General features: G+C 43.9%; 3 protein-coding genes and 1 non-coding gene across 10 annotated transcripts in view; 2 read left to right on the top strand and 2 right to left on the bottom strand.

The window, feature by feature from the left end:
- Positions 1–33,511: 33,511 nt before the first annotated feature.
- DIS3L (DIS3 like exosome 3'-5' exoribonuclease) lies at positions 33,512–67,759 on the top strand. 3 transcript variants are annotated; one of them, XM_019441719.2, is made up of 17 exons: positions 33,512–33,749; positions 35,042–35,195; positions 46,562–46,690; positions 48,469–48,604; positions 51,872–52,048; positions 53,033–53,111; positions 54,253–54,432; positions 56,688–56,857; positions 58,204–58,365; positions 60,053–60,300; positions 60,862–60,954; positions 63,544–64,074; positions 65,579–65,733; positions 65,833–66,011; positions 66,389–66,534; positions 66,909–67,083; positions 67,172–67,759. In XM_019441719.2, the coding sequence occupies exons 1-17, from the start codon at positions 33,611–33,613 to the stop codon at positions 67,478–67,480; spliced, it is 3,162 nt and encodes a 1,053-aa protein (XP_019297264.2). In that variant the 5' UTR covers positions 33,512–33,610; the 3' UTR covers positions 67,481–67,759. The 3 variants fall into 3 exon arrangements, with proteins under 3 accessions (XP_019297264.2, XP_019297266.2, XP_019297267.2); XM_019441721.2 differs by lacking the exon at positions 33,512–33,749 and adding an exon at positions 33,934–34,140; XM_019441722.2 differs by lacking the exons at positions 33,512–33,749; positions 35,042–35,195; positions 46,562–46,690; ... (2 more) ...; positions 53,033–53,111; positions 56,688–56,857 and having other exon boundaries at positions 54,259–54,432.
- A 1,073-nt stretch (positions 67,760–68,832) lies between these two features.
- TIPIN (TIMELESS interacting protein) lies at positions 68,833–87,821 on the bottom strand. 4 transcript variants are annotated; one of them, XM_019441724.2, is made up of 8 exons: positions 87,728–87,821; positions 84,342–84,479; positions 84,150–84,228; positions 83,622–83,697; positions 78,089–78,211; positions 77,791–77,854; positions 71,249–71,455; positions 68,833–69,423 (listed from the first exon to the last, which is right to left on the bottom strand). In XM_019441724.2, exons 2-8 carry the CDS (start codon positions 84,469–84,471, stop codon positions 69,233–69,235), a joined length of 870 nt encoding a protein of 289 aa, XP_019297269.2. In that variant the 5' UTR covers positions 84,472–84,479; positions 87,728–87,821; the 3' UTR covers positions 68,833–69,232. The 4 variants fall into 4 exon arrangements, with proteins under 4 accessions (XP_019297269.2, XP_019297268.2, XP_019297270.2 ...); XM_019441723.2 differs by lacking the exon at positions 87,728–87,821 and adding an exon at positions 85,408–85,609; XM_019441725.2 differs by lacking the exon at positions 87,728–87,821 and adding an exon at positions 85,080–85,099.
- LOC128773350 (small Cajal body-specific RNA 14) lies at positions 76,779–76,914 on the bottom strand. Its single transcript, XR_008417616.1, has one exon. It is a non-coding gene; the product is annotated as a small Cajal body-specific RNA 14 (non-coding RNA).
- A 27,432-nt stretch (positions 87,822–115,253) lies between the features above and the next one.
- Positions 115,254–143,338, top strand: part of MAP2K1 (mitogen-activated protein kinase kinase 1) — a 79,372-nt gene continuing 51,287 nt past the window's right edge. The window contains exon 1 of one of the 2 annotated variants that reach the window (XM_019441714.2): positions 115,254–115,795. In XM_019441714.2, the coding sequence (XP_019297259.1) occupies positions 115,716–115,795 (80 nt within the window). In that variant the 5' untranslated portion in view covers positions 115,254–115,715. Of the gene's footprint in view, positions 115,796–127,125; positions 127,155–143,338 lie in introns of those variants that run through there. The other variant, XM_019441715.2, reaches the window with a different exon arrangement.

The raw sequence follows: 143,338 nt of genomic DNA, 5'->3' as shown, positions 1-143,338 counted from the left end.
AGAGGAGCAGCCCCACTGCTCCCTCTGACCTGCAGAAAGTTGGAAAATAACTGCCTTTCCTTCCCCTGAGGCCTAATCTCATATTCTTGCAGCAGCCCAATTGACTTTCAATCCAATGCAAATCAGCTTCCTTGGAAGTTTTGTCTATTTAAGGATTATGGGCCAAGATCAAACTATCAGAAGAAACTAGGAGCCGTCAATAGGGTCGGTGAGAGGCGACAAGTTTCCAAAGGGCTCCTGTGTCCAGAAGAAACTTGCCTTTTGACCAAAAGCCAGAGGGCCACCTGGTTCCAGATCTGGCCTATGAGGAGCCATATCAGATCAATTGGCTGTCCCAGCTAAGACCGGAAGCCAAGGCTCCACAAACTCCCTTTGTGATGCGCTTTCTGCCCTGCCCGAGCATGATTTACAAACTGCCCCAAATCCCAGGCATTTCAGAGCCATTTATAGATTCGGCTTTTCTTCCTCCATCTCTTGCTGCACTTCTCCCATCAACGGCTAACCACCCTTCAAAGTCTTCTCTCAAACAAGAGGTAATTTTAGCCTGACAAGTGTTTAACTGAGTACCTGAATGTCTAGATGCTTCGCGCTTCAACTGCTATGGAGATACAAAAAAACATATGAAATGAAGTCTCTAGGGGTGTCTGGGTGGCTCAGCCGGCTGAGCGTTCGACTTCATCTCAGGTCATGATCTCGTAGTTCGTGAGTTCAAGCCCCACATCGGGCTCTCTGCTGTCAGCACAGAGCCTGCTTCGGATCCTCTGTCCCCCTCTCTCTGCCCCACCCCTGCTTGTGTGCTCTCTCTCTCCTCCAAAAAATAAACATTTAAAAGATAATAATAATAAAATGAAACATAGTCTCCACCCTCAGGCAGGACTAATAATGGCACTTCACTTAATAATCAATTATTAAACACTTACTGCATGCCTGGTCCAGCGCTGAACACTGCAAAAACTCGGGAAAAAGAATCCTGCTTAGTCCCTTCCCAACGAGCTCACTGGGTTAGAGAGAGAAGGTTTTAACATACAAACCCTAGTGAAACCTGATGTAATGTTAAGCCGTGTGATTGAGGCAATAGGTACAAAAGGGTTGGGCAAGATTGACGTGGACTGGAAGCCATCAGAGTAAACCTTATGAAGGAGGAGGAAGGAAAAAGGAACGCAAGAAAAGGATGGGCCAAGCAGAGGACAAGATACACATTGTGTGTGTGTGTGTCTGTGTGTGTGTGTGTGTGTGTGTGTGTGTGTTACTATCTTTGTTTATCTTTATTGTGTGTTATCTTTATTATCTTTATTTTATTTCATTATATCTTTATTATCTTTATTGTTTATGTGTGTTACTATCTTTATAATTCAGTCCTTCAGATATCTGCCCACCCTCCCAGGTACTTGCCCATACTTATCTGACAAAGGAAAGGGGCAACAAGGTTTAGGGGGCACCTACCTCGTGCCAGGAGGCATATTTCCCTTAACATTCATTGTCATATGCGTCCTGCCCAACCACCCTGCCAAGTAGATATCATGAGCCCCCCTTTTTTTTTGGAAGAGGACCTCAAAGCTCAACAGGGAAATCATTTGCCCAAGACTATCTGACAAGTATCTGGGGTGCCTGGGTGGTTCAGTTGGTTAAGCATCCAACTTCGGCTCAGGTCATGATCTCACAGTTCATGACTTCGAGCCCTGTGCCGGGCTCTGTGCTGACAGCTTGGAGCCTGGAGCCTGCTTCAGATTCTGTGTCTTCCTCTCTCTCTGCCCCTCCCCTACCTGTGCGCTCTCTCTCTCTCTCTCTCCCTCTCTCTCTCTCTTTCTCTCTCAAAAATAAATAGACATTAAACAAATTTTAAAAAAAGACTGTATGACAAGTATCAGCCAGGCTGGGATTCAAACCTTGGCCTTGATCTCCTAGATCTCATAGTCTCTTACCACTGAATCATGTGGACTCTAGGAAGCAGAGTGGCAGTACTCCTCATGGAAGTCAAGGCCATGCTCGAGACCAGGATCCGGAAGGAAGAGGAGGAAGAGAAACGGCATGATGACCGCCCTTCTAAGCATGACCAGGCCAAGTGCTGTGGAGGGCAGGGAAGAGAAACTCGCAGACCATTCAGCTGTTTAGCGAGAGACACCCCTATGCTCCCTTGGGGTATTTCCTGGGGCTGTCATCCACACTCCGACTTTTCATCATGTTGGCTGCTCCTTATGGTAAGATGTCAGTCCTCCTGAAGATACGAGGCCCTCCTGCAGCAGCTGGGGTCCCCTCCAGGGCTCCCGGTCCTTCATCCAGGGCAAGGCAGGCTTAGTGAGATTGGGTGCTCGGAGAAGCTCCGTTTCTCGACTATGTCCTCTTCGAAGAGGCGTGGGAGGAAAAAACTCACTGAACCAGAAAATACATATCTTCTGAGCACTTAAATGGGTCCTGTTTTAAGCCTAGATCGGTGTAATTAAAATTATAAGAAAATAAGACCAAAGGATACCCCCCACCGTCCTTAATTAGGAGCGAGATGAGAAGGAAGAAACTCTGGTGTAACTTATTTAAAAGGCATAGTCCTGAAGTGGGACCAAGAAAGAGAATAATTAAAATGAAGGTTTCATTATTGTTTTTTGAAAGGGTCTCGGCGGACAGAGGGGTCTAATTGGCAGACAAGACACATGAAGGGCATTTGCTCATTCTCGGAGTGACTGTTCTGAAGATGGATGTGCAGAAAGCGCTAGTCTCTGGGCCCTCTTTCCTACCTCCCCAGGGTCTTTCCACACAGACGGGAGAACAGGAAAATACCAGGGGGCCAGGATCCTGGGTACACCGACGCCCATCACAAGAAATGGTGAAATCTCTCAAATTCCCTTGGCATGCAGGAGGTGGAGTGACCACGGCTGCCATTGCCATCATCGTTACGGCTGCTGTTGTTAACATTTATCCAACATTGTGCTCAGCACAGCGCAGAGCATAACCCAGGATGCAGCCCCGGCTTTGGAAATAAACATCCAGGCTCCCTACTGGATTTCTGCCCCAGCAGGGCACCCAGGCTTCAGCAATTCTGGATCACTCCATCCTCCACTCCCCTGACGCTGCCTCTTGGTTTTCCTTGAGCCATTTTGCGTCTCCTGGAAACAGCCTAGCGTTCTGAGGCCCCGACCGGGTTGCTTGGCCCTCAACTGGCCTCTCTGGCCAAAGTCAGGGCTCCCAGAACAGGGCTGAAAGTGGAAGCTGGCGTGGGCAAGCCGATCCGAGAGGGAACGAACGCAGGCAGGGGAAGCGTGAAGCCAAGAAAGCATGGCGTTTCTCACGACTGGCGTGAGAGTCAGATTCAGTACTTTGCCTAACGTCACCCGCCACCCCCGCTGCTCCAGGCCCCTCGTTTCTCTTACCACTTCATTCTGCAATCTTGCACTTTAGAAATCCATGTGTACTCTTTAACAATCAAGACCCACACCACAGCAAATTTTACCCGTATGCGTCTTTGGAACACGAAAGCCTTGACAAGTGTCCATGGCCATCTAAGAAATGTATAAATATTATCTGTACACATTAGTTCCTCAAGCAAAGTCCCACTTCCCACTGCCAAATGTTATTTTTTATAGCAGCTCTGCAAGATGAGTGAAGGCGTATATTTTACCAGTAAGCCACTTTTTATAGTGTGGGGGGGAAAAAAAAAGCCCCAAACATTTTTATTGCTTTTTAACCAACAGGATATCTGAATGCAAATGAATGAATCACCTTTGCGATGATTGGCTGCCAGACTTTCCTTGTCATACACAGAGCAGGCTCAGTGGATGTGACTTGTATCCTCATGAGTCCAGGGAAAGAAAAAAGACTGACTGCTACCAGTGAATTATGAGAGTTGTCTTTATCAGTGAAAATAAGGTCATAACTGAGCCCAGCTACCGCCTATTATATGTGTGTTCCTTCTACTTTTCTGCATAATGTGATCCAGTGTGCCAGGGTGAGCCGGACCAGCCCAGTGTATAAATTAGCCATTTTAAAAAGCTGCATTAAATCTTTAAGGCCACCAGGGTACCTTTTAATGCATTGATGCCACTCTTCAATAGACGCTCGTGTTCTTTACTTCTGACCTACATTTCGATGACAATCTGATGGAAAAAGGTACTGGAAGGACTCTCCTAAGTGTCTCTGAAACTAGAGAGAAAAACTAATACGTCGAAGCACAAGTGTGGATCCCCGTCAAAAGCCAGCCAGTTGTGGACCTGGGTTCCTCGTAGCTACTTCTAAGGAGAACAATTCATTCATTCATTCATTCATTCATTCATTCAGCGTTTGTTTACAGAGCAGTTTCTCTGTGCAAAACACCAGGCAGACCTCTGAAGTCCTGGCTCTTCCAAAAGCCAAGGAGAGGGGGTAGGCTTTACACAATGGAAGCTCTTTAGGGGAAGGACGAAGGAAATCATGGGAATTTTCTAAAGCCCTGTTTTAGAAACTCGTTTCTGCGTCCCAAACAAGCTGACACTAAATCCTACGAAGTGGGATGTGTTTAATGTGGAGGATCAAAAGAAATAAAAAGATGCTGCAACTCACATCTCCTCCGCATCGTCTTTGGCCGGGAACTTGCGCGCTGGTCTCCTTGGAGCTACTTCTGGGGAAACAAGTGCGCCAAACACTGCCACACGGAGTAGTCTAGGTCCACTCGGCAGTCTTCTCTTCCAGAACCGCGACAGAGGTAGGGCAGCCCAGCAGCGGGCCAAGGGCTGTGAGGGACAGAGGGATCAAACAGACACTAGTCTCTATCCGCAAAAAGCCCACAACTCATTCACTGAATAAAGGATTACTGGGCGGCTAGTGTCTCTACCTGCTCTGTTTGGCTAGCTGGACTTTTCAGCCATAACCAAACCAGTGGGAAGAAACAACGGAGGGCTTGCGTCCTTGTATATACTTTAAAAATCAGACCCACACACACCGTCATAAAATTCCACCCACACAAGTCTTCGGATCAGGAAAGCACCGACAAGGGTCGGTGTCTGCCTAACACAAAGAACCCGCTCACTCTTTCATTCAATGCATTTTTATTGAAAACGTGCCAGATGTTGTTCTAAGCCCTTGGAGAACAGTGAACTAAACAAGGTGCCTATCCCTGTGGAGGTTACACTGATGGGAGAAGACAGACAATAAATAAACACATGCACGACGTGTACATAGTTTCCCCAGTAGAGTAGAGTGGACTCTGGACCCCAGCTGCCTTGGTTTGAGCCCATCTCTGTCAATTACTAGCTGTAGAACCTTAGGGAAGTTATTTAACCTGTGGTGTCTCGGTTTTCTCATCTGTAAAATGCAGATACTGATGATGATGATGATGGGAAGAAGAAGAAGAAAAATACCTAATTCGTAAGGCTGCCATTAAGGTCAGTCGTGTCAATCTACGTAAAGTGTTTGGAACAGTACGAGGCGAGTCTTTAGTGTCATACGTGAGTGCCAGTAATATCATTTCCCTGCTTGTCAGATAGAGATGAAATGGCACATTAAAAATAAGGATATAGGGGCACCTGGGTGGCTCAGTCGGTTAAGCGTCCGACTTCAGCTCAGGTCACGATCTCGTGGTCCGTGAGTTCGAGCCCCGCGTCGGGCTCTGGGTTGATGGCTCAGAGCCTGGAGCCTGCTTCCGATTCTGTGTCTCCCTCCCTCTCTGGCCCTCCCCCGTTCATGCTCTGTCTCTCTCTGTCTCAAAAATAAATAAACGTTAAAAAAAAATTTTTTTAAATAAGGATATAGAGATGATGGGGGTGCTATTTGAAATTGGGGGGTCAGAAGGAGGGGACATTTGAACTGAGACCTGAATGAGGCAAGGGCATGAGCCACGTCAGTCACCAGGTAAGGGCACCGGAGGCAGAGGATGACAAGAGCTAAATCCCTGCCGTGGGGCCATGGCTGGGGTGACAAGGAGCAGCGAGATACTGGAATTGGCCACAGCAGAGGGAGGGAGACGAGTGGCAGGATGTGAGGCTGGTGAGGCGGCCGCGGGCTGGTTTTATCAGGCCCTGTGGGCCATAGTAGGGTCTTTGATATTATTCTGAGAGTAACAAGAAGTGAACAGAGGGTGTTGAGCAAGGGCGTGACAAAATTTATATTTTAAAATCTTCTGTGTATGGTGGTGCCTCAAAAAATTCAAAACAGAATTGGGGCCCCTGGGTGGCTCAGTCAGCTAAGCAGCCGGCTCTTGGCTTTGGCTCAGGTCATGATCTCACGGTTCGTGAGCTCAAGCCCCACATGGGGCTCTGTGTTGACAGTGCGGAGCCTGCTTGGGATTCTCTCCCTCCCTCTCTCTCTGCGCCTCCCCTGCTTGTGTGCTGTTTCTCTCAAAATAAATAAATACACTTGAAAACAAATTCAAACCAGAAATACCATATGATCGGTCAGTTCCACTTGTGGGTATGTGTTGAAAAGAATTGAATCCAGGGTCTTGAAGAGACATTTGTATGCCCGTGTTCATAGCAGCACTATTCACAATAGCTAAACGGTGGAGGCAACCAAAGGAAGGAAATGCAGACAACACGTTGCAACATTGAAAACGTCACACTAAGTGAAACAAGCCAGTCACAAAAAAACCAAAAAAATCCTGTATGATTCCACGTACATGAGGTATCTGGAAGAGTCAGATTTGTAGAAACAGAAAGTAGGACGGTGGACGCACCAAGGGCTCAAGGGAAGGGGGAAGAGAATTATTGTTTAAGGGATACAGAGTTTCAGTTTTGCAAGATGAAAACAGTTCTGGAGGTGGTTGCACAACAATGTGAATGTACCTAACTACTGAAATGTATACTTAAAAATGGTTACAACAATGAATTTTATGTGTACTTAAAAGTGGTTACGAGGATGAATTTTACATATGTGTATTTTACTGAAATTACAAAAAAAAAAAATCTTCTATGGGGCACCTGGGTGGCTCAGTTGGCGAAGCATCCGACTTTGGCTCAGGTCATGATCTCACGGTTCGTGAGTTCGAGCCCCACGTCGGGCTCTGTGCTGACAGCTCGGAGCCTGGAGCCTGCTTCGGATTCTGTGTCTCCCTCTCTCTCTGTCCCTCTCCAGCTCATGCTCTGTCTCTCTCTCTCTCAAAGAAATAAATGAATAAACGTTAAAAAAAAATTTTTTTAAATCTTCTGTGTGGCAAATAGACTGGTGGCAAGAAAAAGTGGAAGTGGGGAGGCCCCTGAGATGTTCAGTTAACTGCGGCCTTGTAACAAACCAAGCCAAAACTTGGTGCCATAGAACAATCACCAAGTTATCGTCTCTCTTGGTTCCGTGGGTCACTGAGGCTCAGCTGGCTGGGTCTTCTGCTCCCGGTGAAATGGATCAGGCTGCTGTCCTATGAGGGCACAACTGGCTGAAATGTCCATGATATTCACTCATATTTCTGGCACCTTCGTTGGAGGGGGGGGGGGGCAGTGAAAAGGCTGGGCTCAGCTGGGACGCTGACTGCTGGACCTTTCTCTTACTCGGTACAGTCTCAGGCCTCTCCCTTTCATATGACCTCTCCACAGGGCCTCGTCACTGAGTCTGTCCAGCAGAGTAGCTGGACCCCTCACAGGCGGCTCCGGGCTCTCAGAAGTACAAACGCCTTCTTGATGCCCAGGCCAAAAAAACGCAGCGAATCACATGTCCCATGTTCCATTAATTAAAATGAGTCACGAGCCAGCCAGCATTCAATGTTATAGATGCAGACAGGCATGACTCCCAGGAGGCCTGGTTCCCTGGAGACCATCGTGTAGCCTCACTAAGTGGTTGCAGCAATTCAGGTGTGAGAAAACAGAGGCTTAGCCCCGGAAGACAGCAGCGGAGGTGGTGAGAAATGGTTGATTTGGGATATATTTTGAAGGTAGAATCAGTAAGATTTGCTCATGGCTCAGATATGGGCTCAAAGATATGTTGGGTGGCGCCTGGGTGGCTCCGTCGGTTAAGCGTCCTACTTCAGTTCAAGTCATGATCTTGACTTCATGAGTTTGAGCCCCACCTCGAGTTCACTGCTGTCAACACCGAGCCTGCTGCGGATCCCCTGTCCCCCCCTCTCTCTCTCTGCCCCTCCCCCTGCTTGCACTCTCTCTCAAAAATAAAACCACCCGGCTCAGTCAGTTAAGCGTCCGACTTCAGCTCAGGTCACGATCTCACACTCCGTGAGTTCGAGCCCCGCGTCGGGCTCTGGGCCGATGGCTCAGAGCCTGGAGCCTGCTTCCGATTCTGTGTCTCCCTCTCTCTCTGCCCCTCCCCCGTTCATGCTCTGTCTCTCTCTGTCTCAAAAATAAATAAACGTTAAAAAAAAAATACATTAAAAAAATAAATAAAACCACCCGGGTGCCCCCTGCCTCTTTTATTTATCACCGTTCCCGCTCCCCCTGCTCTGAGTTTCTACTTTCTGATCCGAAAGATGAGGATCATAAAACCTGCTCACCCTTGTATGTGAGACCAATCCGCCTTGGGTTTGTTACAAATGCAAGTGGCCACGGGAAGACCACACAGCCTGAAATCAGGAAGTCTAGTTCCAGCCCCAGGTCCATCTTTGCCTGGCTGTCGGGACCTGGGCAGGTCACGGAACCTCGCTTTGCCTGCTTCCTTATAAAATCAGGCCATAGCATCTGCATTGCCTGTGCCAAAGGCATTTTTATGAGAAGCGGCACAAAAACATGTAAAGCCTTTTTGAAAAGGCATAAAATGGCAAATGGAAGGTATAATTACAGATCCAATATCTAGGCTTGGGGGGAAAAAAAACAAAACAATGACGACCGGGTGGAGTCGGTAAAATCCACCCTTTCTCATGTGACCCAGGGGCGTTCCAGACTTGGCTTAAGGAACAGCCAGGGGAGAATACCATTCAGAAATGCTGTAAAATGTAACCCATAATTGCAAGTCAATCATACACATGGCATGAGAGTTGGTGAGTTATTCATAATAATGGAATACAGATAATAAGCTTATATTCGTCGCACTTCAACTCTCAGGGCAACTGTTTTGTTACTTTTTTTTTTTTTTTTTTTTTTGTAATACCCTGGAAAACTAAAGGGTGGAAGCAGCAGGTCACATCATGGAAGCAAAGAAACGAGAACCAAGGGAAGAAAGGCCCAAATAAACATCTCTCTTCAAAGGCGAGTGTGTGACATCTGGGGCCACGCCGGGTTCTGGAACCCAAGGCAAAGACGGGAAGACACGTATTCCAATATCCCCAGGGGCCACAGGCCGCCTTTGGGTTTTAAGGTCTCCTCTGAAAGACACCCACACACTAAATAGCCCGGTATTCAATTTATTCTCTGCAGAAGCATAAAAGAACGGGTCTGTGCTGCAAGTATACGAACCCGGGCTCTGAGGGAGTCGGGTGCAGACAGTTTAAGCACCAAACCGGCCCCTTCAGGCAGGAGAGCACACACATACTAAAGGACATGGAAAGCAGTCATCGCCTTTTAAAAAGAGTGTTTCTGTTTTCATTATCATTTAAGGCTGTAGTCAGTATTGAACGATAATAAGAAACTGGCATGGGGAAAAAAAATGCGCCCAAATCACAGGCGTACACAATAAAAATGCTATTATAGACTTTTGTGAATATAAATAGTTTTTAAAATGAGGCTGCTAAGACTGGCATCTCAGAGGCTACCTGAGAAAGAGCCATGTTTATATATTCCAACAGCTACACCAGTCACCAGTCTCGTCCTTCCACCACAAAATGGGCTGGGTAATTCTTCTGGAATGAATATCAGTACAGACTGGTTGTGGGGCAAAGCGGGGAGACGCGGATCGAAGTGGAGACGACACAAAGGGCAGAGAAAAGGGACTTGATGCCCGACAGGGGAATAGCGAAGACGACAAAGGAATAGAAGAATAAAAAGGAATGGGGGGACTGGTCGACTCTGAATACATCCTCAATTGTACCAAAGTAGAGGCGTGGCTCGATGATGGTGTCTTTGCATTTAGCAACAATCCCAAACACACAGGGTGCCATTTCTTTGCTTTCCGACATTCTGGGGAAGGCATTGCAGTGACGAAGGAGTATTCAGCAGAAACATAATAATGTCACTGCTGGTATTTCCTTTAATTGACTTATCCGCTCCTCCCCCATAAACACATGAACTCATAGACTTCAAGGGGGCCTAGTCGAAAGGAGGGGCACACTGGAACTCCATGGTGAAGGTCAAAGCTTCATATGAGCAATGGAAAGTAAGCATAAGAAAGGACTTTCTGGGGGCGCCTGACTCCAGGTTGGGTCATGATCTCATGATTCGTGAGTTTCAGCCCCACATCGGGCTCTGTGCTGACAGCTCAGAGCCTGGAGCCTGCTTCGGATTCTGTGTCTCCCTCTCTCTCTGCCCCTTCCCACTCACACTCTGTCTGTCTATCTGTCTGTCTCTCTCAAAAATGAAAAAATGTTAAAAAAATTTTTTAAAGAAAAAAAAAATAACTTTCTGGGGGGTGCCTGGGTGGCTCAGTTGGTTAAGCGTCTGAGTCTTGATCTCAGCTCAGGTCAGGATCTCACAGTTCATGAGTTCGAGCCCTGTGTCAGGCCCTGCACTGTCAGCTTTGGGATTCTGTGTCTCCTCTCTCTGCCCCTCCCCTGCCCAATAAATAAATAAATAAATAAATAAATAAGACTTTTTGATAGTGGGGAGTGGTGAACCCTGGAAGCAGTCAAAAGAGCGTGGCGAATTTCAGAGGTGGAGACATGGGCCGGAATAACCACTCCACGTCTTTCAGATGGTTCAGATACAAAACACCTACTCAACCGGACAGGGCTACGGGATAGGTGGTCTGCTGGATCGGAGACTGACGGCCACCCGCTGGAGAAGGCATGAGGGGCTTGGAGGTCTGCCAAGGGTTTCAGGGTCCACAACAGGTCCTCTGTGACCATTGCTGGTGAGCCCGTCCAGCTTGAGTAAAGAGATGAAATGCATGCGAGTGGAAACCACCGACGAGCAGTCGAGAATGTGGCACCGGAGCTGGGTCATCGCATCCGGGGGCCCCATCAGGGCCTCAGAGCAGGACTCCCATCAGTCTGCTCCTCTTGCCACTTCCCAGGGGACTTCCCACCCCATGTGGCTCTTTTAGGCCACGGTACCCCACCCATCCTGGTTTCTGGCTCCAAACCTATGGGTCATCCCTCCACCATGATGTTGCTGCTTCTCCTCTTCCCCGTTCACTGCAATCTGGCTGCCACCAAGCCCTCTAAGATTCTCCCCATCTATCCCTTCTCTTCAAGCCCCTCTGGCCTAGCCAAGGTTAAGCCATTTCTCCTCTGTAGGAGCTTCCCCCCTTGCCTCCCTCCTGCTCTCATTTCCTTCTACCTCCAGACCATCCTGGTATCACCTCCAGATTCATCCTCTGATGTACTGGTTGGATCACACCATTCCTCTGCTCAAAAACTTTCCAGGGTCCCCACTGTCCAGGCAACAAAGCCCAAGACTGAGTATCCTGTCATTCAAGTCCCTCCACAGTCCCGCTGTCTTAACCTTTCTGACCTAGCTCTCCACGGCCCAAGCCACCTTCCATGTTCCCACTGCCACACGTCTGCTTCGTGTTTCCGCTTTCTGCCCTGCTTAGACTCAGTTCAGTCACCAGCTCCACTGCTTGGCCATCACCTGGCCCAAAACAATATTTCCCTTCTCTGAAGGTACATGCAATACACTCAGGGTCTCCACCATCCACATGGCTATTTATGGTTCGTTACCTGTGGCATCTCATCTGTTTCACATGACACTGAGCTTTAATTTGATGTTTCATCCCTTCTTTGTGTCTCCACTTCCTGATCAGGGTGAAAGCTCTGTGGTCTGCATGCTCCGTTCAGGTCTCAACTTTCTCGCTGTCCTAACCTAGTGTTCCGAACAGAGGAGGTGCTCACCGATTACTCACCAATTTAAGGGGGGAAAGCGTTAAGAACATTGTCTCCGTGGAGGTCTGGAAAGTTAGCAATCTGTTCTGGAAAATACAGAAAAGGACTGCTTCCCGGGCACCTGGGTGGTTCAGTCAGTTAAGCACTCGTCTCTTGATTTCGGCTCAGGTCATGATCTCACTGTTCATGAGATCGAGCCCTGAGTCGTGCTTTGTGCTGACAGCCCAGAGCCTACTTGGGATTTTCTTTCTCTCTCTCTCTCTCTCTCTCTCTCTGCCCCTCCCCTGATCACACACACACACACACACACACACACTCTCTCTCTCTCAAAATAAATAAATAAACTAAATAAATAAACATTAAAAAAAAAAAGGACCACTTCCCCAAAAGACTCCAGCCCTAGATGAGGCAACACTCCCACTTCCTCTCACCTCAATGGCTCAATTCAAATTAAAAATTCAGAATCTTCGAAGGGGTGCCTGGGTGGCTCAGTAGGTTAAGTGCAACTTCAGCTCAGGTCATGACCTCACAGTTTATGAGTTCGAGCCCTGTGTCGGGCTCGATGCTGACAACTCAGAGCCCAAAGCCTGCTTCTGAGTCTATGTCTCCCTCTCTGTTCCTCCCCCACTCTCACTCTGTCTCTCTCTCTCTCAAAAGTAAATAAAGATTAATTTTTTTGTTTTAATTCAGAAGCTTTGGGACACTTGGGTGGCTCAGTCAGTTGAGTGACCGACTCTTGGTTTCAGCTCACGTGGTTTGTGAGTTCAAGCCCTGGGTTGGGCTGTGTACTGACAGTGTGGAGCCTGCTTGGGATTCTCTCTCTTCTACTCTCTCTGCCCCTCCCCCGCTCTCACTCTCAAAATAAATAAATAAACTTTAAACACATAAATAAAAGAAAAATTCAGAAGCTTCACTGGAAACACCTGCCACAAGTCAACGCAGAACCCAGCAAGGAGATTCTGTAGAGGTCCCAGGTTCTAACCCAAAAATAACGAGGCTAGTTTGGGCTCGTGACTTAGTAACCCCCACAGTTGGGGTTGGGACAGGCTCTAGCCAAGTGCAGGGAAAGCACGTCCATGCTCCCACGGATGCACACACGTACACCCCTGTATGCGGACCCAGAAGACATAATCATTCTCTGCAGAATTTTGAAACTTCGTTCCCAAATAGCCCGTGGAATTGAATTTCTGATATCTGAGCGCATATATGGATATGCATTTTCCATTACTTGTTTAGGCAGACTATAAAACATCACAGTAGAGGAGTCGCCAATTTATGAACAGGTTGTGTGCTTCAACTTCATTTGTTGGCTATTTGGAACTTAGAACACGTTTCTCCCTAGAAGCAAGAGGGTGTACCAGCCCACTTAACCCATGATGTACTGCACTACAAAACAGTTTTTATTCCATCCGTCAGGGGTTTGCAAACTCACATGCCTGTAGTGGACCACGGAGACGAAGAGAGTCAGGAAAATATAGAATGATAGAGACTGGGTTGTGCACGTCCCACCTAAAAGGACCGGCCACTCCCCGGCTCCAGCGGGGATGCCTGCCATGGAGGAATACTTACTCCACACAGCAGATAAGGAGAAGCCAAAACCCAAAAGTTTATGTGAACATAGTTGGCCACTAACTTGAAAAAATTGTATACACAGGGCACATGAAACAAGACATTAGTGTGGGGGCGCCTGGGTGGCTCAATCGGTTATACATCTGACTCTCGATTCCTGCTCGGGTCACGATCCCAGGGTCGTGGGATTGAGCCCCGCATTGTACTCTGCGCGGGGTGTGGAGTCTGCTTAAGATTCCCTCTCTCTCTCCCTCTGCCCCTCTCCCCCACTCGCATGCTCTCTCTCTCTCTCTCAAATAGAAGTTACATATTTAAAAAAACAAAAGACATACCAGTGAGCTGAAACCGGTCCATATGACCTCCACTCAATAACCTTGCTTCTTTGGGAAAAAATATATATTTTTTTATTTGTACAAGCCAACACCGGGAAAGTAGTTCCCCTCTTCTGGCGAGGTGGGTGGTGGCTCCTCGTGGACAGCATTCCCAGGTTAAGTCTCTACCCTGCATGAGAGAAGGCTAATAATGTCTCTGGGGATCTAAGTACCCATGGCTGATGTAGGACCCCTGGCCCTCAATCTAAGCCCCCCAGTGGGCTCCATCACTGAGTTGAAGGATATGACCTTTCTACTCCTCTCTGATGTTACCAGGGTCATTTGTCAACAGGGTCTGTGCAAGTTAGGACCATGTTTTGCTTTTGTTGCAATGGTGGTTGCTAGTATTGCTCTATCATTTTGACTGTTTTTCTTTTTTTCTGACTATACACGTTATAGAAGTTCACTCTAGAAAACTTGGAAGTTTTTCCTTCTAGAAGTAATCACTGCGAATAATGATTTCTTTTTTTTCAATCTTTTCCCTTTAATTTTTTTCACGTTATAAAAGCATAGTGGATTGAATGATGCTCTCTACCCTCCCCTCCAAAATAATATGTCTACGTCCTGATCTCTGGAACCAGTGAATGTGACCCTGTTTGGAAACACGATCTTGAGATGAGATCATTCGGGGCAGGTGGCTTCTCAATCTAATGACAAACATCCTTATGAGAGACACACAGAGGAGACACACAGAGGAGGAGGAAGCAATGAGACCGTGGAGGCAAAGACTAGAGCGACGGCGACCACCGGTCAAGGAATGCCAATAGCCATCAGCAGCTGGACGGATTCTCCTGACAGCCTTCAGAGGGAGTATGGTTTTGACAGATTTCGGACTGCTGGCCTCCAAGAGTACGTTTCTGTTTTGCCAAGTGTGTGCGAATTTGTTAAGACAGCCCTAGGAAACTAATACAACAAGTAATACATGAATAAATGGATGTAATTAATGCAGACAATGCAGGATTATGTAAAGCGAAAAGGGTGATGGCCCCCTACGCGCCACACAAATCCCTCTGTATTCCCTGTGAATAGTAACTGTTTAGTAACAACCCTTCTAGGCTTTTTTCTATGCACTTAACGCACACACACACACACACACACACACACACTTATGTATTTTGTGTCTTTTAAAATAAATGAGATCATAGTATTCAGCTTCTCGCTCTTTTGTAAATTCGGTATTTCTTAAGGATATTTGCATGTCTGTACAGAAAGATCTGACTTATCCTTCTCATTGACTGCAATATATTCTCTGATCATAGCCTATGTCATTGTTCTCACTGATTCTAAACTTATTGAGGTAACTATATTACAATGATGAATCAAAGCTGACTCTCTTCACTTGGCTACCATAGAAGTTATCCGCCACCCCTCTCCCCAACTTACGACCTCCCTTAAAATGCATCTGCCTGGGGCACCTGGGTGGCTCAGTCAGTTAAGCGTCCGACTTCAGCTCAGGTCACGATCTCGCAGTCTGTGAGTTCGAGCCCCGCGTCGGGCTCTGGGCTGATGGCTCGGAGCCTGGAGCCTGCTTCCGATTCTGTGTCTCCCTCTCTCTCTGCCCCTCTCCCGTTCATGCTCTGTCTCTCTCTGTCTCAAAAATAAATAAACGTTAAAAAAAAATTTTTTTTTTAATTAAAAAAAAAATGCATCTGCCTGTCTGTCTGTCTGTCTGTCATGAGCTCCATTCTGGCTCTATATCTCTTGCCATTGGAATTGACCAAGCAACCAAGTGGCTTGCTTTGGCTAGTGATGTGTTAGCAGAAGTCACCTGAATCGTTTTCAACTGGAAGCTTTAAGCGCCAAGCTCTTGCAGAAGCACTACAGGCAGCCTCCTTCAGCCTGGGTCTCCTGGTGAGGACAACACAGAGCAGAGGGTCATATTGGTGTGAACAAAAAATAAACCTCTGTCATTCAAACCGCTGAGATGTGAGGGCTATTTGTCACTGCAGCAGAACCCAGACCATCATAACTGATTACACATAGATGTGATATACACATCGTATGTGGGATGTATTTATCCTACATATTTGTATATATATCCTACGCTAAAATTGAAGAAAACTTAAAACCAGTAGCTTGAAAGAGAGTGTGGTTCATTACAGCCTCCTCAGTAGCAATCAACAATATTGACTAACAATATGCTTCTACTTCCCGTTTAGTTATTTATCCTTTTTCTATTTTCACGAAGATGATGAATTTAATGCCAGTGGAAGTGAAACATCGTGTTTTCAATATCATGAATATCGCACCAGCCATAAATTAACAAATCTGTTTGGTGGATATGTGGGTCCGTGGCCTTGCTTTTAGGTCTATAAATGTCACTATGCCCGGCGTCCACTTAGGAGGCAATGGGCTTCAGGTTATTTTCTATGGTTTCACGGACATTTGAAATAACAGTGCTCTGTGGGCTCAAAGAACAGCCCTTCTCTCTTGCCTCTGGAAAGGGGGATTGGCAGGTGCTGCCTGGCTTCAGGGAGGGAGGAAGTGCTTTTCTCTGATCAACAGTGATGCCTCAAGCTGATTAAAGAACATTGTTTGTAGAACTGGAAGAGGATCAAAACGCCTTCAGTTCTCCAAGCCAGAAAAGATAAGGCCTTGAAGGCTGAAATGGTAAACATAACAAGAGCCTTATAGTTTCACTGAAAGATATTGAAGATCCAAGCCTCTTCTCTCCTGGGCAGAAGAATATTTTTTAATGATATCTCTTAAAACGTCAGATTTAACAGAAAAGAAAAAAAAGAAAACCCTCTTGCTTTCCCCCACCCAAACACTGCAATCAGAGAAGCTTCCTTAATCATGGTTCTGACCCCATCACAATTCTGTGAGGACGAAGGCAGCAAATACCGGCAGCCCGTCTCCCAGGTTTGATGATGGCAGCGGAGGGCACCCATGATGACGACATATTACATTTAAAATCCAAATCTTAGGGGCGCCTGGGTGGCGCAGTTGGTTAAGTGTCCGACTTCAGCTCAGGTCACGATCTCGCGGTCCGTGAGTTCGAGCCCCGCGTCAGGCTCTGGGCTGATGGCTCGGAGCCTGGAGCCTGTTTCCGATTCTGTGTCTCCCTCTCTCTCTGCCCCTCCCCCGTTCATGCTCTGTCTCTCTCTGTCCCAAAAATAAAAAAAAATTAAAAAAATAAAAAAAGTTGAAAAAAAAAAAATAAAATCCAAATCTTCAAAAAATGCCAGAGCCTCCTATCACCTGTCACAGTGGGGTTTTAAGAGAGGATCCTAATCTGGGGGAGACAGCATCACTTCTCTTAGGAACCAAGGGGGAAATAAAAGAAGATGGTTCTTACCCACATGAACCCCCCCCCCCCCCCCCCCCCCCCCCCCCCCCCCGCCCAGACACACCACCCTCTGCAAACTGGCCCTGTGTTAGCAGAAGGGGCTGGACTCCATGCAGTGATTCCTGAGGGGATTCTGGGCCTATTGTAAATAGGTGCTACTTAAGATTAATAGAATGTGGGTTTGTACTGGTGGAGTTTTCTCCTCCTCAGACTGCATTAACCAAGGCGGCATTGCATTATCCATATCATTCATTAACTTCTGTATAGCCTCTGGATTACTATCTTGGTTCTCATATTTCTTTTTTAAGAACATCATCTATGCTGCTCTCAGATACTTAATACCACAGTTTTAAACATAATATGTTGAGCTCAAGTGTTTATTATAAATCGTTATGATAAAGCTAGGGTCTGAATGTTCGTGTCCTTCCAAAAGGCATATGCTGAAATCCTGATCCCCAAGGGTGATGATACTGGTAGGTGGGGCCTTTGGGAGATGCTTCAACCATGAGGGTGGACCCTTCATGAATGGGATTAATGCCTTATAAAAGAGACTCCAGAGAGTTCCCTAGCCCCTTCTGCCCTATGAGGATACAAGGAGAAGTCTGCAATCCAGAAGAGGGGCCTCACGGGACCATGCTGGCTCCCTGATCTCGGACTTCCAGCCTCCAGAACCGGGAGAAATAAATTCCTATTGCTTATAAGCCATTCAGTCTGTAGTATTTTGCTATATAACAGCCTAAATGGACTAAGACGAGCAGGCAGGATTCCATGATGGCTCCCATGATTCCCGTGCCCTGATGTACTCACACCTTCTCCAGGTTATTCAAATACTAATCTAGATGCTGCTATTAAGGGGTTTTGCAGAGGCCATTAAGTTCCTGAATCAACTGACCTGAAAATAAAAGCCTATCCTCAGGTTGGACCTGACAGAATCAGGTGAGCCCTAAAAGGAACTGGGTTCTTTTGGTGAGAAGGTTCAAAGTGTGAGAGGGCATGTGGAGAGACCACGTGGCAAGGAGCTGCGTGGGCCTCTGGATGCTGACAGCAGTCTCCGCCTAACAGCCAGCAAGAGAGCATGGCCTCAGCCCTCCAATGGCAAGCAACTGAATTCTGCCAACAACTCTGTGAGCTGGAAAGAAGACCCCGGCTCCAGAAAGGAATCAGCCCGGCTGGCACCTTCTTGTCAGTCTGGTGAGACCCTGAGCGGAGAACCTAACTCAGCTGTGCCCAGGCTTCTGACCTGCAGAAACTGTGAGACAAGAAATGAGTGTTTTTTTCAGTTGCCGAGTTTGTGGTAATTTGTTAGGTGGCAATAGAAATCGATTACAAGCAGACAGAGAGAGCTGGCTCTGACCTAAAACGTAAAGGAAATTAAGCATGATAAATGTAACTTTAAATTTTAGCCCTCGTTCTTCTTCCTTTAGAACCAGATGTGAACATGTAGCTTTTTTATTAAGTAATAACGGTTAAATTGAAATACTTAACACTTTATTTATATGTATCCCCAACCTGAAAGGTTTCCTGGAGGTTAGGGTCATTGCTAAGTACTTCTTATTTTCTTCTCCATGTTTTCACAATGTTTCTATTGAAATGAGAAGGCTTTAGAGGGGTACCTGGGTGGTTCAGTTAAGCGACTGACTCCTGATTTTTGGCTCAGGCCATGACCTCACAGTTGGTGAGTTTGAGCCCTGCAGCAGGCTCCACAATGACAGTGCGGTGCCCGCTTGGGATTCTCTCCCTCCCTCCTTCTCTCAAAATAAATAAATAAACTTAAAAATTAAAAGAAAAAAAAAGGGCTTTAGAATTCATAGCCCATCCTTGTAAGACAGAAAATGGAGTTCACTTTGCCAAACTCAAATATATGCAGTAACAAAATAGTAAAATAAATAGTAAAAGTCCTTGTAATACATTCACCCAGTGAAATAACTATATACCATGACTGGTATTCCACTAGTAATAATAATCTTACAAGATGGAGGAAAATTTAATTTCATCAAGTAACATCAATACAAAACAAAAATAAATGACAAATAGTAATGTTTCTATTTTTGAATTATAAATGGTTATTCATATAACTGAATTTTTTTTTCTAGTCTGCTTCAAGACATAATGGATTTTCTTTTTCTTTTCTGTATTAATCAATGAAGCTTAGTTTGTAATTAATTTTGTAGCATCCAGACTTTTGAGCTCCTTGGATAAAGATATTAATACTCAGGTTTCTTGTTTATGTGTTTTTCTGTCGCAACTAATAGGATGCATTTTAGTGGTTGTATGTAAAAGGCCAAATTTCAATTACTCAGGTACCAGCACAGAAGGGACTTCAGCTGATGCCCCCTCCACCCCCACCCCCCTCAAAAAAAAAAAAAAAAAAAAAAAAAATCAATGAAACAGCGCCCCTTAGTGGTAGAAGGACTAAATTGTCAGTAGGTTAACAGTACAGTAAAAATCTTGCTGCAATATAAATTGCTAAGTACAAAATAATTTTCTCTTTAAAAAATTAGAGTTAAAAAAATTAGAGTTAAACAGGGAGCAATCATTGCAAAGTGGATTATGGGGAGTCATAGGGTGTTTTGAAAGCCAAAAGGGAGCCATTGTATCTGCTGGGAAAAGTGAAAATCAAAGATTAACAGCCTTTAACATACAGGGAATTAAATTATCCCGAATACAAGCAGGAAAGTTATCCCACCAGCCGTTTGTCCTCCAACGACTCTTCCACTGAGATGGAACACAAATGAAAGTAAGCTGATTCTTCAGATAAATGGGATAATTTTAGACACCTACATGACCCTTTAGAATTGTCGACTCAATAATACCAATACCCAGAAACATCTGTCCTGCTAGCCACATTTTATAGCTGAAGTCACTAAGGTCCAGGGAAGACAGGAAAGCAGCAGGGTCAATATTTGAATGTCCTTGTTTCCAATTTCCTAAACCTAAAATAATTGGGTTCACCCATGCTCCATTATGTAGAATGTACCCCATTCTGTAACTCTCCCCACTTACTAGCTGAAAGGTGGCGTGGCTGAGCCATTACTGCGTGGGTTCCAAATCTGGTTTACCATTCACCCAGTGTGTAGCCTGGGGCAATTACTCATCGCGTCTGTACCTCAGTTTCCTTGCTTATAAAATGTAGTTGGTAACAGTATCACAGTCAAGGCCTTTTCTTTTTTATTTTTTGGGGGGGATTAAATGAGAAGACAGGAAAAGTGGTTTGAGCGTTGCCTGGCACCTAGTAAAACCTTGAGAAACATTAGCTGTAATTAGCTGATACTGCATAGATTGACAAGCTCTTCAAGAAGTTGCAAACTTAGGGTAAAATTTAAAGACTTCAAGGGCTTCCTGGCTGGCTCCATCGGTGGAGCGTGCAATTCTTGATCTCAGGATTCTAAGTTTGAGCCCCACCTTGGGTGTAGAGATTAAAAATAAAATCCTTTTTTTTTTTTTTTTTTTAGTGTTTATTTTTAAGACAGAAAGAGTGAGAGAGAGCGCATGTGTGAGTGGGGGAAGGGCAGAGACAGAGGGGGAGACACAGAACCCAAAGCGGGCTCCAGGCGCTGAGCTGTCAGCGCAGAGTCCTATGCAGGGCTCGAACTCACAAACTGCGAGATCACGACCCAAGCCGGAGTTGGACGCCCAACCGACGGAGCCACCAGGCATCCCAAAAATAAAATCTTTAAATCAATAAATATAGACAGACAGACAGACTTCTAAGATGCGTACCAGCTACCACCAATGGCAATTACTTGGGAGGAGTAGACTTGGCGTGCTTTAGTATTATTGGACTGACGATGTTGCAACAAACGTGTTGTACTATTGTCATTTCAAATAAATCAAGACAGAATATTTCAAAGCCTGCTTCACAGACCGACTGAGCCCTTGGAGTTCACCTTCCAGACTTTTTTTTTTTTTACATTTAACCTCCCTATTCCCTTGGCCCTTTGTAAAGATGCCCCATCCTCTCCAGGCTAACCTTTTGATGAGACCTTTTGATTATAATCCAGTGGTTGCTGATGTCTGCACTCCCGGACTGCATCTGCAAAGAGGCTTGCCGATACTGCAAAGCTTCTGCAGTGCAAGCACCCTGGGCTCAGCTCGACGAAGACCGCAGTCATGCGCCAGGGAAACGGAGCCATAAGCCGGGATTTCCATCAGCGACCCGGTGCTGAAAGCTGTCACAGCGTTCTGCTATCCGGGCACCAGGCTGTCCATCAGCACTTGGCCTGACAAGGAAAGGGAAAATGGAAAAGAGAAGCAAGCCGCCAAGCATCCTTCCCAGTGTGGCACTGCTTGGCATCACCATAGCCCACACCCAAACACGGCCCCAAAGACCACTGCTGCTCATGCACCTCCTAGAGGAGTGTACAATTCAGAACTGCTGTGGAATTCTTGAGCAGCTTCACCAGGACGTTCCATGTCCAGTGAGAGGTGCTGGAACAAATAGGCAGCTCTTCAGCAAACTTCTTAATATCCTTTGTAAAGCTGGAGGGTGTTAGGGTAACGCTAGCTGCTATAACAAAAGTTTGTTGCTCCCTGACAAGAGTCCCCTGTGGATGCTCCTGGATTGGAGAAGCAGGACTCTGCTCTGTACAGCCCTTATAGGACCCAAGTTGATGGGGGAGGGAGAGGGTCTCCTGTCCTCAATGATGGCTTCCAAGATCCCCTGGGCTTCGGCATCCAGCTGATGGAACAGGAAGGAGGTGTGTTCATGGAAGGTTTTCCCGGACTAGGCCTGGAAAATGGTGTCATTACATTCTGTGGCCACAGCTATCTATGTGCAAAGGAGGTTGGGAATGTGGCTCATGTGTGTGCCTAGAGGAAAAGAGTATATGGATTCAGTGAACAGAGAGCCAGTCTCTAAGAAATCACTTATTTTGGGGCATGTGGGTAGCTCAGTGGGTTAAGGGTCCGCCTTCTGCCCAGATCATGATCTCATGGGTCGTGAGTTCGAGCCCCACATCAGGCCTCTCTGCTTTCAGCACAGAGCCCACTTTGGATCCTCTGCCCCCCATTCTCTCTGCCTCTCTCTCGCCCTCTCCCTCAAAAATAAATAAGCATTAAAAAAAAAAAAAGTTAAAAAAATCACATATTTAGGTTCAGTCGGTTAAGGGTCCGACCTCGGCTCGTGTCATGATCTCGCAGTTCGTGAGTTTGAGTCCCGTGTCAGGCTCTGTGCTGACAGAGTGAAGTCTGGAGCCTACTTCAAATTCTGTCTCCCTCTCTGCCCCTCCCCCACTCACACTCTGTCTCTCTCGCTGTCTCAAAAAATAAATAAACATTAAAAAAATTTTTTTTAAATCACATATTTCCTTTGAGGGGTTGTGATCATGATTAAAGAAGACGTGGGGGTGGGTGCTTGGCTCATTAGCTACTGGGGAAGAGAGTAAGGATATAAAAAGAGGTGAGCAGTAGAATGTCCAAGCAGGGACTAGACAGCGGGCTGAGCACTGAAAAGCTATTAAAGCACTTGCCGGCTAACCCAAAGACTCTATGCTAAGTTGGTCATTAATAATAATAATAATAATTAATTAATTAATAAAAAGATAAATTGGTCATGGAATGAGTTAGATTGACACTAGGTTACCAGCCAACCTCAAGAAAATCTCTGTGCAGTGAAAATACATTGTAAAACACCACACAATCTCCAAACCTGTGGCATATCCCTCTTAGATACTGGCTTGGTTCTGAGAGACCCAAAAACTTAGCAAGAAGAAGGAGGAGGGGGCAACGGTGGGGAAGGGAGGGGGAGGAGGAGGAGGAAAAGGAGAAGAAGAACTTTAAATTCTAAAAAGTTGAACGCACCACCTTCCGGCACACCTGTTGATTTTATGTCTGAGAACTACAGTTCCAGAAGCTGTGGATATCTACAAAAATGGCAAAAAATCTTACTAAAACCAAACTAGAATTACCTAGCCATTATGAGGAATGTTCCAATTAGACAAGACTGCTCATTTAAGAAGTGCACTTGAAAACAAGGGTCCCTGAATTAAATAACGAATGGGATACCGATTTTAAATCTTGAAGTTTCCATTACACCATACACGAAAATAAACTCAAAATGGATGAAACACCTAAATATAAGACAGGAATCCATCAAAGTCCTAGAGCAGAAAGTAGGCAAAAACCTCTCTTTGACCTCAGCTGCAGCAACTTCTCACTCAACATGTCTCCAGAGGCAAGGGAAACAAAAGTAAAAATCAACTATTGGGACCTCATCAAGATAAAAAGCTTCTGCACGGCAAAGGAAACAATCAGCAAAATTAAAAGGCAACCGACAGAATGGGAGAAGATATTTGCAAATGACATATCAGATAAAGGGTTAATATCCAAAATCTATAAAGAACTTCTCAAACTCAACACCCAAAAAACAAATCATCCAGTGAAGAAATGGGCAAAAGACATGAATAGCCACTTTTCCAAAGAAAATATCCAGATGGCCGACACATGAAAAAATCCTCAACACCACTCATCATCAGGGAAATACAAATCAAAACCACAATGAGATACCACCTCAAACCTGTCACAATGGCTAACATTAACAACTCAGGCAACAAGAGATGTTGGTGAGGATGCGGAGAGAGAGGATCTCTTTTGCGTTGCTGGTGGGAATGCAAGCTGGTGCAGCCACTCTGGAAAACGGTATGGAGGTTCCTCAAAAAATTAAAAATAGAACTACCCTACAACCCAGCAACTGCACTACTAGGTATTTATCCAAAGGATACAGTTGTGCTGTTTTGAAGGGGCACACGCACCCCTTTATGTTTATAGCATAAAGGGTTTATGGCAGCACTATCGGCAATAGCTAACGTGTGGAAAGAGCCCAAATGCCCATCGATGGATGAATGGATAAAGATGTGGCATATATATATAATGGAATATTACTCAGTAATCAAAAAGAATGAAATCTTGCCATTTGCAGCTACGTGGATGGAACTAGAGGGTATTATGATCAGCGAAATTAGTCAGAGAAACACAAATATCACATGACTTCACTCATATGTGGAATTAAGATACACAACAGATGAACAGAAGGGAAGTAAAAATAATATAAACACAGGGAGGGGTTCAAACCATAAGAGGCTCTTAAATACAGAGAACAAACATGGTTGCTGGAGGGGTGCTGGGTGAGGAGATGGCTAAATGGGCAAGGGGCATTAAGGAGGGCCCTTGTTGGGATGAGCACTGGGTGTTATATGCAGGGGATGAATCCCTGGATTCTACTCCTGAAATCATTATTGCACTATATGCTAACTCACTTGGATGTAAATTAAAATTAATTAATTAATTAAAATCTTGAAGCCTCCAAAGCTTCAAGATTTCAAAACCGCTTCATTAAAAAATTCATCGCAAAAGGATAATGAAAAATTAAAGACACAGAGGTACCTTAAACAAAAGACAATAAGATTGACATGCCTCCTACTGTCCCCTTCCGTTCTCCTTTACCTGAGTACTAATGTTCTACTGATTTTCTATCTGAATTGCCTGTCCACTCTGAAGACAGTATTAACCAGGTCCCTTTAAAGGGCGCCTGGGTGGCTCAGTTGGTTGGGCGTCCCACTTCCGCTCAGGTCATGATCTCCCGGGTCATGAGTTTGAGCCCCACATCGGGCTCTGTGCTGACAGGTCGGAGCCTGGAGCCCGCTTCGGATTCTGGGTCTCCCTCTCTCTCTGCCCCTCCCCCGCTCACGCTCTGTCTGTCTGTCTCTCTCTCTCAAAATAAGTCCACATAAAAAAAAAAAAAAAAAAAATCACACAGTTCCCTTTTAAGACAAAGCCACTCAAGATGGCAGCAGGCCTCCTTAGGTATCTCTCACTCCTTGGTCAAAGGCCAAACTAAGGGCCGTAGTTAAAGACATTTCCTAACCGCAGGGAGGATCCCCAAAAGGCTTTTGGAAAATCTGGAGTCATCGCTGGGGCCTATGATCCAGGCTGCCAGATCTTTGTGAGCTTCTACACATGTTGGCAGGACCTGGTGAAGGCCCAAAAATAGATGCAGGAAGCAAAATGGCAAAAACCCCTGAGAATGGCATCAGAGATCCCCAATCTTTAGTATGTTCCCCTCATGGACCAGTAAAAGCTTGCAGTGCTTCTGCAATGTAGCAACTGACCTTTTACAAGCCATTCCTTGGGGCACACGGCTGGTTCGGTGGGTGGAGCGTGCGACTCCTGATCTCAGAGTTGTAAGTTTCAGACCCACGTTGGATACAGAGATCACTTAAACGTATTAAAAAATCTGAATGAAAAACCAAAAAGCCATTCCTAGCGTCATCTCGGGCCATTGACTGGTGTGTCATTCAAACAGGCAAACAAAAGAAAGATGAACCTATGGCAGACTTTTTAATTTTATTTATTTTTGACAGAGAGACAGAGTGCAAATGGGGGAGGGGCAGAGAGAGAGGGAGACGTGGAATCCGAAGCAGGCTCCAGGCTCTGAGCTGTCCGCGCAGAGCCTGATGCGGGGCTCGAACCCACAGACCGCGAGATCGTGACCTGAGTGGAAGTCGGATGGTTAACCGACCGAGCCACCCAGGCACCCCACCTATGGCAGACATTAAAGCCCATGTGGCAGCTCTCTTCCTACAGCTTCCAGCTTCCCGACAATAAACTAGGCCACACAACCCGCTCTAGCTGCCCTATTTACAAATGGATTATCTCTTGAGATCGGTAGATTGATAAAAAAACACAGGAAATAGGATGGGAAGCCACCAGTTTGACTGACAGTCATGACCACAGCCGAGCACTTTGAAAGGACTTTGAAGTGAGACCATAAACAAAAGTTCACCAAACCATGGGCCTTACAGCCACAACAGCTCCAAGGGCAGAGACCTAAAACACGGGCCTCCAGCATTACACCCTCCTAGGGGTCCGTTACCAAAACACGGGGCTGGAAATCAATGTCTCAATTGTAACCACCTGGGACTCCAAGGCCTGATACAGATTCTTCCACATCAGCTCAAATGCCCCCATATCTGCCCCCAAAGAAGGCCCCCATATGGTCCCTTCCCAGAGTTGATGGGACTCCAAGGGCCCCTCCGATAAACTGCTCCCAGTAATCCCTTTAAGCAGCCTATGGGAAACTAAAATGAAAACTGATGGGAAGTCTTGCCAAATTCTGGTAGCTACTGGTGCTACACTTTCTATTTTAAACCCCACTCTCCTAGGACAATAAATCCCTCCGAGTGAAAAGAAGGTTTCCATAGTAAGGGTATCTAATAAAATTCAGAGAGAGTTTCTATCTCAAGCAGTACAAATGACTCTGTGACCTTTCGCTGAAAACATCCCTTTTTTCTATGTGATTCAGGCCCAGTTAATCTATGAGGTAGAGATCTCCTTTCTAAATTAAAAGGGATAAGACATTTTGCCTCCATTGGAGACCTCACCTTAGCATTCCCTGACCAACTTGAACCTGATCTTTTATGTTCCCTACAAGGTCCTTGACACTGACGAGGAAGAATTTCAACAAAGTCCCCTGATGTAATCAAGGTGCCCCAAAATCTGCGGGCTGCTTCTAATACTGACATTAGGAGAATAAAAAGTTCAGAGCCTATAAAAATTCAGATATAACTAAACCTCTGCCCCAATTGCCTCAATATCCACTAAAATTTGAGGCCATCCAAGGCCTCACACTCACTTCTTGGACCAACCCCTGTAATGTGCCAATCGTGTCAGTCCAGAAAACTGAGAGGGAAGATGGCAATTTGTCCGGGACTTGAGAAGTATTAGCAAGGTAGTTATTCAGGGCCCCTGGCTGGCTCAATCCGTGGAGCATGCGACTCTTGATCTCAAGGTCGTGAGTTTGAGTACCGCGGTGGGCGTAGAGATCACTCAAAAAATAGAATCTTTAAAACAAACAAACAAACAAACAAACAAGACAGTTATTCCCTGTTTCCCAGCGTTCCCAAACCCAAACACCCTTTTGTCGCGAGTTCCAGCTGCCTCAGGGCGGTTCTCTGCTGTAGACTTTTGTTCAGCCCTGCAGACCCTAAGAGCCAATATCTATTGCCTCCTACTCTTACTCTTTACAGTTCTTGGATCTCAGGCCTGGCTGGCTATCGTAGAGCACGGGTGCCTAATTTCCCTCTCTTGGCTTCCCCACACCGGGAACTTACTGAAGTGTCAGTCCCTGAACCCCTGCCTTGGGAGGATAAACATGAGCAGGCCTTGATAGGACTAAAACAAGCACTACGAGAATCATGTGCCTTAGATCTCTGTGTCTATTCAAAACCCTTCACCTTATTTTGTGCCTGAAAGAGAAAACCAAGCCCTGGAAATGCTTATGCGAGAACATGGCAATAAACAGACCCGCTTCCTGGGATAGCAGACAGCTGGACTCCATGGCTCTCCACCCATCCCGACTGCCTTAAGGCTATAGCCTCAGCTACAAAGTTCACAGAAGCCTTAGGACATGCCATTTATTTACATACTTGACAGGCTGCCCTAAATCTTCTTAACTCTGGATTGACTGAACATTGCTGTGCAAGCGGACTCCTCCTCCGAGAGCCTTCCGCTTTCACGACCTAATTTACATCTTAAATGTTGCAATGTCCTTAATCTACAACCTCTCTGCCTGATGAAGGTGAGCCCCGTGACTGTGAGGTAGGGACATCCCATCTCGTGACACCTGCATCCTGCTTCGCAAGACACCACTTTGACTAATCCTGATCTCATTTCGTTTGCTGCTGAGTCATACTATCAAAATGAGAAAGGGATTTTCCAAGCTGGATATGCTGTTACTATCCAATGTGAGCTCCTTGAAAGAGAGAATTTGCCACAAGCTAAATCCATCCAGCAGGGCTCCAGGCCCTTACCGGAGCAAGCCAGTTATCAAAAGGACGAATTGTTAACATTTATACTGATAGCCGGTATGCCTTTGGGGGTCATCCATGATTTGGAGATGTTATGGAAACAAAGGGGTTTTCCTACATCTTGGGGGGGGGGCAGTCAAAAATGTACAAGAAGGAGGGGTGCCTGGGTGGCTCAGTAGGTTAAGTGTCCGACTCTTGGTTTCGGCTCAGGTCATGATCTCACAGTTCACGGGATCAAGTCTCAGGTCAGGTTCTGCACTGACAGCGCACAGCCTGCTTGGGATTCTCTCTCTCCCTTTCTCTTCTCCTCCCCCCACACACGCTTTCTCCCAAAATAAATAAATAAACATTGTTTTTAAGAAAGTGTACAACAAGTAAATGACTTCTGACCGCTATTCTCTTATCCTCCGAAATCGCTGCCATCAAAACTGAGGCATGAAAAGACGGAACCTGGGCATCCGGAAATGCCCTGGCTGATTTCCATGCGAGGGCAGTAGCAACAGACTCTGTAGAGGTTGTGGCATGTGTGTGTAAAATCCATTCTGCTCCCGACCCCTCATTGCGAGACTTCTGCCATCTTGATTTCTTAAGTACAACGTGGCTACCATCTGCCTCCTGAATCAGAGACCAGAAAGGGTAAACAATGGTTGTAGATTAAATGCACCGATGGGGCTACGGGGCACCCAAGACAGCCACTTGGTTCTTCCTTGCTCCCTGGCAAATCCCATTTTTCTGATTTTGCACTCCTTCACCCACCAAGGAGCAACTAAAGGGATTTATATTACAAGTAAACATGTGTGGCGAGACTTCTACAAAACTGCAAAAATGGTTCACCACCAATGCCTGATCCTGGAAAAACTATTTTCATTCCCAGAGGCCTCAAAACTCCTTTGTTGAGACCCTTTAAGCATCCACAGCTGGACTTCATTCAACTGCCACCTAGTATAGGTTATCAATGCGTCATTGTTATTGTCTGTGCGTTTTCCGGATGGGTTGAAGCCTTACCCTGCCGCAAGGCAGATCCCCTCACAGTGGCAAAGAAATTAGAAAACATGTTTCCCACTTGGGGTATAACTTCCACAATCTCCAGTGATCAAGGCACCCATTTCAGGGCAAAACTACAAGCTTTAACAAAAACCTTACCAACCTCTTGGAATTATCATAGTTCCTATCACGCTCAATCATCAGGCAAGGTCGAGAGAATGAATGGGATCTTCAAACTTAAAAATCTCTAAACTTGCTGAAACTCCTGGATTCTGTTGGCCTCAGTATTGCCTCTGGTCTTGCTGAGTACTTGCAGACCGCCTTTGGGAAACATAAACTCAGCCCACATAAGACAGTCACCGGTCAACCAACATTTATTGGTATACAACTTTCTGCTGATCCCTTACCTCATGCTAGTATGACCAGTTACTGTAAATCTTTCAAGTCTTAGGCTAAAGCCTGTCATCAACAGGTTAAAGAAGCTTTCCAAGATCCCAGTTCAAAGGGTCCTGCCCGTCACAGTCTGGAGCTTGCTGTCTAGGTATTCTGGAAATGTCATTAGAAGACAGTTCTTGAATTCTGAGAAGGGACCTTACCAGGGTGCCTGGGTGGCTCAGTCAGTCAAGCATCCAACACTTGGTTTCGGCTCAGGTCATGATCTCACGGGTGGTGAGTTCAAGCCCATTGAACCCCACATCGAGCCCCACATCAAGCCCTGCATCAGGTTCCACACTGACAGTGCAGAAACTGCTTGGGATTCTCTCTCCCCCTCTCTGCCCTGTGTGCACTCTCTCTCTCTCAAAAATAAATAAACTTAAAATAAAAAAGAAGAAGGGACCTGACCAAGTGCTCTTGACACTGATGTGAAACCAGAAGGCATTGAGGGTTGGGTGTACATCTCACAGGTAAAGAAGGCTCCATGTGACATCTGATCCTAGGCAGATACTGGAAACTTCCAAATCAAACTGGTGAGAAAGACAAGTAGCTTCCATTGAGTAGACTGCTTTCACCCAAGATGCCAGATAAAGACTTTATTTTATTTTATTTTATTTTATTTTTAACGTTTATTTTTTTTTTGAGACAGAGAGAGACAGAGCATGAACGGGGGAGGGTCAGAGAGAGAGGCAGACACAGAATCTGAAACAGGCTCCAGGCTCTGAGCAGTCAGCACAGAGCCCGACGCGGGGCTCGAACTCACATACCGCCAGATCGTGACCTGAGCCGAAGTCGGACACTTAACCGACTGAGCCACCCAGGCACCCCAAAGACTTCATATTTTAAATAAACATGAAATCCTTTCTTTTTATTTCCATTACTCTGGCATTGCCTGTGCCATCATCTGTATCTCCCAGACCATTCCTAAGGAGGGTAACCTTTCAAACTGTTGAATTTCTCATCAAAAACTCCAATCTGTCCATGATGCTAGAAACCCCCATGGTCATTCCTATGACCAATTTCTCTTCTATTCCCAATGTCACTACAACGATAGACGCCACCCCCCACTTCCTGCCTTAGAAGTCTCTTATCAAGTTCCACTCAAATGGCCAGAAATCTAGTGCCTTGTTTTTACTTTTCACCAATGATAACTGTTTTACCCAAGCAGACACAAGTACCTATGTAAATCTCAATACATTTGCACACCCACACTCCCATGATTACCTAACTCAGATCTGTCCCTAGTCACAAAAAGACCTCACCGGCAGCACCCATCTTTACGAGGTATTTAGAACAACTGCTTTGTGCTAGGAGATTTACTTCCCAAATACACTGAAAACCCAACCGAGTTCTGGCTTGAACAGGCAAATGCAACAATCCCTGTGGGTGAATCCATTGATGGTATCACCTTAACAAGAATGCTTTGTGCCCCAACATGGTTTATCTTTGTCTGTGGTGGTTCTCATCCTCCTTGGGGCTCTGAATTCCTAGATGGCTGACACAGAGTTGGGTAATAGCTCTTAGGGTACCTAACTGTGCCTCTAACCATTTACATTCAAACTAAGTCACCCCACTCCCCTGAATTTACATTGTCAACTTAGAAAGGACCTTTTTTTTTTTTAACGTTTATTTATTTTTGAGACAGAGAGAGAGACAGAGCATGAACGGGGGAGGGTCAGAGAAAGGGAGACACAGAATCTGAAACAGGCTCCGGGCTCTGAGCTGTCAGCACAGAGCCCGATGCGGGGCTCGAACTCACGGACTGTGAGATCATGACCTGAGCTGAAGTCGGCCGCTTAACCGACTGAGCCACCTAGGCGCCCCTAGAAAGGACCTTCTAAGAAACTTTCAAGATTCAGGATTTGCTTCCTTTCACAGGGCCCTACTTCCTTGACTAGGAATAAATGGGAATAAGAGTATGATCAGGGACCTCTCCTTAACTCTTGAAAATATTGCAGCATGTGCTAAGACAAAAGCTGCCCAACAAAAATCCCTAGACTCTGCGGCCAAGGTTGTTTTTGATAATAAGATAGACCTCAGTACTCTTTCAGCTGAGCAAGAAGTCATCTGTGCTGTGGCCACCAGGACCACCTGCTGTACTGGATTAAGGCTTGAGGAGAAGTTGAAACAGTTACATAAGTAACAGTTACATAAATTGGGGCACCTGGGAGGCTCAGTTAAGTCTCTGACTTGCAGCTCAGGTCATGATCTCAGGGTTCCTGAGTTCAAGCCCCACACTGGGCTCTGTGTTGACAGCTCAGAGCCTGGAGCCTGCTTCGAATTCTGTGTCTCCCTCTCTGTCTGCCCACCCCCCACCCCTGCTCATACTCTGTCTGTCTCTCTCTCTCTTTCAAAAATAAATAAAACATTATTTTTTTTTTTAAAGATCACTATACATGCCATTTGGCTTTAAAAGGTGCCTGCTTCAATGCGATTGGTTTTTCTTTGACTTACTTGATTTTGACTGGGTTGGGTCTTGGGGACCATGGCTCCAAAGTGCACTCCAAACACTGGGAATTATTCTGCTCATAATAATCACAGTGGTCTCCCTAGTACACTATGTTCCCTCCAAAGCTTTAAACGCAGGTGTAACAGCGACTAACCACCAAGCAAATGATCTCCCTAAGACCAGAAGGCCAGAAAAGGAGTGAAGGAAACGACCATCTAGAAAACTGTGAACCTGGAGTCATGACCTGTGACTACCACAGAGATCCAGCAAAAAAAAACCATCCCAACCTGTGAAAATCACACAGAGGATCAGCAAAAGCTGTGAGAAGCACAGAGCATGCGCTAATGGCTTCAATTTTGATCACATGTTTCACTTGAGAGGGAAGAGGGGGAAAAAAAAGAAAGGAACAATAGGCCCCAAACTGCCCCCAGGACAACAAACCAAGACTTAATTGGTCTCTGCCTCTCCCAGGAATGTGCCCTTAGCCAGTCTTTCTGGAATTATTTGATCCACTCTAGTGAGGTGTTCCGCATGATTGATCCCCCAACTCTTCCTCCAAGGGAAGGTAACCTTGCCGGAAACAATCCACTCTTTGTTCAGAACTTCCTTTTCCACTTCCCTTTGTCCTAAAAACCCTTCCATTTTGTACAGCTCCTCAGAGCTCCTTTTCTGTTTGCTAGATGGGATGCTGTGTGATTCATAAATCCTTAAAATACAGCCAATTTGATCTTTACATTTACTTGAATTTTTTTTTAACAATAGGAAGCGCTAATGTTCCCAGCCGGCTGGTTAAACCGCCTTAACTAGAGCTCAAGAAGGAGACTGTAAAGTCCTTAGATACAAGAGCTATATTTTATTCATCTGTGAATAACACAGTAATGAGTTAAGAGCCTGCTTTGGATTCAGCCAGTTCTTGGTTTGAGTATTGATTCTACCACTTAATAACTGGGTAACCTTGGCCACTTAACCTTCCTACTCCTGTCTCATCATCTGTAAAATGGGAGTAATAATGCCTGACTCCGTTGACTTGTGGAAATTACATGGGATGCTTGTATGCCATGCTTTTGGTACAGTTCATAAGTCTTCGCTGAGTGCGTGGAAGAACAGTGGCTTCTACCCAACGAAGAGTGTGCGATCCCAGAACAAACTGTGAATCTCCAAGTTTAAAGGAGAATTCCTTTGCCAGAGGCTGCAAATGCCCTAAAGCTGGGATTGAATAGATAAGTGTTTACCTCAAGGAAATGGATTGGTTTTCATTTTATCTGCATTATTTGAATTTTTATAGGGATTAAAAATACATGAAATTAAAAATAAATACGACTTTTTAAGGGGGAAAAATGCTGGGCTGGCAGGGTTGCTGGCTTATTCGCTCAATCTTTTAGCTCTTTTTGGAAAGCAAGACCAACCAAGAGAAAACACTAATAATTACCCCCTCCGTAGCTCCCATTCCTGTATGGCCCCGGGGGTCTGATAACCCTTCAGAGTTGCACCAAATCTTTCTTCACCAGGCTTTAAACTAGCTTCCAGATATTCCACAGATCTTATATCTAAGTGTTTTGGGCGGTTTCCACCTTTCCCAGCCCCCAGGCAACGGTAGGCAGGGGAGAAACTGAGGCGGGGCTGCTGTAGCCTGCCGGGGCTGGAGCACGCCTGCCGCGGGGCTCCTCCAGCTCTCAGCCCCGGACGTGGCCGTTAGGGCGGTTCCTGCGCCCCTCGGGGCGCTCCGGCGGCTACCAAGGGGTGCCCGGGAGCCCGCGTAGACCAGGCCGCCCGGCCGAGGGGGCGGGCCCCGAGCCGCGGCCTCGCTTCCGCCCGCGCCGCGCCTCGCCCGCCGCCTCCCGGCCGCTCGCTCGGGGCGGCCTCGCAGGGCCCGGAGCCGTGCCCCCGCCGAGCACCGCCGGCATGCTGCAGAAGCGGGAGAAGGTGCTGCTCCTGAGGACCTTCCAGGGCCGGACGCTGCGGATCGTGCGAGAGCACTACCTGCGGCCCAGCGTGCCCTGCAACAGCCCGCTCTGCCCGCAGCCCGCCACCTGCCGCAACGGTCAGAGTCCCGGCCGGGCCGCAGCGCGGAGAGCCCCGGGCGGCGGGAGCGAGGGTGGCGGGGCCGTCCGTCCGCCGGGAGGCGCCGGGCCGCGGCAGGAGGCGGAGCGCGAGGCCGCCGGGTCTCCGCCCGCCCAGGCAGCAGCACTCGGGCCCGGCGGGCGGCGGGGCTGCGGGTGCGGAGCGAGAGGCCCGGCGGCCCCGGAGCCGCCCCGACGGCCGCGGCGCGCTGCTTCTGGGGCTCTCCACTTCCGGGCCCAGAGCCCGGCGGCCCGGCGATCGGCGCTTTCCGAGGGGCCCGTGGGCGCCGGAACCGGCCTCTTCTGCGCCCCCAGGATCGCGAGATCGTGAAATGGGGCGAGGGTGCTGAGCTGCGGGGCCCACGGCGCGAGGTGGGGCGCCATCCCGCGGCGCGGGCGCCCAGAGCTCCTGCTGCCGCTCATTTGACACTTTTTACTCCCCACAAATTTTCTGACCTGCCAGCCCAGATGCCTCAGACTTTCGGCCAGTGCAGAGTCCTCTGCACTAGGGTTTGCGAATTGTCTGGGCCCTCGTTGTACAGGAAGGTCACGGGAAAGCTGGATTTGGAGCTGCCGTGCGCTACACCTTCCCCCACTTGTTTTCTCAGCTGCAAGGGTGGCCGATTTAACGAGGGAGATTACTGGTTCTCTTCCCTCTGGTGGGAGGGGGGCGTGAGGGTCCTTCCCAGCGAGTATTTGGAATCCTCAGTTTATGGTTAAGGTGAACATTTCGTTTACACCTTGGCGAACCAGGTCCCTGAGATGCGGGCCGGGTGGAGAGCCTAACCACTGCCCTTGCTGGCACTGAGCATCTTTTCCAGTCGATTCCGGCTTTGTGGCCCCTGGAGGCTTCCGAGCATGTTCACAAGCTTGATTCAGAACCCGCTTGAAATTGCCAGGCATAAACAAGTGGTTTACTTGTATATTTGGAAGGACCCCACTTGAATGCCATTCGAGTATGTCCGTGAGTTAACATAAATAAATATTTAGGTTGTGCTGAGGATTTGCTGGTTTTTTAAAAATTAGTCATCTTCTGCACCCCTGGCAACGCCACACAGCACGCTGAGTCTCATCGCAGCTTCAGAAAAATGAAGATGCTGAATTTACCTGAACTTGGGGCCTCTACCAAAGTAGATTTGTCATGTCCTTCAAAAACTTTAGGGTGTAGTTAAGACTGGAAGTTATCTTGCAAACTGGAGCACCGTGACCTTGAAATAGTAATAAGCCAGGCTTGCAAACGTCTAATCGCTTACGTTTTGAATTATGTTTTCAGATGGGAAACTCTTGTCTAGTGATGTGACTCATTACATGATCCCAGATTGGAAAGTTGTTCAAGATTACCTCGAGATCCTTGAGTTTCCGGAGTTGAAGGGAATTATTTTCATGCAAACGGCTTGTCAAACTGTGCAGCATCAAAGGGGCCGGAGGTATCTATTTCACATTATTTATTTATTTATTTATTTTTATATGGCGTATTTTTCTTTTCCCCTTTAGAAAATGTCCCTTTGTTGGAGGAATTCATTATTTTGTCTGAAGGGACTTTTTGAACTAATTTGGTATTCTCTTTGCTGGTGAGGAAGGCAGTAACGTTATTTTATATTTCGGCTTCAACACCTGGCCAGGAGCTCTGACTGTAGATCAATAAACTGCAGTGTCCCCAGCATATGGGTATTTAAGATTCTTGGCTTTTGGTTTGCATTTAGTTGCTCAATACATTGTTTTTCAGAAGCCTACACTTTGGGGGGAAGGGGAAAGAGTACTGCTGTATTTTTAAATTTTAAACTGTTTATTGTGATACAAATTGCACTTAATGAAACCAGAAGTAACTTGGTTTATATTTACATTACTAGTAAAACTACCAACCATACTAATTGTATTTGCTAAACAAAGGATCTCTGATTGAAATCCATCCACAAGGCTTGCCTTGTACCTAAATGAAGAAGAATTGTTTGTTCACCTTTTAAACAATTATCTGAAAAATGATTTTGCTTCGTTTAACATTGGGAAAGGATTTATGATTTCAACGTGAAGACTGCTTAGAACCACCATATTAGAATTATGCATCCAACCTCTTAACACCCCTCGTTATTTAGAAAGCAGACACTGTGTGTTTATCCTTTTTTAAGTGTTGTGGCTTCTTCAGACGTTGATGGTAAAAGATAAAGTGTGTTTATTTGTATATGAAAATGATAGGTTGTCATTATATGCTCTGTTCAAAAAAAAGCGTATTGACTGGATTGCAGATTTTTCAGGTTGAATATTTTTAAATGAGCCTGAACTTGATTTTGTTCAGACACACAGATAGAGACGTTTATACACATCCAGGTTTGAACGCTGCTCCAGGTGTCGTATTTCAATTTCTGCTACTAAAATCAATTTGTGGCTATCATTCAGATTGCGCGCACTCTGCTGAGGCTTTTCAGCTTCTGTTTTCAAAAATATTTTTAATGTTAAGTGTTGTTTTAAAAACCAATTCCTGGGACACGCAAAAGCAAAGCATTGGAATTTAAATGTCTTTTCTCCTGGACATTTCAAAAGTCGTTAAATTGATGAAAAACTATTGTTTTTCCACCATGTCTCTAAATATACTAAATGTGAAAACAAAGGATGAGGAGTTGTGAAATAGGCCCATATGACAACATCTTGGTTTTCCCATTTGGTAAGCACATTTTGAGCTCATAGTTCCAGGCCTTATAGAGTACAAAAAGAAGTACAGTTGACTCTTGAACAACATGGGGATTAGAGGCATGGACCCCTACACAGGCAAAAATCCATATATATATATATATATATATATATATATATATATATATATATATATATATTTCTGATTCCCTCAAACTTAATAGCCTACTGTGGACCAGAATCCTTACTGGTAACATAAATAGCCGATTAACGTATGTTTGGTATGTTATATTCTATATTGTATACGGTATTCTTTTTCTTTTTTTTTTTTAATTTTTTTTAATGTTTATTTTTGAGACAGAGACAGAGCATGAACAGGGGAGGGGCAGAGAGAGAGGGAGACACAGAATCTGAAACGGGCTCCAGGCTCTGAGCTGTCAGCACAGAGCCCAACGTGGGGCTCGAACCCACAGACCGTGAGATCGTGACCTGAGCCGAAGTCGGACGCTTAACCGACTGAGCCACCCAGGCACCCCTGTATACGGTATTCTTGCAAATGAAGTAAGCTAGAGAAAAGAAAACATTAAGAAAACTGTAAGGACGGGGTGCCTGGGTGGCTCAGGCAGTTAAGCCTCCAACTCTTGATGTCGGCTCAGGTCATGATCTCATGGTTCGTGAGTTCAAGCCCTGCATTGGGCTCTGCACTGACAGCATGGAGCCTGCTTGGGATTCTCTCTCTCCCCCCCACCCCGCCCCTGCTCCTCCCCTGCTCCTGCTTGCTCTCTTTCTCAAAATAAATACCTTTACAGTGCTGTATCATATTTACTGAAAAAATAAAACCTCACATAGAAGTGGACCCCCACAATTCAAACCCAGGTTGTTCAAAGGTCAACTGTATTAGTCCCTCTCTCAACAGACCTGTTGTCTTGTTGGGTTAGATGCAAGAAGGTAATGGTGGCACACCTGAGACCCAGGCAGTATTATTTAATGTAGACTGTACAAAGTGCAGAGGTAAATACAGGGTGTGAGGGTTCAGCCCGAAAGCTCTCCGAAGGAAATAGGTTTGAGCTTGGTCCTAAAGCAAGGGTGCTGGACGTAACTGATGAAGAGAAAGAGGAGGCAGGACAAGGAATCAGCAGGTTTGGGTCTTGGTGCTTTGTGTCCCTGGTAAGCAACCAGCAGGTTGAAACCTCTAAATGACCAAAATTACCTGAGCCCTAGAGAGTGTCATATATTGAAAGCTAACTTTATAATTGATCCCAACCGTTGACTATGGAAGAGCCAGGGAATTTGCTTTATTAATTTAGACTTCAAAAGCGTTAGGTAGAAGTAATTGGACTTTTTATTTTTTATATTAAAAAAAAGTTTTTTTTAACGTTTATTCATTTTTGAGACAGAGATAGAGCTTGAGTGGGGGAGGAGGAGCAGAGAGAGAGGGAGACACGGAATCCAAAGCAGGGTCCAGGCTTCGAGCTGTCAGCACAGAGCCCGACGTGGGGCTTGAACTCACAGACCACGATTTCATGACCTGAGCCGAAGTCGGACACTTAAACGACTGAGCCACCCAGGTGCCCTGTCCTTGGACTTTTTATATTTAATCGCAAGTGGCCTAGCAGAGGCTCTCTGGTGTTTTGCTTCATTTAATGTTGGAAAATATTTTGTTCTGTTTTTCAGTTCTTCCTTGGAGATTTTTGAGATGCTAGTAAATAATTCATTCTATTTGATACACTTTTAGGAACATTATTGCTTAGAAAAGCTTTGTCAATTAAAAATACCTGGTTGGTCTAGTGTCTGGTGTAAGGATGCCTTGCTTTCTCTCCTTTGGGCCCCTTCCTGAATTCCTTCATTATAGCTTCAGAGTCTCAACAGTTTCTCAGTATATGACATAAGACTGGAATTACAGGGGTGCCTGGGTGGCTCAGTTGGTTTCAGCTCAGGTGGTGATCTCACAGTTCTGTGAGTTCAAGCCCCACATCGGGCTCTGTGCTGTCAGCCCTGAACCTGCTTGGGATTCTCTCTCTCTCCTTCTCTCTCTGCCCCTACCTCCTGTGTACCCTCATGCATTCTCTCCCTGCCTCTCTCTCTCTCTCTCTCTCTCTCTCTCTCTCTCTCTCAAAAAATAAACTTAGGGGCGCCTGGGTGGTTCAGTCAGTTAAACGTTCAACTCTTGATTTCAGCTCAGGTCATGATCTCACAGTTTGTGAGATCAAGCCTCACATCGGGCTCTGTGCTTACAGAGTGGAACCTGCTTGTAATTCTCTCTCTCTCTCGACTCCTCCCCTGCTCACACACTCTCAACATAAATAAATAATTAAACATTAAAAAAAATAAACTTAAAAAATTTTTAAATACTGAAATTATAGAATATTATAATTGGAAAAGATCTAAGAGGTCAAATGATCTAATTCACCATTCAATATAAGTATTACTCAACATGAGTAATGTTACTGAGTTTGTTTCTAAAAGGCTTTTTATAGGCTTTTTTCTCATGGACACCCAGTGTTAATTTATTCGATTGCATTATTACTTAAACGTGTTTAAACATAAATCTAGATGTAAAGTCCTCACGCTTAAGTACTTGCTACAGCCCTAAACCCAAACCAGACCTTCATATTAAATAAACAAATTTACAAAATAAAAAGATTGCAAATGAACTTTAATTTAATGCAACAGATGACATTGTTTTACTGAGATGAAATCACCAGAGTTGAGTGTAACCATAAAAAGACATAGCGTCTTACCTGGTTCTTTAATGTGATCTTGTATTTTGATTTCAGTAATATCAATGCAGAAAATGGCCATTCTCAGAAGCATAATACATAAAGCATTATCAAAAAGTGTTGAGTTTTTGATTGTTGAGGATAATCACATGTTCTACCATCCAGCAATCCTCAAATGCTTATTCAGTGATGGATTTCTCTTTTTTTTTTAAGCTTATTTATTTATTTTGAGAGAGAGAGAGAGAGAGGGAGTGTGTGTGTGTGTGTGTGTGTGTGTGTGTGTGCGCGCGCGCGCGCAGCGCGCGCGCGTGCATGCGTGCACACAGGAGGGGCAGAGAGAGAGGGAGGGGGAGAGAGAATCCCGACCTGGCTAGGCACCATGAGCCCGGAGCCCACCGTGGGGCTCAAACCCACGAACCATGAGATCATGACCCGAGCCAAAATCAAGAGTTGGTTGTTCAACGGACTGAACCACCCAGGCGTCCCAGTGAGGGATCATTTGATGACTCTGTGAGGCTGTCTTGTCCACAGCATTCATCCATCCGTTTATTCAACAAATACTGAGAGACCGTGTGTGCCAGAAACTTGTGCTAGCGCTGAGGATGCAGTGATGAACAAAAGCAGACACAGCCTTGAGGGGGAGACAGGTGCTACTCAGATAATCATGCAGATGGGGGACTACAGCTGTGATAGATGCCCTGAGAGACAGGTGCGTGGTTCCAGGAGAGCCTAAGTTAGGGAGGAAAGGCTCCTGAGGGAGATGCCTACCCTGGGCTCTAGGGGATGGGTAGGAGTAAACCAGAGAGAGAAAGGAGAAAAGCTTTCCAGGTGAGGGGGCTGCTGTGCAGGGTGTGGGGAGGGGGGGTTTGGCCCACTCAAGGAACCGAAAAAGGCCCCAGCTTGGATGAGTCTCTGGGATGTTGGTGAAGGGTTGTAAGCAGGGTGGGACGATATATATGATCAGATTCCTACTTTGAAAAAGTGACTGGGGGCATCTGGGTGTCTCAGCATCCGACTCTTGATTTTGGCTCAGGTCACTAGCTTCACGGGCTTGGGCCCCACGTGGGGGGCCTGCTCTGACAGCAGGGATTCCCTCCTTCTCACCCTCTGTCTCTGCCCCCGACCTGCTCATGGGTGCTCTCCCTCTCTCTCTCTCTCTCTGTGTGTCTCTCTCTCTCAAAGATAATTTTTTTTTAAAACTTGAAAAAAGGGAAAGAGGGGCGCCTGGGTGGCTCAGTCGGTTAAGCAGCCGACTTCGGCTCAGGTCATGATCTCGCGGTCCGTGAGTTCGAGCCCCGCATTGGGCTCTGTGCTGACAGCTCAGAGCCTGGAGCCTGTTTCAGATTCTGTGTCTCCCTCTCTCTGACCCTCCCCCGTTCATGCTCTGTCTCTCTCTGTCTCAAAAATAAATGTTAAAAAAAAATTTTTAAAAAAGGAAAGAAACGATGACTGGGCCAGTGGAGAAGCTATTACTTTAGTTCACATGAGAGGTGCTGGTAGCTTAGAGATGGACAGAAATAGAAATATCCAACAGCATCTTAGTAGGTAAAAGTCTGTAGAAGTCTCTAAGTATGTAACCAAGAGAACCGAAACTCTATCCACACAAAATTTGTGCACAAATGTTCATAGCAACTGTGTTCATAACAGCCCCCAAAGTGGAAACAGCTCAAATGTCCATCAACTGGTAATGGTTACACAAAGCATGGTTTATCCATACGAGGGAATACTGTTCAGCCATGAAAGGAATGAAGGACCAACACAGGCTACAAGCATCGATGAACCTTGAAAATATTGTACTAAGTAAAAGAAGCCAGCCACATGAAAGGTCATTTTTCTATGATTCCATTTATGTGAAATGCCTGGAATCGGTAAATCCAAGAGACAGAAAATAGACTAGTGGTTGCCAGGGGCAGGGGGATGGGGAATGATTGCTTAATGGCTCTCAGTTTCTTTTGGGGGCAATAAAATGTCTGGCCCTCGTGGTGATGGTTGCCTAACTCTGTGACTGTACTAAATTGAATTGTATGTTTTAAAAGGGTTAATTTTAGGGGTGCCTGGGTGGCTCTGTCGGTTGAGCGTCTGACGTCGGCTCAGGTCGTGATCTCACAGCTCGTGGGTTCGAGCCCCGCATCGGGCTCTGTGCTGGCAGCTCGGAGCCTGGAGCCTGCTTCGGATTCTGTGTCTCCCTCTCTCTCTGCCCCTAACCCACTTGCATTCTGTCTCTGTCTCTCTCAAAAATAAATAAACATTAAAAAAAAAAAAAAAAGAAAAGGGTTAATTTTATGGTATATGAATTGTATCTCAGGAAAGCTGAAGAAAACCTACAAAACTTAGTGGAGTTGGATATGTGAGGTCAGAGAGAAGATGGTGTTAAGGCCGACACCGAGTTTCTGGTTTACATAACTAGATAGAAAGAGGGAGTGCTGGGGGAGGTCCAAAGGGGTGTGACTGGGGCTCATTCCTTTGAGGTTGTCTTTGAGGCTTCCAAATGGCAGTGCGGTTTAGAGGACATCAGATGGTCCAAAATATACTCCGTTGAAAATGTTTTAATACTACCACCTAGGGGCATCTGACTGGCTCAGTCCGTGGAACATGTGACTCTTGATCTCGGGGTTGTGAGTTCAAGCCCCACACTGGGCATAGAGCTTACTTGTAAAAACTCTGGGGCGCCTGGCTGACTCAATCAGAAGAGCATTGATCTCTCTCTCTCTCTCTCTCTCTCTCGATCTTGGGGTTGTGAGTTTGAGCCCCACGTTGGGTGTAGAGTTTACTTAAATAAATAAAACTTAAAAAACTCAAGGACCTCTGAAAGTAAGCCTCTGAGACCCTAGCAGGATTCTGCAAAAACTGCTTGAAGAAACACAACATTGTACATCCCTGGACTGGTTGTGGGACGCCCACTCGTAACCCCCAGAGAATATAGTCTGGGGGAGGGGATGTTGCATCTGTACAAAAATCCATCTTAAGAAGGCAAGTGTAGCCATATCCCTAAGAAATTGTTTGAGATGTTTAAATAATAGAGATTTGGGGGAATGTTTAAGCCAGTCTAGGGAAACTAGGGTTCTTCTGTGAGACTGGAATTTTTAAAACTTCAGATCATTTTACTGTACGTGACTCTCTGAAACTGCTGTTCTCCTGTCATTCAGGCTAAACTTGTTCAAGGCGCTGTGATCTGCTGGCTCCGTGCAGGGTCCTCATATATCTAATCCCATCGTATGCACCACCAGCCCTGACTAGCAAAAAAATATGACTATATTGTGTGTGTGCACTATTAAATTACAACCATAAGCCCACATGCCTATAAGAAAACTTGACTGTCACACTCAGAGTGATTCACTATTTCCTGCTTTCCCCATTAATATTCTTGGGCCATTTGTTCATTTGTCTTACCCTGCTGATAGGTAGCTGACAAATGGAAGCGTGCCCTACAAGTCTAAGGAAAATATATGGGAGTGAAACTTTACATTGAGAAAATTCTTTTTTGCGAAGTTACATATTCTGCTAAACATGGGGAAGGATTGTCATTCCTCTAATTTGTTGGTAAACGACCTGGGTCTGGCTTGTGGAACACCAGTTTTTGAGGAGGACAGGGTTGGAGAATCCCCGGGCCTAAGTGCACGTGTCAGGGGCGCCTGGGTGGCTCAGTCAGTTAAGCGTCCAACTCTTGATCTCCGCCCGGGTCACGATCTCACGGTTCGTGAGTTCAAGACCCAAGACCCATGTCGGGGGTGCTGTCAGCACAGAATCTGCTTGGGATTCTCTCTCTCTCTCTCTCTCTCTCTCTCTATCCCCCCTCCCTCTTTCCCTCTCTCCCTCTCCCTGCCCCTCCCCTGCACACGTACTCTCTTTCTCAAAATAAATAAACATTTAAAAAAAAAAATATATATATATATATATATATATGTATAAAGTGTGATAGCAAATCAGGGGATGTGTGCAGAGCCTAGCAAAACTGTAACTGAGTTTTGAAAATGTCAGGGTTTGTTCTGACACACTGTTGTTTTGTATTTGGACCACTGTTGTCACAAAGAGATGTGAGTTCATTTATGCATTTGGAAAACATTTCTTGGGCATGTGAACCACTGTCTGCTATCCTGAACTTTCTGTCTCCTCTCTCCTCCCTTGGCCCTTTGTCTGGCTAACTCTCACTCACCTTTCTCATCTCAGATGTCATCTCCCCCATCCCTCCCATGTTCTTGTTACACTCTGCACCTCTCCCCGTCATGGCACTTCTCCCACTGAAATGGGTGGTTCCGATTTTTGTTTTTATTTTGTTTTGCCAGTTAGCCTAGCTGTTTTTTTAAAATTGTGGTAGATGTATTTGGCATAAGATTTACCATTTTAAACACTTTTTTAAAGTTTATTTATTTTGAGAGAGAGAAAATTCCAAGCATCTCCGCATTGTCAGCGTGCAGCCCAATGTGGGACTTGAACCCACAAACTTTGAGATCATGACCTGAGCCACAGTCAGGAGTCAGATGTTTAGCCAACTGAGCCATCCAGTCTCCCACCGCTTTTCAGTGTATAGGTCAGTGGCCTTGAATACATTCACATTTCGTGCAGCTATCACCACCGTCCTCTCCAGAACTTTTTTCCATCTCCCTAAACTGAAACTCTGCACCCATTAAATACTAACTCCCTACCTCCCTCTCCCCCTAGCCCCCTGGCAACAACCATTCTACGTCCTGCATCTATAAACGAGACTAAGTACCTTACCTCATATAAGTGGAATCTTACAGTGTCCGTCCTTTTGCAACCGGCTTATTTCGCTTAGCATCACGTCTTCACGGTTCATTCATGTTGTAGCCTGCGTCAGAACTTCCTTTCTTAAGACTGAAAAATATTCCCGTGCGTGTACATGCCGCATTTTGTTTATGCATCCGTCTGTCGTTGGACCCTTCGGTTGCTTCCTTGGTTCCTTTTGGCTATCGTGAATGATACTGCCACGAACACTGATACAGGAATGTGTCCTTGACACCCTGTCTTCAGTCCTTTGGGGCATACACCCAGCAGTGCAGTTGCTGGGTCATAGGGTAGTTCTTGGTTTAATTTTCTTGAGGAATGGTAATTTTGCCATGGCCACCGCAGGCAAAGGACAGAAAGGAGATGCTTAGATGGTGTCCCCTGAGGGCGCTCAGTGGCACAAAAGGGAAGGAATGCAGCCAATATTTGCTAAATGAAGGACCTTCAATATAGAAGGTAATTGGTAAACGAAAAAGTGCACTAAGTCCAGGTGCTTTATTAGGGGTAGATAAAGGGCGCCAATACTGTGGACGATAAGATCAGGAAAAATAGGCAGTATTTTTTCAGTGTCGTCTCTGAAATAATAAATTACAGTTGTTTATGAAGTCTCCTCTAAAATCCTTAATTGCGTAAGAAATAAGCGCTCCTTTAGAAGAATTCGTGCATTACAGAAATGGGTCCAGCAGAAAGTAAAAAGTTTTCACCTTCCTACTGTGCAGGGACGGGCACTGGGAACAGGGTGGTGTAGACTCCTCTGTGCATATCCTAAGAGGTTTTAAAAATGACTTCAAATATATCTTTGTGAAGGTGGGAAGACTACCAGGTAGTGACGTTCCAGGCATTTCTGAGATGGGGTGGGGGGCAGCTTTTCTTTGCACAAGTGGGATCCTGTCAAGGACAGCTGCCATTCACAGCGACGACACCGAATCCTTTTGTTGATTATGAAATTGTGTAAGTGCTATTACTTGATGATTCTTTTTAAAATAGCTCAAAATTAGAATTACTAAGAAAATAAAATCACTGTGTCTTGTTTTCTAATTAAGTGTTAAGACGATACAGATATTGGTGATTAGCATTTACTTAAAGAAGAGAAGTTGGAGAGTTCTGCCTTTGCTTAAATATAAAGACTCATTTAAAAAAAATTTTAATGTTCATTATTTATTTTTGAGAGAAGGAGAGAGACAGAGTGTGAGTGGGGGGGAGGGGCAGAGAGAGAGGGAGACACAGAATCCGAAGCAGGCTCCAGGCTCTGAGCTGTCAGCACAGAGCCTGACATCGGGCCCGAACCCACGAACCACGAAATCATGACCTGAGCCGAAGTCGGATGCTTAACCGACTGAGCCACCCAGGCGCCCAAAGACTCATTTTTTTAAAAAAACATGGCAGCGGGCTGCGGGTAGGAATGGGAAAGCATAAATTTTATTATGTTAAAACACATCTTGGGGCGCCTGGGTGGCTCAGTCGGTTAAGCGTCCGACTTCGTCTTCAGGTTATGATCTCGTACCTCGTGAATATGAGCCCCATGTTGGGCCCCATGCTGACAGCTCAGAACCTGGAGCCTGCTATGGATTCTGTGTCTCCCTCTCTGTCTGCACCTCCCCCACTTGCACTCTGTCCCTCCCGAAAATAAACAAACATTTAACAAAGAACACATGTTAAATGCCAATCATCTCCCTTGGGTGATTTATATGTTAATTTAACATCTAGTTTAATATCAGTCCTTTTTTTTTTTTTTAATTTTTTTTTTCAATGTTTTTTTTATTTATTTTTGGGACAGAGAGAGACAGAGCATGAACGGGGGAGGGGCAGAGAGAGAGGGAGACACAGAATCGGAAACAGGCTCCAGGCTCCGAGCCATCAGCCCAGAGCCTGACGCGGGGCTCGAACTCACGGAACGCGAGATCGTGACCTGGCTGAAGTCGGACGCTTAACCGACTGCGCCACCCAGGTGCCCCAATATCAGTCCATTTTTAAGTAAACAATTGGCTTCCTTTAAGATAACTGTGAACATTTTCTGTATTTCATATCACCTCGACTATTGAAAAGCACCTTCTGAAAAAGAAGAGAAAAACATCATCTTAGATCCTGACCCATATGAGGTGCAGATTTGACGAGAGACTTTGGCTAGCACTATCGGAAGGATCTCCGTTTGGAAGAAACCTGAAAACTTTGTTAGTTGTCTGACAGATGGCAGCTAGCCGTCATTCGTGTAAATGAGGTGGCTGCGTAAATAAAATTCACAGATAAATCCCCAGACTTCTTCCCGTTACCTGAACTTTTCTGGGGCTGCCAGCACAAAGTAAAATGTACCAGTGCCTACTGCCGTTTCTAGAACAAAGCGAGGTACCAGAGTAAAGTGCCAAACTCTGCTTTGCCTGCTCTCCTCCGCGAGCCTCTGAAGAGGGGGCTGTGCGGGGCAGGGTCTTGTAATCACTGAATAAATGGCCACACGTCTAGAAGGGGAAAGGGCAGAGTGATTGATCCACAGGCTAATTAATGTGATCGAGCACATTCCGGCAGGCAAAATTGAGAAACAACAGCCCCATAGTACTACCCACGCCGAGGCCAATAGACATAAACGTCTCTTGGGTTTGAAATAATCAATCTTTTGTCCTGAAATGCCTCATCTTCTTTGATCCTTAGCAAGAGCTGGCAGTCGATGAGTACCTGCTGTGTCAGATTTCTCTTTCTCTTCTGTGTCCCAGACAGTATAACAAATTGCGAAACCTCCTGAGGGATGCCCGTCATGATTGCATTCTCTTTGCTAACGAATTCCAACAGTTCTGCTACCTCCCTCGGGAGAGAGGAGAATCCATGGAAAAGTGGCAGACCAGGTATGGCACCCCCCAATGGCTGTGAATGGTCAGGACTGTCTTTAATTTCTTTATCTGGGAGTTGACCTAAATAGCGTGCTAGAATAAACCAGTAGTTATTCTGGAACTGTGATTAATACTGAAATGCTTAACTTGCCACTGTTGTAGATATGTCGTTCGAATACATACATATTTTAGAAATTGTCATTAGGGAGCTGTAGATACTCAGAGTGTGTTTGCCCCAGATCTCAGCAGCTGGTAGGAACCTTCCAGGGATCCAGAAGTCATAACTTGAATGTGGGGGTGTGGAGGGGGGAGGGATCTACTTTTAAGCTAAGATTATCCAATTTTCCCGGTAGAAGTTGCTCTCCTATCCCAACCGGTCTTATTAAACTGGAACTGGTAGGTTAACTCTGGTCAGGCTGTTTTAGCCGTTTAGATCCACCTAAAAGCAGAGCCTAAAGCAAGGGGTTGGGTGTGGGTGGTTGATGCGGGAGGCAGTTCCCTGAAACAGCAGTGAGGAAGTGCGGGGAGTGAGACAGAAGGGAAGGAGGGAGAGCAGTTAAGGATGCGTTACTGCTGTGGGAAACTGAGGCTCAGTCCTACTGGGAGCCTCTGAGAAGCCGCATAGTATTTGCCTCAGAAGTCATCTAGAAGAGCGGAGGCCAGGGTGTCAGGGTGTCGTGTAAAGGAGACTTCCGCCTGTAGCTGAGGGTCATTCTGCAGGGGTGTTAACTCCGCCCAGTGGGTCTGGGTCTGGGGGGCGGAACTGCCGCCCACCTGCAGCTGAGTCAGAGGTGGGCCTTTTGCACAGGCGCTGGGCACCCACAGCCCCTGCTCTGCTCTTCTGCAGAGGGCCGAGGACCTTATTTGTCTTATCCATACAAAACATTTCAATTGTCTTTTTCCTTGTAATTCTTTATCTGTGTAGCCACTAAATATTTAAATTCTCTAAAGTAAAATAAACACTGATACATACTGAGTCCTTAATTATAGTCCTAAGTTCCCACAGGGCTCAGTACCAGAAAGGAAAGCCAGTCTTTCTCTAGAGCAGGTCACATGTGAGCAGTTAGAAGGATCTTACTTACTAACCACACAGGCTTGCACATAGGAGAGACTCAGTATATGTCCGCTGAATTTTTTTTTTTTTTTTAAATCTAAAACTAAAGGAACCTTAGGTAGCATTGTGATTTCCAGAAAGGGAAACAGATGCCTACGAAACCAACTGTCCCAAGTTTACACACTTCATTGAAAACACAGTCCAGCCCTGAACACACGTCTCCAGCCCCAGGCTGTGTTTTCCAATTCCGATTCTTTTCAGGAAGATTTCCAGACATACTGTGTTGACTCCATCGCAGACCTTATTGGATTGTGACCTTGAGCTGGACGCAGCCTAGTTTTTCTCTTAGCCAGACTTGTCTCTCCAGCTTTGAAACCTCACGTAGCCTCGCTTGTCATCCGTGTGGTGCTATGGTAATGGCTTTCCAGCCAAAAGGTGTTAAAAGACGGCAGAGCCTTGTGGTTTCTAGGCCATATCAAGAAATGAAAGAGGTTGCCGTGGTGGTTGGATGTCTTAGGGAAGAAGAGGCTTGTCGGGTGCTCTCTGATTCGTGTTTTATCCCCCAGACTGCCCAACCCAGGGCATATTTATGACCAGTGTTCGGGAAATAACTTGTTGAATGAATGGGTGGTCGTCCTCATAAACCGAAGGATAGCAGATCAAAAGGCCGGTGTGAAGCTTTGGACCGTAGCTTGTGTTTGTCTGCCTTGGGAGGGCTCATGTGCCCTTGCTTTTCTAGGAGCATATACAATGCAGCCGTTTGGTATTATCACCACTGCCAGGATAGGATGCCAATCGTTATGGTGACAGAAGACGAAGAGGCTATTCAGCAGTATGGAAGCGAAACCGAAGGAGTGTTTGTGATTTCTTTCAAGGTACCTGCATCTGGTGTGTCCGTAAGTGTGTCTGTGTGTGTTCATTTCTTCAGTGGCGCCCACAATGCTCTCGATCCAGAAGAGGGATGCTCCAGCTCCAGCTCTCCAGAAGAGAGAGCCTCCAATGCTCTCGAGGCAGAAGAGGGAAAACAAAGAGTGAAGGAAGACTCCAGCCAACGAGTTCCATGTCTGTGTCTCTCCCCAACCATGGAATCTTGGCTTTAGCAAATTTGGGCAACCCCCCTGTGACTGTAAGACCCGTAGCATCTGAGAGTTCAGCCCAGGAAGCCCCTGTTGACAGTAAACCCATTGCACAGTTACAGCAATAACAATAGTGGTGATGATGATGGCAAGAATAGGTTGGATGTTATAAAATTGCCAATACTATTATTTTTTTTAAATGTTTATTTATTTCTGAGAGAGAGAGTGAGACAAAGCGTGAGTGGGGGAGGGCCAGAGAGAGGGAGACACAGAATCGGAAGCAGGCTCCAGGCTTCGAGCTGTCAGCACAGAGCCTGACGCAGGGCTCGAACTCACGGACCGCGAGATCATGACCTGAGCCGAAGTCGGACGCCCAACCGACTGAGCCACCCAGGCGCCCCATATTATTTTTGACCTCCAAAATGGCACTTTTATATGGTCCCACCTAATAGTAATAGCCATCATTTATCTATGTCAGGCAGTATTCTAAGTGGATTGTTTCATTGAATTCTTACCCCATGAGGTAGGTGCCATTGTCCGTGTTTTGCGGGTGAGGAAACTAAAGCCCAGAGAGACTAAGTAACTCAGCCAAGGTCACACAGGTAGAAAGTGGAGGAACCGCCGGCACTCTGACTCCAAAGCTCTTAACCACCGTGCTCGGCTGCCCCCCACATTGTTTTTCTGCGTGCACACACGACACGGTTTTAATCTTTTTTCGTTTTTAAGTTTACTTATTTATTTTGAGAGAGAGAGTACAAGTCGGGGAGGGCCAGAGAGAGACAGCAAGAGAGAGAATCCCGAGCAGGCTCCATGCTGTCAGCACAGAGCCCGTTACAGGGCTCGAACCCACGAACCGCGAGATCGTGACCTGAGCCAAAACCGAGAGTCAGACACTTAACCGACTGAGCCACCCAGACGCCCCTACGCACACCGCGCAGTTTTAAGGGCCAGTCTTGTTTTGGCACTGTTCCTCACTCTTCCCCACTTGTGAATGTACACGGGGGTTAGCAGGGATACAGGAAGGGGCGAGATGCGGTATCATTTATGTGAAGGCCGTCCCATCGGCTGAGTGTACAGATCACAGGTGGGAGCAGCGTTATTGGTGGCCGTTTTGGGGGGCTGTGTTGGCAACCCGGTTCTCCTATTTCTGGGGTACCCCTTGGGGAAAGTGGGATGGCTGTTGATCTCTCAACAGATTACTGGGCTCTTCTGTCTGCCCAGCTGGCCAATCAAGTGCCAGTGGTTCATGCCGGGTTTTGATTCAGAACCTCAAATGAGGCCCTCCGTTGCCCCTGTCAGTTGACGGAAAGTCAAGTTGGACTTCGAATCGTAGATTCTATAAGAGTTCCCAGGTGCACGTATTGCTAAAGATTTGCCAATAGAATTTTCTTGGCCCTGCTCTAAAAAAGTGTGCCGGCGTGCCAGAGAGTTCCGGGGGCGCTGGATATTAATGGCGGTGTCACTTGTTTTTTCTGTTGCAATACATCATGTCTTGTTCTCGCAGAGGACAGTTGCCTAAAATTACATTTTTCTGCTTTTTGTTCAAATTACTTTTCTTCACAGTCCGGTACTGTGGTACCGTTCATTGTGTATAGTGTCTCCTAAGCAAACTGTGTGACCGAGGGCTTCATAGAGGCGAATGATAGATAGCGGGAAAAAAAAGAGATACTGCGGAGTTCAGACGAGAAGGCCAGAAGTTTCTGTGGGGACATGAAGTTAGCTGGGAAGAGCGAAGACAGTAAATCCTCATGAAGAGGCGGTTCATAGTGGCAGGAACTGGGTGGTGAGAAGCGATAAGTGACCATAGAATTGGGGTACTGATGTTAGCACAGACAGAACTTCTCGAAGGACTGGGGAAAGAAAGGAGGTGATTCAAACAGGACCCTGAGGTCCATGGGAGAAATATTAGCCTTGACAATAAATATAATGTATTTTTTTTTTGATTTTTAAATGTTTATTTTTGAGAGAGACAGAGACAGAGCACGAGTGGGGGAGGGGCAGAGAGCGAGAAAGAGAGAGGGAGACAGACAGACTCTGAAGCAGGCTCCAGGCTCTGAGCCGTCAGCCCAGAGCCCAGTGTGGGGCTTGAACTCACGAACCGTGAGGTATGACCTGAGGCAAAGTCAGACACTCACCCGACTGAGCCACCCAGGCGCCCCTGCATTTTCTTTTTTATGCGAGAAAAGCGAATGTGCTAGACTCTACCTTAGACTTAAAGTTGAGTTAAAAACATGTAAATTTGGTTTTATTTAGTGAGAGCCAACCATTCGAGGGAGTGTGCTGAAGACGTAGCACAGCCAGCATCAACACACCGTCCTCTTGCGGGTGGTGTCCTCTCTGATAGACTTACACCAAGAGGTGTGGTAACACTCAGTCTACATGGGGCGGGAGGGACCCTGACCACTTGTGTCAAAGTGAAGTCTCGTACCGAGTCATCACACTAACAGCGATGTCTCTGTGAAGCGTTACAGCATCTCCGGATGGTCACCAAGGAAGACTCCATCGTCTGGGAGCTCATGACGGGGAAGCCCCAGAAGAATAGAAACGTCTCGGCTTTGCCCCCTCTGCTCACTTGGTGTAGCCAGTGGGTTGGGGGAAAAGGGGACGTTTCCGTATGCGCTTTACGCCTTGCCATTTTTACCTGCTTGTTTAAGTTTCTTATAAGTTTCAAATGTTTCAGAATGGGAAAAAGAAAAAAGACAAGAATGCACACATGAGAGTTTTTTTCTCTGCATTTACTGCAGGCCATTGTCTGTGGCAATGAGATACGCGTAAAGATAGGCTGTGTGTGTGTACACTCGCACAGAGAGAGGAGGAGATTCAAAAGTGCAAAGCAAGCATTCCGTGGTAGGAAGGGCCTCCCTAGGGTTCGTTTGGCGAGGCTTCAGGGATTAGTGAGATGGTAGAAAACTAGCCCGTAACGTGAGACTCGGGAAGGTAATGTTCATTCACCACCTCTTCAAAACCACACGCCAGTGGTTCCCGCCCGGGACTGCTTGTAATACTGCCGGAAGGGAGAACCGTTACCTTCTGACCACGTTTCTCTTTTGCCTTTATTGAACGCAGAATTACCTGGACAATTTCTGGCCTGATTTAAAGGCCGCCCGCGAGCTTTGTGACTCCATCCTTCAGTCTCGACGGGAAAGAGAGAATGAGAGTCAGGAGAGCCACGGGAAGGAGTACGCAGAACATCTTCCCCTGGAAGTGTTGGAAGCCGGCATTAAATCGGGACGCTACATCCAGGTGAGGGTGGTCATGCGACGTCGGCGTCGGGACGGGCCAGTCTGTTTTCTTCTCGCCTTTACTGGCCTTGCCACAGGCCTTTAATTTCAAAGGCTATAAATAAAAGGGCATGAGTAAGCCAGGGCTGTCATTGTTGAAGATGGTTTTGGAGTCGTTCTTCCTGGGGACACCTTGCCATCTGGTTTGGTGCTACTCTGTAATCTTCTTAATTGGGTTACGTATTGAGCATCACACAAGTAGCCTTGTAAGTGCCTCCAGTCTCTGGGAAAGAGCATATATTTTGCAATCAAGGTCTGGAAATTGGGAAAAATGGTGAAATTGGTGAAATTTGGCTTCTTCGCCCCTTTGCAGTATTCCTGCCTCTTTCAAGGGCCCTTTTGTGGTCCCCCAGGACCCAGACCCCAGAAGCTGTTAAGCTGTCTTGAGAAGGAATCAGATAAAATTATTATTCAGATTTCAACAGTTTTACGTGTGTGTGTGTGTATGCGGTGTTATGACATTGGTAAATTTGTGTATCTGCCACCACTATCAAGATACAAAATTGTTCCGTCATGAATTTTACATTTTTAACAAGCAGCTCAGGTTTTATGCAGGCCGAAGTTTGAGAATGCCATGCTGAAGTCCCGCCCTAAAGTTGTGGGTTTCTTTTTTTTTTCCTTTTGAGAGAGTGTGTGTGCTTGAGCAGGGAAGGGGTGGGGGTGGGGGGGGCTGTGGAGAGAGAGAAAGGAGAGAGAGAGAGAGAGAGAGAGAGAGAATGAATCCCAAGCAGGCTCCGCACTGTCAGCATGGAGCCCAGTGTGCGGGCTTGAACTCACAAAACGTGAGACCATGACCTGAGCCGAAGCCAAGAGTCGGACACTTAACTAACCGACTGAACCACCCCATATTTTGGGGATATTTTCATATACTTTTTGAAAACTGTACCTTAGGGGGTAAAGCGAGCAGAAAAGAAATTTTTCAGTTGATTTTTTATTGTGATTTTAGGGAATCCTGAATGTCAACAAACACAGGGCCCAGATAGAAGCTTTCGTTCGACTTCAAGGAGCCAGCTGCAAAGATTCAGGTTCGGTACACGCCTTACATAAACTTCCGCACTCTGCCTCTATTCTGATATTGCGCAACGAAGAAAGTGAGGTTGAAACTGTCGTACCCTACCTGCCATGTTAGATATTCCTGCTCTGGGTGTGTTTTACCTGTCCTCTCGTGTTTTATCTATAGTTTGTGATTTTATTGTAGTCGGTTTTAAAAAATGAGAATAGCTGAGTTTTATTCAGTGCTCAGTCTACATCAGGTACTGTTCTAAGCTCTTAACGGAGACACCTGTTACTGGCAAGGATCCCCAAAGCTGCAAGTGAGGAAACTGTAATACAGAGAAGCAAAGTAACTTGCCCAAGATCACACACCCGGGAAGTGATGGGGCTGAATCTGCTGCTGAGGCAGTTTGACTGGGATGTTAAGACACTGTCCTGTGCTGCCTTATTGGAATCGTTTTATTTTGTTTTTAAAATTATTTATTTATCTTGAGAGAAACAGAATGAGCGGGGGAGGGGCAGAGAGAAAGGGAGAGGGAATCTCAAGCAGGCTCTGCACGGTCAGCGCAGAGCCCGACGTGGGGCTTGAACTCACGAACTGTGACATCATGGCCTGAGCTGAAGTTAAGAGTCGGATGCTCAACCGACTGAGCCACCCAGGCGCCCCTGGAGTAATTTTTTAAAAGTGACGAAAATGAAGAAGGCGTGTAAATACGTTGTATCGTAACAGAGTATAGTTCCTAGGTCTTCAGGGACAGGGTAGAAAGCACCCCGGTAGTCAAGGGAGCGGGGCTGGGTTGAAGGAGAATGAGAAGCGGTGCCTTTCTCTGGCTTATGCTCGAGAGGTTGACAGTAGCCGTGGTTCCTCGGCCACCTGACCCCTCCCTGGCTGCGTGGCCCCTGGCTGTGTGACAGAGTTCCAGACCAGACTTATGTAGTCTCATGCAGGGCACCGTCACCCACCTGAAAAGATGGTCAGACCTTAGAAAAGCATGTGACATAAAATGGCACAGTGGCAGTATTTCTTCATTCCTAACTTGTGGAACAAGGTTTGACTGCACCTTTGAGAGGAGGAAGCTTGGATTTGCAGGAACGCTTCCTTGTTTGGAAGGCGTCACGGGCGTGGCCTCCCCTGTGGCTTCATGGGGTTTCTGTGTCCCCGCCCAATCACAGGTTTGGCCAGTGACATCCTAATCCACGGCATGAAGGCTCGAAACCGCTCAATTCATGGAGACGTGGTAGTCGTAGAACTGCTCCCTAAAAGTGAATGGAAAGGAAGAACCACGGCCCTGTGTGAGAATGACAGTGATGACAAGGCCTCGGGAGACCCCCCGAGCGAGCCCATGCCCACAGGTGAGCCCACCGGCTGGTCTCCCAGTTATCCATTCTTTCTGCAGAACATTTATCGTTCCAGAGATAGTGCAGTTACTATGGTACAATATAGTTTCTTCCCCCCCCCCCAGTACCAGTTTCCCCTCTCTGCAGATTTATTTTATTCTCTTCGGCATCCAAATATGCTGTACTGTCTCTTAGAACAGAACAAAACCAAAAATCCTCTCAAGTCCGGATCCCCTCCAGCTACCGCCCTTTTCTCTGCTTCAGTTTATGGCAAGACTCAGTGAAACCCTTAGTCCTGCGTTCTCTCTGCTTCCTCTTCACCTGTTCTCTCCCGAAGCCGCTACATTCAGGGGCCCCCACCCCCCAAAAAACCTTGACCTCTGGTCAAGGACACCAGTGACCTCATTGCCAACACCCCTCGGCACCCGTAACCGTCAGCAGCATTTGGCCAACAGATCACTGCCTCATCCTTGGCTTCTAGGTTCTTCTTCTCTCCTGCTGGCCACTCCTCCTTGGTCCTTTTGCTGGAGCTTTTCCGTCTTACGACCTCTGGGCTCCTCGCTGAATCTCCATCCGCCCCCTCTCCCTGGGGATCTCCTTCACTCCTCTGGCTTTATTTTTCGAGCCCAGAGACCAGACCCCCTTCTCAGCCTCCAGTGTTGTCTGTTCGGCATCTTCCCCTGGTGTCTGATGGGCATCTCACATGTAACGCGCCTAGTAACAGACTCCTGATTTCTGCCCCCAAACCTGCTCCTCCCCGAGTGTTCCAGTCTCCGCAAATGGACGTTTCATTTTACACTTGGTCAACCCAGAGGTCCTGGGATTACCCTCGAGTTTTTCTTTCACACGTCAGCAAGTCCTGGCAGCTCTACTCCCAGACTCCACCTCTTCTCCCCTAACTGGGCTGCCGGAACCGCTTGACACGATTTTCCCAGCCGCCTCCTCACTGGTCTCCCTGCCCCCACCCTGGCGCTCAAATGGCCTTTTCTCCATACGGGAGCCAGCCACAGGGATCCTTTTACATAAATAATTATTTATTATTATTATTATTTTTTAACGTTTAATTTTGAGAGAGCGAGTGAGAGAGAGTGCGAGAGGGGAAGGGGCAGAGAGAGAGGGAGACACAGAATCCGAAGCAGGCTCCAGGCTCTGAGCTGTCAGCACAGAGCCCGACGTGGGGTTTGAACCCATGAAGCATGAGGTCATGAGCTGAAGTCGGATGCTTAAACAACTGAGCCACCCAGGCACCCCCACAAAGATCCTTTTAAAAGTCTTTGGGGCCTGTGTGTCTCTGCTCAAAGCTCTCCAGTGGCCGTTTCCTGTTTCACTCAAAATGAAATCCAAAGTCCTGCCAAGCTTGGGCTGCCTTGTGTCACTGTCCCCGTCTTCACTCTGTTCCAGCCACATTGACCAGCTTCGTACCACTGGAAATGAGCTTTCCCCAAACCTCCTCAGGCCAACCTCCCTCACTTCAAGTCTCTGCCCAGATGTCACTTTATTTAAAATAGCGGCCACTGCTGACCCTGTATTACTGTTGGTCACCTTACCCTACTTGATATCTTTCTGAGCAAACATCATTCCCTTCCCTGTATTTACTTCTTCTTGTCTGTTTCCCACCCCCACAGACACCCAGACTAGAGTGTCCACTGCAGAAAATCAAGGACTTTGTCTGTTCTGATGCTGCTACATTCCCTGCACCTAGAACAGGGCCTCATACCTGGTAGGGGCTCAATAAATATTTGTGGAAAGGTAGCACTTTTTTGACTATTAAAATTTGTTTTTTTCTTGACCGTAGTCCATGATGATTGAAAGTGCTGTACATCAATCAGGCTTATGATTAGAATACTTTTCTGTATATAAGGTTGGCCCAAATGATGTTGGCTGGTGGGAAAATGCAAGAAAGGGAAAACGCACAGGAGAGGGCGTGAGTTGAAAAAAGTGAAGATTACTGGCTTTTCCCAACATACCTAAACCTGAGGTTGATAAGGGAAGGGCAAAGGAGAAAGTGGGACCAATGGATTCTAAATGTCACATTGGACCCCACTGTAGGGAGGGCATCCTGACAATGTTATAAAAAAAAGTGATCTTTCAAAAAAATTAGCAGGCATCTTTAAGGCGAACGTTTAAGCATTTCTCGACTTGTGTGGGTGTGTGCTTGATACGAACGGGTCGTTGTGTTTTCTGTTTTCTTCCTCACTGCCGAGCTAGTCAGCACCTAGATAGGTGACATCTCACCAGTTAAGGCCTTCTTTTGTTTTGTTTTCCCAAAGGCAGAGTGGTGGGCATCCTTCAGAAGAACTGGCGGGATTACGTGGTGACATTTCCATCCAAAGAAGAGGTCCAATCTCAGGGCAAAAATGCTCAGAAAATCCTAGTTACGCCTTGGGATTACAGAATCCCCAAGATCCGAATTAGCACTCAGCAAGCAGAAACCCTCCAGGTAGCTGACATTGTACTTCTCCTGTTCCCCAGCTTTTGTGTTTGCCAGCTTTTGAGCTATCCCAGGAAACCCTGTTAATTCCTTTGCATAAGAAGGGATAAATTATGGGCGGCGTCTGGCATTTCGAGATCCTGGTGTTTTTTTTTTTAAATTCTAAATATATAGAACCATCTATTAAATAGTCCTTGGTTAATAAATGAAGTCCAGAGAGAAACTGCCCTAGAAAGAGCTGTGTAGGACAGCTACAGAGTGCATACATTATCCAGCTGTCCAACACAGAAACTTTCAATAGATGCGCTTTGCCAACACTAACAAGCTTTCTTCCAGCAAGGGATATAGAAATACGATCACTCTGCCCTGGAGGGATGATATAGTGATACTTCACCGAATCGATTATCCATAAAGGAATATAGCACTGGGGAGAAGACATACACGAGACAGTTAGAAATTAACCTGTACTGTGGCGAAGCGTGTAGGCATCGTCCAATTTGATATCTGCAATTTGATATGTGCAGTTTGTAAAATGAGACACCGAAGCAGGACGTCCCCAGCCAGTAACTGGGTCGTCGTGTACCTTTTGCATCTCTTGAAGCCTTCCGCGGGCTCTCTGAGGCCAAGTGTAACCACTGCTTTCCAGACCCGTGGGTTTGCTGAAATTTGAGAGCTTGTGGGGTTCAGCTCACGCTGACACCTCCTTCCCCACCAACAGATGTCTTTAAAAATTAGAGAGTAACTTCAAAGAAAGTAGGATGTATCTCCCATGCTCCCAAAATTGAGATTTTGTTTTGAAATTGAATTTGCACTATGCACACTGAGGTTTTCCTCTGTGTTGTGAATGTTGACTAGAACGTGTTACAGTTGGCTTTCTTTTTTTTTTTTTTTTTAAGTTTATTTATTATATTTTGAGAGAGCCTGCATGAGAGCAGGGGAGGGGCAGAGAGAGAGAATCCCAAGCAGGCTCCTCACTGCCAGTGCAGAGCCCAACGTGGGGCTCGACCCGATGAACTGTGAGATCATGACCTAAGCCAAAACCAAGAGTCAGACTGGTGTCTGAGCCACCCAGGCACCCCACAATTGGCTTTCTTTAACAGAATAAAATTTCCAGCCTACATATTTGATGGAGAGGTATTGCCTCCCTCCAAAGCATCGGGCCAGGCATTTACATAACCATCTGGCAATTTAGTAAAACAGCAAGAACGAAAACAAAACACAAAACCCACTGTTACATCGGCCACTCTTTTTGGAGCTGGGTGCTGTTTATCTCTTGTTTGTTTGGTGCTTCTCATTGACCCACTTAATTCCCGGTGCTGGGCTAGTGGATTTTTTTTTTTCTCTCTTTCGTGCAGGACTTCAGGGTAGTTGTGCGCATCGACTCCTGGGAGTCAACATCCGTGTATCCAAATGGACATTTTGTGCGTGTGTTAGGAAGAATCGGGGATCTGGAAGGGGAAATTGCAACCATCTTGGTGGAAAACAGTATTTCGGTGGTCCCTTTCTCCGAAGCTCAGGTCAGGTTTCCCCGAGTCCTTTGGTCTGGTGAAAGACATTCCGTACAGTTTCTTTTTGCATTTGTTCGTTGTTTGGTCATTAAGAAGAAAAATCGCTGTACTGGGTAACCACTCACTAAAGCCACAGATAATAATCTCACTCTTCTGTATTCTGTGTTTGGACCAGACTGAAGTCAGTTTCAGGCGCATAGTTCATTTCCTAGGGCCTCACAGCTCTCAAAGTTTTACATTTTCCAACTGTGCTTAAAAATGGTCTGTCGGTATCATATTGTCAGTACATATCTATCCCCAGCAGTCACGAGGGTCCCCAGTTACAGATCCTGCTGGGCTCCACTCCCTGTCCTAATCATTCAACCAGAGCCCTGCACAGAGCTGCGGGAGGCGGCTTCTTGAGTTCTATACATTTCTGACCCGTGGGTCAAAAAAGCATGCTCCTGAAACCGTTTCTGTAACCTTGGCAGAAAACACAAATTCAATAAACATTAAACATTAGCTATTTCCATCACTTTATGATCTCATAAAATCCTCATAAATCTTTTTATTATTTTTGCATAACTATATTCATAGTGCGTCCATGCTATTTTCTGTTCTGTGTCTTCCGCTTAAAATTATTTCTGTGTATTGCCATAGCTACTTCTTAGTAAAGGTTACGGCACTTGATTGTGTATTGATGTACTCTGGTTTGTTTAAGTCTTCCTCAATTGCTGGGCCTTGGGCTGTTTAATTTTTCAGTAGTATAAAAAAAAAATCTACTTCAAACAATTTTACAAACATTGCTCTTTTTTTTTTCTTTTTCATCATTTTTCTTGAGACCTAATCCTTAAAGTAAGATTATCAAGTCAAAGGGCATTAAAAATTTAAGTGACTTTTCTTATGTATCAGTAGATCGTTCTCGAGAAAAATTGGACCAGTTTGCATTGCCATCAAGAGTGGATGGGTGTTCTTATTTTCATTACAGTTTTTGACAGAACAGTAGCTATAATAGTAAAATATCTTGGAATATTTTACATTATTAAATTTTTATGTTTAACATTAGTTTCTTGAAATTATTTGTTGACTTGCTTTGACAGCTCTTAGTGAAAATGTTAGAATAAAATAAAGCATGGGTTAGACTTCATGGGACTAGAATTTTCTCTTCTCATTTAGCCTACTTAACTGCAAATTGATGGCCTGAACAAGTAATAATGGAGAGACAATGCCCTAGATTGGTCCTGCTTAAATTATCTTTAAGGAATAGGCTTTTAGTATTTGGGACACGTTGATTCTTTTTTTTCAGGGCTTGAATTGAATTGAAAGCTCAACTGCATTTAAACAAATGAATCATTTGAAAATGGGTAGAGGTTGTGCTCTTGATAAGCCTCTGTTTATCCTCGATCTGACCTCCATAACTAAAGAAGCTGCCGGAAACAGGCACATTTCCTGACAGACTGTAAGGGTCCGCAGGGGCAGGAGACTGTGTCTTTCTTCTTGGCTCCTGCCCTTTCCAGAGCCTCGCACAGTTCCTGACACACATGAGGCACCTGATAAATAATTCTTGATCCAAAGAGGCGAATTCAGGTTAATTGCAAAAGGTAATGGGGAATGAATGGGACTTCTAGGAGGTGGCAGTGAGACTCTTCGAGAGCCCAGAATCTCCTAGGAAACTCGGGGTGTGTGAACTGCCGAATATCTGACTCTTGTTGGACAGATGTGTGAGATGCCAGTAAACACACCAGGAAATCCCTGGAAGGTGAGTCCTGAAGAGGAACGAGAACGTCAAGACTTGAGGGAAACCCATCTTGTATTCAGCATTGACCCGAAAGGCTGTGAAGATGTGGATGACGCACTCTCCGTCAGAACCTTAGATAACGGCCACTTGGAACTTGGGGTCCACATTGCAGATGTGACACACTTTGTGGCACCAAATTCGTATATTGACATCGAAGCCAGAACAAGGTAATGCTGTTTGAAATGAACACTATGATTATGTGTGTGTGGCTGTAACACATTCGTACCTCTCCACTCCCAGATTTTCAAAACGAACATTGCACAGTTCTGTGCAATTCTGCAGATCCCTCCTAGGGGGAGAAAAATTGAGGTCCACTCCCCTTTCCCTTTAGAGAAATAGTACCTTGATCCATTTACCTTTCCTTTTTTTCAACAGAACCTTTCACACACTTTCCTCCTAAATTGCAATGAGCTAAATGTTTCAGGTAGGAATACCCTTTCATACGAATACTGGATCATTACACTCCAATTCTTCCTAGATAAGGAAGATTCATGCCACTTTTTCCTTTTCCTATCAGCGGAAGAACATTCAGCCCGAGGCAGTACCCCTTAGAAAAGTGGGGGCATGGGAATAGCTTTATTACCCAGTCGGCTGCACTTTATGAAAAAGCAACAGCCTTGGGGGATTTGCACTGAGGATTTGACCATTTCCGTCCCCGCGGCCCCTGCAGTCAGCACTTCTGCCTCTCGCTGCTGAAGGTCACGCACCCGCACGTGTGTCGTTCACAGGGCCACCACTTATTATTTAGCAGACCGGCGCTATGACATGCTGCCCTCCACGCTCAGCGCCGATTTGTGCTCTCTTCTGGGAGGCGTTGATAGGTGAGTTTGTTCATAGTTTGTTGTGGTTTTTTAATCTCCAGAGTTTGTCCTGGCTCTTCTGTGATGCCCGGTGCTCTTGCTTCTGGCCTTTCTCTTCTTTCTAATGTGCTCCACCCCCTGCTCCCCACCCCTGTTGTCCCCCTGTACCCTCCCGCACCCGCTTAGTTTTAGGCAGATTTATTCTCTAGCCTTCCCTTCCCTTCCTCTCATCTTTTCCGTTTATCTAGCTGTGAGGCGGCTTCTACCTCTGTTGTTGGCTTTTTAAATTCAGCTAAAGTCTGGGAAGAAACGCATACGACTGGGGAACCTGGGTGGCTCAGTCGGTTAAGAGTCCAACTTCGGCTCAGGTCATGATCTCGCAGTTTGTGAGTTTGAGCCCCGTGTCGGTCTCTGTGCTGACAGCTCAGAGCCTGGAGCCTGCTTTGGAATCTGTGACTCCCTCTCTCTGTCCCCTTCCCGCTCATGCTCTGTCTCTCAAAAAATAAATGTTAAAAAAAAAAAGAAACGCATACGACTTTGCGCATACCTATTCCCTGGTTGAGGCTATTTTGCATGACGATCATGAACTGTAGGGAGTTGTTTGTCTGTTATAGTTAATGTTTATAGTTAATATAATGTTTTTGAATATGTAATAAAACCAAAATCCGTAGGTTCCAAAAGATATTTAATGAAAGGCTCCCTTCTACCATTTTCCCCCAGCTGCCAATTTCTTCTGTGGTTTTCTAGATATAATGCACATACATGCAAATGTGGACGTGTGGTCTCTCTTCTATGCACAAAGGGTGACGTGTGTGTGTGTGTGATATATATACACTGTTCAGCACCTTGCTTTTTCTTCTCTTAAAAATGTATCTTGGAGATCATTCCATATTAATAACAGTTGCTTATCTATGGACATTTGGATTGTTTTCAGTCTTGCTATTACAAACTGTACTGAATTACATGAAACATAAGTCATTTCACATTTTTAAAATTACAGTATCTGGAAGATAAATTTCTACAAGTGGAATTTCTGTGTCAAAGGGTATATGCATGTGTGTTTAGAGAGATGTAATCAAATTGCCCTCCATAAAGGTTAAACCAATTATATTCCCACCATGACCGTGTGAGAATGCTTGTTTCCCTAAAGCCTTGCCAACACAATATGTTGTATTTTTTTTTATCTTTGCCAATCTTAATAGATGAAAATGGTATCTTAGGGGCGCATGGTGGCTCAGTTGGTTAAGCATCTGACTTCAAGTCATGACCTCATGGTTTGTGAGTTCGAGCCCCGCATTGGACTCTCTGGGCCCACTTTGGATCCTCTGTCCCTTTCTCTCTGCCCCTCCACTGCTGCTTCTTTCTCTCAAAATAGGTAAATAAACTTTTAAGAAAAAGAAAGAAAATGATAGGTGGTTTTAATTTGCATTTTTCCTATTATGAGTACAGTTAAACATATTTGTGTATGTTTAACAGTCATTTATGTATTTTTTTCTGTGAACTATTTAATGTTCCTTTCCCATTTTTTTTGAGTTCTTTATCTATTAGTAATTGATTTATAAGAATTCTTCACAGGGGCCCCCGGGTGGCTCAGTAGGTTAAGCGTCCGACTTCAGCTCAGGTCATGATCTCACAGTTCGTGAGTTCAAGCCCCATGTCGGGCTCTATGCTGACAGCTCAGAACTGCTTCAGATTCTGTCTCCCTCTTTCTCTACCCCTCCCCCCCTCACACTCTGTCTCAAAAATAAACATCAAAAAAAATTAAAAAGAATTCTTTAAATATTAGGAAATTTAGCCTTTTGTTTTTTATATGTTGCATGATTTTTTCTTTAAGTTTATTTTGAGAGAGACAGCGTGAGTGGGGGAGGGGCAAAGAGAGAAAGACCAAGAATCCCAAGCAGGCTCCACAGTCAGCACAGAGCCCCAAGTGGGGCTTGAACTTGAGAAACCATGAGATTACGACCTAAGTGGAAACCAAGAGTCGGACACTTAACTGATTGAGCCACCCAGGTGCCCGTATTGCATAGGTTTTTAAGTAGAGTGATTTGGTGGCAAAGCGGTTCTTTTTTTTAATTTTATTTTTTATTTTTGAGACAGAGAGAGACACAGGATGAACGGGGGAGGGGCAGAGAGAGAGGGAGACACAGAATCGGAAGCAAGCTCCAGGCTCTGAGCCATCAGCCCAGAGCCGACGCGGGGCTCGAACTCGCGGACCGCGAGATCGTGACCTGAGCTGAAGTCGGACGCATAACCGACTGAGCCACCCAGGCGCCCCGAGCGGTTCTTTACTAAACCTGTCAAGGTACATTTAGAGTCTAGTTCTACTTACCCCACAAATGGAAGAATTGAGGGTACCTGGGTGGCTCCGTCGGTTAACCCTCTGACTTCCACTCAGATCATGATCTCACAGTTCATGGGTTCGAGCCCCGCGTCTGGCTCTGTGCTGACAGGTCGGAGCCTGGAGCCTGCCTCGGATTACGTGTCTCCCTCTGCCTGCCCCTCCCCCAACCCACGCTCTGTCTCTCAAAAAATAAACATTAAACACATTTTTTTATTTAAAAAAAAAAACGGAAGAATTGAATAATGATGTCAGCATTACTGGTTTTGTAGGTATGCTGTAAGTGTCATGTGGGAATTGGATAAAACCTATGAAATTAAGAAAGTGTGGTATGGCAGAACCATTATCCGATCAGCATACAAACTGTTCTATGAAGCAGCCCAGGAACTGCTGGACGGAAACTTCAACATTGTCGATGATATTCCAGAATTCAGAGACCTGGATGAGAAGACCAGACAAGCCAGGCTAGAGGAGCTAGCGTGGGCCATTGGAAAGTTGACCGACATTGCACGCCACGTCCGAGCTAAACGAGACGGTTGTGGCGCCCTGGAACTGGAAGGGGTAGAGGTTCGTGTTCAGCTGGATGAGAAAAAGAACATTCACGACCTCATCCCCAAGCAGCCCCTGGAGGTCCATGAGACGGTGGCTGAATGCATGATCCTGGCCAACCACTGGGTAGCCAAGAAGATCTGGGAGAGCTTCCCGCATCAGGCCTTGTTACGCCAACACCCTCCTCCACACCAGGAGTTTTTTTCTGAACTGCGAGAATGTGCTAAAGCAAAAGGCTTCTTCATAGATACACGGTAATTCCTCTTTTGAGGGGGCAGAGGGAAGGGAGTACCGTGCACCGGTTTTACTGTCGTTCTTAAAATGCGACAGCCAGCTCTTTGCCCCAAGATAGAAAACTTGTTAGCTTTTTTTCATTTACTATACAACGTAGGTATAGAGATTAAAATTAAAACAAGTTTATTTAGGCATAATGTTGATCCACTACAATTCATGATGCAGAAGTAAGGAGCCTGGTTTAATTTCATCTGCCCCTTAGGCAAATACTAAGAAGTAATCCCATGTATTTCAGTACTTTAAAAATGCACCAGATCTTTGAGGCCATATCCTAAAACACCACACCAATGGTAAATTTATATCATCACTTCATAGAATGAGACATTTTTACCGCCCCCCTCCAGGATAAGATTTTCCCTTTTGAAAATGATGTATCGGGGCGCCTGCCGGGCCCAGTCAGTAGAGCATGCAACTCTCGATCTCAAGGTCACGAGTTTAAGCCCGATGCTGGGTTTACTTCAAAACAAAAATAGCTAACGGCTACATTAAAAAAAAAAAAGATGTAAGATGTATAGAGGATTTTTTTTTCAATATTTTGTTTCAAGTAATAGATTAGTGCTAATTAAAATAGCATTTATTTATCAAAATGATTTTTTTTTTTTTTTTGCACCCATGTCTGTGACAGTATCTTCTGTTGGTTTGTTTGGTGGATGGGTGAGCTGTGTGTGGGGGCCAGGCATACTTGGTGTAAGTGCTTTCGGACATCTTGTGTCATTTGTAGTTTACTGATAGGGAATTACAGCTGCTGAGGGTAAGTGACTTACCTGTAGATCACCAGTTACTTAAGAACCTGGCTTTAAATCCACATCTGTCATACTTGAAGGCTCTCACTAGCCTGTACTCTCTTGATGCTCCTGTTTATCATTTTCCGCCTTTCTTCCCTCCGTTTCTTGGTGGGCTACACTACAGAAGTGAAATTATGTGCTACATTGTGAATTTCATTTTTTAATATAATTCTTTATTTCCTGGGCTTTAAAAATTATTTGGGTAAATAGAGTACTTCCTGTCTCTTTTTCTCTTTCTAAAAAAAGGAAAATAATTTAGGTTTCTTTTACTTGTACACCTCAGGTTTAGTTTAGTTTTGTTTTCTAACTCCCTCTGGCTCCATAATTCTTGATTTTCAAAAAGTCCACCCTTTGATCTGTAAGGGATGTTTAAGGTTAAGAGTCTTAGGAATTCATTTCAAGAAGTATTTGATCACCTCCAATGTGCTGGGCATTAACTTAACCACATAGGTATCAGTACATTACTCTTAAAAAGTGTATTTAAATTGATATACTTGCTGTGTTTAAACCTTAAAAGCAAACTAGATTTCTATAATTTCTATAATTGAAACTAGAGTTGCTTCTAAAACGTATCCAAAATAAACTTAGTTTCTTCTGAGTGACAAGGATGTCCCACAGAGTATTGACTTGGTAAATTATCGCTTCAGACTAAATAAAAGTTTTTCCGTTTTTTTGTCAGGTCCAATAAAACACTGGCTGATTCTCTGGATAACGCGAATGACCCCAACGATCCCATTGTAAACAGGTTGCTGCGATCGATGGCCACGCAGGCGATGTCTAATGCACTGTATTTCTCCACTGGGTCGTGTGCAGAGGAAGAGTTCCATCATTATGGTGAATGATAGCATTTTCTTTTGTGTGGCCATAACCTTGAGCGAGTCATTTAAAAGTATGTCTTTTTGTTGATTTCCATCTTTTGGTTTCCTTTTGAAGGCCTTGCATTGGATAAATATACTCACTTTACTTCTCCAATAAGAAGATACTCAGATATCATAGTACACCGATTGTTAATGGCGGCCATCTCAAAAGATAAGAAAATGGAAATGAAGGACAATTTGTTCAGCAACAAAGATCTTGAGGAATTATGCAGACATATCAACAACAGAAACCGAGTAAGAGAGGATTTTAAGTTCTCTTACCCATCATCTCTTTCACTAAGGGAATATCAGCTTTATTTTGTAGTGGAATGAAGTACCATATATTCTAGCAAGTTAAATGCTAGCATTATTCTAACCAATGAAATAACATGAAAAATCGTAAAGTTTCTTACATAGCTCTCAATACATTTATAAACGAACGCCCTGAAGTAACGATGTGTGTTTAGGAGATTTAATGATAGGTTAGATATTTTCCCCAAATACCTGAAAAATATTTGTATTAATAATTTTCTAGAATATAGCCTTTTTAGAGACATCTTTGCTGTGGGAGTATAAATTCCATGTTTCACCCGGGAATGTCAACATGCTTTGGGTTATGCTTCTTCTTCCAGGCAGCACAGCATTCTCAGAAACAGTCCACTGAGCTCTTCCAGTGCATGTATTTTAAAGACAAAGATCCAGAAAATGAGGAGCGTTGCATATCTGATGGGGTCATATATTCAATTAGAACAAATGGCGTGCTTCTATTTATACCAAGGTATGTTACATCTAACACAATAGTTGTTAAGAAATCATGTAGGACGCAAACAGTCCATCAGTTATGATTAAAATAGCTATATGAACTATTTATAGGTACATGATATAATAGATGTACATGATATAATAGAATAATACACTACATAAGTATAAAGATTAGAATCTAGTACATCTGTTATTAGTGTGCAGATAGGATTTTACTTTCTTATTGAGCAAAATACTGCTCCACCTGCTCAGTGAAATATTTGGGGGTAAATGAGAGAAAAAGTTGTTTTTAATCTAGAAGAGAAACTAACATTCTAGATTAAGTATATAAGACTTGTATGCTAAGAATACGTTATCTCTGGATTTTTACTCTGGCCGTGATTCATTCAGGTTTGGGATTAAAGGTGCTGCTTATCTAAAAAATAAAGATGGTTTGGTGATCTCCTGCGGCCCAGATGGCCGTTCCGAGTGGAAACCAGGATCCCTGCAGCGATTCCAAAACAAAATCACCTCTACCACAACAGGAGGGGAATCTGTTACGTTCCATTTGTTTGACCACGTAACAGTAAGTCCATATCTACATTAAGCCTCGCTTTGAATGTAAAGTATAAAGAATGTGATCTGGTAATAAGCATCTTTCTCCTCTGTGATAGGTGAGAATATCTGTACAGGCCTCCCGCTGCCATTCTGATACAATCAGGCTCGAAATAATAAGCAACAAACCGTACATGTCACCAGATACAGAACTATTTCATCAGAGCTCCCTCTTGCTAAAGAGTGATTTAGTGAAAGAAGTAACCAGATCTGTGGAGGAAGCTCAGCTTGCCCAAGAAGTCAAAGTAAACGTCATCCAGGAAGATTATCAAAAATACTGCCAAACAAAGGGAAGAAGCCTGTACATGCTTCTAGAAGAAATAAGGGACCTAGCTCTTCTGGATGTTTCAAACAGTTATGGAATGTGAGATATTCTTCTTACTTCATTAAAAGAGCTGTTTTGTGAATGTTTTACCTTCTTTTTACATTAACATCCAATGTTCTGTGTCACCTAATGGACTAGTCGACTGGAAATGGGTAGATCACAAATGCACAAGACGTTTTCTCATCCTTATTAATTACAGCTTCGTTAAAGTGCAATTAGGTCACTGTGGAAACGGATTTTTCAGAAATGAACACATCGTGAATGGTGGCTCTGTAAGTCCAATTGCCAGTCTCTTTTTAATAAACCCAGCATTGATTTTTGATTAGCTTGTCTCAAATCCATTCTTTAAAAATAAGTTAATTTTCCTAGTAACTGCCACACTGGGCCATTTGGGTCATAGACCCCTCTGACATCTGTCAGGTTAACTTCCCGGTTGCCTTCAGATAAGATAGTTTAAATTAATGTTAAAAAAAAAAAAAACATTTAAAAATATAAATACATAAGGGCGCCTGGGTGGCTCAGTCGGTTAAGCGTCTGACTTCAGTTTGGGTCATGATCTCAGTTCAGGAGCCGCGTACCGGGCTCTGTGCTGACAGCTCAGAGCCTGGAGCCTGCTTTGAATTCTATGTCTCCCTTTCTCTCTGCCCCTTCCCCGCTTGAACTCTCTCTCTCCCTCAAAAAATAAACATTAAAAAAAATTTTTTTAGGGGTACCTGGGTGGCTCAGTTAGTTAAGTGGCCGACTCTTGGTTTCAGCTCAGGTCATGATCTCAGTTTGTGATACGGAAGAGCCCTGCATGGGGCTCTGCCCTTACAGCATGGGGCCTGCTTGGGATTCTCTCCCACACCTCTCTGTGCCCCTCCCCAGCTCATGCTCTCTCAAAATAAATAAACTTAAAAAAAATAATCATAAACTTGGTTATCAACATGGTACCTTATCTGTAACTTACCCCTCTATCAAGCTGATAAACTCAGGCAGGAAAAACTCCAATTGGGTCTACCTACCATCAGGTCCTAACACTTGTAGCCTCATATTTGCCATGCCTCAGTCTTCCTTATTTTCTAGATTTTCATTTCTGTATCATTATTGGACATGTTCTTCTCAATCCTTGGACTCTCATCCACCAACTCAAAGGTGTTCTGTGAGTCCTCCCTAGGTGCTATGTGTTCCCCATGATACTTTGCAAGTTTCTCTCCCACCAGTTGTTAAGGTACCAAGGAGCACTGGAACTTCCCTAGCACCCACGCAGGCCAGACAATATGTCAGCCTTTCATGTGATGCTTTAAGTATTAAAGTGACTCCTCAAAATATACATAAGCACATATAAAACTTTAAACATTTTACCAGAAGTGTACATTGAAGAACTAAACAGCAATGAGAAACTTTCATAAAGCCTTTAGAGACAATTTGTAAGACTTCTATTTCTTTTTTAAAAAGACATTAATATTCATTATATATTTACATCTTAAAAACACCCAATTGTGTGAAAAGGAAACATTCAATGGCACACTAGCAGCAGAAGGTGCTTATTAACTCCTAGTCGTTTTCATGTCATATCTATAAAAACACTAAAGGGAATAAATCAACTCAAATAAGAAACGAGTATAATTATAATACCAGATTTTAAACAGGAATCTGTGAAAGTCTTACTACATGAGGATTTTCACACCGAGTAGACAAAATACATAGTAATCTAAAACTTAGAGGATAGCAAGTTAACAGCTTTTCTCTTAGTTGAGGCCTGTCCAACCTCAGTGACATTCCCAGATAAAGCATAAAGTTACCACTATACATTTTAAAAGGATTGGTCCAGTTGTGTTTTCTCTATTTTTAATTCCTCCTCTTCATTTACAGCATTGGCAGCAGCATCATTGTGTGGACTCTCGAGAATGTCTTTGTCAAATCTGTTTGATGACTCCTCCTCTTGATCTTCCCCTGTATTAACCTCTTCAATGGTCTCTGCCCCGGGTATGCTCGCTAATGAGTCTGAAAGAGAAATTACTCCTTCTAAGCACCTGATCCAATCTTACCTGATAAATACAAATCTCTCCACAAACTTACATCAGTGGAAATGAAATCTATGATCATTTTTCTAAAAACAGCCATTTTTATACATGTACAAAGTCCACTCAAAAATGCAAGTCTTGAACTCAAACCTTGAATCACAGCCAAATGCAACTATTTTCATTCAAAAATCATAACTACTAGACAATCGTTTTTAAAAATCAAATGCTCCTTGCAACTCTTGATCTTGGGGTTGAGTTCAAGCCTCAGGCTGGGTGTAGACATTACTTAAAAATAAATAAAAATAAAAACCAAATGCTCTAAACAGCTAAATGTCAAAGTGACCTCTAGCAAAGAAAATTTAGGATCCTTGTATCTATTTGGCCAAATTTTAAAGTCATATATTATAAATAGAAGATAAACCTTAAAATGCTTATTGCCAGGTATCTTTGATAATGACAGCAAGGAACTGCCATCAGTGAGAGTTGTATCTTCATGTAATTTTTCACCTGGTAGTAATAAAATATCCATTTGTAAAGCTGAAGATTAAATTCATTTTAATTGGAAAGAATGATAATGTAGTGACACAAATTTTCACTTGAGAGTTTTATTATCTTAGGTGAAACTTGTTTTATAACATGATGCCTTCAACACTTAACTGTAATTCTTATTTTCCCATTTCAAAAGGAAAACTACATTGGAAACTGAGAAAGATATATGTGATTCTCCTTCGTGCATTCAAAACCAATTTTCATTATTTTTAAATATAGTTTTGACAAACTTGGTTGTCTAAGTTTCCAAACCCACAGTATATTTTAAAAACAGCAAATTTTGGGGCGCTTGGGTGGCTCAGTCAATAAGCGTCCAACTCTTGGTTTTGGCTCAGGTCATGATCTCACATTTCGTGAGTTCAAGCCCCGCATCGGGGTCCACACTGACAGTGCGGAGCCTGCTTGGGATTCTTTCTCTCCCTCTCTGCCCCTCCCCCACTAACTCTGTCTCTCAAAATAAACTTTTTTATTAAACACTTATTTATTATTGAGAGGCAGAGAGAGAGCAAGAGTATGGGATGGGCAGAGAGAGGGGGAGACACAGAATCTGAAGCAGGCTCCAGGCTCTGAGCTGTCAGCGCAGAGCCGGACGCGGGGCTTGAACCCACAAACCGCAAGATCATGACCTGAGCCAAAGTCAGACGCTTAACCAATTGAGCCACCCAGACACCCTGAAAAATGAATAAACTTAAAAAAATAAATTAAATAAAAATAAAAAATAACAACAGCAAAATTTAAGACAGTTTTAAAAAAGGGAATGCATCTGATAAGCAAACCGACAGCTAAGTGACAAAATGCAATAAAAAGCAATTAAGGACCTATTTACGTCATAGCAAATGGCTCTGAATCCTCAAAGGGTACAGAAGGCATTTTGTATGTTTAGGAAGGTACCATAATAATTAACGTTCGTAATTATGACCCTACAGATAAAATATGTGTCACATGCCTTAAGGAGTCAGGGAAGAATATATTTTTGAAAGATTCAGAATCAAGTTTAAGTGATTAAAATAATTTTTCAAGAGGTACTCAGCTATCCAGAAAACCATCCTGGACTCCATTTATTCTTTGAAGATTCCAAATAGCTCTCACATACATACACGCATTGCCTCTCTCTCAGATATACATAAACTTAATATACTGTATCAGATTTTTCTATTCCTAGAGGTATTTTATTTTGGAGGTAGTAGAGAAGTTAAAATTTCTAACATGTCCCTGATATATTAATGGTAGCACATAAAACCCAGCATAAAATTTACCATTTCCGAGGGACTGACTATTACTCAGTAGCTTTGCCTGCCTTCTTTCCAAGGCCAGTTGTTTATTTCTCTCAATTCTCTGTTGTTCTTCTTCTGTTAGGCTTCTACTCGACTCAGAAGCAAACTTCTCACTTTCCAATGAGCTTGTCAAAAAGGGATCTGATTCGGTAGCAGTTACATCATGTACATTATTTTCTCTTACTTCATCTAGAGTAGAAATCAAAGTTAGTACATCCATAGTTAGAAAAAGAGCTTATGCAGCTATTAGTTGAAAACCAGTTTAAAGTAACAAGACGCCAGATCTGAAGAAACAAATTTGTTTCTTCAAATTGTTCTGAGGTGTGAGAATGTTACAAATACAGATTACCCTTCAACAATATAGTAGTTAGGGGCGCCAATAGACAGCACAGTCAAAAATCCACATATAACTTTTGCCTCCCCCAAAACTTATCTGCTAATAGCCTACTGTTGAATACCAATAACATAAACAATTAACACATCTTGTCTATGTTATATGTATTACTCAATTTTTAAAGTAAGCTAGAGAAAAGACAATGTTATTAAAGGAAAGCATAAACAAGAGAAAATACATGTACAGTACTGAACCACAAAAAATCTGTAAGAGGAGGGAGCACCTGGGTGGCTCAGTCGTTACATGTCTTCTTGGTTTCGGCTCAGGTCCTGATCTCACGATTCGTGGGTTTGAGCCTCGCATTGGACTCTGCACTGACAGTGAGGAGCCTGCTTGGGATTTTCTCTCTCACTGCCCCTCCCCTGCTCATGCTCAGTCTCCCTCTCTCAACATAAATAAACTTAAAAAAAAAAAAAAAGAAATATAAATCTTTACAACAAAAGAACAATAAATTTTAAAAAAAGAGACCTTTCAAATCAAATGGTAATACTAGTTTAAAAATATGCAAGAAGACAAAGCAAAAGTTCTTAGTTATGATGAGAAAATATTTTCTGCTTGGGCTAATAAAAGAACTTAAAAGAATCCAAAGGATATTCTTGTTTTACATCCGACAAAAACAATTTAATAGCTTACTATAATGTCTGTATGATACACAGTAGTAATTTTATGTTGGCTAATTTTTTTTAAATATTTATTTATTTTGAGAGTGAGAGAGAGAGAGAGCATGTGTGTGAGGGAGGGGCAGATAGAGGGAGAGAGAGAATCCCAAGCAGGCTCCTCACTCTCCATGCAGAGCCCAACCTGGGACTGGATCCCACAAACCATGAAATCATGATCTGAATAGAAGTCAAGAGCCGGGCACTTAACCAACTGAGCCACCCAGGTGCCCTGCCCCTAAGCTAATTTTTAATAGGGTAAATAAAACTCAGACACAAAGTGAAAAGGGAGGGGTGCCTGGCTGGCTTAGTAAGCGGAGTGTGTAACTCTTGATCTCAGGGTTGTGAGTTTGAGACCCACACCGGGTGTAGAGATTACTTAAAAATAAAATCTTTCAGGGGCACCTGGGTGGCTCACTCAGTTGGGCATCTGACTCCGGCTCAGGTCATGATCTCACAGCTCATGGGTTCAAGCCCCATGTCGGGCTCTGTGCTGACAGCTCAGAGCCTGGAGCCTGCTTCGGATTCTGTGTCTCCCCCGCTCTCTCTGCCTCTCCCCTGCTTGCGCTCTGTCCCTCTCTCTCCCTAAAATAAATAAATATTAAAAAAAAAAATTTTTTTAATAAAATAAAATCTTCCAAGGGCGCCTAGGTGACTCAGTCAGTTAAGTGTCTGGCTCTTCATTTCAGCTCAGGTCATGATCTCATGGTTGTGGGACTGAGCCCCACACTGGGCTCAGCATGGAATGTGGAATCTGCTTGGGATTCTTTCTCCCTCTCCCTCTGCCCCTCCCCTACTTGTACTTGTTTGCTTTCTCTCTCTCAAAATAAATAAACTTTGAAAAAAAAATAAAATCTTTAAAAAAAAAAAAATGAAAAGGAATAGAAATTTAGAGATCTATGAACATATTTCCACGTGAATTTAAAAAATAACTCGGGTGCCTGGGTGGCTCAGTCTGTTAAGCACCCGACTAATAATTCAGTGCTCTCTATATTAGTGTCAATAAATTCTTTTTTTTTTTTTTTAAGTTTACCTATTTATTTGGAAAGGGGGAAGGAGGAAGGGAGAGGGGCAGAGAAAGAAAGAGACAGAGGGAGGGATAGAGAGAGAGGGAGGGAGAGAGAGAATCCCAAGCAGGCTCCAAGCTGTCAGTGCAAAGTCTGATGTGGGGCTCAAACTCACAAACTATGAGATCATGACCTGAGCTGAAATCAAGAGTCGGGCACTTAACCAACTGAGCCACCCAGGTGCCCCTAGTCTTAATAAAGCTTTAAAGCCCTGTACACCAATAATCCTCAAAGTAGGATGCCCCTGAAATGATCCACAGTGGGATGGAAAGTAAATATTGTATCTTCCATTTATATTTCATTTAAGAATTAAGAAAAATTGTCGTACTGAATTCAAGACAGGCAGTGACAAATTATCATTTATCCATATGACAAGCAGTTAGTTCCACCTGTAGAAGGGTAGGAGAGCTGGGCCCTTGCTCATGTTTTGAATTTCAGCATATTGTGACACAGAGTTGATTCTGATTGCCCAGTTAAATAAACTGTCTAGTTTTAATACAAAATGCGTAAGTGATAGCTTAAAAATATTTCTGCAAAATAATATGTAGAAGAGAAGGTAGACAGAGATAACAGAGATACAAGCAAGAACTAAGAAAACGGCAAAGCTGACATTTCACCTTCTCCCTACATCATTCACATCACAGGGTTAAAAAAAATAACGTCCTCTGATCTGACAAGTAGACAAAAAAAATTTCCATCAAGAAGACCATTTGAAATATGAATTTACATACATTGTGCCTTGAGGTATTAACTAATGTAGTAAAAACCATCACAACTAGCACAACATTTTAGGACAAAGATAAACCTGTACAACTATTCCAGTGGTTTAAAATCATATGATATTTAATTTTACAATCCAAATCCCTTTTGAGGTTTCTTCCTTGACAGTGAAAGACAAAAAGCAATACACTTGACCTTCCAGACATGGAAAAAAAAATGCGGCCAGAAACCAAAATCCATTCCTTTGTCAGGAAATATTGATGGAAGACAGACAGAAAACATTGCTAGAGAAGTTAAGAAACAAGTATTAGAACCAACTATGCAATTTTGGGATATCTAATATGCTTCACCATCCATGGCTTACAGGATTCCAAATTAATGATAATGAAATACATATCGAACTACTGTGTTGTGGGTCATGAAAGGAAAGATCTCTTCAACAGTAAATGGCCTCTTTAATACAATGTTATGTGGAAAAACAATGGGAACAGAATCACTGATGGAGCTTCAACTGATAAAAATGGGAGTAAAAAAATTAGACCCCCACATGAAATTCACTCACTGCAACATTCATAGGCAAGCCACTGTGGCAAAGAAGCTAAAGACAAATATTCAATGTGCTACAGGATGCCATCGTTTCGGCACACATCAACTGCCAGATAAGCAAATATGCAACAATTATTAAAGGGAAGTAGTGCTATGGGAAAAAAAGGACAGAGGAATCAGGACTGGGGGTGGGAGTACGATTTTAATAAAGTGGCTGCAGAGACTTCACTGAGTTGACATCTGAGCACAGTCTGAAGGAGGTAAGAGAGCCATGCAGACTTGGGGGCAGGAAAGACAGGACGTGTTCAAGGCAGAGTGTAAGAGTGCAAAAGCCTTAAGACAAAAATGCGCCTAGCAGGTTGGAGGAACAGCTAGGAGGCAAGTGTTGTGGAAGCAGTGTGAGTGGGAAACTGTAAATGATACAGTCAGAGAGGCAAAAGAGGCAGGGTAAGGAATAGATACTGTAGGGCCAAGTAGGACATTATAAGGATTTTGGCTTTTGCTTTGGATGAAATAAGGAGCCACTATAGGGCTTTGAGCAGAGGAGTGATAGGACTGTATGTCTCCCAAAAATATAAAAATATAACCCCTGATTTAAAACAAATTTTTTTTAACTTTTTATTTATTATTGAGAGACAGAGAGAGACAGAGCATGAGCATGGGAGGGGCAGAGAGAGGTGGAGACACAGAATCCGAAGCAGGCTCCAGGCTCTGAGCTGTCAGCACAGAGCCCGACGCGGGGCTCAAACTCACTAAACGTGAGATCATGACCTGGGCCGAAGTTGGTCACCCAACCAACTAAGCCACACAGGCGCCCCAACCCCTGGTTAATTTTTAAGAAAAATGATTGATAAAAGGTAGATGACAATTTACTTGTAAACTTCGACCAAAAATCCTTGCATTAGTGAATGGGATTGGAAAAGGGATACCAAGAGTTGTGAAGTGCGGTGTGTGATACTCTATTTCCGTTTGCATGCATCTTAATAAGGTAAAACCAAGATTGGGTGGGAAAATACTGTATCTACACCCCACCTTCAAATCATCGATCAAGTATCAGCACAAGATTTTTGGAAAAAAAAAACAAAACAGTAGAATATTCAATCATATCGTTCTCACTTTAAAACCTCATAATAATGTTTTGGTGAAAATAAAAATGTGCACTATTTACCATATCCATTTAACATGTATTATAAAAACAAATAAAATGCTCAAAACATGTACTGTTACAGTCCCTTATCCAAAAGATTTGGAATCTATCCTCTTAGGATACAAAGAAAACAGATACAACAAGGCTGTGTGATATAGGCCTCTTCTATGAACCCAGGATTTCAGCACGCCTGTAATTCCATGACTAGTCCTGTGTTAATTTATGCCTCTGCATGAGTCCCTCTCTCCAAAATCACCTTTGCCTGGACTCTACTCCGTATCATTCAAAGGACTTGTGATACGTCCTCTGTGAATCTTTCCCCTCCCCTAGGTAAAATCAACTATGCTCTCCTTTGCACCCTACCCTGTGCCCTATTCATATTTCTAATTCTAGCACCTATCAGAACAGAGGTAGTGTTATATCTCACTCGTTCACTAGTCTGTCAGCCCATGAGCCAAGGGGTCTGAACTTATTCATCTTTATCCCTGAAACTTTAGCACACACTACGCAACTCAAAAAAGTGCTGAACAATCTAACCCAGTGGTATGTGCTGTGGAATAGACTGTCGTTACTAATTCCTTTTTATTTACCAAATCCCATGCCACTGACACATACCATATGTTACCAACATATTTACAAAAAATTTTTTTAATAGTTTTTATTTATTTTTGAAGGAGAGAGAGAAGAGCATGAGCAGGGGAGGAGCAGAGAGAGGGAGACATAGAATTTGAAGCAGGCTCCAGGCTCTAAGCTGTCAGCACGGAGCCCGGTGTGGAGCTCAAACTCACCAACTGTGAGATCATGACCTGAGCCGAAATTGGACGCTTAACCGACTGAGCCACCCAGGCGCCCCGTTTTCCAAAATATTTAAATCACAATCCTTCACATTTTTAAAAGCAGTTTATAAATAACTTCGCGGGATTCTAAACGCAGCCTATATTTTCTACATCTATTAAAAGTTTAAAAGACAAAAATAAACAAACATGTATGGAGCCATCGCACAGAAAATCTGATAACTATACAGACCCTGTCGGCAGGAACCATATGTTTTGATGTGTGTGACTGCCTATGGTTGCATTGGACAACTAACAAATGCAATCGATACCAGGAACAGTCACATAGGTCTTACTAAAATCCTATAGACATCGTCCTTAGCTTACAATGGGGTTACATCCTGATGAGCCCACTTTAAGTTGATAATATTTAAAGTCAAAACGGATTTAATATACCTACCCTACCTTAAACATGCTCAGAACATGCACACCAGCTTACAGTTAGGCAAAATCGTGTAACACAAAGTCTATTTTATAATAAAGTGCTGAATATATCATGTAATTTATTGAATACTGTACTAAAGTAGAAAACAGAATGCCTGTCAGTGTATCGGTTGTTTACCCTCATGATCATGTGACTGACCGGGCAGTGTGGCCACCGTTGCTCGGCATCACGAGAGAGTGTCCTAGCACACACCCCTAGCCCAGGAAAAAAATCAAAATCTGAAATTCTAAGTACGGCTTCTACTGAATGCCTATCACTTCTGTACCATCATACAGCTGAAAAATCATTTCAATCAAACCATTGTTAAGGACCATCTATGTACAGCATCTGTACTCTTAAGAGAAAAGTAAACTATTTCACCATCAAATTATTCTAATTCCCCAAAGCCCCTTCTTAGTTGTGTATATGTATATGAACACTCTATTTTGTCATTTATTCTCATTAACAAGCACCACAAAGGATCGACGGGTCACCACCTGACTTCTCAAAAGCTCAAGTTCTGTGGCGAAATATATTTTTACAACATCTGTTAATGGCACTGCAGTCATGTCTTTAAGAAACAAGTATTAAACAACACATACCAAGGCATCTTAATTCATTCCTATTTACTGTAATTATATACACAATATAGACGAAGAACTCAGTGCTTCATCTACCCATACCCCAACTAAATCTATTTCTAAAGCAGTATTATATTAATAAACCTATATTCTTACCATTATTATTAATAAAATCTTCATGTAAAATAGGGAGGTCAAGTCGAATTCGTTTTAAACAAGTCTGAAAATAAAAGATATTTTTATACTTTCACCAGTAACATTTGGGGGAAAATGATAATTTATTCAATTCTTAGTTTCAAAAAGGTTGTTCTTCAAATAAGTACTATTAATTTCCTTTCTCTCTACCGAGAGAGATTTGAAAATGAAAATGCAAACAGCTACTTAGCCTCAACTGAATCCATACTTGGCAGGATTTAGCACTGTGAATGATATTCATAATCATCTCCACACCTACCTGAACTTCCTTTTTACTTCCCAGGTATTCAACTCTGTCAATAAAATCCTCAAATTGCAGTTTAGGGAATAGCCTATGTGCCCAATGCTCCATGTGTCTGATTAGCGTTTTCAAGTCTTCAGCCTGGCACATAAAAATAAAAATGCTAAATAGAAGATCCATTCTCACAACTGACCTTGTCAGCAGATTTTAGAATTGAATAGTAATGCCAAAGTCACTGGTGTCATTTTATATTTATATGGTTAAGAAACTTTTGAAGAAACTTTAAGAGAAATATTTATTGAGCTTAGAGAACTGCAGTCTGAAAGAGCACTAGATACATATTTTAAAAAAAAAACAGTACGAAAACTTAATAAAAGTTAAAAGATAATCATGCGTCTTTTCAGAACTGTAAAGTAACATATGAAAATAAGCTTTAATAAAATATGTCAAGGTATCTTTTAGGAATAACTAAACAAAATGACAGGTCCCTAAATCATATATAGAAAACAAAGTATTGAGAATTCAGCACTGTGAAAATATATTCAGAAATCCCAAGGGCAAAGTACAAAGACTAGCAACAACAGTTTAAATGTTCTCAGAGCACACTACCTGTATATGAAATTTCAATTTAACATTAAAAATTTTAAATGAAAATGAAAAACAAAGTTTAATAAACTGAACTAATGAATGACAAAATTCTAAATTCCTGGTTTTACTATAAAATATTTACTTCTTCTCAACGTATTTTTTTTTTTTAACATTTATTTATTTTTGAGAGAGAGAGAGAGAGACAGACAGACAGAATCCGAAGCAGGCTCCAGGCTCTGAGCTGTCAGCACACAGCCCAACGCAGGGCTCGAACTCACAAAACCATGACCCAAGCTGGAGTCAGATGCTTAACCGACTGAGCCACCCAGGTGCCCCAATAGTATTTTTTATTTTTTTTAACATTTATTTACTATTGAGAGACAGAGAGACACAGAGCATGAGCAGGGAAGGGGCCAAGAGATGGAGAGACAAAGAATCTGAAGTAGGCTCCAGGCTCTGAGCTGTCAGCACAGAGCCCGATGCGGGGCTCGAACTCACAAACCCAGGTGCCCCACCCAACAGTATTTTAAAATAGAGTAGTCAGGGGTGCCCGGGTGGCTCAGTCGGTTAGGCGTCTGACTTCAGCTCAGGTCATGATCTCACAGTTCCTGGGTTCGAGCCCCGCATCAGGCTCTGTTTTTTTTTTTTAATGTTTATTTATTTTTATTATATTGTTCATTATGTCTAATTTATTATCATTATGTATACATTTATATAATTATATATTATACATTATATATAATTGTATTATATATTTACATATACTATTTATATATTAATATTATTAATATTTATTATAATTTGTTTATTTATGATTATATTAATAATTATTATTATTGTAAATAATTTATTTATATTTATTTTTGAGAGAGAGAGAGACAGAGCATGAACGGGGAAAGCAGCAGAGAGAGAGGGAAGACACAGTATCTGAAGTAGGCTCCAGGCTCTGGGCTGTCAGCACAGAGCCCGACGCGGGGCTTGAACTCACAAACCGTGAGATCATGACCCAAGCTGAAGTCGGTCGCTTAACCTACTGAGCCACCCAGGCGCCCCCCACAAAAAAATTTTTTAATAAAAATAAAAAAATAAATAAAAAAAAAAAAGAGTAGTCAAAACCACAGGCTCCAGGTCAGACTGCATAGATTCAAATCTCAATTCTACCACCCCTAGGTAAAATCAACTATGCTCTACTCTGCACCCTACCCTGTGTGACTTTAAACAAATCACTTTACCTCTATGCCTTCTTCTTCATGTATAAAATAAGAATAATATTATACACACTTTGTAGGGTTATGAGGAATAAGTGACACAAGTAAAGTGCCTGACAAAGTATGCACTCAGATACCGGCTATTATTGTTGTTACCTGATCTTGTCTAAGCAGCCAGTGGTCAAGCCTACCAGTAACTAAACATGTAATACTAAGAGCATGTGTTATCCTTCTCATTCTGATAATAAATATAAAAGGTTTCTTTTAATCCAATCACCTAAGATTATTTTCCAACTGTTGGGTGTAGCTGGTCAGTCACCTCACAACGTCATGTTAGACGGAAGGGTCACAAGAAGGGAAACACCCAAATACAGTAGGATGTCCTAAGTCATACACGGAGAAAAAAGCAGTAAGAACTCAACTTTGTGAGAAAATAAGAATTTCCAACGGCAAAGTACAGAAGACTAAATAGCATAAACTCTCAGAGCCTACCCTCACTCAGTGAAAAAACACAAAATTTTTATCCTTCAGATACTCATTTATGCTAAAAAAGTACTTATTATGAAAATGATGAAGACTTCATTAAATTCAAAGCACCAATTCATCATTACAACCCAAAAATTTCAACAAGGGCAATGATAGGTATGGTTTTAAGGTTTTGGTGGGATTTTTTTTGGTTTCTTTTTTTTTTTTTAATTTTTTTAACGTTTTTTTTATTTATTTTTGAGACAGAGAGAGACAGAGCATGAACAGGGGAGGAGCAGAGAGAGAGGGAGACCCAGAATCGGAAGCAGGCTCCAGGCTCTGAGCCATCAGCCCAGAGCCCGACGCGGGGCTCAAACCCACGGACCGTGAGATCGTGACCTGAGCTGAAGTCGGACGCTTAACCGACTGAGCCACCCAGGCGCCCCTCTTTTTTTTTAAGTAAACGTGAGACTTTAACTCACAACCCCAAGATCTCGTCCCATGCTTCACTGACTGAGCCAGCCAGGTGTCCTTCTCTCTTTTTTTTTTGAGATGGGTATGGTTTTATTATTATTTTGAGAGTGTTTGCACGCACATTCATGAGGGTGAGGGAGGGGCAGAGTGGGGGAGGGAGGGAGGGAGGGAGGGAGGGAGGGAGGGAGGGAGGGAGGGAGGGAGAGGGTGTGAGAGAGAGACAGAATCCTAAGCAGGCCCCAAGCCCAGCACAGAGCCCTATGCAGGGCTCAATACCCCAACCATGAGATTATGACCTGAGCCGAAATCAAGAACTGGAAGCTTAACCAACTGAGACACCCAGGCACCCCCATCCTTTTTTTGAGATGGGTATGTTTTAAAATATCCTGATTTAGGGGCGCCTGGGTGGCTCAGTCGGTTAAGCGGCTGACTTCGGCTCAGGTCATGATCTCGCGGTCCGGGAGTTCGAGCCCCGCGTCGGGCTCTGTGCTGACTGACCGCTCAGAGCCTGGAGCCTGTTTCGGATTCTGTGTCTCCCTCTCTCTGACCCTCCCCCGTTCATGCTCTGTCTCTCTCTGTCTCAAAAATAAATAAACGTTAAAAAAAATAATAATAAAAATAAAAAAATATCCTGATTTAGGGGAGCCTGGGTGGCTCAGTTAAGCGTGTGACTTGGGCTCACATCACGACCATGCATCTTGTGAATTAGAGCCCCACACTGGATTCTCCGCTGTCGGTGCAGAGCCAGTTCTGGATCCTGTCTCCCTCTCTCTCTGCCCCTCCCTCACTGGCTCTCCCTCTCTCAGAAATAAACATTTAAAAAAAGATAAAATATCCTGATTTACATTTAGTTTTGTGCCAAAATAGGACACAGACTTCTACTCTCTCTTCCTATCCACTGAAGCTGAGCAAAGGTACAATTTTTCAGCCTCCCAGGTTTGAAATCTTGGGATTTTTAATTGACTTTATTTTTCATTGTTTATTTATTTTGAGAGAGAGAGCAAGAGAGTACAAGAGCAGGAGAGGGGGAGAGAGACTCCCAAGCACATTCCATGCTGTCAGCTCAGAGCCAGAAGTGGGGCTTGATCTCATGAACAGAGAGATCATGACCCAAGTGGAAATCAAGAGTCGGATACTTGACTGATTGAGACACCCAGGTGCCCTGTTTTTAACTGAATTTAATTTTATTTTTCCAAGTAAGCCCTATGCTCAAGGTGGAATTTGAACTCATGACCCCAAGATCAAAAGTCACACTCTCTACAGACCGAACCAGTCAGACACCCTTCTTGGGATTTTTTTTAAGTTTTTTTAAATGTTTATTTACTTTGGGGGGGGGCGGAGAGGAGCAGAGAGAGAGGGAGACACAGAATCCGAAGCAGTCTTCAGGCTCTGAGCCATCAGCACAGAGCCCGACGAGGGCCTCGAACTCATGGACCACGAGATCATGGCCTGAGCTGAAGTCACTTATTCAATCAACTGAGCCACCCAGGCACCCCGAGACTATTTTTGACTCCCCTTTTTTTTTTTAATCTCCTTCTATCCAATTGTCTAAGTACCATATGTTGTTTCTCTCTCTACTACTGCCCTATCAGGCTATCTTTACCTTACTCATCATCAACTTGGTAGTGCAACAGCTGCCTCCTTCCAGCCTCTTCCTCTTTCCGATTATCCTACATACCACACCAAGATGGTGCTCACTGTTGTATTAACATTACTCTAGCTGGGCTATGAAAGGGGAAGTCTAAGCTCTGCCTTTAACTATTGGCAATGGACACTTAAAACTCTAATAAAACTCCATTTCCTTAATAACTAGATAATAGAACCAATACCTACCCCAACAGGTTGAGAATTAAAGAATATATTTGAAAATACTTCATAAACTACAAAGCTTTACAAAGATATCTGCAAAAAATCATATCTATACTGTACATGATTCAGAGAGAAGAGACTTTTGGGGCACCTGGGTGGCTCAGTCAGTTAAGCATCCAACTTTGGCTCAGGTCATGATCTCATGGTTTGTGGATTCAAGCCCCACACTGGGCTCTGTGCTGGCAGTGCAGAGCCTGCTTGGGATTCTCTCAAAATAAATAAACTTAAAAGATAAGAGACTTTTTTCTAATTTTTTAATATTTTATTTATTTTTGAGAGAGAGAGAGAGGGAGAGCGTGCACAAGTGTAAGAGGGACGGCAGGGAGGGGGCGCAGACACAGAATCTGAAGCAGGCCCCAGGCTCTGATCTGTCAGTACAGAGCCCAGTGTGGGGTTTGAATCCACAAACCATGAGATCATGATTTGAGCTAAAGTCAGACCCTTAACCAACCAAGCCACTCAGGTGCCCCAGGAGACTTTTTAAACGTACATTTGGACAGTGATCAACAGTTCTTAAATGTCTTCATTTTTCAACAACTTAACTGATGCCTACTATGAATCAGACACATATGACAAGATAAGTATCATATCTTAGGGACACGTAAGTGATTGATACAGGTAAAGTCCTTGCTCTCCTGAAACCTAAAATTTATCTTTAATGTAGACTAAGTAAATTATATTCCTAGAAATTATAAAGTATAAAATCAGAGCTTACAGACTTAGAGATGATTTTCCTAAAGCCATACAAGGGCACAAATTAGACTGTAAGACAGGTTTCTGATTCTTTAAGCAGTGCCCTTTCCACTACATCTTAGTTTCCCAAGAGATACAATGAATGATAGTATCTGTGGCACATTCTAAGACTCCTCAGAACATGGTAACGGGCCCACAGTTTTACCAATATTTGAAAAAACAAAGGTCTAAAACAAAAATCAGACATTTCTTACCTCATAGCCTTTACCTTTGAATTTTGCCTTATCAAACACATGCCGTAATGCCGGAAGCCCTCTCTCCGAAATTAATCTGTAGAGAGAAATAGGTTTTGAATTTCCAGTTTGCTAGAGCCATCAAGGAGAAAGCAAAACCGTAAGAAGAAAAAATATTATCTGCTGAACTGAAAAAATATGTCTTTAGAAAGAACTGATCCCCCCATCAGCCCAACTAAAAGTTGGTGCTTTTTTCCAAATGTTTATTTTGTTTTTGAGAGAGAGCGTGAGCCAGGGAGGGGCAGAGAGAGCGTGAGCCAGGGAGGGGCAGAGAGAGAGGGGGACAGAGGATCAGAAGCAGGCCCTGGGCTGACAGCAGCGAGCCTGATGTAGGGCTTGAACCCATAAACTGTGAGATCACGACCTGAGCCGAAGTCAGATGGTCAACTGACTGAGCCACCCAGGTGCCCCCTAAAAGTTTTTAATATAAGGAAAAAAAAAAAAAATGTAAAGAAAAAGTACAAATGTTTAAGGAAATAGTAAATGTACCTCTGAGCATCCAGCCTGGGTATATTCCGTTTAACTGTTCTCTTTGGAGGTACAGGAACAGGTGCTCCTCTCTCTAACTCTGGTGAAATATATTAAGATTTAATACTACAAGTCTCATTTACAAAATGTCTCATTTCTATGCTGATAGATGGATAACAGAACGTGGGCACTCTTTTGGAACTCCATACAGACCTTCATCAGGTTCAGCTCCCTCACCATCTTCTCTCTGTGGAGACGCTGGAGGTGGGAAAGGAGGAAAAGTTTCATCGTCCACATGCTCATCATCTGGTAGGTCAATCACGCCATTCTGTGGTTCCAGCATCTTTTCTTCTACAAGAAAAAATAAACATGTTTATTCATCCAAGTAATCTATTATACAGTTAAGTCCTACCTGTAGCAAAATGCATGTGTTTCAGTCAGTTAAACCACATTTCAAACGCGTATCATGAAAAGAGTAGAAAGTGGTTATAGGAAAAATAGAACTGGGTTAGAAATCAAAACCGGGGCACCTGGGTGGCTCAGTCGGTTAAACATCTGACTTCCACTCAAGTCATGATCTCATAGTTCATGAGTTCAAGCCCCACGTCGGGCTCTGTGCTGAGGGCCCAGAGCCTAGAGCCTGCTTCAGATTCTGTCTCCCTCTCTCTGTGCCCCTCCCCCACTCCATCTCGCTCTGTCTCTCAAAAATGAATAAACATTAAAAAATAAATAAATAAAAACTAAGGTTTAAAAAAAAATTTTTTTTAACGTTCATTTTTGAAAGAGACAGAGTGCAAGCCTGATGCAGGGCTCAAACTCACGAACTGCGAGATCATGACCTGAGCCAAAGTCGGACGCTTAACCAACTGAGGCACCCAGGAGCCCCAAAACTGAGTTCTAATGTAGACCCTGCCGCTTAATAACTGCATGGTTTCCAGAAAATCATTTTACCTCAACTGTTGAGTCTCCCTTATCATAAAAAGATGATTTTGACTTTCCAGAGGGTTTCAAACTGTGGTCCAAATGGATGTGAAATCGGCAGGGTTCAGATACCTCACCCCCACTTCAACCAGAGCAGCTTTTAAAAAACCTGTTTACATACTGGTCTTCTAGGTAAGGTTTCCTTTGAAAGAAGAGAAATAAATAATCCTCAGGTTGGTAACTTGAAAGAATGTTTTTCAGTACCATCTAACTTGACCCCTCAGCAACATCTCACACTTTTGATCAGTTCCTTTTTCTGGAAAAGTGTTTTCACTGACTTCTGAAACACAGTACTCACCTGGTTTTCCTCCCTCTCTGGACAGTCCTCCTGGATCTTCTGTGCAGATTCATCTTCCCCTAACCTGGTCAGTAAGCATTCAAGGCTCCATCCAAGCCTCTTCACTCATTTATGCACATTGCTTTAATAATCATTTGTAGATGGCTAATTTTTCTTTAATTTTTTTTTAACATTTATTTATTTTTGAGAGAGGATGAGCGAGCACGAGTGGGGGGGGGGGGGGGGGGGGGGGTGGGAGGGGAGAGGGAGACACAGAATCTGAAGCAGGCTCCAGGCTCTGAGCTGTCAGCACAGAGCCCCGACGCGGAGAGCTTGAACTCAAGGACTGAGAGATCATGACCTGAGCTGAAGTCCGACACGCTTAGCCAACTGAGCCACACCAGGGGCCCTAGATGGCTAATTTTCTTATCTCTCTACCCTAGGCATCAAATCTGAGCTCCAGATCCCTATTTCTCATTTTACAGCTCTTAAATTTCTCAAAAGCACACAAACCAAACTTCTAAATTTTCCCAGTTCAGTGAATGACATCTATTCAGGTATGCAAATAAGAAACTTGTAAGTCACCTTTGATACTTCCTTCCCCCATCCTACATATCCTGTCCATTTTTCTTCCTAAACATCCGTTCAGTCTTCCCATTTCTCCCTACCTCCACAACTGCTTCCCACATTTCTTGCTTGGGTTATTCGATTACTCATAACCGCTTTGGCCTTTTTCTTTTTTTTTTCTTTTATTTTTTGTAATTTTTTTGGTAATTTTTTTTTTTTAATGTTTATTTACTTTTGAGACAGAGAGAGACAGAGGATGAACGGGGGAGGGTCAGAGAGAGGGAGACACAGAATCTGAAACAGGCTCCAGGCTCTGAGCTGTCAGCACAGAGCCCGACGCGGGGCTCGAACTCACGGACCGTGAGATCATGACCTGAGCCGAAGTCGGATGCTCAACCGACTGAGCCACCCAGGCGCCCCCCGCTTTGGCCTTTTTCAAACCATTCTCCCTATTACACCTAGGTTGAAGCTCTGAAAACGTAAACCCAGTCACATGATCGCTTGGCTTAAATACTTAAATAGCTTCCTGCTGCGCTGAAGCTAATGATAAAACTCCAAGCCCCTGGGTTGGCACCTTCCTACGTCTCCAGCCTCACTTCATACCGCTCTGCATGCTCTTTTCTTTCAGTCCCCTGAAAGAGCCATATCCCTCAGGTCACAAGTCCTTTCCTAAAGCTGCTTCCTATCCAGAAGGCTCTTCCCAGACTCCTTATCTCTTTCAGATCTCAATTATCACCTCCTCAGATAAATCTACCCCAATTTCCCGGAATTAAATCCTCCTATAATAAGCATTCAAAATGTCACATGCCACGTGCTGCACCATTGTATCCCCAAAGCTGGTATACAGCAGGTGCTCCATATTTACTGAATGAAGGAATAAAGTTTCCAAAGCTTCCCTCAAACCGTAAAACCAGCGGAGCTACAGGATCCCTAAAGTCTCTCCAATTCTAAATTTCAATGACCACAAACACATAAACACAAAACAACGTATAAGGTTCAATAACCACAGATTTTCAAAACTGGAAAGGCAGTTAGAGGTCATGTAATCTAAAGTAGCTTCCTACCTACAATAAATATATTCAAGTTAAGTTCAATTCTAGTTAATTTTCTCTAGGAAGAAATGGGGTTCACACCTTGGAGATCAACAGGGAAGTCTGAGTTTGATGGCAGGGCACAAACTATATTAAGTGTAGCAAGAAGCAATGTTAATTGCTTGTTCATTAATATCCAAACTACAATCGTTCCCAGGCCCTTAGGGCTCCAATGTCTAACTTCATCCAAGTTATCAAAACAGTAGAACGTGACGAAAGGGGAGTCCCACCAGACTGACTCAATGTCCTCCTTTGCTAACCACCCTAAAAACACTAAACTTTCCATCCCACCCCTCTTCATCCTTCCCATCCCCGCTCCGCTAGTCTCACTTCAGTTTCATTCATGCATTCATTGCGCATTCATTCCACATTTCACAGGACGCATCCTACGTTTAGAAACCCCTGGACAGCAAGTAGCTGGCGGCATAAAGATCGATCTGATGCACGTTCCCTCCCGCCAGAAAAACGGGGTTTAACCACAAGCCGACCCGAAACGGAAACAAGTAAATGCGCCCGCCCTCCTCACCACCAGGTCGTGGGCTCTCAGTCCCGCTCAGCCCAGGTCCGTATCACAGCCTCCACACTCCCTCCCCGCGACCCCCCAAGCACCCCAGCTCCTCCACCTGCCTCGCTAGGCCGCCGCTTCCCCCAAACCCTTCCCACGCCTTTAAGCCCGCTCTCACCTCAAACGCACGGCTGTGGCTACGGCGCGGTGCTTAACACAGCTGCCAAACCGCGTTGATCGCGAGATTCTGAAGATTTTTTTTTTTTTCCCCCCGCGAGAAGAGGCCTTGGCGTTTGGCGCCAAATCTGCGCAGGGTTCGGGCGGAGCCTAAGGGACCCACCTCCTCCAGGCCCCGCCCACCCATGTCCGTCCCCGCCTTTCCTGGGTCCCGCCCTTCCACCGCTTCCGCCCCTCCTTAATTCCTCACGGGAAATGAAATTTATTTGCATAAAGCTCATTGTGTTATGCTCTAAGCCCTTTAGACTTTGGAGAAAGGCCTCAGTTTTCTAGAAAACTGGCTTGTGGATGGAGTAGAAAAAAATAGAGGCAAAAGAATTTAATGAAAAACTTCTGATTGTTCAGAGTTAGTAACAATTGCTTGAACACTGAGTTTTACTGTTTATTGAATAATGAGCTGAGAAAAGAGGTGATAGAGTGTTAGAGTCATGTAGGCACAAAAATGTCAAAAATATGTCACTTTATATATATAATTTTTTTTTTTTAAGACAGTTCAGGGATGTCTGGCTGGCTCAGTAGATAGAACTGGCCGACGTCTTGATCTCAGGGTTGTTAGTTCCAGCCACACTTGGGTGTAGAGATTACTTAGAAAAAAAAAAAAAAGTGAATCCAAATGTCTTCAAATTTGCTTATAATACTTGTGGGGATGGTAACTGGGAATATAGGAGGAGGTGGGATGGGGACTCACCTCTATACCTTTTTTTTTTTTTAAGAAAGTTTTACCCCATGGCGAGGTTTGAACTCATGACCCTCAGAATCAGAGTCACTTGCTCTACCAACTGAGCCCGCTGGGTAACCCTATACCTTTTTTTTTTTTTTTTTTTTTTTTTTAGTTTATTTATTTTTGAGAGAGAGAGAAAGAGGGAGACATTGTGTGAGCTGAGAAGGGACAGAGAGAGAGAGAGAGAGAGAGAGGGAGACACAGAATCCGAAGCAGGCTCCAGGCCAGAGCTGTCAGCACAGAGCCCCTTCTTGGGCTCCAGCCAACCAACCGTTGAGATCATGACCTGAGCCGAAGTCCGGTGCTCAACCGCGCTCTGCCCCATACCATTTTTCAACATATAAATACATTAACTACGCAAAAAAAAAAAAAAAAAAAAAAAAAAAAAAAAACCCTAAAAGAAGTTATCTGTGGCAAATATGGCATTAAGATTTGACAAATCACAAAGATGGGTAGCGTTTGCAACATTATTCTACTTTGCTATAACTTGAAATATTTTGTTAAAATTATAAAAGAATAGAGACGCCTGGCTGGCTCAGTTGGTGGAGCATACAACTCTTGATCTCCGAGTTGTAAGTTTGAGCCCCACGTTGGGTGTAGAGATTACTTAAAAATAAACTCTTTTTAAAAAATTATACAAGAATAAATCAAGTGTGTGAGAATAAGATAAACTAAATTGCAAGCAAGCTGTATTATCTAAAATTGTGTATGCAAATATGTATATGTACCATTTTCCTCGATTTTATGATTTTATTTCTATACATAAATATTTTACATAAAAAATATGTATAAAATACATTTATCTATAGCTATACATGCAAGATAACATTTATTAATATTAAGCAATTGAGAAAATTAATGTTAGGGCCCCTAGCTGGCTCAGTGAGTAGAGCATGTGACTCTTGATCTCAAGGGTTGTAAGTTTGAGCCCCATGTTGGGAGTAGAAATTACTTAAAAATAAAACCTTTAGGTGTGCCTATATGGCTCAGTCAGTTAAATGTCTGAGTTCGACTTAGGTCATGATCTCACGGTTTGTGAGTTCAAGCCGCACATCCAGCTTGCACTGACAGTGGAGAGCCTGATTGGGATTCTCTCTCTCTCTCTCTCTCTCTCTCTCTCTCGGTCTCGCTCTTGCTTTCTCTCTGCTCTTCCCTGACTTGTGTGAGTGCATGCACTCTTTCTCTCTCTCAAACTAAATGAATAAACTTTAAAAAATAAAGTAAAACCTTTTTGAAAAGAAAGAAAATTAACATTAATTTGAATGGGAAATATGTCGACTTCAATAGTCTGAAAAACTGAGGCAAGGAGCATTCTTCCAATTATCGAGGTAACAGCCTATATTCTCCACTAATAAAGTAAATGTAAAAGCACTTTGAGAAATTGAAAAGTCATACTGCTCCCCTCACCCACACCCACACAGAAAAACCCAGCCCAGAGGCTCTGAGGGTTTGAATCTCAGTTCCATCATTTACTACTTGGTGACCTTTTGTGCTTCAGTTTTCTCATTATTAATAACAGTACCTCCTGGATAGGATTATGGGGAGCATTAAATTATAGTACTTAATGTTACCTGTTATTATCCATATAATTTTTAGAATGTTTGACCTTTTGAGAAAATGTAAAGACTTTGGTAAGTAATTGTGGGCCCATGTGAATATAACTACCACAGTTATAAAGCACTGGCATACTATTATCAAAGGTAATCGTCTCTTTTGTTCATATGTGAGGAATAGTAGAAATATATTTTTCAGGGGCGCCCGGGTGGCTCAGTAGGTTAAGCGTCTGATGTCAGCTCAGGTCACGATGTCACCGTTCGTGGGTTTGAGCCCCAGGTCAGGCTCTGTGCTGACAGCTCAGAGCCTGGAGCCTGCTTCAGATTCTGTGTCTCCCTCTCTCTCTGCCCCTCCCCTCCTTGCACTCTCTCTCTCTCTCTCTCTTAAAAATAAATAAACATTGGGGCGCCTGGGTGGCGCAGTCGGTTAAGCGTCCGACTTCAGCCAGGTCACGATCTCGCGGCCCGTGAGTTCGAGCCCCGCGTCAGGCTCTGGGCTGATGGCTCGGAGCCTGGAGCCTGTTTCCGATTCTGTGTCTCCCTCTCTCTCTGCCCCTCCCCCGTTCATGCTCTGTCTCTCTCTGTCCCAAAAATAAATAAAAAACGTTGAAAAAAAATTTAAAAAAAAATAAAAATAAAAAAATAAAAAATAAATAAATAAACATTAAAAATATTTTTTCCATAGCAGTTTCACCAGGGATATAAAGATAGCTTTCCCATGCACTATGTCAATAACCCTCTCTTAAAACAATTTAATTGTTTTTAGAAGTGAATAGTATTAAAGAAAAAATAGACTGTGAAAGGCCAGAGATTGAGTATAGAGTGTAAAAGTTTTTTTGGCAAGCAGAGAACACACTCAGCCCAGAGATGAGGTTTGGAAAAAAGAGAAATGGAGTATATCTTTTACAACCAAAAGACCATGAACTATTTTTTTCTCACAGTAAAAAAAAAAAAAAAAAAAAAAAAATGAAGTCTCTGATTCTTGTTGATTGGTTGGTGTTATTTGGGCTTATCAGTTAGGTGAGTGGTGGGCTGGCTGCTGTGGTCTGCTGTGTATTTGAGGACTACATCTCAAGACTGTGGCATCTATTTGACTCTGTCTTGTACATGACATGTCCGAGTTGGGATCCTATCACCCAACCAGGTCTATAACAGCATTAGCAATCGAGGTGGCCAGGCCAGGAATAATACATTCAGATCTGATTCAGCTACAAATAACAGGAAAAAATCCTAAAATACACTAAAATACCAATAAACAAAATAGAAAGCTTGTTTGTTTCTCATGTATAAGAAATCTTGAAGTGATGAGTCCACAGTTGGTATGGTGCACCTTGGTGTTAAGAATCCAGACTCCTGGGGCGCCTGGGTGGCTCAGTCGGTTAAACGTCTGACTTCGGCTCAGGTCACGATCTCGCGGTCCACGAGTTCGAGCCCCGCATCGGGCTCTGGGCTGATGGCTCAGAGCCTGGAGCCTGCTCGGATTCTGTGTCTCCCTCTCTCTCTGCCCCTCCCCCGTTCATGCTCTGTCTCTCTCTGTCTCAAAAATAAATAAAAACGTTAAAAAAAAAATTTAAAAAAAAAAAAAAAAAAAAGAATCCAGACTCCTGTCTTCTTGCTTTACCATGGAACCGTCTCATTCTCAAGTTCACCTCATTGTCCAAGATGGCTTTTAGAGCTCCAACTGCATTTCGATCAGCAGGAAAGAGGGAAAAACAGCCCATTTTTAGAAAAATTCCCAGAAGTTGCATACAATTCTGGTTACATTCCATTAGGCAGAGTGCACTCACATGGCCACACACAGCTGCAAAGAAGACTGGGAATAAAGTCTTTATTCTTGGTGGTCATGGCTCAGTAAAAACATCAGGGTTTCTATTACTGTGGGAGAAGGGGTGAAAAGATGTCGGGGGATATAGCAGACTGCTTCAAATAACCAAAGAGAAATAAGAAACCAATAATTAATTTTTCACATCTACAATTATGGAGTGTTCCGCAAAATATTAAGAGTGTGAATAACTTGTACTTTCACAATCGTGCACGCAAGCAGCTTTTAGCACAAGAAGAATATTACATCACTGTACATTGTGTTATGCCTTTTTGGAATCTTTCCTAGACTACACTCTGAAACCACATTATCAGCTCTACTAAGAACCCAAAGCCTAACATAATCAAATCGCTTCATTGCACAGTTGCCCTTTTGTGATACAAAAGGCAGGGATTAGATGATCCCCGAAGTACTATTTTAACGGAGGATCCTGAATAGTAATAAATCAACAGGTACCTATTGAATGCTCTGTGTTTTAGGTAATAAATCAAACTAGTTAATATAAGAAAATCGGGGACTCCCATTGTTTTATGAGTTTATCCCTAAGATAAAAGTTGAAAATTCACCTGCAAGGCTCTGTATGTTAGGTATACACTGGCTGCCCCATTTTTCCAAATGAGTGAGATTTTGGGTCAGAAGAGGGTGAAAATAGAGGAACTGCTTGCAACCTATTCTGTCCCCCCACCATAACGATAATAACTAGCTTCCAAGGGAAGCAGGGCAAAGGTGCTGGTGGTCGTGTTCAGCATCCAGCATCAGTGGTGAGAGTGGAAGTCCGTTTTTGCCCAGTGGTAGAGGCACTTGTGTCCAACTTTGAATTTTCTACTTCCAGACTTTCAGGGTCTCCAATGGAGGACCAAAACAACAAAATTTTAGCATTCGTACTGTATAGCTCCCAAGACTTACTTTCTGCCCACTCAGATTCTGGGAGCCATGTGTATTCTTTCATACATTTCTTTCTGTTTAAACTAGTAATGAGATGGGGTGCCTAGGTGGCTCAGTTGGTTAAGCATCCAACTTAGGCTCAGGTCATGATCTCATGGTCGTAGGTTCGAGCCCCACATCAGGCTCTGTGCTGACACCTCAGAGCCTGGAGCCTGCTTCTGTCTCTGTCTCTTTCTCTCTGCCTCTCCCCCCACCCCCCCCCCCGCCTCAAAAATATATAAACATTAAAAAATTTTTAATAAAAAGAAAGGATGAAGGCAATATACAGTTAAATGCTCATTTACTTGGAACCCGAAAGTTGATAAGTGCTAGAAGAAAGTTGAACAAGAGCTGGAGTAGTCAGGAAGGACTTCTGGAAAGATTTAGAGCTTGAGGAAAATCTTGGAATTAAGTAGGATTTGAATAGATGTATGGGAAGTTTCCTTGAGATAAGGGAAATAATAGAAGCATAAAAAATGGTTAACCTTTTTTAACCATTTTTGGTTAAATGGCTCAGTCTGTAGACCATGCAACTCTTGATCTCAGGGTCTTGAGTTCTAGTCTAGCCCCATTTGGGTGTGAAGCCAACTTAAAAAAAAAAATGATTAAGTTTCAGTAAAGAAACTGATCTACTTGACTCAGATTGTGTTGTTGGAAAGAATGAGAAACAAGTTAGGATAGCTGTTTTGAACAGAGGGGTCTCATTATAGATTCTTTTTTTTCATAGCCCCTAAAAGTTTTAAATATTATTTTATATATTTTTGATAGCTACAAAATAAAATATATGTATAACATTTATGTATGTTACAAAGCATAACAGAATGCACACACCTGTGAACACAAGGTCCAATCTAAGAACTAGCCAATATCTTACACCTAGCTATGCATTATCCTTCTCCCATCCCACTGAGATCACCACTATCCTGAATTTTTTATTTATCATTCCTTTAAAAAATAGTTTCAGTGTGTATTTGTAGGTCTAAAAATATAAGCAATATGTTTCATATTGCTTGTGTCTGAGCTTTATACAAATGGTGCTGGGATGCCTGGGTGGCTCAGTCAGTTGAGCGTCCACCTTGGGCTCACGTCACGATCTCACGCTGTCAGCACAGAGCCTGCTTCAGTTTCCCTGTCCCCCTCTCTCCCTGTCCCTCCCCCACTTGCGTGCTCTCTCTCAAAAATAAATAAAACATTTAAAAGTATATAAAATAAAATAAAAGCAAATGGTGTCAAAACTTAAGTTGTCTGCGTACGCTTGCTTTTCTCACTCCATATTTTATTCTGTGATTTTTCCATGTTATTTCATACAGTTGTAATTGAGAAATTTTTCACTGCTATATATTATTCTAGTATCGGATGCATCATACTTTAACCATTCTCTTGTCGATAAACATTTGGAATGGTTTAAGAGTTTTCCAACTACGAACAGTGCTGCTATTGACATTCTTATATTGTATTTTACATATACATTCTTAGATGTGTGTTGTTACACATGTGTTGATTGTTATGCATATACTGATTAATACGTATATCAGTCAAAGGAGCAAAGGCCTTGAGAAGACAGAAGGAACGGGATCCAGACTACGGAGGGAAGAGATAGCCTTTGATGGGGGACACAGCACTTCTCTCCGTTCTAAGATGAAGGATGAAAAGTTTCGATGTAGGTGTGTTATGGGGTTTATGGTAGGAAGTAAGGATCAGAGAGGATGACTGGATCACTCCGTGGTTGTAGTTTTCCCAGGTAAGGTAAGTGCAATGGAAAGAGAAAGGGACAAGGGACTTGAAGTATTTGCAGGAAGTGATGGACCTTAGAATCTGCCCTGAATGGAATAATGACAGGAGGGGGCTGAGTGAGGATGGGGACTCAAAGGAAGTTGAGCTCTGGCTGGTGTCTCAGGTTTGTTTCCAGGAGAGCTCTTGAGCAAGTCAGCCTATTGTGGTCACAAGATAGCATGTGATCTTGATTGATCTAAATTTGTGATCTTGAAGGTTGTATCATGCAGACGCCCAGAATATCAACTGGGGTATCCCTACTCCTCCAAGGTTAAGTACAACTGACTCTACTCCCTATTACCTCTGCTGCCTTTGGAAGTTGAAGGCCCTCCCAAGATTTTTGGGAACACCTACTGAGACTTAGGTCCTCAGGATCATCTCGGCCTCTGCATTCCTGAATCTCACATATTATTTCTATTCAAAACCACTTCAACCTAGCCCTTTCTCCAGTTTCAACAATAAAAGTCACTCATTTAGTAGATGTAGAGAGGTTGACAGTCAACCTAGCAAAACCCTCATCTCTATGCCACCTTCCCCCCTTTTCTCTCTCCTTCCCGTCTCCTCTGTTGTAGATGCCATCTGTGTTCTGTCTTTTCCAGCTTGAGACCAATTGACACCTTCAGGGTAAGTGTGGGAGGCGGTATATGTGGGTGTTCACAAGTTCAAGCACTTATTAAAATACAGGATTTCCCACTGGACAGCAACATGCAAAAGAATGAAACTGAACCACTTTCTTACACCATATAAAAAAATAAATTCAAAATGGATGAAAGACCTAAGTGTGAAACAGGAAACCATTGAAACCTTAGAAGAGAACACAGGCAGTAACCTCTTTGACATCAGATGTAGCAACTTCTTACTAGATATGTCTCCTGAGACAAGGGAAACAGAAGTATAGAAATGATTGGAACTTCATCCAAATAAAACCTTCTGCACAGCGAAGGCAATAATCACCAAAACTAAGAGGCGACATATCGAATGGGAGAAGATATTTGCAATGATATATCTGATAAAAGGTTAGTAATCCAAAACATATAAAGTAGTTGTAAAACTCAATACCTCAAAAACAAATAGTCCAGTTAAAAAGTGGGCAGAAGTGGGGCATCTGGGTGGCTTAGTTGATTAAGCATTTGACTCTTGATTTCGGCTCAGGTCATGATCTCAAGGTTCATGAGTTCGAGCCCCACACTGGGCTCTGTGCTGATGGCGCGGAGCCTGCCTGGGATTCTCTCTCTCCTTCTCTCTCTGCTCCTCCCTCACCTGTGCTCTCTGTCCTTCAAAATAAATACATAAAAATTAAAGATATATATATATTTAAAAATAAATAAAAATAAAAAATGGGAAGAAGACACGAATAGACATTTTTTTCAAAGAAGACATACAGATGGCCAACAGGTACATAAAAAGATGTTCAACGGGGGTGCCTGGGTGGCTCAGTCAGTTAAGCGTCTATTTCTTTTTCTTTTTTTTTTGCAGTGTTTATTTATTTTTGGGAAAGAGAGACAGAGCACGAGCAGGGGAGGAGCAGAGGAGGGGCAGAGAGAGAGAGAGGCAGACACAGAATCTGAAGCAGGCTCTAGGTCCTGAGCTGTCAGCACAGAACCTGATATGGGGCTCGAACCCACAAACCACAAGATCATGACCTGAGCTGAAGCTGGAACCTCAAGCAACTGAGCCACCCAGGCTCCCCTAAGGGTCTGACTCTTGATTTCAGCTCAGGTCATGATCTCACAGTTCATGGGATCGAGCCCCATGTCAGGCTCTGCGCTGACAGCACAGGGGCCTGCCTGGGACTCTCTTTCTCCCTCTCTCTGTGCCCGTACCTAGCTTGTGCCTGTGTGCACACATGTTCTCTCTCTCTCTCTCTCTCTCTCTCTCTCTCTCTCTCTCTCAAAATAAATAAATAGACCTAAAAAAATAAAATTCAAGTTAAAAAAAGAAAAGATGCTCAACATCACTCATCATCAGGCAAATGCAGATCAAAACCACAATGAGCTATCGCTTCACACCTGTCAGAATGGCTAAAAATAACATCATGGGAAACAACAGGTGTCGGTGAGGATGCAGAGAAAAGGGAACCCTCTTACACCACTGGTGGGAATGCAGACTGGTGCAGCCACCCTGGAAAACAGTATAAAGGTTCCTCAAAAAGTTAAAAATACCCTAAAATCCAGCAATGGCACTACTAGGTATTTACTCAAAGGATGCAAAAATACTGATGCGAAGGGATATATGCATTATCAACAATAACCAAATTATGGAAAGAGCCTAAATGCCTATCTACTGATAAATGGATAAAGAAGATGTGTATATATGTTTCTCAGCCATTGAAAAGAAAGAAATCTTGCCGTTTGCAATGACACGGATGGAGCTAGAGAGTATTATGATAAGTGAAATAAGTCAGAGAAAGAGAAATACCATATGAATTCATTCATATGTGGAATATAAGAAATAGACCAAATGGACACAGGGAGAGAGAGAGAGAGGCAAACCAAGAAACAGACTCTTTTTTAAGAAGTGTTTATTTTATTTTTGAGAGAGAGAGAGAAAGAGAGAGAGAGAGAGAAAAAGTGCGCGACCTGGAGAGGGGCAGAGAGAGAAGGAGACACAGAATCTGAGGCAGGATCCAGGCTCTGAGTTGTCAGCCCAGAGCCCGATGCGGGGCTTGAACTCATGACCTGTGAGATTCCCCAAGATCAGACACTTAGCCAACTGAGCCACCCCGGCGCCCCAGAGACGGGCTCAACTATAGTGAACAAACCGATGGTTACCAGAGGAGAGGTGGGGGTGGGTAGGTTAACTAGGTGATGGGGCTTAAGGCGTGCACTTGTGATGAGCACCAGGTGTTGTATATAAATGTCGAATCACTAAATTGACACCTGAAACTATCATTACACTGGATGTTAAATAACTGGAATTCAAATTAGAACTTCGAGGAAAAAAGTACAGGATTTCCCAGCAAGAAGACTTCTCTCCCTAGGAGGTCATTAGCACTATCCATTAAGGCAGTAAAATGTTCTTCGCCTCCATCCAAAAGAAGAGTGATGAGAAAGTATTCCCAAGGCGGGGTAGAGTGGAAGCAAGCACGTAGCCACCTGACATACTGAGACCAGCCCTGTTTGAACTTTCGTGTCTCATGTTTTCTAATTATTTCTTCTGTGTTGCCAATAGTAAGGTATTTTACAATTCTGAAAAATATTTGAAAAAAGAAAAACACTTAGGTTATTTTTGACCCCTTCATAATTTAAAAATGTTTGACGTTCAAACGCTCTATAGGAGCACTTTCACCAGGTGAGGGAGCCGGGGAGCTGCTCCTTATGTGTTTTCATGAGCGAGGAGCATATTTTAAAGATTCCAGGTTGAAGAGGTGTTATTCAAAACATGGAAGAAAATTTCCCTGAGTGCATTCAAATAGCAAAGGTGTCTTAGATAGAACACAATGCGAACTACAAAAAGAAAGATCAATAAACCTGACTTCATCAAAGTTGAAAACGTTTGCTCTTTAAAGAAAATGAAAACACAAACCACAGGCGGGGGGAAATTAGCTGCAAATCATTTATTTGACAAAGGACTTGTATACTGTATAGTGTATATAAAGAACTCTTACAAGTCAGTAATAAGACACAATGCAATCAAAACTTGCAAAAGATTTAAACATCCACTTCTCCAAAGAAGATACATGGAGATTAAATAAGCATGTAATTAAGATGCTGGGTAGCACTAGTCAGTAAGGAAACGCAATTAAAACCACAATGGGGGGCGCCTGGGGGGCTCTGTCGGTTGAGCATCCAACTTCCGCTCAGGTCATGATCTCTCGGTCCGTGAGCTTGAGCCCTGCATTGGGCTGTGTGCTGACAGCTCAGAGCCTGGAGCCTGTTTCAAATTCTGTGTCTCCCTCTCTCTCTGACCCTCCCCCGTTCATGCTCTGTCTCTCTCTGTCTCAAAAATAAATAAACGTTAAAAAAAAATTTTTTTTAAAACCACAATGGGATGAGACAATGCATCCACTAGAATGGCTCAAACTTGAAAAGACTGATCATATAGTATGTATGTGTTCTACACATACAAAGGTGTAGAACAAATGGAACACTCCTCCACTGTTGATGAGAAGGGAAAAGAGTTTAAATACTTTGGAAAATAGTTGGACATGTTTTAAAAAGTTAAACATATACCTACTGTATGACCTAGCCATTTTGCTCTTGGGTGTCTACCCAAGAGAAATTATAACATATCTTCGTAAGGACTTGCACACAGATGTTCCTAGCAGCTTTACTTGTAAGAGCTAAAAAACTTGAAACAACACAAATGTCCATCAAAAAGTGAGTAGAGGGGCTCCTGGCTGGCTCAGTCTCTGGAGCATGTGACTCTTGATCTCTGGCTAGATCCACATTGGGTGCAAAGATTACTTTAAAAAAAAAAGGTGAATAGAAAAACAAATTGTGGGGGCACCTGGTTGGCTCATTTGGAAGAGTATGCAAGTCTCAGTGTGGTGAGTTCGAGCCCACGTAGGTAGAGATTTCTAAAAAAAAAATTAACTTTAAAGAAAAAAAAACAAATTGTGGTATACCCATAAAATGGCACACTACTGAGCAGTCAATGAACTATTGACACACACGAGAACATGAGTGAAACTCAGCAATCATGCTGTATGAAAGAAGGCAGACATACAATTCTATTTACATAAAATTCTAGAAAATGCAGGGGTGCCTGGGTGGCTCAGTCGCTTGAGCCTCTGACTTCGGCTCAGGTCACGATCTCATGGCTCGTGAGTTTGAATTCCCGGGCTGGGCTCTGTGCTGACAGCTCAGCAGCCTGGAGTCTGCTTTGGATTCTGTGTCTCCCTCTCTCTCTCTGCCCTCCTCCAACTCATACTCTGTCTCTCTCTCTCTCTCTCTCAAAATATAAATAAACATTAAAAAAATATATAGAAAATGCAAACTATACTGTGGCAATGGGCAGATGAGGGAAGGATTCTACAGGGGCACAAAGCAAGTATTGGGGGACGATGGATGTGTTCACTATCTTGATTGTGTTGATGGTTTCTCCACATATGTCAAAACTGTTCAAATTTTATACTTTAAACGTGTGCTATCTATCTTACATGATCATGGGTCTGTAAAAAAGAAAAAAGATTTAAAGTATAAGAGATATTTTTAAAACACAGAAGAGGGGCGCCTGGGTGGCTCAGTCAGTTGAGCATCCGACTTCGGCTCAGGTCATGATCTCGTGGTCCGTGGGTTCAAGCCCCACGTCGGGCTCTGTGCTGACAGCTCAGAGCCTGGAGCCTGTTTCAGATCCTGCATCTCCCTCTTTCTCTGACCCTCCCCTGTTTGTGCTCTCTCTCTCTCTGTCTCAAAAATAAATAAATGTTAAAAAAATTTTTTTAAATAAAAAAAAATTAAAAAAAACACAGAAGAAAATACACTCAATAGTATTTAAACTAATTTGATTTTATTTACTGAGTTCCCAGTTTTCAAGAGTATATGGCACTGAATTCATCCTACCTTACAGGAATTGAATGAGTGATTGCTTTTTTCTCATTATTATTTTTAATTTGTTTGTATTGAAAAACAAACAAGGGGTGCCTAGCTGGGTTAGTCCATAGAGCGTATGACTCTTTATCTCGGGGTCGAAGTTCCAAGCCCCACATTGAGTGGAGAGATTACTTAAAAATTTAAAAATTTAAAAATCTGCCTGGGTGGCTCAGTCAGTTAAGCGTCCAACTTCGGCTCAGGTCATGATCTCCTGGTTCACAAGTTCAACACCATGTTGGACTCTGTGCTGACAGCTCAGAGCCTGGAGCTGGCTTCGTGAAATACGTCTCTCTGTCTCTCTGTCCCTCCTCTGCTGGTACTGTCTCTCTCTCTCTCTCTCTCTCTCAAAAATAAATAAAGACATTAAAAAATTTTTTTAATTTAAAAATCTGAAGAAATTCCCCCAAAAAACCAAATTAAACAGAATAGGAACACGTGGGTGACTCAATAGGCGAGGCATCTGACTCTTGGTCTCTGCTCAGGTCATGGCCTCATGGTGAGATCGAGCCCTGTATTGGGCTCTGTGCTGACAGCTTAGAGTCTGCTTGGGATTCCCTCTCTCCCTCTCTCTGCCCCTTCCTGCCTCAAAATAAAAAAATAAACGTTAAAAAAAAAACAAAAACAAATAGAAGAGGTACCACAATTGTTAGGAGAGGAATGAAAAAAAGCCACGTGATTTAGCTGATTATTTCATTTTATAATTGTTCTCTCCTGTCGTCTTAACCCTTGAACGTGAGAACGCTTCTTTTCATGTTTACGCTGCAAGCTGGTTAAGTGGCTTGAAATAAAACAAAATACTCCCATGTGAAAAGAAACCATACAGTTTTCATTGCTGATAAGGGCAGAAAAGTTATGACAAAAAGTTTTGAGTAAAAGTCTACGAATATTTCTTTTTTTTGTTTTTTAATAAAAGGGCACTGCAGCACATCACAGTTGGGTTTTTTAGAAGCTTGCTAAGAATTTTTTCTTCACTTGGAACGCCTGGGTGGCTCAGTTGGTTGAGCGTCCGACTTCGGCTCAGGTCATGATCTCACAGCTCGTGGGTTCGAGCCCCGCGTCGGGCTCTGTGCTGACAGCTCGGAGCCTGGAGCCTGCTTCCGATTCTGTGTCTCCCTCTCTCTCTGCCCCTCCCCCGCTCATTCTCTGTCTCTCTCAAAAATAAATAAACATTTAAAAAAAAGAATTTTTTCTTCACTAGAATAGTACGACTCAGTTATTTTCACAAAGACTATACAAAGACACATGGAGAGGATAGATTCTTCAGTTTCAGTGAGCTCTCGGGTAGGTAACTCATTGCTATGGAAAGAGCCTGGGGTTATTGAGAAGGTAGAGCTGGACCCTGACTAATTTTTGCTACTGATTTACAGTGTAACCCAAACTTTCCTGGCTACCAGTCTCTTTTATAAAACAGAGATCACATTGGGTCGTATACTTCATTTATGCGCTTCAAGGTATCGTTTACAGGATCTGGTCAGCAAGAGAAGGGAGAGATTTATTCATTCAACACACATTTATTGATTGGCTGTATGCCAGGTATGGTTCTCGGAGCCAGTGATGAAATGGTGAACAAGACAGAGGAGTCCCTCTCTTCCAACAGGGAACCAGAAAATAGTGGAGTGCCTGGGTGGCTCAGTCAGTTAAGCGTCCGACTCTTGGCTTCTGCTCAGGTCACGATCTCATGGCTTCGTGGGTTTGAGCCCCACATTGGTCTCTGCGCTGGCATTGTGGAGCCTGCTTGGGATTCTCTCTTCATGTCTCTGCCCCTCCCCACTTGTGCTGTCTCTCCCTCTCTCTCTCTCTCTCTCTCTCAAAAAAACCCCAGAAAACACAAAACTAGAAGATAAGTAAAAAACAAGGAAGATAACAAAGAAGAAAACAAAAAGGTAATGTGATCGGGAGCGACTGGAGAGAGGGTGTAGTAAGAATTAGGAAGTGACATTTGCCAGAGTCGTATGGCAGGAAGTACAGGAAGTCCAAAGGCCCCAAGGTAGCAACCAGCAGGTGTGTTCAGAAGGAGGAAAGGTCACAGTGCCCAGAGTTTGGTGACTAAGGGGAAAGTAGGAGGAGGTGAGGTGTGGAGGTGGCAGGCCTGGAACGTTCTGACAAACATTTTGGAGATGGATCCACTGGGGGGCCTTAAGCAGAAAACACATTTTTGTTTGTTTTTTAAGCTCCTCGAACTGCTCTACGAAGAATGGACCATCAGGAGGTCAGAGGAGGGCCAGTTAGGAATCTCATATGTACGGGAGCTAGAACTTCTAGGCAGCCCCACTCCTGATGTTTGCAAAGCCCAGGGCCAGGGACTAAGTGGAGGCCCGACACCAAATGCTTACATAGGTAAAAGTTACAAATTGCAGGGCAGGCCATTAAATAAAATGTGTTCTATCCTCCTATCTTGAAAAATATTCATAACAAGGTAGAAGGCCAAGTTGGAATTTAGCGATCTCACATTCCTTGGAATGGCATGATGAACTATGGGGAGAGCTGGCTGCTGGACTTCCTTCCTCTGTCTCCTCCCCCTTCTCTTCCCACCTCCAGTTGCACCCCCACACTTCAAAGACCTTCACCCATAGGTACGTGAATGAACATCGATCCCACCAACCTAGCTCTGTCTACTCCTTCTTTTTTTTTTTTTTTAATTTTTTTTTTTTAACGTTTATTTTTGAGACAGAGAGAGGCAGAGCATGAACAGGGGAGGGGCCGAGAGAGAGGGAGACACAGAATCTGAAACAGGCTCCAGGCTCTGAGCTGTCAGCACAGAGCCCGACGCGGGGCTCGAACTCACGGACTGTGAGATCATGACCTGAGCCGAAGTCGGACGCTTAACCGACCGAGCCACCCAGGCGCCCCTGTCTACTCCTTCTTTAAATAGGTTGTTGGCCACCCCTCGGGCCTAGGGAAGTCTACACCTGGATGCGGTGCATCTGGGAGCAAGCTCTGCACTATTTGGACATGGAATTCGGGAGTCTTGGCTGACCAGAGAATGGTCTAGAAGGTGGTGGGGCACAGGCGTGTGCCATGCACAGGCATGACCCCTTGGCCCTGTGGTCTCCTCACAATGAGAGAAAGGGTGTGGCCAGACAAGGGGCCAGAGTGGAGCCTCTGAAGCTCAGGGCCAGAGCAGGACTTAGTTCTTGTGACATTTTGGATGTGGGTGGTGCTGGAAAGGGAGGAGTCAAGATGGTTACAGTGGAGGGAGGGAGTGGCATCAAGTGCTTCGGTTTAGATGCTTTCAGTTTGAGATGCACCTTGATACATCCACCTAGAAATCCCAAGGAGGCAGTTGGCTCTGTCTGAAAGGCAGGAGGAGAAGTCTGGTCTAGCAGTAAGAAAATTGGGGCTCATCGGGGCGCCTGGGTGGCTCAGTCGGTTGGGCGGCCGACTTCGGCTCAGGTCATGATCTCGCGGCCAGTGAGTTTGAGCCCCGCATCGGGCTCTGTGCTGACAGCTCAGAGCCTGGAGCCTGTTTCAGATTGTGTGTCTCCCTCTCGCTGACCCTCCCCTGTTCACGCTCTGTCTCTCTCTGTCTCAAAAATAAATAAAAAAAACGTTAAAAAAAATTAAAAAAAAAAAAAAGAAAATTGGGGCTCATCAACATATAGATGGTAGAGGTTACATACAAAAAAGAGACTGCATCTGGGGCGCTATCAACTAATAGATGCTCACCAACAAGATCTGGAAATACCGAAAAAGATAAAATAACAAATAAAATAATACAACCATACGTTTACCTCCTAAAAATAAACACCGTGAACATGTTAAGATACTTCCTTTATCTTTGCTCTCTCAATCTCTCTTTGTGTCATACGTGATCATACTATGTTTTATTTTATCTCTAAGTTGATTGATTTTTGAGGAAGAGAGCCTCGGTGTGTGCACGTGAGCAGGGGAGGGGCAGAGAGAAGAGGAGAGAAAGAATCCCAAGCAGCCTCCACGCTGTCAGCATGGAGCCTGACTTGGGGCTGTACCTCAGGAACCATGAGATCATTACCTGAGCTGAAATCAACAGGTGGATGCTTAACTGACTGAGCCATCCAGGCACCCTGATAGTGTATTTTAATAATAAACTGGTGATAGGGCGCCCGAGTGGCTCAGTCTGTTAGGTCCGACATTGGCTCCGGTCATGATCTCACAAGTTCTCGAGTTAGAGCCCTCCGTTGCGCACTGTGCTGACAGAGTAGAGTCCCCTTGAGATGCTCTGTCCCCCTCTCTCTGTCCCTCCCCTGCACTTTCTCTCCCTCTCTCTCAAAAACGAATTTTACTTATTTATTTACTTACTTATGTTTTTAAAGTTTTTTTTAAGCTTATATTTTTAAGTTTATTTGTTTGTTTATTTATTTATTTATCTATTTATTTATTTATTTATTTATGTTTTTTGAGAGAGAGAGCAAGAGAGAAAGAGAGAGAGAGAGAGAGAGAATCTCTCTGCACTGATCGTACAGAGCCTGATGTGAGACTTAATCTTAACAACCGCGAGATCAGGACCTGAGCTAAAGTCAGACACTTAACCTACTAAGCCACCTAGGTGCCCCATGAATAAGCACTTTAAAAAAAAAATAAGTAAACTAATGTAATGAATTTCATCATGCAGATACATCATAAAATTCCCTAGTTTTGGAGGTTAATTTTAAAGATAATACAATTTAATACTTTTTAACACAGGGAAATCCAAAGAAGGATACCAAAAATTGTCCATAAGCTTCCCCTCTGGGAAATACCTGTGGATGTTTTTGAAGAAAAGAAAGTAGTATATTTACATGGACAGACAAATCAAACAATACAAAAAAGGTACAAAATAAAAGGGAAAGTTTTTCTTCCCATTCAGCAAATCTTTGTTTTTTTTTGTTTTTTAATTTTTTTGTTTTTTTTTAACGTTTATTTATTTTTGAGACAGGGAGAGACAGAGCATGAACAGGGGAGGGTCAGAGAGAGAGGGAGACACCGAATCGGAAGCAGGCTCCAGGCTCTGAGCCATCAGCCCAGAGCCCGACGCGGGGCTCGAACTCACGGACCGCGAGATCATGACCTGAGCCGAAGTTGGCCGCCCAACCGACTGAGCCACCCAGGCGCCCCTGCAAGTCTTTGTTTTTAAAGGTAATTCCTATTGAAGTACCTGGCTGGCTCAGCTGGTAGAGCCTGTGACTCTTGATCTCAAGGTTGTGAGGTTAAGCCCCATGTTGGGGGTAGAGATTACTTAAAAATAAAATCTTAAAAAAATAATAAAGGTAATTACTCTTAAAATTTTTTTATAGTTTTGGGGAGCCTGGGTGGCTCAGTTGGTTGAGTGTCTGACTTTGGCTCAGGTCGTGAGTTGAGCATCTGACTTTGGCTCAGGTCGTGAATTGAGCATCTGACTTTGGCTCAAGTCATAATCTCACGGTTCACGAGTTCAAGCCCTGCATGGGGCTCGCTGCTGTCAGCGCAGAGACCACTACAGATCTTCTGTTCATCCCCCTGCTTGCATTCTCTCTCTCAAAAATAAATATGTTTTTTTCCAAGAAAAAAAATTGAATTCAATAAAAGAGAGCAAACGAGTTGAGTATAAAAGAATAATTAATTTCTGTCTACATTCTGTTATTATAAGTAATGGTGAAACAAACATCCCTTTGAATATAAATCTTTGTGCACATCTCTGCTAACTTCCATCAAATAAATTCCTAAATTTGCACTGTATGCATTATGGACTTTATGTGAAATTGCTTCTTCTTCTTCTTCTTTTTTTTTTTAACAGTTATAGGAGTGCCTGGGTGACTCAGTCAGTTGATTGTCGACTCTTTTTTTTTTTTAATTTAAAAAAAAAAAAATTTTTTTTTTAACGTTTATTTATTTTTGAGACAGAGAGAGACAGAGCATGAACGGGGGAGGGGCAGAGAGAGAGGGAGACACCGAATCGGAAGCAGGCTCCAGGCTCTGAGCCATCAGCCCAGAGCCCGACGCGGGGCTCAAACTCACGGACCATGAGATCGTGACCTGAGCCGAAGTCGGACTCTTAACCGACTGAGCCACCCAGGTGCCCCTGTCGACTCTTGATTTTGGCTCAGGTCATGGTCCCAGGGTCAGGGGGTTGAGCCCCATGTGGGGCAACTCAGTCTGCTTAAGATTCTCCTCTCTTCTGCTCTGCCTGTCTCCCCTGCTCTCATGTTCTTTCTCTCTACAAAAAAAAAAAAAAAAAAGGTTTGAAAATGGGGTGCCCAGGTGGCTCAGTTGGTTAAGCATCCGACTCTTGATTTTGGCTCAGGTCATGGTCCCAGGGTTGTGGGATCAAGCCCTACATTGAGCCATGCTGAGTGTGGGGCCTGCTTGAGATTCTCTCTCTCTGTCTTTCTCTCCCTCTGCTCCTCTCCCCCACTCTTGCATGCTCTCTCTCTCTCTCTCAAATTAAAAAAAGAAAACAGTTATAAACTAAGTTTAAATGATATCCAGATTTGTCAGTTTCTAAGTTTGGCCCCAAATTCACAGAACTTAGAAAAAGTGTAGTTCTATCCAAATATACTGAACTTATGCCAAATATGATTTGGCATCACTTAAAACTGAAGATAAATATCAAAATTAGAGAAAAAAGTAGAGAAATGAAAAATAATCACAAGTTATTATTTATGGCACCACCAAGATCTTTAATGTCATTTTCACTGGAGATGCTTGCAAATATCACAGCCAGGAGCACCTGGCTGGCTCAGTCTGCAAAGCATGTGACACTCTTGATCTTGGGGTCATGGTTTCAAGCCTCATGTTGGGTGTGGAGCCTACATTAAAGAAAGAAAGAAAGAAAGAAAGAAAGAAAGAAAGAAAGAAAGAAAGAAAGAAAGAAAAGAAAATACCACAGCTAAACAAACTTACCTGATGACTTTTTTTAAGGCTTTTATTTATAAGTGATCTCTACACCCAACGTGGGGCTCGAACTCACAACCCCGAGATCAAGAGTTACACACTCCATTGACTGAGCTAGTCAAGCACCCCATCCTCATTACTGTGTTTTTTTTTTTTAACGTTTTATTTACTTTTGAGAGTGAGAGAGCGAGGGTGGGAGGGAGAGAGAGAGGGGAACAGAAGATCTGAAGCAGGCTCTGCACTGACAGAGGAGCAGAGAGAGAGTGAGGGACAGGACTCGAATTCACAAACTCTGAGATCATGACCTGAGCTGATGTCTGACGTTCAACTGACCGAGCTACCCAGGCGCTCCCCCATCCTGATTAAGCCAAGCTAATTTGGGGGTGTCTGGTTGGCTCAGTGGGTAGAGCATACATTCTGGATCTCAGGATCTTGAGTTCAAGCCCCATAGTGGGCTTAGAGCTTACTTAAAAACAAAAACAAAAGAAAAAACTAATTTTACTTGTCTGCTATTTGGGAAGATATCAAGACAGACTGATTGACCAACTGATTGACTGTCTAACTGACTGACTGACTGATTTGTGTATGTATGTATGTATGTATGTATGTAATCTCTATACCCAAACTGGGGCTCTAACTCAGGGTCTTGAGATCAAGGGTCACATGCTCCTCTGACTGAACAGCCAGGCACTCAAGATACCGACTCTTTAAAAGATCATTGACCTGGGAATCAGGAGGTATGTCCCTGTTCTACCACTAACGAGGTATGCGGTGTTGTAGGATGCCACTGAACATTTTGAGGCTGCGTTCCCATTTATAGTATGGGGTGATTGAACCCCTTGACTATTATAGTGCAGCCCTAAAATTCTAAAATAACTCCGTATCCCATTCTCTATATGCAGAATCCCCATATCACAGGCCAATCTGGGATCCCATGCTGCACCAATAGATAAAGGCCTATCTGTTCAGAGGAAGCCCACAAAGGAGCAAGGATAAACAGCCATTTGGTTTAGTGGTAATTATGATGACACTACAATGCTGTCATTATAACGACAATACTTTATATTTTATGAGACTGTACAATTAAAACAATCTGGCACATTGCAGAGATTCCTTGCTCCTTGGGAATACACAAAACTGCAGAACACGTTGATGTATCAATAATTATAGTTTAAAATATTGTAAAATATACATAAACCCAGGACTATGTGTCATGCACAGTTCGTTGTTGGAGATGAAACTCTTTCCAGGCAAATTCTCAGCTCTCTATAAGCTGACCTGGCCTTCGAGAAAGAGTGTGAATTATAAAAAGATTGCCAGTCAGCTGTTAGGGTGGGTCGGCCTGTGGAGGCCCTATATGCTCTTGTCATAGCTCTCAGATCACTGTAGATCAAATGGTTACTCTCATTTTAAATTTCCTGCTTCTAATCTTTGCAAAGCACTTGGTGGGAACAGGGTGATACAGGGGTTTTCAGCTGAGTAGAAGAAAGCATGAAAAAAAAGGAAAAAAAAAAAGATCAACGATGACAAGTATTCTTTTTTTTTTTTTAGAATTTTATTTTATTATTATTTTTTTTAATATATGAAATTTATTGTCAAATTGGTTTCCATACAACACCCAGTGCTCATCCCAAAAGGTGCCCTCCTCAATACCCATCACCCACCCTCTCCTCCCTCCCACCCCCCATCAACCCTCAGTAACGATGACAAGCATTCAAATGAATGTCCTAGGGGAGAGATTTGTTTACTCTCAGACCAGATTTGAGAACAAGAATATCCGGGATCCTGGATTGTGATTCTAAAGGAAGTCAAGACTTCCTTTTCCACAGCTGCACTGTAGGAAGCTGGTGTGTCCCAAGTATATCTTCTTTCACTATGCTACCCAAAGGTGAAAAGCCAAGTACCCCGTCTCTCTCAGATGCCAAGCTGGGGTGAGGTCCCTACCCCCACACCCTTCCAAAAAAAAGGTGCCAGATCTGACATCCTGTCTGGCTGAAGCCACATCCTTAGAGAGCAATTGCATTACATCATTCCTCACCTTGTTGAGGCCTCTTTTCCTTTAAAATGAAGGGCAAGTGACCATTAAAAGTGGTTCCCAAAATAACCCAGTGGTTTCATTGCATTTGGAATGTTTGACAACCAGCATTGAGGAAGTGGATGTACCTCCTCTGAAGGGGGTGGGGACGGTAGTGTTACCCTTCACACTGTGACCCTTCCCTCAGTTACTAGTCGGGAACAGCTGCCAAACTCACAGGAGCTTAAAAATCTAGACAATGGATTATATTTCTTAGCTATTTATTTAAACCACTTAAAAATTAGCCCCACCTTAGACAAGTGAATTACAGGCCAACAAAGTTAATGCTAGTGAAAGCATTTAATAAAGAACCAGAGTTCTCTTGACTAGAGAGTAGGAAACTGTAGCATTAAAAAGAGAAAATAAAATAAAATAAAGTAAAATAAGTAAGAAAAAAAGTGTAGCCTGGAGTTTGTTCATATAGAATAACTTCTATGTGCAATACCTTGGCATTTTTTTATTTTGAATCTCCCAACTGACTTTTTCCTATAAGAGAATAAAAAATCTTAATTTGTGAGAAGCAAATATGGACTTGCCTCTAAAATATAGCTCATAAATTGATAAAGTTCATTGATCCTATAATATCAACCTAATGTGAGTATGGCTAAGATAAATACAAGCCCCCATAATGTAAACAGAAGCTATCATTGGGTAGTGTATCATCAATGGTTTTTAATTTCCTTTTTATACTTTCTTAGCTTTTTTCCCCACATACTGAACTGTAATTAGTTATATAGTTTTTTATTTAAAAATTTTTTTTAGTTGTACCTTTTTAAACCCACACAATTTGAGGGGCGCCTGGGTGGCTCAGTCAGTTAAGTGTCTGGCTCTTGTCTTCAGCTGAGGTCATGATCTCACCGTTTGTGAGTTCAAGCCCCGCATTGGGCTCTATGCTGATGGTGCAGAGCCTGCTTGGGATTCTCTGTCTCCCTTGCTCCCCGTCCCTCCCCAGCCTGCTCTACCGCTCTTTCAAAAGAAATAAAAATAAACTAAAAGAAATTAAAATGAAAAAATAAAAACCCACACAATTTGAAACAAAAAACAAAATGCTCAGGAGACATAGTATTTTATTGTGAGAAAGCCCTTATTACTCTTTCAATCTAAAAAGCAAAACAGAACAAATAAAAACACATTTTGGTCAGTCTGACCTATTTTCTAAGAAAAAATGTTTTCTTTTTTCAATCCCAGCTTTATTGATATATAATTGACACGGAATATTGTATAATTTAAGGTGTACAACTGTCGAGTTGATACATTTATATATTGCAAAATGATTACCACCATAACATTATATAACACCTTCATTCTGTCACATAATTACCATTTCTTTTCTGTTAGAGAATATTTAAGATTTACTGTCTTAGCAACATTCAAGTATATAATACAGTATTATTAGCTATAATCACCATGCTCTACATTATATCCCCAGAACTCGTTATTCTTTTTTTTTTTTTTTTTTAACGTTTATTTATTTTTGAGACAGAGAGAGACAGAGCATGAACAGGGGAGGGGCAGAGAGAGAGGGAGACACAGAATCTGAAACAGACTCCAGGCTCTGAGCTGTCAGCACAGAGCCCGACACGGGGCTCGAACTCGCAGACCGTGAGATCATGACCTGAGCCGAAGTCGGACGCTTAACCGACCAAGCCACCCAGGCGCCCCCAGAACTTGTTATTCTTATAACTGGTAGTTTATACCTTTCACCAGTATGTCCCCGTTTCACCCCCACCCCCACCCCAGTCTCTAGTAACCACCTTTTCACTCTCTTTTTCCCTGAGTTTGGCTTTTTTAAGATTCCACTTAAGAGGTATCATCTCTCACTTAGCATAATGCCCTCACAGTCCTTCCATGTTGTTGTAAATATCAGGATTTCTTTCTTCTTGTATCAGGATTTCTTTCTTCTTGTAGCTGAATAATATTCCGCTGTGTAAAAATACCACATCTTCTTTATCCATTCATCCACTGACAAACACTTAGGTTATTTCCATATCTTGGCTATTGTGAATAATACTGCAGTGAACATGGGAGTGCAGATATCTCCTTGAGATCCTGATCTCAATTCCTTTGGATAAATACCCAGAAGTGAGATTGCTGGACTGTATGGTAATGTTATTTTTATGTATGTACGTATGTATGTATGTATGTATCTATTTTTTTTTTTTCAACGTTTTTTATTTATTTTTGGGACAGAGAGAGACAGAGCATGAACGGGGGAGGGGCAGAGAGAGAGAGGGAGACACAGAATCGGAAACAGGCTCCAGGCTCCGAGCCATCAGCCCAGAGCCTGACGCGGGGCTCGAACTCACGGACCGCGAGATCGTGACCTGGCTGAAGTCAGACGCTCAACCGACTGCGCCACCCAGGCGCCCCTGTATGTATCTATTTTTTAGGAACCTTCATACTGTTTTCCATTCTGGCTATATCAATTTGCATTCCCACCAACAGTGAACAAGGGTTCCTTTTTCTCCACACCCTGCCAACACTTGTTATCACTTTTCTTTTTGATGATAGCCTTCTAACAATATCGCATTGTAGTTTTGATTTGCATTTCCCAGATGATTCATAATGTTGAGGGAATTTCTTTAAAAAAAAAATTTTTTTTTAATGTTTATTTATTTTTGAGACAGAGAGAGACAGAGCATGAACAGGGGAGGGTCAGAGAGAGAGGGAGACACAGAATCTGAAGCAGGCTCCAGGCTCTGAGCCGTCAGCACAGAGCCCGACGCGGGGCTCAAACTCACAGACTGTGAGATCATGACCTGAGCCAAAGTTGGAGGCTCAACCGACTGAGCCACCCAGGCACTCATGTTGAGTGAATTTCTTTTTCTTTTCTCTTGTAATTGTTTTATTGAAGGGTAACATACATCCAGAAAAGTACATAAATCATAAATGGAATACACCTGTACAACCTATACCTGGATCAAGAAAGCAAACATTACTAGCACCTAAAAAGCCCCCTTTAACTTACCAGCATATTATTCCACTCCTCAGGGATAATCACTGTCTCAGCTTCTAACACCATAGATTAGGTTTGCCCGTATATATATGTATTAGTATTACATTTTATGTCTAGCTTCTTCTACTCAACAGGGTATTTTTGAGATCATTCATATTGTTGCAAGTAATTGTAGTCAATTTTCACCAAACTATAGAACATTTCATTGTAGGAATTTACCACAATTTATTTATTTATGGCTGATGAACATTTGGGTTGTTCCGTGATAACTGTTACAAATAGTGTTGTTATGAACATTCCTGTAAATACTTTCTTTTTTTTTTAAGCTAATTTATTTGTCTTGAGAGAGAGAGAGAGAGAGAGAGAACAGGGGAGGGGCAAAGAGAGAGGGAGAGAGAGAATCCCAAGCAGTCCCCATGCTGTTAGCACAGAGTCCGACGAGGAAGTGAATTCCACAAACTGTGAGATCATGACCTGAGCCAAAATCAGGAGTCAGACCCTTAACTGACTGAGCCACCCAGGTGCCCCAAATTTGTGTTGCATTGTACATAGGCAGTATAATTGTCTTTTCTCTTTTAATCCTTCTTGAAGGCCAAAAGTAATTAACTCTAACAGAGTCCAATTTATCATATTTTCCCTTTATGATTGTTTTTTTTGTGCCTTATTTAAGAAATCTTTGCCTAGGAGCACCTGGCTGGCTCAGTTGGTAGAATATGTGACTCTTGATCTCAGGGTCATGAGTTCAAGCCCCACATTGGGCTCCATGAGCATGGAGGCTACTTAAAAGCAAGGAAACAAACAAACAAAAACAAAATTAAAGTGTCCAACTCGGGGGGCACCAGGGTGGTTCAGTCAGTTGAGCTTCTGACTCTTGATTTCCTCTCACGTCACGATCTCAGAATCATGAGATTGAGCCCTGTGTTGGGCTCTGTGCTGAATGTGGAGCCTGCTTAAAATTCTCTCTCTCTCTCTGTCTCTCTCTCTCTCCTTCTGTCCCTCTCCCCCAACTCTAAAATTAAAAAAGTGTACAATTCAATGGTTTAAATAAATTCACAGAGATGTGTAACCATCACCACTGTCAGTTTTAGGACATTGTCATCACCTCAGAAAGAAGCCTTACGTCTTTATCATTCTGCAGTCCCCAGTTCACCTGCCCCACCAAGCCCTAAACAAACACTAATCTACTTATTGTCTCTATAGATTTACCTATCCTGGACAATTTCATATAAATGGGATCATACAATATGTAGTCTTTCATGACTGACTTCTTTCACTTAGCATAGTGTTTTCGAAGTCATTCATGCTGTAGCATGGATCGGCACTTCATTCTTCTTCATGGCTGAGTACTATTCCATTGTATGGGTATGTCACATTTTGTTTATCCATTCGTGAGTTCATGGACATCTGGGTTGCTTCCGCTCTTCGGCTGTTATGAATAATGCTTCCATAAGCATCTGTGTGTATGTTTTTGCATGGATATACATTTTTCATTTCTCTTGAGTATATAGTTAGGGGTGGAATTTCTGGGTCATATGGTAATTGTATTTAAGTGTTTGAGGGAACTGCCAGACTATTTCCCAAAGTGTCTGCACTAGTTTACGTTCTCATTTTAATGTTAAAAAATTTTAAATGTTCGGGGCGCCTGGGTGGCTCAGTCAGTTGAGCGTTGGATTTTGGCTCAGGTCATGGTCTCACAGTTCATGGGTTCGAGCCCCGCGTTGGGCTCTGTGCTGACAGCTCAGAGCCTGGAGCCTGCTTCGGATTCTGTCTCTCTCTGTCTCTCTCTCTCCTCTGCTCACTGTCTCTGTCTCTCTCTCAAAAATAAAAACATTAAAAAATAAAAAAAAATTTAAATATTCTTAATCAAGTTATAGCCATAATAAAAACTCAAACACTATCAAGGGCTACAAAATGAAAGGAAACCTTACTGCAGACAGCTGGGTGGCTGACACGCTTCTCTTGGAGCACTGGGTGCGGACGTTTACTTTGTTCTGCACACCAAATTCCTTTAGGGTGGAATAGGAAGGGTGAAGGGGGAAGAGAAGGACTGAATTTACATTTTGATTATTTATTTATTTTTATTTTTTCCCCACTCTCTGCCTCCCTGAATCCACATTTTTAAGAATAGGTATTTTGCCTCCTAAAAAAAAAAAAAAGGTATTGTGCCTCCTTTATTAAGTTTCATAGAACTGGTTTACAGGATTTAATTGATTTAAAGGATTAAAATTTTTTTTAATGTTTATTTTTGAGAGAGAGAGAGAAAGAGAGAGGGAGAGTGTGCAAGCGATGGAGGGACAGAGAGAGAGAGAGAGAGAGAGAGAGAGAGAGGGAGACACAGAGTATGAAGCAGGCTCCAGGCTCTGAGCTGCCAGCACAGAGTCCTAGGCAGGACTGGAACTGACAGACGGGGAGATCATGACCTGGGCTGAAGTCAGATGCTTAACCGACTGAGCCACCCAGGTGCCCCTAAAGGATTTTTTTTTAAATTTTTTTTTTTTTTACGTTTATTTTTGAGACAGAGAGAGACAGAGCATGAACGGGGGAGGGGCAGAGAGAGAGGGAGACACAGAATCGGAAGCAGGCTCCAGGCTCTGAGCCATCAGCCCAGAGCCTGACGCAGGGCTCGAACTCACGGTCTGTGAGATCATGACCTGAGCTGAAGTCAGACGCTTAACCAACCGAGCCACCCAGGCGCCCCAAGGATTTTTTTAAAGGGAGGGGCGTTCAAGACTTCAAAAAACTACCAATCTGCTCCAAAAACCGTTGCCCCTATTACAATCTCATCAGTATTGAGTACCCACCTCTCTGCACCCTCATAAGTAGTTGAGTAGTGCGTATTACAATTTTATATAAATCTATGTATCTGTCAGTTTGTTTGACGCAAGGAGTCTCCTGGCAAGTTTTCTATTCCCCCACGCATTCTCTCCTGTAGAAATGAGAAGATATCTTTTTCCATATTCATGTTATTATTTCAACTCCTTCAATGTGACCCGGCCCCAGGGGGGCGCTCCAGTCGAGGAGACCGCCTCGAACAGGGCCTGGTGAAGCCCACCTGGCTGTTCGCTGCAGGAGCCGGGACCCACGACCTCCTTTCCCGGTGGTTCTACCTAAGTGCCGCGGGGCAGCAGAGGGCGCTGTGGAGCCAGAGCCGGACTCCGCCCCCAGGGCAGCGTGCCGCGCCCCCGTGACGTATTTCCGCGTCATCTGCCGCCGAGGCGTGCTTCCATTGGCTGTCGGCGCGGCAATAGGGGCGGAGCCGAGTGGGTGTGTGGGAAACGCAGCAGTCCGGGTGGAGGGGCGAGGCTTCCCCCTTCCCCGCCCCTCCTCCGCCCTCCATTCCCTCCCTGGGACGGCTGCGCGGAGCGGCGGGGAGGGCGCCGGCGGCGGCTGTACTTTCCAGGCTGAAGCTGGAGCAGGGCTTTGGCGGTGTCTATCGAACCCTAGGGACCGGTTGACTGAGGAAAAGAGGGAGGGAATCCCGCGCTGCCGAGCTGCGCCGCCTGGGAAGTCCTTCGATTCCTTGCGCGCCAAGCCGAGCCCCGGGCGAGTGGGGCGGGGGTCCCCAGAGACCGCCAGCGGCCCCTCGGCGCTGAAGGGACCACGCGGGGCGCGCCCCCCGAAGGCTGCCCCCGGGCCCGTGGCCCCGACTTGGCCCTGCGCGGCGGGCGTGGGGCAGCTCAGAGGGAGGAAGCAAGAGAGGGGCCGCCCTCCCCTCGGAGTTAGAAGCGCCTTCCCGGGTCCAGAATGCCCAAGAAGAAGCCGACGCCCATCCAGCTGAACCCGGCCCCCGACGGCTCCGCGGTTAACGGGACCAGCTCGGCGGAGTAAGTCTGGGGTGGGCGGCGAGCGCCGGGCCTGGCTGCGGAGGCCCCTGCTGGGGTATAGGAGCCGAGTCGGGTGTGCGCGGCGCGCGGGGCTCAGCTCGGGTTCGTCACGTACGTCTCGGGCTGGCAGGGGCGCGGAACTCCTGGCTGCCGAGGTATCGGTGACTAAGCAGAGATTGTGCTCCTGACTCAGACCAGTCGGTGGACCCAAGGTGTCCCGATTTTCCTCCTCTGTCGAGCCTTGCAGTCATCCTTGATCCCTGGCCATTCACTTTCTCCCCCCCCCCCCCCCCCCCCAAGATGAAAACTGCCTGCTCTCCCACCCCTCCCCGGCTGTTTTCCCCAGATCCTAGTCTGTACAGGGGAGAAGGGAGTAGATGTCCTGGAAAGAATTAAGATCGCTTCTGTGTCTTTGAGGCCGGCTTAGGGTATGAAGTGTGGAGTTGGGACTGGTGAGCAGTGTCCTCACCTTTGTGCGTGACACCTGTGGGCCTGGAGTGCCTCGTTGCGGCTGCTCGCTGGCTAGCAGGGGCGTGGGTACACCAATATCCCCGTGGCTTTCCCCTGGCCGACTTCAGGGGCTGAGGGTCCTTGGCCTTCTTCCTGGAAACTATTTTGTCTCCAAGGGTGCTGCTTTCTTCTTCTTCAACTGCTTGCTTCATTCATTCATTCATTCATTCATTCATTCAGAAATGCTCCCCACTAGTGTCTCTTCTAGCTTTCCGTACTTTACCATGAGCCCTAAACTCCTGACCTGAGACAGGAACTCAAAGCCAGGAAAACCATACACAAGGTGCTCCATCCTGCGGGTTCCAGTATGTTCGCAAGCCAGCGCTTTATCTCATTAAACAATGATGAGGTTGTGCCATTGGGTGTTTCTGAATTGCCACAACTCGTGTTGCGTCCTGAGTGAGGGACAAGACTGAGGGAGAGAGATCGGACTAGCTGGAGAATTAACCGGAAAATATTTGGTTCTTAATCTTTTATTTGCACACTGGAGATGCATGGAAGCTAGCTGATGAAATGGTGGAGTAGGCCTGAGCCTTCTGCCCTTTGGTGATTTCTATAACCTTCCTTTCTCTCTTTAGATTTTAATAGCCTGGGGACCTTCTGGGTTCGTGGCTCTGTCCATCTCTTTCATGATCACAAGGCCAGTGGTGGACCTGTCATGTGAACTGAGCCAGGTTCCTCAGACCTGCTCCCAGCAGACCCCCTTCAGTACATTACTGTAATGTTGGGGCGCCTGGGTGGCTTAGTCGGTTAAGCATCCTACTCTTGATTTTAGCTCAGGTCATGATCCCAGGGTCATGGGATGGAGCCCCGCCCTGGGCTCCGCACTGAGCATGGAGCCTGCTTAAGATATTCTCTTTCCCTCTCTCTCCCTGCCCCCCCCCCCCCCCCCCCCCGCTTCCACGTATGCCCCTCCCCCACTGGTGCTTTCTCAAAAAAAAAAACAAAAACAAAAAAACCTGAAGTGTCTCTTTTGCATAATATTGACTTGTAGAGGTCAGATTCTTTGTAGGCATTTATTCAGACTTCCTGCACAGGATTTTATCCCCTTAAAACAAACTAAAAGTGCCCCAGCACAGGGCAGGGCAAGTTTTGACCACAGTGGCTGGTTGAATGTTGTGGCCTGACCATCCTGCTCCTATTTGATTTGGAGGTGGGTACTGAGTGGAAGTACCTGTTGTCATTCTGTTGTTAATTGTGACACCACAACTGTATTTTTGCCAAGCGGAGGAATCTCATTAAAAGAAAATACAAGGAGGAAAAGAATAAACTACCCTGGAGTTGGTGGCAGAAAAATTTGGTGGGACTGGGAGATTCTCAGCAGCGGTTAAGAGGTTGGACTCTGGGGTCAGGCTAAGGTTGAAGCCTTGGCCCTGTTACTCTGTGGTTTTGTGACCTGGGGCTGGTCTCTCAGTCTCCCGAAGGCTTAGTTTTAGTTTTCTCACCTGCAGAAAATGGAGCTAATTGATAGAACCCACCTATGGTCTTTGTGAAGATCCAGGGAGCTAATAATACATAGTAAACCTTCCATAAATGTTAGCTGCTGCTGGTGTCTTCCTTACTGGGTAATGTTGAGAAAGCTGAAGGAAACTAGAAGGTAATTTCCGTTTGTGGTGGTGGGTATGTATGTTAAGGTGCCTTTGCTTCTGGATAAAGGGCTCTCCCAGCGATCGCTTAGGTTTTTGTATCATCTGCATGTACCTCCATGACTCATTGCTGTGTTACAATAGGAGGCATCTCTGTGTAGGCTGCCTGAGACAAACAGGGACTGTTGCCCTACACTTCTGGCACGAATGGGAGGAAAGCTGTACGCACCTTCAGCTTTCACCTTTAAGAGTATTTCTCAAGCAAGGCTGCTGTTCTCGTGATTTCTGTGATTAGACCGGGGCACAGTTCGGAACGCGGTCCTGTCCAGTGACATTAAGGATCTCTTGGTAACTGGCAAGGTTGCTTCTCCTCTGTGGTTGCTTGGCACTTTGGGCTTTACCTCTAACTTAGCACTTAAAGCATTCAGACAGAGCTGGGTTACATGGGACCTGAAGTTTATGCAAGTTGTGGGGGTCCTTGAAGAAAAAGAGGGCACAAATACCTCTTTTGCGAGTTTTGCAGAAATGTCTGAGCATATTGCAAGGGAGCTAAGTGTTAGCATGAAATGAATTGGAAATAAGATCATATTATTCCCGTTTAAAATGGTTTCCTGGTTCCATTGCAGTTAGAATGAAATCCAGACTCCTATCGGGCTGTGAGACCAAGTGATTTGCCCACTGGGGCCCCCCACCCCCATCTCTTCGACCACATTTCCTGCCGCTCCTTTCTTCCATTCTGCTAGTCTTCTTTCACTTCCTCCTTGGGATGGTCTGTGTTCCCTCCAGGCCCTTGCACATGCTGCTCCCTTTGCCTAGAATGAATCATCGCTTCCTCTGCCCATGCTAGGAAGGAAGCAATCATCATCTCTGCCTCAGTGTCATTTCCTCAGAGGTGTTCACAGACCACCTAATCTCTAAAGGAGGTCACTTTCCCATGTTCACCAGATTTTTTTTTTTTAAGACAGGGCACTTAAAAGAGTGCCTGTCTTTTTTTTCTTTTCTTTTCTTTTCTTCCTCCTCCTCCTCCTCCTCCTCCTCCTCCTCCTCCTCCTCCTTCTCCTTCTCCTTCTCCTTCTCCTTTTTTTTTAAGTAGCCTCCATGCCCAGTGTGGGCCTCGAACTCACGCCGGACCTCGAGAATAAGAGTTGCATACTCCACTGACTGAGCCCGCTAGTGCCCATCACCTGATTTTTTTTTTTTTCTTTAAATGACATTTGTTCACTGTCTCTAACTTTTTTTTACTAGGATGTTTGAAAGATCCCTCTCTTCTGTACACCATAAACTATAAGGTTAGGGCAGCCTTTTCCTGATTCATTGCTCTGTAAGTAGTACATGGAATACGGTAGCTGGCACATATGAAGTGCCAAAATGTTTGAGTAAATCAGTGGGTGACTTAAATTTCTAATATTTGTACAATGTATTTAGCAAACCTTTTTATACTTTTCCGTTTTTTCTTTTGTCTTCCCCTTTGCAGTCATTTCCCCCTCTCCATTTCCTTTTCTTTCACAGGCACCCACTCACCCACTCTACGGTATTGAATGCATGGTCTTATAGTTCCATGTTTTGTTGGGTATGTGTACCTTTGGGAGGTAGATGGCGTTGTTTTGTGTGTTTCTGTGCGTAGAGTGCTGAATGTGACTGTGTTGTTATTCAGCCTTAAAAAAAGGAGATCCTACAATTTGTGACAACGTGGATGTACCTGGAAGATGTTATATTAAATGAAGTAAGCCGGGGCACCTGGGTGGCTCAGTCGGCTGGGCATCCGACTTCGGCTCAGGTCATGATCTCACGGTTTGTGAGTTCGAGCCCCGCGTCTGGCTCTGTACTGACAGCTCGGAGCCTGGAGCCTGCTTCGGATTCTGTGTCTCTCTCTCTCTGCCCCTCCCCAACTTGTGCTCTGTCTCTCTGTGTCTCTCAAAAAATAAATAAATGTAAAAAAAAAAAAAATTTAAATGAAATAAGCCGGACGCAGAAAAAAAAATTACTGCATGATCTCACTTACGTGTGGGATCTAAAAAAAAATAGAAGCAGAGCAGAGAGATCAGGGATGGGGAGGTGGGGGTGTTGGTCAGAGGGTACGACGTTGCAGTTAAGGGGCGCCTGGGTGGCTGTCAGTTGAGCATCCGACTTGACGCTTGATTTGGGCTGGGGTCATGAGCCCAGGGTCTTGGGATGGAGCCTCACGTTAGAGATTGTCTCTGTCTTTCCTTGGCTCGTGTACTCACACTCTTTCTCTCTCTCTCTCAAAAAAAAAAAAAAAAAAAAGGGGAAAAAGTTGCAGTTAACGTAGTATGAATAAGTCTAAAGATCTAGTGTACAGCATGGTGACTATAGTTAATAATACTGTATTGAATACCGGAAATTTGCTAGGATAGTAGATTTCAAGTGCTGTCCTGCGCACAAAAAATGGTAACTGTATAAGGAATATATTTGTTAATTAGCTTGACTGTAATCATCATTTGTCTATGTGTATCAGATCATCATGTTGTTTACTCTAAGTATATTCAGATTTTATAAAAATTACTATTGTGCTGTAAATGTGCCTCAGTTGGGATAGATTAGGTTACGCCGAGCTAACACACAACCAAAAAATCTTACAGTTTAACACACTTGCAGGTTAGTGGGAGTCTCTGTTCACTGGCTTCCATTAGGGATCCAGGCTTATGGAGGCACCGTCTCTGAAATACGTTCACATGAGAAGGGCATTTTGTAAACCACGTTGTCTCCTAAAGTTTTTGTCCAGAAGTGACACATGTCACTTCTTCCATTTCCTTGGCCAAAGCAAGTCACATGGCCACGCTGGCCTTCAAAGGAAGGGGGGCTTCTGGGAAGGAGGAGAACCAGGAATATTTGAACAGAGTGACCACCCCCAACTTTTGTTCCGGTTTGTCTTTACTTTTTTTTAACCAGATACCGTGTTTCTGACCTCTATTCATGATGCTACGTGATACTATTGACCGTTCCTGTGCACATACCACATTTTACTTCCCCTCCTCTGTTGATTCCTCTAGATTTAGACAACTTTGTTTTCAACCTCCGGCTGCATCAAACAGCGCGGTCACGACCATCCTTGTGCACGTCTCCTTTTGGACTCTCGTGAGAGTTTCCTGTGGAATGTACTCAGAAATGGCATTGCTCGGGGTACGTTGGGTCTCCTTCCATGATGAGGCACATCCTTAATCTCTTTCTTTGTTTCTTAAAGAACACTTTTCATTCATGACGAGAACACTGAGCCCCGAGAAGAAATCGCGGCACAGGGCATTTCCCCCAAACCTCACATTTTCACACAAACCTTGATTTCACACGAGTCCTTTGTACTTCCCGACTTTTTTTTATTTTTTATTTTTTAATTTTTTAAAATTTACATCCAAATTAGTTAGAATATAGTGCAACAGTGATTTCAGGAGTAGATTCCTTAGTGCCCCTCATTTATCCCATCCCCCCTCCCACAACCCTTCCCGTAACCCTCGGTTTATTCTCCATATTTATGAGTCTCTTCTGTTTTGTCCCCCTCCCTGTTTTTATATTATTGTTTGCCTTCCCTTATGTTCATCTGTTTTGTCTCTCAAAGTCCTCATATGAGTGAAGTCATATGATTTTTGTCCCTCTCTGACTAACTTCATTTAGCATAGTAGCCTCCAGTTCCATCCACGTAGTTGCAAATGGCAAGATTTCATTCTTTTTGATTGCCGAGTAATACTCCGTTGTGTATATATACCACATCTTCTTTATCCATTCATCCATCGATGGACATTTGGGCTCTTTCCATACTTTGGCTATTGTGGATAGTGCTGCTATAAACATGGGGTGCATGTGTCCCTTCAAAACAGCACACCTGTATTCCTTGGATAAATAATAGTGCAATTCTTGGGTCATAGGGTAGTTCTATTTTAATTTTTTGAGGAACCTCCATAGTGTTTTCCAGAGTGGCTGCACCAGCTTGCATTCCCAGTGACTTTTTTTTTTTAAGTCTATTTATTTATTTTGAGAGAGAGAGAGCGCGTGCGAGCACGTGTAGGGGAGGGGCAGAGAGAGGAGAGAATCCCAAGCAGGCTTGGCACAGAGCCAGATGAGGGACTCAAACTCACGAACCGAACTGTGGGATCATGACCTGAGCCGAAATCAAGAGATGACTCTTAACTGACCAAGTCACCCCGGTGCTCCTGTACTCCCTGACTTTTAGTTTCCTTACCTGTCCAGTGGAGATGATAATGGCTTACAGAATCTTTACCTTAATGGCCTACAAAGGCCCCACCCAGTCAGGTCCTTGGTTTTCTTCCACTGCCCCCTCTACTCGTGCGCTCCAGCCCACTGTTCTCTGTGCTGTCCCACAGCGGGTTGGGCATAGTCTCAGGTCAGAGCTTTTGCATTTGCCATTCCATCTAACCTGGGATGCTCTTCTCCCCAAAATGTGCACTGGACGCTTCTTCTCATTTCCTTCAGATCTCTGTACAAATGTCTCTTCACAGAGGTCATCCGTGATCGCTCTGTCTGTAATACAGCACTCCCTGTCCTTCTCTACCCCGTTATGTTGCCCGGTTTTTCTTCAGAGCACTTCCGACTAACATCACCCTGTGTGTCAAGTGTTTTTGCGCTCCCCTGCCTCGCTAATACGTAAGCTTCACGAAGGTGGGGGCTTGGCTGTGTTCCTTGCCCAGTGAGGAGAACGTCGTCCGGTGTTCAGTAGCGACCTGGTGATGACACAGAGCATGCCTACCTCCCTTGAGGGAGTGTCGTGAAGATTACACAAGGTCGCACGTGTAATAGTGCTTTGAAGGCCATGAGGTGCTGAGCAAACAGAAGGCTGCATTGCTTGGCCTTGGTGGCATCCACAGATTTTGGCCTTTGAACTCTTTCACCGTAACTCTAAAACACTCAGACGTACTTAATTATTACTTATTGTTGCATTCAGGGCATAACTCATGGCATCAGCACTTCTGCCAGGTTTGTAAGGGACACACGTCCGTTACAATGTGAAGGCCCTTGAGGGTGGGGCGAAGACAGGCTGATGTGCTTTTCGGGGGTCTCTTAGGGCCTTTTCTGGGACTCATTTTGTAGTTGTGAACTTGGATGTGTCTACCGCTCTTAGGCCGCAATAACTGATAACTGGTGCTGTCGTTTGAGAACTTCAGGTGAAGGGTAAGGCCAGCCAAAGCCTGTGTTCTTGGGAAGAACGCCCTCTGCTGTTGTTGCAGCAGATACAGAAAGGGCAAAAAGGTTCATAAAGATGACTTCACCCATGGCCAGGAGATATGTGGGGCCCTTGTTTGGTCATGAACATTTAGAATATTCTCCTTTCGGGGCACCTGGGTGGCTCAGTCAGTTAGACGTCTGACTTCGGCTCAGGTTGTGATCTCATGGTCTGCGGGTTCGAGCTCCGCGTCGGTTTCTGTGCCGACAGCTCGGAGCTTGGAGCCTGCTGCTTCAGATTCATGTCTCCCTCTCTCTCTATCCCTCCCCTGCTTGTACTCTGTCTCTCTCTCAAAAATAAGTAAACATTAAAAAAATCTTTTAAAAAAAAGAATATTCTTACTTTCACTTCTGCATCTTTGCAAGAAAGGCAGAGGATACTTTAGTAGAGTAGCTGTTGGCCTTGCCTTACCCATCTGGTTTGATTTTTCTCTTTCCCAGTTGCACCTGTTGTGATCCACACTGACCCCTTTACTGGCCTCCCTTTGCTCCAGCATACTGCTTCCTACCTCTGTCTGTTCTTCCTCGCATGGTTTCCTTTGTCTGGAATGCCTTCCTCCGCTTTCCTACATGATTTTATTTTTTTTTCTCTGTGTCACCACGCTTTAGCTTCTGTGAGGGCAGGGACCGTGACTTTCTTGTGTACCGCTGTTTCCCTGGCATATAGCAGACTGTCTGGAATGAATGAATCCTGCCCATCTTTCAAGACCTGGCATAAATCTCATCTCCCACATAGTGTTTTCTGAGTAACTCCATGCTACTTTAGGACTTGGCTTCGAGACTTAGTTATATCACTTCTTAATTGTTGATCTCGGCCATGTCATTTAACTTCCGTGAGCTTCCGTTTTCCTTATGAGTAAAGCGAGGATGATAATATAACAAACCTGTGAGGGAAGGAGAGCAGGTGAGCATCATTTGAAATAACGCATGTGAAAGCACTACGCATGTGAAAGCACTTCGCATGCTGTTCAAAGGGGAAGTGTTGTTAATGATGCCACTTTGATTTCTTCCTCCTCAAAAAGCTGTTCTCTTTTGCTCTTAATACCAGATTACAAATGTTGATAAATCATGTTGATTTGGACATTTTATATGCTGCCTGTCTTAAAATCTAAGCCAAACCACAGGGCGCCTGGGTGGCCCAGTCGGTTGAACGTCCAACTTTGCCTCAGGTCATGATCTCTCAGTTTGTGGGTTCGAGTCCTGCATCGAGCCCTGTGCTGATGGCTCAGAGCCTAGAGCCTGCTCCGGATTCTGTGTCTCCCTCGCTCACTGCCCCTCCCCCATTTGTGCTCTGTCTCTGTCTCTCAAAAATAAACATTAAAAAAATTTTTTTTAAATCTGAGCCAAACCTGTATCTAATCAAGCCTGAAACCCAACTTCCTGTTTACAGTAAATGCAGGGACAGAGGAACAAGTTAAATGACACCAGGAGGAAACAATCAGACAAATCCAGGATGTGGAACATTCTCTATGACAACTGACCCAGTTTCTTTAGAAAGTCAGTGTCACAGGCAAAAGTCAGGGAGGGGGGGGGAGTGGTGTGGTTTTAGAATAACGGACTTAAGGGGACATGCTAACCAAATGTAATGCATGAACCTTGGGTGGATACTGCTTCAAAAATGAAATAGCTATAAAATGTATTCTTGGGACAATCTGGGAAATTTGAATAGAGAATTATTAATTTTTTAGATGTATTATGATTATGTAGGAGAAAGTTGTTATTCATAGGTGATGCATGAAACTTACTTGAAATGATTCAGGAAAGGGGTGCCTGAGTGGATCAGTCAGGTTAAGAGTCTGATGTCAGCTCAGGTCATGATCTCACGATTCGTGGGTTTGAGCCTTGCGTAGGGCTCTGGGTTGACAGCTCAGAGCCTGGAGCCTGCTTTGGATTCTGTATCTCTTTCTCTCTCTCTCTCTTTTTCTGCCCCTCCCTCACTTGTGCTCTCTGTCTCTCTCAAAAATAAATAAATAAACATTTAAAAAAAAGGGTTCAGGAAAAAAGATACACATGCACACATAGTAGATGAGGCAAATGAGGCAAAATGTTCTCAGTTGGTTAGTTGGTTAGTTTATGAGTTTCCCTTTTATTCTTTCCATCTTTCTGTATGTTTCGAAAAATTCCTAATACATAATTTAAAAGTACCCAAAGAGCAAAATTCATCCTGAGTCTTAATGCCCTTTTTAATGTTAATTCACATTTTCTCTTTCCTCTTTTGTACTTCTGGTCTAGATTGTGTAATAAACATCGCGTTAAATGCAATATCATTTTAAAACCATAATGTTTTCTTATTCACTAACTGTTTTTTCTATGTCTCTTTTCCTTCAACTTGATTAGGGACCATACCTTTTTAGACCCCTGGGTCTGTAACACTGTTGATACAGCAAATCATTGGTAGATTGGACAAAACCAAAATAATGTTTAAACAAAGAAATCAACAACAACAAAAAACCATCTTGCTAGCTTTCCTTTGTATGTATGAGTTGGTAGTATTTCCACAGCCTCCCCAGGAAGCACAGGTTAAGCCGTGGTGAATGTTTCTGACATGTTGAGAAAACAAACCCAGAGAACCCACAGGCTGGGCAGAAAGGAAGGTTGAGCCTGAAAAGAAAGCTGAAGGTCCCAATTTTGTCTATGTTGTTTCCTTCCAGAAGCTGCTGGTTTTGGAACATCATGTTATTGTCTTACTGCCTCTTGTGTCTTCACTTCATGTCCTGTGCCCTGGTTCTGTTACCTGAAATCCCATGCGAGCCATTCGTTTGGAGGCTCCTGTACCTGTTTGCTAAGTTAACTCCTCCGAGGATGAATGGTGTTTTGTTTTGAAATAGCAGGTGTTCGTTCTCTGGATCCTGGTGCAGGGCAGACTGTGGAAAATGTTGATCCTGCCTCGAATTTCTCATTGTAGCTCCCAGGGGCATCCTGCTTTGATGTCAGCAGGGGAGTCAGGTTAAGAAGAGGTTACACAGGGGTTAAGAAAAAGTGGACAAGGGTGGTGTGGCCTCTTCCCCCCCAACCCTCCTTTTTTTTGAATATTTGCCTGTTTTAGTAGAACTTTAAAAAAATTTTTGAATGTAAAAACACCTTTTGAAAAAGGGAACTACAGACATTAAGTTTTCTAGTGTAGCTTTTTGGTGATTCGATTATTTACATGGTTGTGATCAGTGGATGTGTCCTCTCCAACCCCCTCGGTTTTACACATAGACATAATTCTCCTGCTTGTCATTTTTTGGCCGAAGGGTAGAATTTGATTGGGTCTGGCTTTATAAATGATACTTTCATTGATTATTTAGGTGACTTCCAGATTTTTATTAGGTACTGATGGTCTTGTGTTTTGAACCAATTTATTCTGCTTTTAGATTAATTTTCACACCAAATCAGAGGCGACGAACCATGTTACTGCTGTTACGTGTTTAGAGAATATGTTCCAAAAAAAGATGCAACCAATTATATTTCAACTTTCTTAAACCTCAGGAAGGTTTTTTTGTTGCTGTTGTTGTTTTGTAAAATTTAGTGATTTTTTGATAGTTTAATAGGCACTAAAGGGCTCCTTTGAAGGTCAGTCTGCTTTATCTTAGAAGCTAGGGGGGCTGTATTTTTGAAATGGGATTATTTTCTGTATTTCATCAATTCCATTTAAGCTGTCTTTATTGAATGCTTAATGTAACTCACTGTCCTCGAAGCTGTAGGTAGTTGAGTAAGATTGCCTTTGCCTCCAGGGATTCGAAAATCTCCTAGGAGGAGAGGGAGAGGTAGCAGGGGCCCAAGAGGAAGGACACAAATGGTTGCAGAGTAAGAAAAGTGCCCTGATGTACAAAGAAAGTACTGTCAGAGCTCACTGAGAAGAGGAAGATGGCACATCCAGTGGGGGAGATTAGGAGAGCCTTCACGGAAGAGATGACATTTGAGCTGGGTCTTGAAGGATGGCTAGGATTTCCATGGGAATGGGGGGGGCAGGGCATGGCAGGAAGAGCCGCTCCACATAAGTGGGAAAGCCTGGGATGCCTGGAGGAGCCGGCAAGGAGTTGAGCGTGCTGGGTGCATAGGCGCGGGTCGTGGGAGATGAAGCTGGAGAGGTAGGGGGGCCGCTTTGGTGGCACCAGCTAGACATTTTGAAAGGCTGCGTGCAAACTTTTCTTCTCTGGTGATTTCTTGATAGATTCATCTAAATAGTTATTATGTTGCTTTGTATTTTATTTGTTCATTCATGTCTTCCATTAACCTCTGCACAGTTACTTGTCTTGTGGTTTGTTGGGGTCAGTGTGCTTTTTGTATTTTAAAGTTTTATCAGTTATGTGGCTACTACATTGTCCCACTGGGATGTTTTCCTTTTATGTTGCGTTCAGAAAACATTTTTGTTTTTTTTTTGTCTTTGGAAACATGTCTTTTGTATGGGATAGCCTACTTTCTTTTAGTATTTGGACATATCTCGTCACAACTTCGCAGGAACGTGTGGCTTCTTTTTCTTACAGCCTTTTTTCTCTTTTATATGGCTAATTCCGTCCCATCTGGGATTTATTAATGTGTTTGATTGGAGGAATGGGCCTAATTGTTGAGTTCCAGTATCTTACTAGAGTTTGTTAAGTTTATCTACCTATCTGTTGTATTTTTCCGGTTTACTTTTATTTGGTCTTTATGGTATTTCAGTGTATTTCTAAAATTTCCTGGTAACTCTTATGTAGTTTTGATAGTCTTTTTTTTTTTTTTTAATTTGGTAGGGTTAATGGAAACTTAAGATTTTTTAAAAAGATTTTTAAGTAATCTCTATGCCCAGTGTGTGGCTTGAACTCACAACCTTGAGATCAAGAGGCACATGCTCTACTGACTGAGCTAGCCAGGCATCCTTAATGAAAACTTGAGAAACTTTCATGGTGTACCTCTCCATTTATTAATGTCTCCTCTTTCTTCTGTTGTGGTGTTAGTTCCTTCTGAATAATTCTGTTGTGTCCTGAGTTAATATTTCAAAGAGTTAACATTTTGTTGCCGTTATGGTTGAACATTTTTAAATTTGTATTTGCCATCTTGACCATGGTTTGAGTTGTATGAATTGTTTATATCCTGCGGCTTTGTTAAATTCAATTATATCTAGTAACTTAAAAATTTTTTTTTTTACTGTTCATTCATTTTTTTGAGAGAGTGTGTGCAAGCAGGCAGAGGAGGGGCATAGAGAGCGGGAGACACAGAATCTGAGACAGGCTCCAGGCTCTGAGCTGTCAGCACAGAGCCCAATACGGGACTTGAACTCACAGACTGTGAAATCATGACCTGAGCTGAAGTCGGCTGCTTAAGCGACTGAGCCACCTAGGTGCCCCCTATATCTAGTGACTTTTGGATTGAATATAAATGCATTTCTGGATTTACTAGTGTCATCTTCAAAACATAACTTATTTTTTCCTCTGAACACCGCTGTATTTTATATCCATCTTTCATCGCTCTCAAAAGCAGTTCTTATGTCCCAGGGGAATACCATTAACTATAATGACGCTTCCCAAGGACCTTCTGGGCAAGGAACATTTCTGCTCTTTCCAAGGAGCCATGAAAATAGGAAGCAGCTGCCTAGCTTTATAGAAGCAGAGCCTGTTCGGGGTGGATGGGACCTTGCATATCCTCTAGACTCCTCCCTGCATTTGGGAGATGAAACCAGACCCAGAGGGGAGAAGGAACTTGCTGGGAGTTCACACAGCTGGAGTGGAGGAGGTGGTTTTCAGGCTTAGATTTTCTTATGGTGTATATATTACATGTTTTCATTTGGGATACTTGGTTGGAAAATTTTCTAGGTTTATCCAGCACCAAATTTTGGTAACTTTATCCAGTATCCTAAATAAATTTTTTTAAACTAATAATCTGCATTTTTTTCAAGTAATCTGAAGTTCTTGAACAGGCGGCCCTCTATATCACCACTCTCTTAGGTGTTTGAGTGAAAAGGGAATAAGGAAATGAGGAGAGGAAAGGGTATTTTAGTCCAGGATCCTTAGTAGGAGGGCCTATTTTTAAGCTTCATAATGTCAGTTTTAAAAGCAGTGGTTTTCAAAATAACCACAGACAAAAGTCCCCTTGAAATGAATGCCTTTCTGGAATTGACCTATTTTGAGTTTAACTGTTACCACGAAAGGTTCAGTGTCTTGAATGCTCTTAAATGCATTTACTTTTCAGACAAAGTCGAACAGTGAGTTGAGTGAACGATCTACATGGGTTCCAGATTCAGGTTAAGTATAGAAGTATGGGAAGGTGGAAGAAGACTGGACTAGCTGGTTATAATGTACTTACAGGTTTGTCTGGATCCAGGTTAATTGTATTCCTTCATTGAGTTTTAACTTCCATTTCCAGGTTAGTTTTAAAAAACTAGACCTTCACCACATTTGAGAGTCCAAAGTCATTTGCCCCATTTGATTTCAGACTGTCCTTGAGTAAACAGTCCTTCAAGACTGTTGGGCCTGTCGGGGCAGGGGTGGGGTTGGGGGGAGGCGCTCAGAAGTTAGCAGGAATTCCAAGCTAACTGGAAACCTTTTGTCTAATGGCTTACTCAAATCCAGAGTGAAATCCTACCAGAACGTCAGTCTGTATTTCAGCTTCTTCCCCCCCCCTCCCCAGCCCCCAACAGGAAGAAGACAGCAGCTTAACATTCCAGTAATTATTATTAATAGAAAATTTAGGGCCCCCTGGGTGGCTCAGTTGATTAAGCACCTGATTCTCGATTTTGGCTCAGGTCATGATCTCGCGATTTAAGAGTTCTAACCCTGTGTTGGGCTCTGTGCTGAGTGCGGAGCCTGCTTGGGATTCTCTCTCGCCCTCTCGCTCTGTGCATCTTCCGCTTGTGCTCGCTCACTCTCTCTCAAAATAAATAAAGTTAAAAGAAGAAGAAAAGTTATCCTACTTCTCTTAGCCACTCATTTACGTCCACTTTAAGACTTGGTCACTGGAGCTGTGGACAGGTTCCATTTACCAGAGGATGGACCAGTGGAACACTTGGAACAGGCTTTTAACACATTGTATTAATTTTTAGAGACTGGGTGCCTGGCTGGCTCAGTCGGTAGAGCATGTGACTCTCGATCTTGAGGTTGTAGGCTCGAGTCCCACTTTGGGTGTAGAAATTACTTAAAATCTTAAATCTAGATAGGGACTGCAACAGTTTTTATTGTTTTATTGGAACATTCCTTCTAAAACATAGTCTCTTTTGCCTTGTTTTATTTTGGTAACTAAACTAATGCTGGGTTAGCCATAAGTGTAGCTTGTTGCATTTCTATTTCTGCATATTCTGAATCACTGAGCAATTACAAAATGAAAGGTTATCTGCAAGCATTTCCAAATAAAGAAGCCATAAAATATTAGGGGAAGTCAAGGGGAGAGTTCAGGAGGGAAGTACCAGAAACCACCAACAGGTGTTCGGGTGGCACTGGACAGAGTGTCAGCTTGGTATGCGATCATGGGGACGAGTTTTGTGAATTCCTGAATGCTCGTGTGAGGTGGAGGGGACACAGGGTAAGAGGAAGTCAGCAGTTCCGGAGGCACAGAGGACTTGGCTTCCTGGCTCGCCCACAGCTGAGGACCCGAATCAATTCCGGAGCAGGTTGCATTCTCGACAGACAGGGGCTGCATCTGTAGGAGCACGGCTGTTGATGCGTGGGGTAATAATTAAGTCCCGGCCCTTGATCAGGACGGGACAGGTGAAGTCAGAAGACCTGTGAAATTGTATCCCTGAAGGACACGATAACTGGGAAAATAACTACCGTTTGTTGAGAGCCTCTCTGTTCTATTTACGTGCATTATCTTGAATTTGCACTAAAATTCTGCAAGAAAGGTCCTAATATTCTGTTGTCCAAATAAGGAGAATGAAGTTCAGGGAAATGAAGTAATTTGCAGAAGGTTGCACTGCTAGCAAGTGGTGGGATTAAGTTTAGAACCCAGGTCTGGCCTCCTCTGACATCCATGTTTTTCCCCACACAGCTGTTCAAAGATTATGTAAAATGCTAGAGGTCTATGAAAAAAATTTTTCTAAAGTAAGTTCTCTGCCCAGCGTGGGGCTTGAACTCAAAACTCTGAGATCGAGTTGCATGCTCTACTGACTGAGCCAGCCAGGCGCCCATCTAGGGGCCTTTTTAGAGTTTCACTCTGCAGAACTGTAGCCACTAGCCACATATAACTATTTAAATTTCAATTTACCAAAATTCAGTAAAGTTTAAAAATAAAAATTAGCTCGTAAGCTGCACAAGCCACACTTCAAGGGCCTGAGGCTGCATGTGACTAATGGCTGCTGTATCGGAGAGCACAGATGAAAACATTTCCATCATTGCAGAAAATTCTCTTAGTGCCTAGAGGTCATCCAATTTTACCCTTGTATTAATTTATTTTTGCCCCTTACTTTGTGAAGGAGAAAATGAGGGACAAAGGAAGGAAGTAACCTGTTCAGTGTCCTAGGTCTGGTTAATCCAGTCCTTTGGACTGGTTGCCTGGTGGCTTTCCCCTGGTCCACACTCTTCTTTGAAAACAATTAACAGGGGTGCCTGGCTGGCTCAGTGGGTTGAGCATCAGACTTTGGCTCAGGTCGTAGTCTCGGGGTTCATGAGTTCGAGCCCTGCCTCTGGCCCGCCGCTGTCAGCGTGGAGCTGGCTTCAGATCCTCTGTCCCCCTCCCTTCCTCTCTCCTGCTCATGTTCTCTTTCTCAAAAATAAACGAACATGAAAAAAAACCGAACAATTAACAGACTGGAAATGGGTGCCTGTTCTACTCTCCTAGCCTTGCCTGGCCTTGTAAACTAGATTCTTCTCCCAGAGTGCAGCCCTGTGTCGTCCCAAGTTCAAAGGGCATGTTCGGATTGGTTGCCCGTAAGAAAACGAGAGACCTTTGTTGGAAAGGAATTCCATGCTTGATGTATGAAACAGCACTTTGATTCCCCCTGGTTGGTTGTCTGCCTTCCTACCACTTTGTAATTGAACTTGCAGCTGCTAGCCATTTGTCTTCCAATCAAGGCCAACTTCAAAACAGTTCAAATGACAGAGGTATGTATACTTTGAATAGAAGCAGCTGCTTGTTATTTGCTGTTGATTCGAATGGCTTTTGTGTTAGGGTCAGATAGTTTAGATTATGACTCAAATTACAATAGGTTTCAAACTTGGGTGTTAAGATTCAAATGTGTTAACGTTCATTTAACTGATATATATTATATACCTAATATATAGCAGCACTGAGCTGAGGGATGGATGAAATGGACTTGTGCTAAAAATTGACAAAGATGCCAACGTTATGGGTGAATCTAATACATTTTAAATTCTTGTCTGAATTTTATTATTGGCACTTGCCGCCCATGTATTAACCTATTTGGTCCTGCACTTCACTAAAAGCTCCAGTTTGGATCATTGCTTTGAAGTAAAGTGAAGAATCATGTGCAAATGTCCTTTTAGTGGATGTTATTAAAGACATTTAAATTATACACTCCAGTGTCTAAATGACAGTCTAAAGTGCATGTGTGTGTGTTTGGAGGGTGGGCACGTGGGAGCAAAAAGGAGGCATTGTACCAGGGTAATATTTTTAGGAAGCCTAAATGCGATATTTGATTTCAGTATGACATAGTCATTGGTTTAGAAAGTTATCTTTTGGAAACAAATAAGTTTGGTTTTTTTTTCCCCTAAAGAAATGGAAAAGTCACATGCATGAGTATGGTCAGAGATTAAAAACAGAAGTTGAAATGATGGCAGCGTACCCAGAAAAGTGCCTGTCTTTTCTGAGAGGGCAAAGGCAAAGGTAGTCAGGACATTGAAGATGGTGGAGACAGCTGGAAGGGGTCCCCGGGAGCCCTGATCTCTGGTCTTTCTTTAACTGCCTGAGGTGGTGTGGTGGTGGTGGTGTTGGGGGAGGGTGTGGGCAGAGCACCCAGTCGACTCCTTGTATTGTTTTATTGAGTTGGGTCTAATTTCCAAAAGATTGGGGATGAGTTTATATGAGGGTTTTGGAGTCAACAGGCCCAGAGGCAGGGTGGTCTGAGGAGGACCTACTGTTTCACCCTGGGAGTTTTGGATTCTAACAGCACAGCGAAGAGCCCAGCTTCCCAATCAGGTTTTAAGTAATTGTTTCTGCCTCTACAAGTGTTTCATTTGAATCCAGAAATTAACCCATCTTCCAGAGGGGTCTGAAAGGCTGCAGGCTTCAGAATCCTCAGGCTGCAGTGCTTTTGAATAACTGCCTTGTGTAGAGGGAAAGTGTGAGATCTCAGCTCCTTCCCTGGTACAGCTGTTAACTCACCATGTGACCACCCTGTGCCTGCTTCTCTGCAAAGCGGGGTGATGGTATTGCCTTCCTACCTTTCAGGGTTTATATAATGAGCTCCGTATAATCGTATAGGTTACCACTTGGGCACACTTGCAAACTCAGGTAGGTATTAAGTAGATGCCATTTTATTATTGAAAGGAATTTGTTGCAATCTCCCTTTTGGCAGATAAAGAATCCAGGACTGCAAAGAAGGGTTAAAAGGTTGTCACACAGTAGGTTCTGCTGTGAATGTGACTTAAAAAATTTTTTTTTTCATGTTTATTTTATAATTTTTTTTTTTAACGTTTATTTATTTTTGAGACAGAGACAGAGCATGAACGGGGGAGGGTCAGAGAGAGAGGGAGACACAGAATCCGAAACAGGCTCCAGGCTCTGAGCGGTCAGCACAGAGCCCGACGTGGGGCTCGAACTCATGGACCGTGAGATCATGACCTGAGCCGAAGTCAGATGCTTAACCGACTGAGCCACCCAGGCGCCCCTCATGTTTATTTTAGAGAGAAAGAGAGAGACAGAGACAGTGTGTGAGTGGGGGAGGGGCAGAGACAGAGGGAGACACAGAATCCCAAATAGGCTCCAGGCTCTGAGCTATCAGCACCGAGCCCGACACAGGGCTCGAACTCACGAACTGCGAGTTCATGACCTGGGCCGAAGTTGGACACTTAATTGACTGAGTCACCCATGAGCCCCAAATATGACTTTTGAGTAAGCATGGCCTGGAGAACATGTGATACGGGGGAAAGGTTTTGTTGGAGCCGACATATGTGGATTTGAATCCTGACCCCGCCTATTACTCCTTTGAATGATCTTGTGCAACTTCTTTCACATTCTTCAGTCTGTTTGCACATCTGTAAAATGGGCATAGTAACACCCACCCAGCAGAAAGGATTCATAGACACTTTGTGTGTAAACTGCTTTTTATGATTAACAAGACTCCTGATAAGGGCTAGGGCTAGATTCCCTGCCAGGGTGCCTTATTCTCTATCAGGTGAGAAGGAGAGAAAGTTCTCACCTCCCGAAACACTTCCTATAATGGGACTCTTCAGCTATTCTTTATCTAGGCAGATAGAAAGAGACAATGCTGGCATATTTGCAATTTGGGGGATGTGCAGGAAGTATTTTCAGTGAAACAGGAAGCTGCAAAAGGTGCGTAGGAAGCAACTGCCACTCAGTACATCCCAGTGCAGACTCCTCCCAGCTTCTCCAAGGACCACCATCTATATGACAGGTACCACCCTGGAAGTTGGCTTTCTTCTCCCAAGAGTTTAAAGAGGATTTCCTGGGCCGAATGTGCTCGTGTGTGTGTGTGTGTGTGTGTGTGTGTGTGTGTGTGTGTGTGTAGTAATAGGGAGGGGTAGGCCCTGACCTAAAGGGAAGGTAACACTTTGTTCTTCAAGCCAGATGTTTGCAGGGGGGGTTCTGCTCTAGGTGACGTTTGGGTTTCACTTTTTCATGGTTCATCCAGATGTCTTCCCCAATGGGTCCTGGCCTTTGCTCACTCAGACTGTCTTCTGGGGATTCCCTTCTCTACCTTTCAATCCATGTTGGAATCCTAATCTTGTGTTAAAGCTCAATTTGCAGGTTGCCTTTTGTGTAAATCTATCACAGACCTGGCCTCCACCCCACTCTAAGCAGTGGTCGTCTTTCCACCTTCCAGGGCCCTCTGCCTGGCCCATGATGCTTTGGTTGTTTGTGTACTCCTGTCCAGTTGGACTGAAATTGGGGAAACCTGGGACTGGGTCTTTTCATCTTTATCTCCAGCGTATAGCGTATTTCTTAGCATCTGGTTTGGTGAAATTTTGCTGAATGACTAAGCCCTGACATGGCAGTAAAGGAAGAGGGCAGAAGATACACCTCTCCAAAGGTCAAGGCTCCGCTAATCCCTGCAGAGTCCGACTTTGACTTATTTTGATTATTTTCAGTTTAATATTTTGACACAAGAGGGTCACAGTGTTGGTGGTAATCATAACATTTGTTCTGTGAGGCTTTGTATACTCTTCATTGGTTTTTTTTTTTTTTTTTTTTTTTTTTTTTTTTAAAGTAATCTCTGTGTCCAGCGTGGGGCTTAATTCACGACCCCAGGATCAAGAGTCGTATGCTCTACTGAGCCAGCCAGGTGCCCCTACTCCTCATTGTTTTTAGATCTGTTTGTTTCCTTATTCAACCACATGAGGCATGTGGGTTGTGTGTTATCTTTACTCAAGAGATAGGAAACTGATCTTGGTTAAGGGTCTTGTCTATGTCACACCAGCACCTAAGAGTGCTTATAGTCCTCTGTACTGCCTTTTTAGCCAATGTCCGCTTCCTTGCTCAGAGGAGAAACATTTGGGAAGCATATGCTGTTGGTGACATCTTTCCTAATGCTTTATTATTTTTTTTAAGTTTATTATTTTTGAGAGAGAGAGAGAGGGAGGAAGACAGAGAATCCCAAGTAGGTTCCACACTTTCAGCACAGAGCCTGATGGTGGGGCTCGAACTCAAACCGTGAGATTATGACCTGAGCCAAAATCAAGAATCAGAGGCTTAACTGACTGAGCCACCCAGACACCCCAACGTCTACCCTGTTCTGTGATGTTCCTTCAGTCCCATGCCTGGTGTAGAGAAGGGCTCAGGGAATGTTTGGGGCTGGATGGATCCGTGAGCCTCCCTTGCTGGCGGAGCTGAACACTTATCCCCAACAAATGTTGGGCTCCTTGATGGACACATGACATTGGTGGCTGAATATACATGCACCTGTGGCTTTTCACACTCTCCCCCCACGCCTCTCCAGGGACTGGGATAGGACAGATGGTCGTAGACACAGGCTTCTCAGCTCTGCATCCTCTCTGCAAATCACATTTGGGGAAAAGTTAAGTTTGTGCAGTAATACAATTTCGGTAACACAGTTTCATACTGCCGGTGAGTTGTTTAACACTCCCTGGATAAATCACACTTCAGCAGAACTCATTTGGGAGCAGAAACAGAGTTTAATTTCACTGTAGGTGGCTGTGATTCCAGCCCACCAGGCCCTCCCACCCCCCTAATAAATCTAGGCTGATAAGGTGAATGCAGCACTAAGCCAGGCTATTTCTGAACCCGGATAGCCTTACTCTATATTAATCGTCCTTTTCATCCCCAACACCTTGCATTCTTTGTCCCCTGAGGATAGACACCCACTTGTCTATCCTTAAATGTTAGAGATGGAAAAGACCTTTATAGTTCAGCCTCACGGATGATGATGATGAAGGGATTGGGGTCCAGAGAGGCCAGGTGGCTTATGGCTAGTGAGTGACAGCCTGAATCCAGATCCAGGACCCTCGATTTGTCTCTAGTGCAGGGCTCTTGTTTTCTGCCCACCCCAGTGCACAACCTTTGATTCTGTTTTATAGCCAGGGGAGAGTCTATATGTTCAGTTTAAATTGAATACAGGTGACCACTTTACTGTTAAATGCCCTCAGCATAGAGTGAATTCATTTCCTGTTAACCCTCACAGCCTCTCTTGCCATATCTTTGGCAAGGGCCATTAAAGTCTTGGCAGATTTCTGTATAGTTAACTGCAGCCTAGGGGTAACCCTGTGTGGGTTTGACTGATAGGATTTAACTTTTAGGAAGAAAATGAAAAGCACGGGTGATAAGAGTATGTAGAGAGAGAGAGGAAAAACAATATTGTTAAATTCTCTCTTAACAGTATACCTTTTGGCCCTTTGGCTCCAAAAATCACCATATTTTGGTTTCCAAAATGGCAGATAAGACATAGAATCCCAAAACTGCTGAAGATTATTAAAATGTATTAAAGATGCAAGCCTGGAGCTTGAAAAAACACTTGTCATTTGTCATGGAAGCTTCAGTGTTCTACGTTCTTCTGCTGATGGACTTGGGGAGTCTCGGGAGCTCAACAACTGGTGTGCCATGGACTGTTCTGTGGTCCCCCCCTGTCTGGGGTGTGCATACTCTTGTCTATGGGGGCACTTTTAGGAGAGACACATAGGCTGGCCAGCCAGCGGGGTCCGTTCAGCCTGTACTAGGGTGATGTATGTAGCAGGAAGCCAGTTGTAGCACAGCAGGAGATAATTTTTCTCTGTACAGGGTCTTCATGTAGTAGGTCATTAGCGTTGATTTCTTGGCTTAAAAAACTGTGTATCTTCCTCTTCTTTCTTGACTGTAAAGGGCAAGGGGAAAAGAGGAGCTCATTATGCCCTTTTCTCTTCTTCTATGACCAGCTTCCCCACAGTTACGAATTCTGTTCTGGCCCTTACTGGGCAGTCTTGCTCTGTGTTGGAGGAGTGATCCCTAGAGGCAGACAGCTGAGGTTGGAGTCCTCCACCCCTAAACACTTAACATCAGTTGGGATTCGTAACGTCTGTTATCCCTGGCTTCCTCATTAGTAAGTTAAGTATGGGGGTGATAATACTACCTAACTTGTAGGGTTGTTGTGAGAGTTAAATGTAAGGTGGTAGGATAACACCTAACTCAGTAGGCAGTCAGTAAAATGTTACGCATGGTTTTGTACGTTTCCTTTGGGGTTTCTCTGTCAAGTTTATTGCCAGCATTTGGGAGTTCACCCTCTCCTTTAAGGCTGAAGTCCGATATTGTCTTGTCCTTGAAATTTTGCCTGGTCTCCCTCAGGAAAGTTTTGGCAAGGCTGTCCATGAACTGTTTGGGAGGCAAAGCACTTTGTGTGTGTGTGTGTGTGCGCGTGCGTGTGATCTTCATATATTTTCTGTGGTTTCATGATCTACACTATGAGCTTCTGGAGATTTAATAGTTCTGTCTCCATGCTCCATTTCTAGCCAGGCCTGGCATGCAGTCAGCGGTCTGTAAATGTGGAATGAATGAATGTTGGTGTTAGCTTACAGAGCCCGTGTGGGACAGGAGATTTGCTTCATTGGGTTTTCACTGATACCAAGGGCAATATTATGTGCACGGAGTTTCTTGATCGCTCTTCTTGAATCATTTCTTCTTTTTGTCCTTTTTGGGTGATGAAGCAAAGCTGGACTAGTTGGAGCCCCCAAGTGGGACCAAGAGATGTGGCTCTTACTGGACTCCATTATAGGTCAAATGCTAACTTAATGCAGTGCATGGCACGAAGGATGCCGGTGTATTATACGATCAAATGGATTCTAGTTACTAGACTGGAAATGACTGTGGTGGGTGGGGAGGTCATAAATATACTAGTGGTTTGGGGGCCTGAAGGAGTTAAAGCTCCTCTCAGAATAGCAGAGCAGCTCCTAGGAAGTAGCTTCCGAGGCAGGATGTGGCAAGCCGGTGGGTAAATGAGCGCGTTCTCCTTTGGAAGAAAAGGAAGTGGGTGGGGAGAAGTGAAGAGGAAGAGCTTGGTGGACGTATCTTTTTATCTTCTGCTGTAAGAACATGCTTCTCTTTGAATGCCAGACAGAGCCTGCAGAGTTTTTAACCCAAAGTGACCAGGGTCCAAAGAATGCTTAATGATACTGGTTTTGCAGTTTTCTTGTTTTCTTTTTTTTTTTTTTTTTTTTTTGCCCCACAGTATCTCAAATTTAGTATGCACTGGAGTGTTGTCCTAGTAGGTTTTATTTTCTAATATTGATCTTTGGTGTATTATTGAATGCTCTTTGAGGATTCATAATTAGTGTAAAGTGTCAACCACAATCACACTCTTCTGACCAAGAATTAACTAAGTAGTTAATTCTTTGTTTTTGTTTTTACTTTTAAATAAGCTACACCCACTGTGGGGCTCAAACTTACAACTCTGTGATCAAGAGTCGTATGTTCCACCATCTGAGACAGCCAGGTGCCCCTAACCAAGAATAATTTAGAAAAAAGTTTTTTGTTTTAGAAAAGCCTCTTTGATGTGTTTACTTATTTATCTGTTTCAGAACACATTCTTACCCATTGTTTGTCCAGGTGCTCATAACAGCTTCTTGTGATACAGGACAAGAGTGTGCTTCCATTTCGAGGTTCAAAGTTACATGGCCAGTTACCGGCAGGGTTGACAGAGGGCTCCAAATTTTCTGACTTCCAAGTTCAGGGTTGTTTCCATACTCTTGGTGCCTTCTGTTAGAAGCATGGTTTATACATTGGAGGCAAATTATTGATGATGCAATTTTGCAAATAAAAAGAGCTCTCTGGGATTCGGTAATTGAAATAGGTGAGCCTCAAGCATTGCTGGAAAAGCAGCCATCACTTCTGTATGTAAATAGGTAGCAATAATGCAAATGAGTGTTGGGCTTGGGAATTGAATCCAGGACTATGGGTAGGTGTGTGAGAAATACTGTCAAAGCCCTTTTTTGAGCCAGTCTTTGGACCAGGGTAATGAGAGTTTAATTATCTGGAAGAGAAGTCCCCTGTGGGCTTCCAAGGATTTGGAAAGCTGAGCTCAGCAGCTTTTAGACTTCAGATTTTTATATCTTCTTTGTCTCAAGGAAGCTAGTATATCTCCTGAGGTGTGTAGCTCGTGATTCCATTTCTGTGAAGGTTCCAAACTAGAATTTTTGCACTTATTCATATATCTATTTTGCATATGCACATTTTGGGTGATTTGATCCCAGAACCACATATTTAAATTGTGATTATTTTGCATGTATTTTAGATATTTAAATATAAGAAAGCATTCTTATGGCATTTTTAATTTATTTTTTAAATTAAAAAATTAAGGGGCGCCTGGGTGGCGCAGTCGGTTGGGCGTCCGACTTCGGCTCGGGTCATGATCTCGCGGTCTGTGAGTTCGAGCCCCACGTCGGGCTCTGGGCTGATGGCTCAGAGCCTGGAGCCTGCTTCCGATTCTGTGTCTCCCTCTCGCTCTGCCCTCCCCTGTTCATGCTCTGTCTCTCTCTGTCTCAAAAATAAATAAACGTTAAAAAAAATTAAAAAAAAAATTAAAAAATTAAAATCTTGTGACATTTTTTGGAAACTAAGATGTCAGATGGCTCTTTGCTGAACCCTAAACGTCCTGAGGCGTTCCAGACTGGTGTGCTGGGACCATCTTTTTTTTTTTTTTAACTTAAGATTTAAAATTTTTCTCTTGAGGTATAATTGACGTATAAGTGTGCTGATTTGATACGTTTATGTATTGCACTATGATTACCACCATAGCTTTAGCTAACATCTCTAGGGTGTCACCTAATTATCATTTCTTTTTTGTGGTGGGAACATTTAAGATCTAATCTCTTAGCAGCTTTGTCGTATATGATACAGTATTGTTGACTCTAATCTCCGTACTGTGCATTAGGTCTCCAGGCTATTCATCTTCTACTGCAAGTTTGTACCCTGTGACCAACATTTCCCTAATACCCCTTCCTCAAACCTAATTCTTTAGCATGGTGTGCTGTGTCCTTCATGGTCTAGCTCCAGCTTACCTTCCGGCCTCTGTGCGCTCTCCTGGATGCACCTACCTTCTGGCCCCTTGGAACTGCTTGTAACTTTCAGTGCCTTTTTATTCATGCTGATGCCCAAGCCTGGGGTGCTCTTTCCCCTGCTGCAAATTGAGTTATCCTTCAGGACTGAACCTGGGCATTATGTTTTCTTTCCTTTCCTAATCTTGGAATTGGAAGTTTTATCTCTGTTCTCATAGCCCCCTGTGCCCACCTCAGCGTTACCATCTCCCTTACCTTACTCACTGCTCTGCTTGTTAGTATCCTTCCCTGTGTTTGGCTTGCACTGTGATACCTGTCTCTTTCTTTCTTTCATCTCTACATTTTTGTCTCCTTGTCTCTTTCTTACACACACACATACACACACACACACACACACACGAAGCCTGGTGAGGGCAGGGACCCAGTCTTCCTCATCTGCACCTTCTTAGCCTTTAGCACAGATTGTGCCTGTCACACAGTGGGTGCTCTATGAATAATCTGCATTGCATTTTCACAGCTGTGGGCGTAAATGGGTATCAGCCAGATGTCTACCCAACTTCCCCGTCCCCTGCCCTCCTCTAGATTGAAGTGGTCCTGCAGGTTTCCATTCTCATGGTCACTTGTGCTTCTGTAGGACCCATGTTTCCCTTTCTGTGTTTTTTTTTTTTCTCTTTTTCTTGCTCTGTGTTGAATCAGCTTGGAATTCGGCCCCTTTTTTCCTGATTTTCACCAAACAACAAGAATGAAACATACAAAAAGCTATTTTCGTGCAATGCAGATTGGATTGAAGGTCTGGGGTAGGGAGGGTGTGTTACATTATAGCAATAAAGACAGCTTAAAATCTTATGGCGTTAGATATCTTTGGTTTTAAATGATCTTTGCCCCAGTGCCTTCTTTCCTCCTTTGCTACTTTACAGACACTCTTCAAACAGGCTTCTCCCAGCTTATTCTGCAGCCTAAATCATTTCTCCAGCTCCACCCCTATGTGCTGTTCAGATCTGCTCCTGCCTATGCCATGGCTGAGGATCAGGCCCTTTTAAACTGTCGGCAAGCCTTCTGGTCCTCTGGTAGCCCTTGCTGTGAAGGGGGTTTGTTAACACAAACACTTAACCAACCCCCCGCCCCCGTCCCTCCTTTCAGAAGACAGAAACAAGCACTGTGGGTTTTGGTTTTAATTAAGTTTTCCCTCTGGTCTGTGATTTTACTTCTGCCAGGTACATTTTGACCCTACCAGGCCAACTGCTATTAATTTGAGGACCTAACTAGTAGTTTTCTACAAGGTGAGCACTTGTATGGACTTCTAGTCGTGGTCCTGCAGGGTTCCCTGAGCATTGCCAGATGGTGATGTGGGGAGTATGATTTTTCTCGGAGATGATGTATGCCAAGAGGTGAGGTTTGCTGACCCCTCTAGTGTGTACTTGGATCAAAGAGAGGGGCCAAGCTGTAATAGACATGTTGTTCATGTGCTTAAGGAAAGAACAGGTTTGGAGAATTGATGATTTCTCCATGTGGACTAGAATTGGAGATGCATTTTGAATGCTGTTTCTTCTGAATTTATCTTCCTGCCTTAGCTGTGCTTCTGAGCATTGGCTCTCTTCCTTTTTTGCCTTGGGGACTCGAGTTTCCTCATGGCTCTGGGTTATGAGGTCTAGGATGATGGCCGCATCGGGTCCTGTACCTTTTCTCTCGTTCAAGAACAACTCACACTGCTGATTCCCAGAGCAGCATTGGCCATTACTACACAGGCAGTTTCTGAAAGGTCTTTCTCTATATCAGCGTCTCAAAATCTGGGGTCAGATACATCGTCTTTACAAGGTCACGATCAACCAACTTGTCCTTTCAGGAACACACCCATTGTGTGGCCACCACCAGGCCCAGGGCTCCCTTTGATTTTTCTGAGGGTGACCACACACTTATTGGATGTTCCACTTGGGTTGTCTATGGTATTTTCTCGCTTTCAGTACTCTCTGCTGCCTCCTCTCCACCCTGCCTCCCTCAGTAGGCCCCTGGGTCTCTTATGGCCACCCAAATTTTTACTGCCTCTACCAGTGTGCTTCACCTGGGCCGTGTCCTTTCTCTTCCCTTCCTGTCCCATTCAAAATATATCGGCCTTGGATGTTCCCTCTGAAAGGAATTCCTCGTTGGGTAGATTTGTTGTCTTTCCCGGGACCTTTTAGTACAGCACAGTTCTTTGCTTCAAAGGAATCGGTCACTAAAGGGTACACACCTGTGTTAGGGTTGATCGGGTGGGCGATTTGTTGGAAGGACATGTGATCTTTGGCTTGTGGTATGGAGAGAAGGTAAGTTTTGGAGTTCCAGCCCTAGTCTTAATTGCTGCTGGCCTCCATCTCCATTTCTGTAACATGGGAACAAAATACCTAGTTTTTAATGTTGTTGTGAGGACTAAGTTAGTGGGTATAACATGGCCAGCATTTAAGAAGCTCATCTCAACTACATTTACATTTCATTCTTTATCAGACAGTTCTTACGTACCTCTTTCCCCCTCAGGTAAAGGTGATACTCCTTTCTGTCCTTCATTTTCTCTTTTTTCTTTCCCATCTGCCTCCAGATTTCATCACTTTCTCTCTCTCTCTTTTTTTTTTTAATTTTTTTGGTACTTCTCTGGAAGACTGATCCTTTAGGAATTAATTCATATATGGCTAATATGAAACAAATTTTGTCCACTGGAA

Source organism: Panthera pardus, unplaced genomic scaffold (assembly GCF_024362965.1).
Source record: "Panthera pardus isolate Hobbes unplaced genomic scaffold, ASM2436296v1 HiC_scaffold_24, whole genome shotgun sequence".
NCBI classification, from domain to species: domain Eukaryota; kingdom Metazoa; phylum Chordata; class Mammalia; order Carnivora; family Felidae; genus Panthera; species Panthera pardus.
This window is presented reverse-complemented; position numbering and strand designations above follow the sequence as displayed.

Bases quoted from the DNA above. Each gene is read 5' to 3' on its own strand.
- TIPIN (XM_019441724.2), bottom strand. From the start codon at position 84,471: ATGCTGGAACCACAGAATGGCGTGATTGACCTACCAGATGATGAGCAT. The intron at 78,212-83,621 runs GTAAGAAATGTC...TTTATGTGCCAG, and splicing joins TCAAAGGTAAAGGCTATGAG to GCTGAAGACTTGAAAACGCT. The intron at 69,424-71,248 runs GTAAATTTTATG...TTTCTCTTTCAG, and splicing joins TAGTCAGTCCCTCGGAAATG to ACTCATTAGCGAGCATACCC.
- DIS3L (XM_019441719.2), top strand. From the start codon at position 33,611: ATGCTGCAGAAGCGGGAGAAGGTGCTGCTCCTGAGGACCTTCCAGGGC. The intron at 54,433-56,687 runs GTGAGCCCACCG...GTTTTCCCAAAG, and splicing joins GAGCGAGCCCATGCCCACAG to GCAGAGTGGTGGGCATCCTT. The intron at 58,366-60,052 runs GTCAGGTTTCCC...CTTGTTGGACAG, and splicing joins TCCCTTTCTCCGAAGCTCAG to ATGTGTGAGATGCCAGTAAA.